At 51.3% G+C, this 101,880-nt stretch overlaps 4 protein-coding genes and 5 long non-coding RNA genes across 20 annotated transcripts in view; 5 read left to right on the plus strand and 4 right to left on the minus strand.

Moving 5' to 3' along the window:
• LOC114083025 (SIGLEC family-like protein 1) overlaps window positions 1-2,123 on the minus strand; it is a 3,600-nt gene extending 1,477 nt beyond the window's left edge. Inside the window, exons 1-4 of the mRNA XM_071604938.1 lie at window positions 1,887-2,123; window positions 943-1,241; window positions 238-519; window positions 1-100 (exon numbers count right to left, since the gene is read on the minus strand). The exon at window positions 1-100 is cut by the window's left edge and continues 3 nt beyond it. Of these exons, the coding sequence (XP_071461039.1) occupies window positions 1-100; window positions 238-519; window positions 943-1,129 (569 nt within the window). The 5' untranslated portion in view covers window positions 1,130-1,241; window positions 1,887-2,123. The remainder of the gene's footprint in view (window positions 101-237; window positions 520-942; window positions 1,242-1,886) is intronic.
• A 7,322-nt stretch (window positions 2,124-9,445) lies between these two features.
• Window positions 9,446-17,915, minus strand: LOC114083034 (SIGLEC family-like protein 1). Its single transcript, XM_027924145.3, has 6 exons — window positions 17,846-17,915; window positions 14,112-14,293; window positions 12,769-13,050; window positions 12,503-12,608; window positions 10,754-10,907; window positions 9,446-9,516 (listed from the first exon to the last, which is right to left on the minus strand). The coding sequence occupies exons 2-6, from the start codon at window positions 14,149-14,151 to the stop codon at window positions 9,493-9,495; spliced, it is 606 nt and encodes a 201-aa protein (XP_027779946.2). The 5' UTR covers window positions 14,152-14,293; window positions 17,846-17,915; the 3' UTR covers window positions 9,446-9,492.
• On the plus strand, window positions 9,495-30,054 carry LOC114083035 (uncharacterized). Of its 3 annotated transcripts, XR_011705333.1 has the most exons (7): window positions 9,495-10,670; window positions 12,460-13,121; window positions 13,525-13,584; window positions 17,860-18,228; window positions 28,630-28,670; window positions 29,361-29,443; window positions 29,918-30,054. It is a non-coding gene; the product is annotated as an uncharacterized lncRNA (long non-coding RNA). The 3 variants fall into 3 exon arrangements; XR_011705331.1 differs by having other exon boundaries at window positions 28,630-29,443; XR_011705332.1 differs by lacking the exon at window positions 13,525-13,584 and having other exon boundaries at window positions 28,630-29,443.
• Window positions 30,055-33,533: 3,479 nt separating this feature from the next.
• On the plus strand, window positions 33,534-61,733 carry LOC139702740 (uncharacterized). 2 transcript variants are annotated; one of them, XR_011705335.1, is made up of 4 exons: window positions 33,534-34,219; window positions 34,356-34,475; window positions 60,921-61,058; window positions 61,673-61,733. It is a non-coding gene; the product is annotated as an uncharacterized lncRNA (long non-coding RNA). The 2 variants fall into 2 exon arrangements; XR_011705334.1 differs by lacking the exon at window positions 33,534-34,219 and having other exon boundaries at window positions 34,260-34,475.
• LOC114082234 (myeloid cell surface antigen CD33-like) lies at window positions 36,461-41,896 on the minus strand. Of its 2 annotated transcripts, none has more exons than XM_071604766.1 (5): window positions 41,352-41,896; window positions 40,901-41,179; window positions 39,292-39,394; window positions 38,877-38,958; window positions 36,461-36,701 (listed from the first exon to the last, which is right to left on the minus strand). In XM_071604766.1, the coding sequence occupies exons 1-5, from the start codon at window positions 41,824-41,826 to the stop codon at window positions 36,669-36,671; spliced, it is 972 nt and encodes a 323-aa protein (XP_071460867.1). In that variant the 5' UTR covers window positions 41,827-41,896; the 3' UTR covers window positions 36,461-36,668. The 2 variants fall into 2 exon arrangements, with proteins under 2 accessions (XP_071460867.1, XP_071460866.1); XM_071604765.1 differs by lacking the exon at window positions 36,461-36,701 and adding an exon at window positions 36,872-37,336 and having other exon boundaries at window positions 41,352-41,881.
• LOC139702742 (uncharacterized) lies at window positions 52,648-55,294 on the plus strand. Of its 2 annotated transcripts, XR_011705338.1 has the most exons (3): window positions 52,648-52,783; window positions 53,869-54,681; window positions 55,157-55,294. It is a non-coding gene; the product is annotated as an uncharacterized lncRNA (long non-coding RNA). The 2 variants fall into 2 exon arrangements; XR_011705337.1 differs by lacking the exon at window positions 52,648-52,783 and having other exon boundaries at window positions 53,700-54,681.
• Window positions 60,519-77,043, minus strand: LOC114081442 (myeloid cell surface antigen CD33-like). Of its 7 annotated transcripts, none has more exons than XR_011705329.1 (6): window positions 76,405-77,043; window positions 75,946-76,224; window positions 73,053-73,146; window positions 72,642-72,720; window positions 61,596-61,975; window positions 60,519-61,006 (listed from the first exon to the last, which is right to left on the minus strand). XR_011705329.1 is itself a non-coding variant. In XM_071604773.1 (6 exons), exons 1-5 carry the CDS (start codon window positions 76,795-76,797, stop codon window positions 72,648-72,650), a joined length of 738 nt encoding a protein of 245 aa, XP_071460874.1. In that variant the 5' UTR covers window positions 76,798-76,815; the 3' UTR covers window positions 70,471-72,391; window positions 72,642-72,647. The 7 variants fall into 7 exon arrangements, 5 of the variants coding, with proteins under 5 accessions (XP_071460872.1, XP_071460874.1, XP_071460871.1 ...); XR_011705328.1 differs by lacking the exons at window positions 60,519-61,006; window positions 61,596-61,975 and adding exons at window positions 70,471-71,040; window positions 71,834-72,391; XM_071604773.1 differs by lacking the exons at window positions 60,519-61,006; window positions 61,596-61,975 and adding an exon at window positions 70,471-72,391 and having other exon boundaries at window positions 76,405-76,632; window positions 76,734-76,815.
• LOC139702739 (uncharacterized) lies at window positions 61,999-64,159 on the plus strand. Its single transcript, XR_011705330.1, has 2 exons — window positions 61,999-62,507; window positions 63,705-64,159. It is a non-coding gene; the product is annotated as an uncharacterized lncRNA (long non-coding RNA).
• A 22,721-nt stretch (window positions 77,044-99,764) lies between the features above and the next one.
• On the plus strand, window positions 99,765-100,703 carry LOC139702741 (uncharacterized). The gene is made up of 3 exons (XR_011705336.1): window positions 99,765-99,963; window positions 100,099-100,218; window positions 100,535-100,703. It is a non-coding gene; the product is annotated as an uncharacterized lncRNA (long non-coding RNA).
• The last annotated feature ends 1,177 nt before the right edge of the window (window positions 100,704-101,880 follow it).

Below are 101,880 nucleotides of genomic sequence, written 5' to 3' on the forward strand. Positions count from 1 at the left end.
AGGAGGACAAGGCAGAAGAGGAGCAGCGCGGACGCCATGGCCCCGTACACCATGCCCTGGACCAGCCCTCGCAGGAACATGCTGGAAACGGAGCTCTTACCTGTGATGGGGAAGAGAGGGTTGGTTTTCTCCTAGGGCCTTGAGGTCTGTGCTCTCTCCTCCCACCCTGGGCCTATCCCGTCCTGGTCCTGAGGTGTCTTCACTGTGGTGGGGGTTCGCAGGCCCCAGTACACTCACCTGGTATCAGGAAGATGCTGCAAGTGTGGATTCCATACGGATTCCTGCCTGCACAGTGCAGCCTCCTGACTATTTCTGGATCCCCCCTGAGGCTGATGGTGCTATTGGCCCAGGGGCCAAGCGTGGTGGAAGTCACCTGGAGGCCACCATCCACGCTGTTCACATCCACAGGGACACCGCCCACCCACCACTGCACAGAGGGTGTGGGGATCCCGTGGAAGGAGCAGCTGCACTGCAGCGTCTTCTCTAAGGAGCAAGAGGAGTTGAGCAGCCTGGCAGGTGCTGTGGAGAGGGAGTGGGAGTCAGCAAAGCACCCGGCTTCCCTGCTCCCCCCCAGGACCCAGCTCTCCCCTTAGTTGTTCTTTTCTTTTTAAAAAAATATTTATTTTTTAATTTTTAGGTGAATACAATATCTTTATTTATTTTTATGTGGTGCTGAGGATGGAACCCAGTGCCTCACAGGTGCTAGGTGAGCGCTCTACCGCTGAGCCACAACTCCAGCCCCTTAGTTGTTCTTTTCAAGGAGTTTCAGAATCTCAGAGTGGGGCTGGGACGCAGAGAGGCTCCCCATCATCTGCCCCAAACTCGGGCTCTGCTCTTAACCCTGACCTCTTGGGCCCAGAGGGTAGGGGAGATGTGACTGTTGCAATCAAGGACCCAGGACTTTCTCTTGGGTCACCATTTTCCCATGTCCCCAGCACTCACAGACCGCTTGGAGCTTGGCCAGGCTACTTCTGGTCGAGTTCTCTAGGGAGAAGTTCAAGTGACGCCCAATGATGGTGCCATGGTCCTCGGGCTTCAGGGTGAGGTGCAGCCCGGAGGAAGAGGAAAAGGAGGAAGAGGAGGAGGAGGAAGAGGAGTCATTGCTGGAGACAGCAGTATTGGAGGACATGGTGGTTCCTTCCAGGAACTGATCTCTTTGTGGATGTCTGGATGGTGCAGGTCAAGGTCACCTCCCTCGCTGCAGGAATCCTGGGATGTAGAGGTCTGGTTCTGGGTCAGGTCTGAAGGAGAGAGAGGGAATTCACACTTGGGGTCAAGAGACCCTGGTGGACACTGCACTGCTGCAGTGTTTCCATCTGGAACCCCTCCCCGCTGCCACCCTCCCAACATCATCATGGAACCTGGGATTGTGATCTTGGCGTGGACTTTCACACCCAGACTTCCTTTCTGTGCACAGAGAGGGCACACCTCGTGGCAAGGGTGAGTGCGCTTCAGAGGCTCACGTAGGAGGCAGAGCTGGAACCTGACCTCTGCACTTTTGAGACTGAGGTTGAGCACCTGTTCTGAGAACCTGCTTTCCTGGTCCCTCAGCTGTCCTCAGACTGAGTCCCCAGTGCTAGCTCCTCTGGATCTCCTCCCACCACCCCACTCCTCCTCAGGCTCTGCCCCTTCCTGCCTGGTCTGTGATCATGTCCCCCTCTTTATTACGAGCTGGAAGTTGCTGGGAAAGTCACTTCCCTTCTCTTTGCCATTTCTATTCCAAAAAATAAAGTAACAGCTGCATTTATCTAACAGTATTATTCATGTAAAAATTTAATATTCAAGGTTTTGTAAAGTACCTGGTGAAGTAAAAGTGACACAATTACCAGAACCCCCTCTGGATTTCCCTCTTTGCAAAGCACTTAGTGCAAGAGACTGAAGGTCACCTGACACTCGGAGTTCAGCATCATCCCTCAGGGACAGCACTATTTTGTTCTCTTAGATCTGTGTAGAACAAGCAGCCACGCTGTTCTTTCCAGTATATCACGGACTGCAGGGCCCAGTCTTGTTCCTCAGGACTCCTTCCAATGGAGGACTCCGTCCCCGGCATCACCAGCAGTGGTGGCACTGGGTTCATCTGCAGCCGCAGAGAAGCTGATGTTTTCATTGAGCCAGTAGCTTACCATCATGGAATGCCTGGGGATTCTTTGGGAAATTCCCATAGGGAATTGTAGCACACACTCATTCACTGATGTGTGTGTGTGTGTGTGTGTGTATACACACACACACACACACACATACATATATATATTTGGTACCAGGGATTGAATCCCGGAGCGCTTTACCCCTGAGCCACATCCCCAACCCCTTTTTGTATTGTATTTAGAGACAAGGTTTTGCATAGTTGCTTAGGGCCTTTGCTAAGGTGCTGAGGCTGGCCTTGAATCTGCAATCCTCCTGCCTCAAGCTCCGGAGTCTCACTGGTATATTCTTGACTTCCATCAATACAGAAGAAAGTCTAACATGTAAAACATGTAGGGAGGGATCTAACTTGACAGACCTACCTCAGGTCCTCAGTATCTGCTCTGTGCATCTAGAGAGTAGGGTTTGTACCCATTCCCTGGGTCAGGGTGGAGCATGGAGCATGGCTGTGGTTGACACCCACACAGGGAGCCTGGTGTCCTAATGGCCTTGTGGAGTTGCTACACCATCCTCCAGGCTGTCCGTATGCCTCTATCATCCTTTCCAAGCCAAAGAGGAAAACGCGTCCTTTCTACACATACGCCACACGTTCCTACCTCTCTGTGTTGGCTTGGGCCACTGCCTTTTATGACTCTTTCTTCTGCCTACTTTGAATCCCACCTCCCTCTAAGCCCAGGTCAAAGGTAACTTCCTGCTGGAAATTCCTCTCTGGATCCCTACAACCTGGACCCCAGAGGCTCTTCATCAGCTTCTGAGGCCTCTTCTAAGGCAGTGTTTCAAGCAGTCCTGAGGGTGACTCACCTGATACCCAGCCTCCTGGGGTCCTTATTTCAGATTTGTTCAGGCAATCAAATCCCAAGTTTGAAACAAACAAACAAAACCCTCTGTTTTTCTGTCTCTTTTATGCCTAAGAGTGTAAATGTGACAGCGCTGGCCAGTGAACCAGGTGGAAGACAAATGCTATAAAATTATTATCAGCAAATAAACACCTATTCATCCTCCTCCCTTTATGCCATCAAGATTGAGCTTTGAAAGCCTGTTCTTTGCCTGGAATATTAGCTAATAAAATCCCAGAGCTGGTTCAAAAAAAAAAAACAAAAACAAAAACTAAGTTTTCACAATAAAGTAAACTAGTCTCAGAAAGAGTTGAAGGAGACATTCCTTTCCCTGCAGCAATAAATCAACAGATTTTGTTGGGTGTTATAAAATGGCTCGAGGAATTGGATTTGATACTGTGCAAAACAGAGAACATTTATTAGGGTATCATTTATGTTCTCCTCTGCAATATGCAGTTTGGTATGAATATTCATGACTATTACTGACAGCTTCTAGTCTTTGTTAATACAAATCTGCCCTTGGAAGAACAATTTAAATAAAATGGTCTTACGAGACTCCAAAAACATTAGAAATCATTCCATGTCTTATGAAAATGATCCAAACAAAACAGAATTCTGATGGGTTGTCCTCCTTGGTGATGGCTCAGGTGACAGTAGCACCGTACCTGACATCTCCGCTTTCCTAAATCACGTGCTGTCTGCGGCTCCTTTGCACTCTCCTGCTAGATTATCAAGCAAGGATTGTGAAAGACGTTTTTACGTAAAATACCAAACCCAGGAGGCTCCCTGCTGGAGATTTCACTTGTTCTGATGTTGGCACTACTTCTTCCTTGTTGCTTTCTTCTCCCTTTTCCTGAAATATGGGTGTGATGCTGGAGGCGGAACAGCCATCGGGCCACCACGAGGTTGAAACCAGAGGTGCGAGGATGCGGTGACACTCACACAGGAGCCTGGTGCCCTAATGGCCTGGTGGAGTTGCTACACCATCCTCTAGGCTGTCCCCATGCCCCTTCATCTGGCTGTCACTCTAGTAGGAAAATGGTGAAATAACTATCTAGGGAATCCACCCAAGAGTGGGCTCCTTTGGGGAAAGGCCTACGTTATAGATCTGTGGGTCCTCCATGCTAAGACAGGTTCTTGTCCAATAAATATTTGTTCCCGGCTTGTAAAGAGCACTGGCCTGGGCCTGGGATGGCCGAGTTTGAGCTTCAGCTGTTCCTTGTGTCCAGTACTGCTTTCTGGCTGACCTGATGGACATTTCCAGCTACTACTAGGAGACCAGGGATCATGGATGCTCTCCCAGTTTTCCTTGTAGCTACTGGTGGCCATGTGACACAGTTGTGATCAATACTGCACAAGTGGAAGTTGGCTACAGCTCTAAAAAGTCTATTTATTTATTTGTTTATTTTGGGACTGTTTACTTGGATTGAACCCAGGGAGCTTTACCACTGAGGTACAGTCTTAGACCTTTTTTCTTTTCTTATCTTTTTTTTTTTTTTTTTTTTGTATCGAGATTGAACCCAGGGCATTTAACCACCGAGCCACATCCCTGGCCCTTTTAAAATATATCTTATTTAGAGACAGGGTCTTACTAAATATTTGCTGGAGAAAAATGCTCTTTATAAGCTGGGAACAAAAGTGCTTACAGCCTTGCTAAGCTGCTGAGGCTGAGTTTGAACGTGAGATCCTCCGGCCTCGGCCTTCTGAGCTACTACACCCAGCAGTATATCTTTTCTTCTCTTTTGGAATTTCTTAAATTTATTGAAATTTTACTTGGGAGAGGAATATATATTTTCTTAGGGACATAATTTAATCCATAACACAAGGGAAATTAGAAAAATATTTTAAATTTTTGCCAATTATGTGATTTGGAAAGCCTCCAAGTCACAGGATCTGCCTCTACAAGCTGAAAGACGAGGAAAGCCAGGGGTGGGATCCAATCTGAGTTCAAAGGCCCAAGAACCAGGAGCTCCAACACAGGCAGGAGAAGGCGGATGTGCCCAACTCAAGAAGAGAGGATGTTTACTTTCTCCTACCTCCTTGTTCTATTCCGACCCTCAGTGGATTGAATGATGTCCACCTACACAGCTCATGGGGGCTCTTCTTTAGTCAGTCCACCAATTCAAGCATCAGTCTCTTCTGGAAATACCACACAGTCACCCCCAGAAATATTTTGCCATTTTACCAGGAATTTATTTAGACATCCCTTAGCCCAGTCAAGTTGGCACATAAAACTCTCACATTCGTTTTTTGAAAAACATCCAATAAAATTGATAAACCTTGAATAAACTGACCAAGAAAAAAAAGAAGTCACAAATTATGAATATCAGAAAACTATGCTTTTCGTTTGGAATGCTTACATTACTCATAGTTCATACAATTATTGATATGGTTGCCTTGAAATGTACTATCTTCCTAGTTGTTTTCTATTTGTCCCATCTGCTCTTCATCCTTTTCTCTCTTCTTGTCTAGTACTGGATTAAGACAGTATTGTATTTCACTATTGGCCTTTTGGTTATGTCTTTTGATAATTTTAAGTGGTTGCTAAAGGAATACAATATATCTCTTCAAATCTTTAGCACCATCTATCTTCAAATAATACACTATCTCACATATAGCAAAAAAACTTTAGCCAGGTTCAGTGGCACATGCCTGAAATCCCAGTAGCTTGGGAGGCTGAGACAGGAGGATCACAAGTTCAAAGCCAGCCTCAGCAACCCAGCAAGGCTGTAAGCAAAAACTTGGTGAGACCCTGTCTCAAAATAAAAAATAATTTAAAAAAGGCTGGGGATGTGGCTCAGTGGTGGAGCACACCTGGGTTCAATCCCTGGTAACCTCCTTCTCAACAACAACAACAAAAATCCTTTGTAACACTATATTTCTGTGTCATCTCCTGTCCTTCAAGCTACTGTTTTTCGACATAATACCTCTTGGTATTTTATAACCCCCTGCCAATACTGTGTTGCCATCTTTCTTTTAGAATGACAGGAGTGGCATGTTCTCCCATCCTTCCCACTCCTAGGAGGTGTACAAAGCACAGTGGTGAAGACTGTGGCTCTGGAGTCAGCCTGCCTGAGTGTAAGCCTAGTTCCAGCACTTGCCAGCTATGTGACTGTGAGCAAGTTATGTCCCCTCTCTAGGCCTGGGTTTCCTCACCTGTAACTGGTAGATTATAACAGTACCCAACCTGTAGAATCACTGGGAAGATTAAATGAGTTCACGGATGTAAACGTAAGCACTGAATAACCAAGTGTCCATCATCCTTCACTCTACCCTGTCTGGTCACTACAGGCATTTGACTCTTTCCAGTGATGCTTTGGTTAGTGAACCAACTTCCTCCTTCTCTCAGCAAGGGCGTGCCCCAGGCTTCCAGAGGATCAACTGTTTCTCTCCTTCAAACCCAACTTCCGCTTTTCAAGTTTTTTCACTGTCCAATTCCTTCCTTTTCCTCTAATTTAAAACCTCAAATTGAAGGCTGGGAAGAGGCTGGTTCCAGCTGGGGCTTTGCCAGTGACTCGGTGGATAGCTCCGGCAAGTCCCTCCCATCTCCGGTTCCTCATCTGTAAACTGGAGCGTTTCTCTGCAGAGCCTGCGGCCGTCCTGCAGACCCAACAGTCTGATCTCCTCTCTCTCTTTTCCTCCCCAGGGCTGAAGCTCCCTGGGCTGGCTTCACGGCAGCCTCCTTCCCCTCCCCTACACAGTCGTTTCCTTTACCAACTTTACCTCCTGGTCTCAGGTTCTGAGCGCTCCAGCCTGGCCCTTCCTCAGGGTCTCCCCCTGGCTATTTCCTGTCTTCCGCAGCTGGGCTGAAAGCACAGGTGACAGTTACAGCGACCCTGCCTGGAGAAACTACTTTCCAGAGGGACAGACTGGTCCAGGATTTAAGGACTCAGCCCAATGAACTGGCACGCGGAGTAACTGTGTCAATGTCCTTGTCACACAGGGCAAGGGACCAAGGTCGCGGAAGGCTAACTGATCAGCGGATCAGCTTGTCAGTCCGTCTGAGAGTCCCGCGGAGCGTCACCAACCTCGGCCCTGGCGGTCATCCGGGGATACCAGCCCACTAAGCCCCGCCCACGATGACCCGCCCACGGGCGTCCAACGGGCATGCGCGCGCTGTGCAGAGCCAATCAGGGCCGGCGAAGCGCGGGGACCGCTGGGATGGGGCGGGGCGGGGCCGGGCCGGGCCGCGTGGAACGCTTTGGTCTCCTCCGCCGGAGCCAGTGCTCTCGACAGGCTACTCTGTGGTCCAGCTGGCGTCCAGTGGTCCAGATGGTTCTAGACTCTTGCCAGCCCTGGCCAATGAGCTGTTAAAGGACCCGGCTCTCTCGACCCAGTGGGCAAGCGGGTGAGGGACTGATGGAAAGCCGTCAACCAAGGAACTGGAGTCCAGCGCTTCACCCTCAGGACCAATCAGAAGGCAATCTGTCCATCCCCTCGTTTCCTGTCCTGCAGCCCAGGCCCCTGCTGCCAACAAACCGAGGCACGTGAGGAAGCCCTGTTCTCCATTCCCGTGCCCAGCCAGCCCTGACCGAGCCCCAGCTGAGACCCGGTCCTCTCTCCCACTCATTTGATCTCATTCTCTTCTCGCTTCCCACGCCTACCACGCTTCCTCTCCCCAACCTTGTCCTCTTGTTTGTCTCAAGCAGATTGTGTTTCTTTAGTAGAAGCAAACGTCGAACCTTTAAAGAGGATCATAACTCAAGACTTCTGCTATGCAAGATTCGTATAGATAGTCACTCTGGATATGAACCCATTTTCCAAAATTACAAAGCAAGAGAGGAAACAACCCCCCAGGAGTGAGGCTAAACTCACTAGAGCACTGGAGTCCCTGTAAGTTCTGCTCCTCTGAGCTCCAGCCACGTGAGCCTGCCCTAGGCTTTTAAACTCACCAAACCTCCCCCATCTCAGGCTAGCATCTGCTGTTCCCTCTGGCTAGCTCCTAATAATAATTCAGGACCAACACAACACCTTTTCTGAGAAGCCTTCTCTGATACATGTTCCTCTCCTGTAGTTTCTCACAGTATTGTTCTTTTCTTTCCTAGCACTTATCAATATTTTATTTATTTATTGGTACTGGGGATGGAACCTAAGGACACTCTACCACTGGGCTATATTCTCAGCTCTCTCACTTGCTCTTTTAAATTTTGAGACAGTCTGGTTAAGTTGCTGAGATTGACCTCAAACTTGAGATCCTCCTGCCCCAGCCTCCCAAGTTGCTGGGATTACACGTGTGCACCACCATATCTGGCTCAATGTTTTACACTATAAATTTGTGTGTATGTCTTCATGGTATATTCACGCAGACCAACTCCATGGGGACGTGGCCATTATCTTGCACAAACTGGGTGCTTATACTTCTGTGGAGAATGTGAACTGCATGTGACAGCTGCTTGTACATGTGGGAGTTATAAAAGCATCTACTCTGAGTACAAGATGTCTCTCACTGGTGCTGCAGGATCACTGTTCACTCATAGGGAAGAGATGATCCTCTTTCAATTACTGAAAACTACTGACATCTGGATCCAGAAGGGGGGGGTTGTCTTTCATTCTGAAGGGAACAGTGCATAGCCATAGTACATCCTAATGCCAGAATCCTGTTCTCACTCCTTGCTTGCCTACTTTTCAGCTTGGCCAAGAAATTTTGCAATAATCTCCCGAGGACTCTCTTTGCCTCTCTCATATCTCCATCTCTGTGTTTCAGGATCTGTTTCCATATCTCATCATCCCACTTCCTTGTTTCAAACCTTAACAATGCTTTATAATTCACTTGTTAATTCATGTAATTATTTGACAAGAATTTTGAGAGATTCTTATATTTTAAGCACAATTATAGGTACTGGCAATACAGCTAGAAAGCAAGACAGATGAAGACCTTCTTCCCATGGAACTGCATTCTCAGAGTCTGGATAATGCCCTATGAGATCAAGCTCCAGTGCCAGGTCCTGGCATTCAGGCCCATTGTGGTGTCTTCTCCATTCTCATCTCTGGATACTGTTTTGCTCATGCTCGTGATTTTTGCTCACCCAGGTGGATGTCATGTAAAGATACTGAAGTTTCGAGGGGGATGAGAGGTCTTGTCCAAAGGCATACAGTCACTAAGCATTGAGGTTGGGATTTGATCCAAAGATGCCTGGTGTTCTTGTATGTGTATCTCTTGTCCCACGATAGAGGCTCAAAACACCTTCCTGATGGAGCTATCTCATCATTTCACATGTATTTTTCCTTCTTGTGACACCATCACAGAATGGGGCTAACCAAACAACAAATCACAGTTTATCAACAATGATTCTGAGACCAGGTTTAAGAGTAAACCTCAATCCATGGAGAACCACCACAAGGGATAGGTAGGGGTTGAGAGGAATTTGTGAGCTGTGGAGATTCTGATGGCTCTGAATTTATTATCAACTCCATGCTTTCTAGGGACTCAGTGGGTTTTCTGGACTTTTGTAATTCCATGGATACAGGGGACTCTGGGTGTCATGGAGTTTTCACAGCCTTCACTGTCTCCAGTTTAGCTTGCTTTTCCTGGAAGGAGCTATGGAACAGTCAGGCAAAGAAAGAAGGATATTGGAACAATTCTAGAGGTGAGTATCCACATCTTAAAAGGATAGCTCTTTGAGTACAGAGGTAAGCAACATGGATCAGGTGTTGGCTTAATCTTTGCTCATAATCCCATGATTGGAACCTGCAGCCTGTCTTCTTCCTCTGGTCCTGCCCCTATGCATCCCCTGTACCAGGTGTCACCAAACTATTCCCCAGATTCCTCTGGGACATCTTGTTTGACATTCTTAGATAGGTTTGGTCTTTCCCTCCTCTGGGCCACCATAACCCCATGGATTTTTTTTTTTTTTTTTTTGTGAAGGCGCCTTTTCTACCATCCTGTTTGCTCACTGAGGGCAAGACCTGGGTGAGACACCAGCATTGCACAGCACAGAGATTAGGAGATTTGATAGGAAACATTGGTAGTATTTAATAGATATAATCTATAAAGGGACACCAATTTTTCATATAGGGTGCTTGGAGGGTGGCAGAGGATTTCTGGTCTTAGAGAGTAAGAAATGGTAAACAATAGATGTCTAGCACCTTCCAGCACTTTCCCTTTCAAGTGCTGCAGAAGATGGGAGTGAAGTATGAATGAACGAGTAACCGAGGTGTGGCCTGCCTCCAAGCACTTCAGGCTGTCTTGGGCCTGTGGCATCTACAAGGTGCTGAACACTGCTTGCTAAACACCCAGAGGCCAACCTTTGGTTTCCACTCTGATGCTAGAACCATCGCTAGGGGTCCCCAATTCTCTTCCCAGTGGAGATTCAGTGTGCTGGGTGTGTGCGTGCGTGCATGTGTGTTTGTTGCAATCCTGATTACTCTTTAAATTATGTCTCTTAATTTTCATCTTTCATAAGGCTCTCTGGGGCCTTAACTTCACCACCTATAAAATGATTTGTAAGCACATTCTATGTTTATATATCAATACTGAATAGGGGAGCTTCTTCTCAAGCCCTGTATTAACTTCTTCCTGTAGGACTTTTATTTTTATTTTTGCAGTACAGAGGATTAAACCCAGTGGTTCTCTACCAACCAAGCTACATTTCTAGCCCTTTTTAAATTTTATTTTGAAACAAAGTCTTGCTTGGTGATCAGGCTGGTCTTGAAATCCTCCTGCCTCGGCCTCCCAAGTTGCTGAGAATACAGGTATGTGCTACTGCACCTGGCTGTCTTTGAGTCTTAATTATCTTATCTTGATAGACTGGATTCCAAATATAATGGGTACCTACCAAAATCTGGTTCTCAGAAGATGGGGTGGTTATGGATTTCCCTGGTTCAGCCTTCTTTGGAGACATCTTGGGTTCTGGCCTACTGACTTCAGGGTTCTTTTGTGCTTTGATCTTTGCAGTTTTCTTTGCATTCTTCTTTCTGATATGCTTCACTCTAAGGAAATGAGCGTCTTATCAGTTCTGGCTCTCTACCTCTCTGCATCCCCAAATGGATTCTGGTCTTGATCATAGGTTCTGGTTTAGAGCCCCAACAACACTACCAGCTTGCTGTATTATCTATGGGAAGCCACATAACCTCGCTGGGAATTGGTTTCATACCCTATATAATGGGGATACCCTGTACACGTAAAGAGATCACTAGTCCAGCTGACTACTTCAAAATAGCTCATCAGTTTTCCCCACCACTCACTCCTTTTCCTCCACTCCTCTGATAGCCAGTCATTCCCAATCCCACTGCTTTCACTGCCTCACTTGCCTCAGCATAGGCTTGGCTCTTTCCTGAGAGATGAGGCACCATCTTCCTGCCTGCTCTGGCCTCCGGGCTCTTGCTGTCTGATCTGTCCCACCCCAAGATCATACTTCCAGCTTAGCAGTCTCCCATGGCTCCCAAACAGATATTCAGTCCAAGGCATCTAGCATCCAAGCAGCCAGAGGCCCTGATGCCCAAACCTTGGCCTGACCTCCAGCAACTCTGCCTTACTCTGGGCTCCTAGCCAGTATGTTCAGCTAAGTTTCAAGGGTCTTTATGAAATAACACCAAGGACCTTTTCCAACCCATTTTTAACCATTACCTGTCACTTTCAAGGTACCTGACTTCACACAGACACTGAGAAATGCTTCAATGTGCTGCTGGGCTTCTATATACTACTTTCCACCAAAATGAGTACTTGGTCTTCCAGGCCCATTTCAGACAACGCCTTTTTTGTAGTACTGGGGATTGAACCCCGAGCCTTATGCATGCTAGGCAAACACTGTACCACTGAGCTACATCCCCAGCCTTTTTATTTTGAGAGAAGGTCTCACCAATTTTCCTAGGCTGGCCTCAAACTTGTAGTCCTTCTGCTTCAGCATCCTGAGTAGCTGGGGTTCTAGGTGTGTGCCACCACACCTAGCTCTGTCAGCACCTTGCGGTCTCTCTGTTGGCTTCTCCAGGGCCACCACTTCTTTCCCAGATTTATCTTTTGTAAAATGCACTGAAAACTGAGTCCCATGGGCGTGTTTTATGGCATGGTGTAGCCCTGGTGTCTCTGTAATGACCCTTTTCAGACCCTGAGCTCATTGACTTTGTCCTCTCTGTGCTGGTACCAGAGCTAGAGTATGCAGGGTAGCAGGCAGGTAGGTAGCTGGTAGAAGGGAGAATTTAACCACAGTACTGGCATCTGCTGTGTGCCCCCAAAAGTCTCTGTGTTAGAGACCTAGTCCCTCAATTCACATGTTAATGGTATTTGGAGCTGAGGCCTTTGGGAGGAAATTAGGATTAGATGATGTCATGAGGGTGGGGCCCCCATGATGACATTAGTGACTTTTACAAAGAGGAAAAGAGACCTGAGATAGCACCCTTGCTCTGTCTCACCAAGGAGTGCCCTCTGCCATCTTATGATGTAGCAAAAAGGCCCTTACCAGAAGCTGAGCAGACACATGCCATGCTCTTAGACAGAACTGTGAACCAACTAAACATCTTTTCTTTGTACATTCCCTTGTCTCAGGTATTTTGTTACAGCACCAGAAAATGGACTAAGGCATACTCACATGAAGGGGAGGAGGCAGAGGAAGAGCAATGTGACTGCCATAGATCCATAGACAACACCCTGGAGCAGCCCTTTCAGAAAGATCTGGGGAGCCAAAGGACTCCTTCCTGGAAGGAGAGAGCACGTGGGGAACGTTTCCCTCCCAAGACCTCAGATTCAGAGCCCAAATTGCTCCCTCCTCTGGTTGCAGTGCCAGTCCCCCCACCAGCTCCCCAGCCCCACCCTGCTCACTACTGTCCTCACCTAGTCACTGGGTCCTCCACTCACCTGACATCAGTAGAATGCTCACAGCATGGGTTCCGTTTTGGTTCTTGCCCTCACAGAGAAGGCTTGTGCCCATTTCTGGCTCCTTGGCCAGGTTGATGGTGCTGTTGGCCCAGGGGCCAAGGGTGGTGGAAGTCACCTGGAGGCCGCCATCCACGCTGTTCACACCCACAGGGACACCGCCCACCCACCACTGCACAGAGGGCGTGGGGATCCCGTGGAAGGAGCAGCTGCACTGCAGCGTTTTCTCCAAGGAGCAAGAGGAGTTGAGCAGCCTGGCGGGTGCTGTGGAGAGGGAGTGGGAGTCAGCACAGCACCCGGCTTCCCTGCTCCCCTCAGGACCCAGGGAGCTTCAGGTAGACTTTCTAGAACCCCACAGGATCTAGGCCTCACAAACTAGTACCCTATTATCCCCCACCCCTGGGGTGCTCGGCCTTGGGATGATGGGGAGTGATTTTCTGAGTTCCTGCCTTGCCTCTGATCCCCGTTCCCCAGGTTAGACACCGGCCTGAGCTCCTCTGCTTCGCTCCTCACACCCCAGCTTCCTTCCGCCTTAGGCTCTGTGATCAATCTGTGTCTGGCTGCTGTTGGGCAAATCGCTTCCCTTCTCTTTGCTGCTTCTAGGCTGGTGAATTGGGGCAGTAACCAAAACTATCTCGTTATTATCTGAGAGTGAATTTGTAGAGCTTCTAGCTCAGTGCGTAATAAAGTATTTACCCATTTGACAAGTAGAACACCTTTCTCTTTCCTTCTTCCCAGTCCCTGGTGGCTTCCCATGGAGCCTCCACCTGAAGCCAAGATTGCTGTGGCACTTTCTGGGTAAGAAGGTTTGAAATGCCCCCACTCCACATAGAATAGGTACGACACATTGACCATGTGCTAAATATCTTGGATTCACAAGGACTCCAATAATGAGGAACAAGTCTTTACACTTTTATGTGTGTTTTCATTGATGTTTGAAGTTGCTAGAGGAAAGGGAGCATTAGCCCTTGATCTCTGACTTTCCATCTGGGTCATTGTGGGCATGGGGAGTTTTCAGAGGGTTCCGTGCACACCCCGGCCCCTTCTGCCCTCTGCACTGTCTTTACCACCTGGAAAGAGTGCCCAAGGGGATACGAAGATGCTGAGAACTGACTAACCTCAGGGCTCCCTGTAACACCCGAGTCAGCTCCTTGTGCTCACTTGTCTCCAGCCTGCCTGAGTGAGCCCCCACACCACCCTCACCTTCAACGCCACGCCCTGCCCCAGCCGAGACACTAATCCGCACCTCCTGTGTCTTCTCACCACCGTAGCCCGCCCCTCCCCTGGCTCCCGAGACTGCCCAGCGTGCTTCTCATCTCACTTACTTGGCTCTAGCTGTGGCAGCCCCCTGAGCAGTGGGGACATTCTCAGGCACAGGAGAGCCCTTCCCTGTGCCCGAAGGGACGAGGTGATGGGTAGCGGCAAGAGGATGTGGTGGAGGGAAATCAGATGTGTCTTGGCAAGGCAGGGACGTCTGTCTCCTTGGTCATCCCGAGGGCCTGTTCACCTGGAGAAGCAGGAATTATATAGGATGAGATCTCAGGAGCAGCCAGGACAGCTGGGACACTCTGCCATGTGTAGCCCCAGTGCCATGTCTCCTGTCTCTTCCCTTGTCTTTCACTCCCCTTCCCCATTCCCCTGGGTTCTTTAGGTTCTCTCTTAAAACTAATGGGGATCCGTGGAAGGGCTGTGCGACAGGGAGGGACAGGGTCAGGAGGGTCGGATGTTTGGACAGTTCCATTGGCACTGCATGAGAAATGGCCTGGATGGTGAATGTCTGCAGACCAGGTGGCCAGAGGAGAGACGGTGGCTGTGGTCGGGAGAGAAGGTTGCATTCGTGTTGGTGCCTGAGTGGAATTTCTGTGGTCCTTGCCTTGTCCAAAAAATGTCAATCTTCAATCCACATATTGTAAGACCCAGACTATCTACTAAAAGAATTATAAAGTTTTCAAGCTAATAGAGAAAGAAATATAGAAGAAAAAGCAATACCAAAGAGGGGAATGAGTTTATCTCACTTATTTTCCCTGACTACTACTACTTTATGTTTAATTTGGTTTTCTATTTCTGGCTGATCACAGCTTTAGCTGCATCCCAAGTTTTGATAAGCAGTATTCTATATACATAAATTTTCAGTATCATTAAGATTTAAGTGCATATCCAGTTGAGAATTTTAAGACTGACAATATCAAGGGTTGGCAAAGATGTATAATGCTGAACTTTCATACACCATTGGTGAGAATATAAATTAGAAAACCACATTATTTATCAAAGGAGAAGATACATATACTCTATGACCTTGTGTTCTACTCCTAGATATATAATCAATAACAATGTTTGCATATAAACACCGAAGACAAGTGAAAAAATGTTTGTAGCAACAGTATTTATAACAGCCCAAAGTTAAGCAATTCAAATATCATTACAAATAGAATGGAAAAATAAACAAGATACTACACAGCAATTAAAACATAAGTTAATGCTAGATGAACAATGTGGATCAATTTCACAAAGTGTTGCGTGAATGAAGCCAGATACAAGTAAATAATAAAATAGGAGTGTATTCATTTTAAAGTTCAGGAAAAACACAAGGCTAAATCAAAATATAGTGTTCATGTATACACTCATAGTTAGTAAAATTCTTTTAAAAATTGCCAAAATGCCAACTGTAAAGGTCAGGGAGGACTTGTGGGGAGGAAGGAGGTGGTAGGTGGCAGGGGGCGATTCCATAGGGCCGTACCCTCCACGGGCATCCCTCCAGTAGCCCAGTTCTCCATCGTCCATTGGCCTGACTACGCCACCAGGCCACTGGCCACTGCCCATAAGTTGGTAAAAACCAAAGATAGGGGCAGTTCAGTTCACTGAACTCACTTGTTTTTACCTCCTTCAATCTGAGTGTCAGGCTTCCAAACAGGATGCTGTTCATCCCCTTTGGATTTTCCATCCACAGACCAATCAAGAGCTATTTCTAAGCACCGTCTAAGTAATGGGGGGATCTGGCAGCCCCTTAGGTGGTTCCAAAGCTGATCCTGGGGGAAACGAGGCCACCTACTCATGGATGCAATGGGTACCCCTTGCATTCCTCTAGTAGCATGTTCTTTATAAACCACTTTCATTGTATTATGGACTCTTCTGCAATGGCCTTCCTTACTAGAGTGTTTCTTTACAACATTACAAAACACATCAATGGGTCCTTACTTATGTCCTCTAGTGATAGGTGCGATTTTAAACCCAATAGCCAACTAGCTCTCTCTCAAATGGAAACGTTCTGGCCCCAAATCCCAGCATTCACCACTGGGTGGCTCACTAGCTCTTTGCTATAGCTCTGTATCTAAGGCCTCCCAGGGACTTGCGTGGTTTTATGGACAGGAGCTAGCAAGAGTCCTAGATGTGGGATTTATGTCCTCCAAAATCCAAATAAGCCAAACATTTGGTCCTAACTTGCCCATCATATATATATATATATCCTATACTGTTTCAAATTAATAATCGATGGGTTTGGGCAACTTTACTAGTACTCATTTAGCACATTAATTCAATGTTGGTTGAAGGGAAGATTTACATGCCTTCTGTTTTACCACAGTGGATAGGGGGAGTGTTTTCCAGGCAGAAACAATATCCATCCCCATACTGCGTTCAGGGAAACAGATTTACATAAAGTCTCCTCAACCATTCCAATTTTCACCCAATTGGGGGGTGGGAGTACTGGGGATTGAACCCAGGTGTACTCTATCACTGAGCCAATCTCCAGCCATTTTTATTTTGTTATATTAAGACAGGATCTTGCTAAGTTTCTGAGGCTGCCCTCCAACTTGCAATCCTCCTGCCTCAGCCTCCCCAGGTGCTGGAACTGCACGTGCGCATCACCATGCCTGGCTCATCCAAACTTTAATCCCACAATTCAATACTTTCCCAGCTCCAACTAGGACTTCACCCACAGGGTTTTGAATCACCATGTATGGGATCCCCATGTCATGGAGTCCTATAAATATCTCCACATTCATCCCCAGACCATCCTACCACTAGTGGTCCCCAGCTGGTGGCCAGGCCAAGGGATCCAAGCCCTTTTGTCACTTATCTTATTGGACTGCTCATTGCTCAGGAGATTTGAGGTCAGATTTCTTATTGTCATAATTGCACTTTTTTTTTGCTTTTTATATCCTTCCAGATGAGAGTAAATAGAGCAGACTTCACTTGTTTTCTTCAACATTGGGGTGGGTTGACAGCCAGGAAAGCTCACCCAAGCCTAGTGTCCAGTTTTTCCTGGGCCTCCATCACATAGGTGTGGTTGACATCCTCCATGTCTGACCACAGTACCTGGCTCTTCCTGAAGTGGAGCTGACACCACCTGACAGACACATTCTAAGTCACATGATTAGACTATCTGCTGTGGCCTGCTCCACTCTGAATCACATTGTTAAAAATATCAACAGCCTGGGCACTAAATCACATTTTTAGATCATCCAGTATGATTTAGGCCCCCAGGAAAAGACAGTCCTATCAGACATGACATTCAAACATTTAGACACTATCTCCAGAATAGGGCAATGACCTTTCTTCAGGAAAGGCTAAATTTGTTACTACACCAAATGATGAATTCCACATTCAGGAGAGCAGTTCAAGAGTGGGAGATGTGTTTGAGGGAGGAGTGTAGCAGGGGGCAGTGTTTTGAATTTTGAGCTGAACTGTGGGCATGTGCTCTTGTGATACCTTTTTTATGCCTTTCTATATATTTAAGTGAAAATTGGATCATTTGTCATTTATGTAAAAGCTTTACACGTGTGTACTATACATAAGTGTATGTACCTGTAAATTCACATATAATATGCTCATGAATGTATATACAAGAATGAATCAAAATGAAATGTTTAATAAGCTGGTACTTGTGCTTACTTATGGGGATAGCTGAATTAGGGAAAAGAAGTAGAAATTTTAGGTATTTTATTTCCAGCTTTATTGAGACATAACTGACAAATAAAATTGAGTATATTTAAAGTTTACAACGAGATGATTTGATATCACACACAATGAAACGATTACACCATCAAGTGAATTAACATACCTGTCACTTTACAGAGCAACTGTCTGTCAGACTGCTCCAGAAGAACAGGAGAAATAGAAGATCTGCAACTACAGGAGAAGATGTCTTAGAGTAGCTTACAGGATCGGAGGATGGACAGTCCTGCGGCGGCCAGCAAACCTGGGGGCTGCTCAGCCCAAAAGCTGGGAGCCTCAGAACAAGGGGACCAACGATGCCGCTCTAGTCCGAGGCTGGAGGTGTGAACCGCCCACCACCCACCACCACCACCACCACCACTGAGAGCGGCTGGTGCTTCCACATTTGGAGGCTGAAGAATCTGGGGTCTGACTTCGGCCAGCAGCAGAACACACAGCGCAAGAAGGGCCTCACATGCACACGTTCTTGTTCCTGGCCCCCGCCTCTGGGTGAGTGCTTCCAAGTTCAGGATGGGTCTTCCTCTCAGTTCGCTGACTCCCACCCTGATCTTCTCTGAAAACACCCTCACAGTCACAGCCAGAAGTGTGCTTTACCAATTCTCTAGGCGGCCCTCAATCTAGTCAGGTTGACAACCAAATGTAACCATCAATAACCTTTTTGTGTCTGTGGTAAAAACACTCAGAATCCACTCTCTTGGCAAATTTCAAGTTATTACCTACAGTCGCCATGCTGTACACTGGGTCCCCAGAACTTAACTCATCCTGCCTCACTGAGACTTGGTACCCTTTGACCAATATGTCTCCATCACCCCTCAGCCATGGGAAAGCACCATTCTACCCTCCGCTTTTATAAGTCGGACTTTTTTGGATTCCACAGGTAAGTGAGACCAGGCAGCTCTTGTCTTGTGTCTGGTTTACACAGCAAATTATCTTCCAGGTTTATCCATTTTGCTGCAAATAGCAGGACTTCCTTATTTTTTATTTTGTTTTATTTTTGTGTGTGTGGTGCTAGGATTGAACCCAGGGTCTTGCGCATGCAAGGCAAGCACTCTACCAACTGAGCTACAATTCCAGCCCAACTTCCTTATTTTTTAAGGTTGAGTAATTCTCCACTCTGTGTGCACGAATCACGTTTTCCTTATCCATTCATTCACCAATGGACACTTAAGTTGATTCCGTAGCTTGGCTATTGTGAATAATGATGTAGTGAATATCAGGGGGCAGATGTCTCTTCAAGACACAGACTTTGTTTTCTCTGGATATGTACCCAGAGGTGGTATGGATCATATGGTAGAGGGATTGTTGGATCACATCGTATTCCTGACTTTTTAAAGGAACCACCATAGAGGTTCACATTCCCACTAACAGTGTGCAAGTTTTCCTTTTCTCCTCATCCTCAAAACTGGTTATGTTTCTAATTTTTTGATAAGAGCCATTCTAACAAGTGTGAGGTAATATTTCACAGTGACTTTCATTTTTGTTTCTCTGATGATTAGTGATGTTGAGCATTTTTATACTCACATGTCATCTATCAAAAATGACTATTCAGATCTTTTGTCCACTTCAAATCAGATGAGTGGATTTTTGCTGCTAATTTGTTTGCGTTCCTTTATCTTCCAGATTCCAAGCCCTTACCAGAGGCAAGGTTTGCAAGAGTCTTCTCCCATTCCGTGGGTTCTCTTCACTCTGTTGATTGTATTCTTTGCTGTATGGAAGCTTTTTAGTTCGATGCGATCCAGTTTGCCTACTTTTCTTTTGTCCCTTGTTCTTTCAGGTAATATAAAAAAATCTGCTCAGATTAAGGTCAAGAAACTCTTGCCTTGAGAGTTTTCTTTTCGTAGTTTTACAGATTTAGGTCTTATGTTAAGTCTTTGGTCCATTTTGAGTTGGTTTTTCTATGTGGTACAAAATAAGTGTTCACTTTCATTGTTCTGCAGATGGACATCATTTTTCTAGAATCTTTAGACTTTATTTGCTGTAATTCTGCTGGCAACTACTTTTAAAATTAATTTTCGATTAAGAATAATTCATACATGCCAAAAATTGACCGTTTTAAAGTGCACAGTAGGGATTTTAGTGTATTCACAAAGTTGTGCATCTTCTAATGCTAGAATATTTTCATCATTCACTCAAAACCCCAGTGTGCAATAACATTCACCCTCCCAAGATCCCAGCCCCAGGACCATAAATCCACTAATATACTCTCTGTAACTATGGATTCATCTGCTCTGGGCATTTTTTAGAAATTAAATAAAATAATCTATGGTGTTTGGGGGCCTGCTGTCTCTCACTGAGCATGTTTTCAGGCTCTTGGTGTCATTTCTCAGTGCCCCTTTAGTCTTTATGGTTGAAGAATCTCCCACTGTATGTAGAACACCTTTTATTTTACACATTCACTAACTGATGGACATTTCTGTTATTTCCACTCCTTGGATAAATTACAAATCCATGAATCACACTGCTGTGACTGGGAACTACTTTTTAGTTCACATCTAATGAAAAATTACTGTTGCAATTTACAACTCTAGAGAAATTCTGTCTCACTTAATCCCCCAGCAACCTGGGACTTAGATCTCAGTATCCCTTCACATAGAATGTCATAGACCCAGAAGAGTCCTGTGTCTGGACCAAAGGATGGGAGGAGCCATTGGGTTGACAGGTTTCAGATTCAACTCGACTCCAAATGGAGTGCCCTTCTCAGGATTTCATGTAGCTTTAAAACCTGCGATATAAGCATGATCAAGTTCATTCTATCACGTCCATCTCCTCATGAACAAGATATGAGACTAAATCAGCTGGTCCTGACCACCTTATAAGGTGGGTAAGACATTCCAGGAAAGAGCTGTAAAATGCACAGCAAGACGAGTTACAGACATTTTCAGCTGTGACCTGATATGACCCACACAGTGTGCCAGCAAAGGGATCTAGATTCTTCCTCATCAGAAACTGGAAGTCAGATGGCCTGATCTTTGTCCTTACTTCCTGGGTGAGTCTCAGTAAAGTCACTTCCCTCACTATTGGATTCTCCCAAGATTGGCAACCAGTGGTACCCACGCTGGGAACTCACTACTTCTCTTTTGTTAAAAAAAAAAAAAAAGTCAAGCACACTGCCTGTGTGAATCCTAGTTAGCTGTATAGGAGCAGACAAGCTGCTTCACACCTCCCTAGGCCTGTTTCCTTGTATTTAAAACGGGTAATAACAGCCCCCATATCATATGGTTGTGGCTCAGGGTTAAATGAGCTAATAGAACAACCTCACACAGAGTGACGCCCTATAATGTTAGTTACTTCTTAGTGAACTGCCTGCCTGGCTCCGTCAGCCTTGGATTTGGATGTGCTCTAGGTCCCCTTTACTCCTGCCCGTGCTGCAGACTCTGCCCTCCGCTTCCCTATTCCACAGTTCTCCATGTTGACAGGACCCTCAGAGTGGAGTTCACCTGCAGAGCTTAACCCTCACTGTCCAAACTGACTGCCCAACTTCTGCTCACAGAAAGAAGATTCTGCCAAGTTCCTCAGTCAGGAGCCTCTCACACCAAACACATGCTGGCTTGCTTTTTTTCCTTCTGTTTCTATAATTTAAAACCTTGGGCTGGGGTTGTGGCTCAGTGGTACAACACTTGCCTCACATGTGTGAGACCCTGGATTGGATCCTCAGCACCGCAGAAGAAAAAAATAAACAAAATCAAGTCATAAAAATTAAGAAAACCTCATTTGGGATGTTGGCTGAACCTTACCTGGGTTTTGGCTCAGGCTTTGCCAGTAAATCCCTGAAGACCTTGGATCAAGTATTTTTTCCCCTCTTGGTTTCCTTTTTCTCATTGATGACAGGAGTGGGCTTTGTACTTGAAGATGTAAGGGTCCAACTAGTTTTAAAACTCTGACGTCTTCTTGTTCCTCTCTGCCAGGCTCCTGACCACCACTTTTCTCAAGTTCACCTTGGTCTGTGTTCCAGGGGCTGCAGGCAATTCTTTGTCTGGGGCTCACTTCCCTCTGTGTGTTTCCTTAGCAGAGGGAGAAGGGTGGAAATCCTCTCCTGCCTTTATAAAGGAAGTTCTGACTTATATTAATGGAAAAACTGGTTTTCTAGAGAAGCCCAAGGCTAACAGTGAGACTGATATCCTGTCTTTATAGGTGGGATGACTGTGAGACTAATAACTGACTGCCTTCTCCTAAGAGATTGATGTAGAGGAGCCTAATTAACCCACTAACAAGCAGGGCATGAAGGGGTGAGTTGTCTCAATAATTGATGAACTGATTCACAAGGGGCTAATCATTGACTCCTACGGGCACTAATCTGATCCTTCACTAACACACTGCTTGGTTGCCTTATCAACAGACTAGTGACTCACTCGCTGCCCTTTTGCTTACCTGGTGACTGACCTGGAAACAGGCCGACCAGGGAAGTGATGGGGAGGCAGGCTGACCAGGTGACAGGAGTGACATAGGACAGCACAGTCCAGGGAGCACAGACACGGGCTCCAGGTGAACTGACCAGGGCTCCAAGCTCTCGCTGGCCGTTAACCCCTACAGGCCTGGGAGGCCTTGGTGCAGGGCCTCGATGGCCTGTGACTGGATCACTGACTCCCACTGCCCACTGGAGAGCAGCCTCGCCTCCTGAACCTCAGCCTGCAGAGCCCCACGCAGGCCCCCTCTGCCACTCCAGGGACACCACAAGCAATGTGCGCCCAGGGACAGGTCACCACCATCCATTTGATGCGCTGGAAGGCAGTGTAGGGCTCAAAAGGGGCCAAAAAACCCCCCGCAGGGCACACGCATCCCTCAGCCAATCAGCGCTGGGCGGTCTTTTCATCAGCCAATCAGCAGCTTTACACGCCTACTCCACACCCCCAGCCAGTCAGGCAGATGGGGCACAGTCCTCTGGGAGCTGAGGCATAGTCAGTCACCAGGACCAATCAGGAGCTGAGCCTGCATGTCCCGCCTCTCTGTGACTAGTGGGAAGGAGCCAATCAATATGGGGGGGCGGAGTCTTGGGAGCTGATGGGGAGCAGTTTTTACTCAAGAGAGGCTTTTCTTAACCACACTCAAGAAAGCACAGACCACTGTGTTCCTCTTGATTGATCCCCTTAACCTCTTATGCTTTACCCACTGCATGGTTTCTAAGCAATTTCAAAACATTATGCTGATCAATTCTGTTTTTAATCGCCTGACTGTCCCACTAGGACATAAGCTCAAGTAGGCAGAAATTGTTGTCACTACATTTCCTAGCTGTGTCCTCCAGGCTTGAAATATTGAGTGCATCATATTCACCCGTGAGCGGTCATTTAATCAGGGACAAGCACTTGGGGGCGGGCCTCGGAGTTTCACAGGTTAGACATAGAGATCACTTTGTAAGATGTGGCTGATGTGGATAAACAGGTGACACTCGCACCACCAGAGCAGGAGAGTCCCACATGCTCCACATCCCTGCCAAGGGGTGATGAAGGCCTGTGTGTGTGTGTGTGTGTGTGTGTGTGTGTGTGTGTGTGGTGACTGTGTAAACTCTATATTCATTGAAGTAACATTTAGTTGTGTTTTTTTTTTTTTCTTGTTTTATAGCAGTTATGCAGTTTATATAAATTCTTTTTTTAGGTACACACACTGCAAATATCTTCAAGTCTTTGCTTGCCTTTCACTCTCTTAGTGTTGTTTATTTATTTATTTTATTTATTAGGGATTGAAACCAAGTGTGCTTCACGACTGAGCTAAATCTCCAGCTCCTTTTATTTTTCAATACAAGACAGGGTCTTGATAAGTTGCTTAAGGCCTTAACAATTTTGCTGGGGCTGGCCTCATACCTGCAATCCTCTTGCCTCAGCCTCCTGAGACACTTGGATTACAGATGTGTGCCACCACACCTTTTAAATTTTAATGCTTTTAAAATTGAGAGAAGTTATTAGGATTTTTAGTGAAATTCAATTTAACATTTTTTAAAAATTAGGGCCTGGGTTTGTGGCTCAAAGTAGAGTGATTGCTTCACACCTATGGGGCACTGTGTTTGATCCTCAGCACCACATAAAAATTTAAAAAAGGTATTATGTCCACCTACTACTAAAAACCATTTTTAAAAATATGGCTAATGATTTTTGTATACTGCTTAAGAAATATGAGCGCCACAAGATTGTAAAATATTCTTCTTTGCTTCTTCTAGGAGCTTCATTGTTTTACAGTGACACTTAAGTCTATTATATATACCAAATTGATATTTGGGTGTGATATGAAATGTGGATCCAGGTTAATCCTCTTTTGTTTAGATTTCTAATGACTTTAGCACCAATTATTGAAAACACCATTTCTTCCCTGAATCCCTGTGGCCCTTAATCACCCCCCAGTTCTCTGTGTTCCCAGGTCTTTATTTAGGTGCCCTGTTCTGTCCCAGTGGCCTATTTATCTCTGCTTCCACCAAAACCAGTGTCTTAGTTACTCTAACTTCATCCAAGTCTGAAAGTCAGGCATCTTCAGGATTCCAGCTTTCTATTACTGCAATAATGTCTTGTTTTTCAACTGTTTTGCATTTTCTTATAACTTTGAATCAGCTTGTGAACCCCCCTCCACACACACCCCTACCAGAATTTTGATTGGAATTTTATTGATCTTATGGAAAAGTTCGGGGTGAATTATTCACAAATGTGATATAATATTCTTTATATTTTTTTTGAGAAAATAAATGTGAAATAATAATTATGGTTTTAACCATTTTAAGGTGTAATTGTCAGTGTCATTAAAGACAGAGGTTTCAGTTTGGAGTGTCATGGTGGGGACCCTGGCGTGGACGTTCCTGCTGGTGGGCAGCTCCACTTCCCTGTGGTCCTGCGTATCTGGCACATCCTCAGCACGATGCTGGCCTCCAGAATGAGCTGGTGCTCCTCTCTCCACACTTTATGGGGAGATTGAGGTCCATGTTAGCCCCACGTGGTCAGTCGAGGTGACCAGTGAGGCCATCTGGGCAGGACTGTCCTGGTGGAGGTCTGGGGTTAGGGACTCATCTTCTTGCCAGTGTGAGGTCTGCTCAGAGGCTCTGCCTGCTCATGGCTCAGCCTGTGTAGGTTGCAGGTTCCAGGAATCTGTCCTCTCACCCAGGTGGGGCCACTCATTAGCGAGGACTGTCCCAGGGGCTCAATTCATCATCTTCATTTCTCTAAAGTCATGGGGATATCCTCATTTTCATTTACGACTTTCATGATGTGAGATTCTCTACTTGGTCAGTCTAGCTACACGTTGGTCAATTCTGTTTGATTTGTTTTAAGAAGCAGTTTCTTGTTTGCTTGATTTTCTGTGACTTTTCTGTCCCGGTGTCATGGTGTCTGTGGTGACCGTGGTTCCCCTCTGTTAGGTTTGTACTTTGGTCTTTGCCTGACGTCAGGTCGCTGGTTGGAGACCTTTCCTCCCCAGGTCAGCTCTTATGCTCACATTTCTCTCCAGCTCTGCCCCCTGGACCCGTGGATCCTCTCGCTGTGTCCCACTGCTCCTCATCTCCAGGAATTGTCGGGTCTCCCTGGGGAGTTCTTCTCTGCCCACAGGGTGTTCACGGTTGGTGTAGGAATTCCACATCCGTGTGGCTCTCTGCTCTCCTCTTGGGATGGATTTCTGGTTTCGTTCCATCATGATAGGAAAAGATGCCGCACGATTCCAACCTTATAAAATCCATGACAACCTGTGTGTGGCCCAGGGGTCCTCCTGCCCCAGCAGATTATCCTGTTGATAAATCTCCTTCTGAGTCCAGGTTTGTCCTTTCCGTGAGACTGCAGGGTGACGTCCACCCTCATTCTGGCCGCCTGGCCCTTGGGCACAGACCCAGGTGACTCTGGAGGACCCTGATGTACAGGACCCGGCTGCTCCTTGGCTCCTCTCTTGGCCAACTCCTGCCTCCCCTCCAGGTGCAGCTGGAAGGAGCTTCTTCCAGGGAACCTCTCCCAACTTCCACTACCAGGAAAGGACTCTGAGATATTCTCACTAGTCACAGGCTGGAGAACGGAGGAGGAAAGAGACAAGGGACGTTTGTGACAATGATGGTTCCAAGCTAAATCCACAAAGAAAAAAAAAGGCTCCCCCTCCCTCTCCTGCAGGTTGGAGACCCCTCATCAAGGTGACATCCTTCTGCTCTTAGATCCAACCTATCAGGGAGCAGCAACACCTTCCCTCCCTGGACTGCCCCTGTCCCAGGATTCTGCTCGCTCTGTGTCACCTTGTCCCTTATATCTACAGCCAGTGTAAGTTCAGGGGAGATGGTTTACATTTCCTCTCCCCATAATGTCATTACAACCCTCCTGGTCCCTTAACCCTGGTGGGTGTTTTTCCAGCTGCCATCTGGCCACGCTGCTGGTGGCACAGGGGACTGGTCTCAGGACCAGGTCTCTCCCCTGGGCCAGCATCCGTGCTGCTCACCAGCCCTTTCCTTCAGACACCTCTTAGTCTCAAAGCTGAACAACTTCCCTCCCCAAGAGCTCGTGCCCTTGGCCCCAGACCCTGGGCCCTAATGACCTGTTCAATACCTTGGGCTCCTATTTACAGGAACCTCGTCACATTGTGTTTTAGGAAGTCACCTATTTCTGTCCCTTCCCAAACCCCAACCACTCATGAATTTGAGCCCCACCAATTGGTAGAAATAATTCACTGGGAAACCATTAGAGTTCCCAGATCTGGCTCTTGGCTCTGGGGTTTCAAGGTAAAGAAAATTAACATGGACTCATAGTGACTGGTCATCTCCAGGACAGTAAGCTTGAGGTCAACCACCAGAAACTGTCAACTAACCTCAAACTGGGACTTTCCAGAAGAAACCAAATGTCTTCTTTAAAAAAAAATGATACTAGGGATTGAACTAACCAAACTTTCCTTAACCACTGAGCCACACGCCACATCCCTATAACATTTTTTCCTTTTGCTTTCTTTCTTTCTTTTTTCTTTTTTTTTTTTTTGAGACAGGATCTTGTTAAGTTGTTTCAACTTTCAACTTGCAGTCCTCCTGCCTCAGCCTCCCCAGCCACTGGGATTGAAGCCAGGTGTGCTTTGACCCCTGAGCCTTTTCAATATTTTTATTTTGTGACAGGGTCTTGTGCAGTTGCTGAGGGCCTTGCTAAGTTGCTGAGGCTGGCGGTGAACTCATGAACCTCCTGCCTCAGCCTGCCAAGTTACTGGGTAACAGAGGTGTCCCCTAAGCTGATGTCTTAAGGTGAGGCAAGCACTGTGCCTCCTTCCTCCGAGGTTCCTGGGGGTGGCAGATACCATGCATCTGGCAAAGAATGGAAGGCAGAGAAACAGGAGAACCCAGCCACCCCCAGGGTTTCCTTCACAGGTGTGATGAGAAGGAACCAAATGCACTTAATTCTTTTACTTTTTGGAAACCAGACAAGGAGAGGAATAATTGCCCTTGTGGTGACCTTGAAAGGAACAAGTAGGGAAGTGATGCAGGAGGCTCCCAGCACAGGCTTCTGTTTTGACACTGGAGGAATGTCTGCACAGAGTGGAGACAGTTCTGCTTGTCAGCTGGACAGAGGTCACTGCCCATGTCCTGTAGGGGGAGCCAGGGAGGCGGCTCAGCCCCCACAGTGCCCAGGACAGCCCACCACACCACAGACTCCCCAGCCCCAAATGCCCAAATGGAAGGGTGCTGAGGGGGCTGAGCCGGGCTCCAGGCCACCCCCTGGGAAAGTGCGGGGTGGGGAGGCAGGGGAGCACTGGGTGGGGAGGTGGGATCTGAGCCACAGGTGAGCATGTCCTGCCAAGATGGAGACAGCGGAGGGGACTGCAGTGGGCAGAACTGCGAAGGAGGCCTGGAGAGGCTTCCTGAGAGTCCCAGGGAGGACCAGGTGAGCTGAGCAGGGCGGGGCTGAGACAGGGCTCTGGAGGGGAGATGGAGAGTCCCCCAGGGGCTCACTGCAGGGGGTTAGGGGGAAGGACAGGGCTGGTGGGGACCATTAGGAAGCTCCCTTTGCTGATGCTGTGGGTGATGGGCTGTGGGTGAGGGGGCCCAGAGGCTGGGGAGAAGGCTGTAGGAATGGTCTGGGGAACAGAGGTCACAACCTGGACCTGGAGGTGGGGAAGAGGGTACAGATCAGAAGTTGGGGACTGTGGGAAGGGGCCACAAGAGAGAGAGGGAGAAGTGAAACGAAACCCTGGCCAGGCCCATGGGAAACTTCTCCTTATAGAAACATTATCTAATACTTCCTATCTGCTAACTGGGACTTCAGCGGGTTTTCCCTGTGACAACAGGACACTCCCTGGATCAGGGGGCAGGTGGAGAGCAGCATACTGCTGGTACCTTAGGGGATTGTTATTGTTTGGGTATGAGGTGTTCCCTGGAAATCTCCTGTGCCAATGCAGGAATGTCACAGGTGAAATGAGGAGACTGTGACACTGTCACCTAATCTGTGGATTAGTCCACGTGATGGGATAATAAGTTGAGGGATTACTGGGTGGTGATGGGAGGCATGTGGGGCTGGCTGGAAGAAGCAGTCCCTTGGGTGTGCCTTTGGGGCTTTTACTTGTCCCTGGCTCTGCCCTCTCTTGTGCTCTCCTCTGCCCTGGGATGAGCAGCTGTCCTCCACCACGCCCTTCTGCCACGATGTCCCACCTCACCTTGGCCCCAGAGCAATGGAGTCTGCCCACCACAGACTGAACCTCTGAATGTGATTCCCACGTAAACTTCTCTTCCTCTGAGCTGTTCTCACCAGGTGTTTGGGCCACATCAGTGGAAAGCTGACACAGTCAATTAGAAAATTGAACAATGACCTCAGCAGCACATGGCACTGAACTGAATGCACTTGGACCAGTCCCCCAAAGCTGACTGCTGCTGGACCCTTACCACACCCAGACCTGCACCAGACTGCTGTGCCACTTCCCTGAATCCTCAAGATGAGCCCTTGAGCTAAGTGGTCCTGTTATCCCCATTTACAGATGTGCAAAGGGAAGAAGGAAGAGATGGAGCTGTGAAGCAGGTATTAGAGTCCTGGAGATCTGACTTCAAGTTTCCATCCCCATCACCACCATCACCACCATCACCATCATCACCATCATCATCACCATCATCATCACCTTCATCACCATCATCATCATCACCCTCTCCATCACCATCACCATTATCACCATCACCATCATCACCATCACTATCCTCATCATCACATTTTGTTTCTTGGAACTGAACCCAGGGGCACTTTACCACTGAGCCACAGACCCAGCCCTTTTTAATTTTTTATTTTGAGAGAGGGTCTTGCTACATTGCTTAGGGCTTCTCTTATTGCTGAGGCTGGCCTTCAACTTGTGGTCCTTCTGCCTAAGTCTCCCAAGGCACTGGGATTACATGCACATGCCACTATGCCAAACCTATTATTTTTCTAATTGAGGTAAAATTCACGACATAAAATGAACCATTTTAAAGCAAACAATTCAATGACATTTAGTACATTCACAATGTTGTGCAACTACCACTATCTAGTTGTAAAATATTTTCATAACCTCAAAATTATGAAACTTGTATCCACTAAGCAGAGGCTATCCATTTCCTCTTCCTCCACTTCCTGGACATCACCAATTTAATATCTGTTTCCATAGATTTACCTCCTCTGAACATTTCCTATTGTTGGAATCATACAATATGTGATAATTCGTGTTGGACTTCTCTCATGTAGCATCATGTTCTTGAGATTCATCCATGCTGGAGTGGACCTCCATGTTCAGTCCTTTTATGGCTGAGTGATACTCCACCATATGGGTAGGTCACAGTGTGCTAATCCATTCATCAGTTTATGGGCTTTTGGTTTTTCTCCAACTCTGGCTGTTACAAAGGGGTTTAAAATTTACCCATTGTTCTCTATTGCTTTCCCTCTGACAATTCAGACAGTCTCTAGATCCTGTAAATACAGCTATGGAGAAGAGATGAGTGAGATTCAAGAGGGGGGAGTTCTAGAATTTTCCCAGGGTGGTACAAAGGACTTGAAGAAGCTCGTGCTGGAGAGAACGTTGTCATTGGGTCTTGAGGCTCTTTATACAGTACCAGAGAGCTCCCAGGCCCAGGGAGGCAGGAGGAGGGGAAGACTCACCAGATCAGGAAGAGGCTCAGTGGCCCCTTACAGAAACAGGCAGAGAGGACCTCAACTGGCTCATGAGAGATTGGAGGATGAAAGGGTGAGACCTGTCCCCCAAGGTCCTGTGAGTGACAAAGATCTTGGATCCTCTTTCTCCACAGTGTGAGACAGGAAGAGGAGAAGATGGTCATCTAAAATCCAGGGGGAAAACCCTCACCAGGAACCAAATGGGCCAGCACCTGGAACCTGGACTTTTAGCCCACAGGACTTAGAAATAAATTTCTGTTAAGTCACCCAGTGCACAGTGTTTTGTTACAGCAGCTCAAACAGACTAAGACAAACTGTGTGCTTACTATTATAAAACAATAGCATTGCAAGATTGAAGGGGAGCAGGCTGGGTTGGGACCCTAAGGAGAAAGAGGACAGAGTTTGGAGAAGAATGTCACCCTGGGGGCTGGGGTTGTGGCTCAGTGGTAGAGAGCTTGCCCAGCATGTGGGAGGCACTGGGTTTGATTCTCTGCACCACATAAAAATAAATAAATAAAATACAGGTCCATTGACAACTAAATAATATTTTTTAAAAAATAGTAAGGTTTGGAGGAAAAGGAACATCTTTGAATCGTCATGACCAAAATGTGTAGAAGTGGATATTAATTGAATGAATAAATAACCACCTAATTTTTAAAAAAAAACAAATGTAGCCCTGGGACAGGTGAGAGGGGAAGTGGCCTTGGGATCCTTAGGGACAGCAGGAGGATGGAGTCTGTAAGGTGACAGTGGGTGTGTTCCTGCCTTTGCTGGTCCTGCACCTGGTCTGACCTCCTCCTGAGCTGTGAAACCCAGGTCTTGTCTGAAGCTGAAACAGTCCACACCTACATCCCACCCCGGGGAGGGTGGCTGTGCCCACGTGTGCCATCTCACATGGCCGGGTTCTGTGGAGACAGGATTGTTCCCTCTCAAGTAACAGGAAGGTGGCTGTGGATACCTGTCCCCAGAGATTTAGGAAGGGGAAGGCCATGGGTTCTGTGATGCTCCCCCTTCCTCCTCAGTCCTGGCTTTTAGGGACCTGGGCACCCTGACCTGGCCCTCACAGGACACATTTAGCCTGACAGCTCTCTCCACCATCACCTCCGCTCCAGGGAGGTCACAGGAAAGGTGCGGTAGGAGCCGTGGTCGTGGGGCCCTGGTGTGAGGTGACCCTGGGGAGCGGGGCGTTCTCAGGCCTGGGGGAGAGGCTTGTGCTGCCTCGGGAAGGCGCGTGGCCTCTCTGTGAAGCTGGATGCCTCTGCCTCAGGGGTGTAGGCTGAGCCTACAGTGAAATGGGGTCAATCAAGGGAACTGAGGGATGGGTTGGAGGTGGGGTGTGGTTTCCTGAGTGTGGTCAAGGAGGGCCTGGCTGAGAAGGGAACACCAAACTCCATGACTCCGCCCACACCACAGGTTGGCTCCACCCACTGGCCACACAGAGAGGAGGGGCTTGCAGGCTCAGCTCCTGATTGGCTCTGGCGGCTGCTCCACGTGGCACTTGGAGCCATCTGCCCCACTGGCTGGCTGTGGAGTAAGTGTTTGGGGCCGCTGATTGGCTGCGGGGTGGGTGGTCCCTGTGAGGTCCAGGGTGGCCCAGGGCTGCAGTGAAGCCCTCCACCCCGTGCCCTGCACTGCAGAAGGACCCTGACTGGCCCCCTGGAGTGGCGGTGGGATCTGTGTGGGGTCCCACAAAATGGGCTGCAGGAGGCCGGGCTGCTCCCTAATGGGCCACTGTAGCCAGCCAGGAGCCACCGGCCGTCAAAGCCCCGCGTCCAAGACCCTCACCACCGCCCTGCGGGGCTCTCGGGTGTGCATGACCAGCTCCTGATGGTCAGACCACAAGAGCACAGACTCCTGGTCAATTCGCTCAGAGCCCATCCATTTACTGGTCAGTGGTCCCTTTTCACCATGTCCCCCTCAGTCACCTGGAATTGCAGAAGACAGCCAGTGGGTCACCAGTCACAAGGCAGCCAGTGTGTGCTAGTGACCAAGTCACTGTCCTGAAGGGTGGAAAACTCATCCCCTTGAGGATCGGTTCATGTGGTCACCCCCAGTCTGCCAGGCCGAGGCACCATTAGGTTCCACTTTTGTCTTACTAAGATAGTCCTGCTCTAGGTCACTGGTCCCCAGCCCTGTGCCTGTCCCATGGGAAGGGCAGGTAATGGGTTTCACTGTGGCCCATCTGTTCCCCTAGAAGGTCTCACTTTGGGACAGGCACCCACAGGGCGTCAGGGGTTGTCTGCTGTCCCACTCCACCCCTTGTCCCTTCGGCCTCAGTCATGTTCTTATCCTGTCTGCTCTGGGGTCACGGGAAACCCAAGTCTCAACCTCTTCCTTCATCACCACCTCCTCATCTTCATCCTCGTCCTGCTCTCTGGGGCCATGGGTGGTGACTGAGCCACCAGGTGAGCTCTGCAGCCAACAGCCCTCACAGATGTCCCACGTGTGACACTCTGGTTCCCTCCTGTTCAGCCCCTTCATCAGCACACTGGGCCCCTCCAGGAGCCTGGAGACCTGGCAGGAGAAGGGACACTCTCCAAAGGGAGGTTCCTCTGGGGCTGGGGTGGACCAGGAGATGAGAAGAACTTTCCAGACACACTGAGGGGCTCTCAGAACATCCTGTGAGACCACCACACCTTCATGGGACCCTCAGAGCAGGCCTAGGACAGGGGCTCCAGGGACAGATCCACTTCCCAGTGCTCCTGGGCTCCCTGCTGGCCTGGGACCCAGGACCCCCACCCCCCCCTCTTAGCCTCCTGTCTCTGTACTCCCCACACCTGTAGGGGCCCAGTTCCCCTCTCCCCTGGCCTGGCTGGTCCCTTCCTGCATTCCTGAGAAAGCTGCCTGGCCCTGTCCATCCCGCACTGGTCACTCTGAGCATGTATGCAGCTGGTGCTCGAGGTTGGGCCAGCACCAGGGTTGCGAGGCCATGGGGTCCCTGGATCCCAGCAGCAGGAGGAGAATGGTGACGTCAGTGAGCAGGGCAGCTGAGCACTGGGAGCTAAGTCATCCAGATGGCAGGCAGTGGCCAGAGGCACTGTGACACTGTCATGTCTCTCCTACCAGGACATTGGGTCTGGCTGGCCTGAGGGCCAGAGCTCCAGTGTCCCAGGGCAGAGTGAAGGACCCTCAGGACCCAGGGTGGCTGCTGCCCTGCTGTGTGTGTTGTAGCACGAGCGGGTCCTGCCTGTGCCCATGGCCAGGGTTTGTGCATTGTGGTGTGTTTGTGTGGTATCTGTGGCCTCTGTTTGTGTCTGAGGTAGGTGTGTGTGCGCATATGTGGTGTGCATGTCAGCATCTGGAGTGTATACGTGTCCTGCCTGTGTGTCTGCATGTGTGTCCATGGTCTTTGTGCACATGTCTGAGGTGTGCATGTGGATTTTTGCGTGTTTGAGCTGTGATGTGTCTGAGGTGTGTATGCACCTCATCTGCTAGTACATGTGTGTGTCTGCACGAGTAATATGTGTGAATTTTGAGGTGTGCCTGTTTATATGTGAATGTGTGTTTGAATGTGTGCGTGCATGTGCGTGTGATATGGTTGCTCTCTGTGCATATCGAATTTCTTTGTGTCTGTGTGTATATATCTGTGTATGTGGTCTGTGTGTGTGTGTTGTGTGGATTGTGTGTGCATCTGTATGATTGCCATGTTATGTGTGTGCATTTGCAAATATTAGTTTCTCAGGGATGATGTCCATGGGGGACATATTGAAGAGTCCAGTCCATCCCTCATTCCCACAACATAATCATATTTTGTTTCACTCCAAACTTCTTGTCACCAACCAGAATAACATGTAATATACTTCGTTATTATTTACCTGTCTTTCTCAATGTTAAGTTGTGTACCTAATGATGATTTTGTATCTCTTCTGCTTACTGCTGAATCCTTCTTAGAAAAATGTGTGGCATATGTGAGGTGCACAATAGTTCCTTTACAAATGGTAAGGAAATACAGAAATGCAAAATGAGATTGCTTCTCCAAGGGACGACTCTGTGCTCTTAGAGCATCCTGTCTGCAGTGATCTGATCCCAGCCTGCTGTGCCTTTGTGCTGTGTGACGATGCCCTAAGGGAGAGATGGAGAAGGGCAAACCATTCCTCCCACACATGCACCTGCCTTCTGTCTCCTGGAGGCCCTTGGTTCCCACACAGTGAGCTGGTTTCATAGTTAATCCACAAATTCCTATCAAAACACTTGTGTTTCTTTCTCTCCTTTCTGGTTCTCTCATTAGTAATGAGTGAAGTAAAATATCTAATGTGTTAATTTTCCCTGTATGACAGTCATGGTGGTGTCCCTCTTAGGGGAAAATCGTCCTTGGATGGAGTAGTGAAGAAACCCAGCTGTGCCTCTGTGCACGGGGTCCCTGCTTGGTCTGTGCTCTTGGCCTTAGAGACAGCGCCCCAGGCCTCCAGGTGGAGCAGATCCTGGGGAGGCCACAGGTGAGGAGGAAGCTGGCCCAGGTGGCCCCCCACGCAGGCAGGGACCAGAAGGAGAGGGGCACAGGGAGGTGGGGGATGCAGGCATGAGGTCCCCGTGCCCAGGTCTCAGTGGCACCCAGACTCCCTGCCCCTCCAGGACTCTGGGCTCAGGTCAGCCTGGGCTGAGAAGAAACTGCAGGAAGCCTCTGGGCAGAAATTGGGCTGGGGCCTGCGGAGCCTGAGGCCACCTGGCAAGATGGACTCTCCAGACAGAAATGTGAGAAGACAGAGGGAAACCTCTGAGGGGAAAGAGGGAATAAATTCAGATGAAGAGGGGGGAAGCCCTGCGGGTGTGGGCTGCCTGGAGCAGGCTGCTCACCAGAGCCAACCTGATTCTCCCAGGGTCTGGGAGTGCTCTAAATGCCACTGTGAGTGACTCCTGCTCCTTACCAATGCTGTCCCAAGACAGCACGGCCACTCCCACCTGGTCACTGGGGATGTCCCTGGCTAACCCCCCCTCACCTCAGGACAGCCTGAATCCCTAGCTAACACCCCCGGGGACAAGAAGCCCCAGCCTGGACACACCCCCACAGGGTCCTGGACACCCTTGACCAGCTCACAGACAGCGTGTCACCAGGCCCCTCTCTAACCCACCTCTGCACTGGAGTGTGGCCAAGGCTCTGCTCAGGGACCTCCATCCACCAGGAGACTCTGGCCCAGGGACATCCCTGCAGAGGGGCTGCCACTGACCGTGGTGCTGAAACAGGATCAGGATCAGCTCAGCTGCCCCAGCTCTGCAGAGGGCTGAGCCCAGAGCCTGAGGAGCCCAGTGTGGCCCAGTAGGGGATGGCCAGGCCTGCTTCAGAGACACAGGTGGAGTCTCGGGGGACCAGACATCAGAGGTGGGTTGTGCTGAGCACCCCCTGCAGCGGCCTGTCCCCCTCAGGCAATGTCCTCCTGAGGGCAAGGTCATCTGCCCCCCTGGCTGGGCCACAGGGAAGGGGCTGTGCTTGATGAGGCCCTCTGCTGGCCCCTGAGCTGCCCCTTTACCATCTTGCTTCACACCAGCCTCAAGTCTTTGACCAAGAAGAAAACTGAGGGTCAGAAATACCAGTCGCCATGGCGCAGGCCTGATTGGGGGGGGGACCACTGTGACCACTGATTCAGCTCTGATTGTTCCCCTTCCAGGAAATGTCGGTCCTGCCTGAGGCCATCAGAGGGATCCTCTTCTACCAGGAGCCCACATGGCTGCCTTCTGCTGCTGGCCAGGGGTGGGGGCCGGGTCCTGAGGGACCTGACACTGTGGGGGGTGGCGGCTGAAGGGGTAGAAGAGACTCTGTCTCCGTGTGTCTCCAGTCCAGGGTCCCAGACCAGCTGGCCTCGCCCACTTCTCAGAGTCCCTCTGTCTCTTGCTCCATTTACAGGTTCCTAGTTGTTCTGAGGCGGGAGGAGCAGGGGACATGGGACAATGCCAACTTCTCAGGACCAGAAGCCTCACAGCGACCTCCCAGTGTCTCGGCAGTGAAGTCGAGCTGGTCACGCCTGCCACCAGCCTGGACAGGAGCCTGACTCAGCCGCCTGCTGAGGACCTGGGAGTGGCGTCCAGGCCACAGGTGCTTTTCACTCACGGCCAGAGTCCACCATTGTTTACTGGTCCTCATGAATTTCTGGGTGATGCTGTCCCTGCCATGGTTTGGTGCTGCTTGGTGCATGTTGGGCAGGTACGTCCTGAACTAGCTTTCATTATTATAATGGGGCTTTCTAGAAGGACAGTCATGAGCTCTACTGCACCACTCTCCCCAGCATCTGCCTTTGAGCTCATTCTGAAGGGCACGGAGGTTTTAGCCTACCTGTGGTCAGCTCTGAGTTCTAGAAAGTTCTCTCAGTGCTAGCCTGCAGTTTGCCTGTGGCAGGACATAAAGGAGCTGGGAAGGCTGAGTAGGAGAGAGGAGGGATGGAGAGAAGGAGGCTGGAGTGGAGGGAGGTGGTGCAGGTCAGGGGGAGAGCGCCCCCTGCAGGGTGTGGGCAGAGGGAGGCTGAGCTGCTGATTCAGTGTCTGTGCTCAGGGGCCTCTGGACTAAGGTCAGCAGGAAGGACCAGGATGCACAGTCATGGGCTCCTGCAGGTGCATGCTGGGAGCACCTCTGCTGCCCTCACTGTCACTGTTACACTAATGCAGACCTGGAATCTGGTACACGGAGGGGCTGAGTGGCTGGCCTGTGTCACAGGGTTCATCAGGAGGGAGCACAGGTGTGATCCAGGTCTCTGGTGGCAAATTCTCAGAAAATGTAATTACATCAGGAATCGCACAGCTCACCCTGTGCCTCCTGTCCACCCCAGGCTCTTGCCCGGACCTGGGACCCCACTTTCTCTCCACTCTGCAAACAGGGCTGTTACAGACCCCTTCTCTATGGGGTGTCAGTCTCCAGTCATTAGCCTCTCAGTCCCACGAAGGGTAGGATGCTGTCCCCTAGCAGCTCAGGCAGCTGAACTCAGGTGGCTCCTGTGAATTTGCAGGGACACAAAATAAAACACAGAATTTACCTTCACAGAAGCTTCTGGACAGATTCCCTGGCTCTTGGCCTCAGGTTCCCCAAAGGGAGAGCAAGAGAAAGTCACAAAAGGCTGATGAGAGAGAGAGAGAGAGGGAGGGAGGGAGAGAGAGAGAGAACATTTGGAAGTCATCTTTTATTGGGGGACTCTGTTCTTAGAAAGTTCTCTCCCTAAAATGGCAGAAGGGGCAGGACTACAAGGGAACAGGTGAGTGTGACTCCACCCTGGGGACATGCCCCACACAGAAGACCCCCTTGCTGTCCCCTTGGGTCTCTGACAGGCCACAGGAATGCAGGGTTGGCCAGAGCCTGGGGCATCAGGACTGGAGGGCGTGGTCACTCAGTGTGGCTCCACAGCAGGCGTCCTCTGCTGAGACAGGCTCCTGCTGGTCCCTCCCTGTGCCCTGATCTCTGAGTACTGGGTGGAGGTGTCCTCTGCAGGACTTGCCCCGTGGACGTTGCGGGAGGCCCCGTGAAAGCTGAGGGTGGCGTAGTGTAGCTCCTGCTCCTGCCCCAAGCCAGGGCCAGCTCCTGAGAAGCTGCAGGGGTCAGCAGGGCCAGGCAGCGGGGGCTCCTGCCGACACCCCTGTGGGGACAGGAGAGAGGGTCACCCAGGGCAGGGTGGGAAGCTGGAGGGGCTGGGCGGGGTCCACCCTGGCAGGACCCTCCTGCCCCTCCTCCTCCTCCCCAGGTGGCCTGATGCCTCACAACACAGGAGTCCCTGCTGCTCCCAGTCCTGCTCTGCATTCACAGACCTGGGTGAGACCCCTGTTCTGCCGTCTCACAGACACGGGAACTGACTCAGAGACGAGGGGCTTCCCCCACGCACCCTCCATCCCAAACGCCACTGGGGTCCTGGGCCTCTGTGCCCAGCACTGGGTGCACAGGAGGGGGCAGTGCAGAGGGAGCCCTGTGGGTCAGTGTCAGAGGGGACCAGTGCAGATTGCTGAATAGGCAGGTGATGGCCAATGGCATCTGCATAGGACAGGGGATAGGTGGCCACAGAGGTCTTGTCCTGTGGAGCTCAGGTGGGAGGCCCCAGGGACTGCGGAGGCCACCAGGTGAGGGGAGCTGTGCCCACAGGAGCCTGGGCAGCCATGGAGAGGGGCCGAGCTGCCTGGAGGGTTTGCAGACCAGCCCTTCTCTGCTGCAGGCCCAGTTCTGGGCTCTAGGTCCACAGCGCTGACCGTGACCCTGCCTTTCCTGCCCCAAATGCCAGGGCAGGCTGCTCAGGGGCTCCTCTTCTGCAGCGAGGAGAAGCAGTGCTTTTCAAACTTGGGTGGTGCAGGTCCTGCTGATGGGCTGGGGGAGGGGTGTGAGGCAGGAAGGAGTGGGGGGGAGCTGGGCTGAGGGGGAGGGCTGCCTTAGGCTGAATTCAGAGGAACAGGAGTACCTTGGGGCAGGTGGGCAGAGGGAGAAGGATGGGGGACTGGGCTGGAGAGGGGCCAGGTCTCTGTTGGGCTGTGGGGACAGGAGTGCCATCAGAGATGGGGAACCCAGCGAGTGAAGGGTGTGCAGGGATGTGTTGGCCACGCACTTCTGAGGTTCTGGCATCAGGGCCTTGCCCACCCCAGACACTGCCTCTCCCAGAGCCCATCCCCAGGGACAGCAGAGGACACGCCTACTATGCACCTTTCCCTGCAGACCAGGTACCCAGACCCCAGACCAACCACGTCCTCCTGGAGCCCTTCCTCTCTGGATGACCATCACGTACCCTAATAACCTAGGGCAAGGCGCCAGGCAACAGAGACACCCCAACCCCAGGCTCTGCTGACACAGAGCAGCCAGTCCTACCCGCTGCCCGCCCGGTCTCGCCCCGGCCCTCAGCATGGGCTCCTGCCCACGTCTTCCCTCACCCTGTCCCCTGACCAGCCCTCCTGCTCCACGAGTGGCCTTGCGTGGCGTGGCCTGCCTGTTCCTCTTTGGAACTGGGAGTCACACATTGTCTTCACACAAGGCCATCGTCCCCTGCAGACTGGCCTTGCCATGTCTCAACACTGAGACCTAAACTCTAAAACAAGGGACAGCGACCAGCTCAGTTCTAGGCATGCTGAGTGGGCACCACCGTGGGCACCTGGGGACATGTCCTGGGAACCGGCTGAATTCAGGGTGCACAGGCCACTTACCATGGAGGCAGGCTGGAGGGCGGGGTGGGTGTCACTCATGTCCTCTGCTGCCCTGGCCGCCTTCCTCCTGTGGGACTTCACTCTGAGGGGACACGGGTGTCTTTGAGCCTGGTTTGCTCAGACGGTGGGGTCACTGTCATAGCCTGGAGTGCGTGACTATGGCAGGTTTAGGTCAGCTGTCACCTGGTGGCCTTCACCATGGGACTTTGTGACAGAGTCCCCTTCTCCACCCTGCTTCCTGACCAACTGAGGCTGGGGCTGGGAGGGGACAGGCTTGCCCAGAGGCCGCAGCCTGGATCCTCAACACCACTGCACCCCATCTAGGTCCCAGGCCCTCAGAACCCCTCCAGGTCGCTCCAACCCTGGATCCCCCCTCTCCACCCTGGCCCACCCCCGACCCCAGGCTGAGACTCACATGGAGAAGGTGAGACAGAGACCAAGGGCCACCAGGGCCATGACGCCAGCCCCCCCGATGGCCCCCCAGACCACTCCTGCTGCTGCGTTTGTCCCCTGAGTCCCTGCAGAGAGAAGAGACTTGGGTGACCTCCAATCTTGGTAACCAGGCACGTGTCCCCTCCTCTCCAGCACTCGGGGGCCCTCACCTCCCACGTGGGTTCAGCCCCTAAGTCTTCCCACCCCTCAGAAGACGTCAGCCTGTCAGGAACCTTAGGGGGAAGGACACAGCTCACCCTGTGCCTCCTGTCCACCCAGGCTCCTGCCCAGACCTGGGACCCCAGTCTCTCTCCACCCAGGGTCTCCATGCCACAGACCCCAGACCTGGCCACAGTGGGGCCATGAAGCTATGGGGGACAAGGACTTTTCATTAGAGACAGGGACAGGGACAGAGAAGGTGCAGGACCCTGATGGACCTCATCCCTCCCTTCTTCCCTAGTCTCCTGTCCTGGTCTCTGCTGGCCCTGTCACTCAGGGTCAGAGGGCTCCCTGGGCCTGCAGAAGGGACGAGAAGCAGGTGGAGCAGGGAATCCATGTCAGGCCTCGGGTCAGACCTGGGCAGCCTCCCGGGACCTCGACACCTGGAGTAGGCGTGTCCCTGGGCAGTGGAGGTCCACGGTTGAGGAGGACTCCTGAGGGAACCACCCCTGCCCTGGGGTCTCACTGTCCAGCGAGGGGACCAGATGCCATTGCCGATGGGAACAGGCCGTGGTGCTGATCTCTGGGCAGAGGTCAGGGCCAGGGAGGAAGGATTGACAGGAAAAGCAAGAAAGTCCCAGAGATGTTTCAAGGGCTCTTCTGTGTGACTGTGTTATGGGGTCAAATCCCACAGAACGTACGACTCCAAGGGTGGCCCTGCCGAGAAGTGAGGACTCCAAGTGACAGTTACGTTTCCACGTAGGTTCATGGACTGTAGTAAATGACCCACTGTGGACTAGGATATCACCCGACTCAGGAGGTGGTGCACACACAGGCACCTGGTGTGTGGGAAATCTCTGCACCTGTCGCTTGATTTCCTCTAAAATATAAAGACTATTTTTCAAATGTCCCCAAGACATTCAGTTATTGAAAAAAAAAACCAGAAAATTCTTTGAGGTATGCAAAGAGCTAGCTGCTGGTCACCCCCAAATGTCCTTACGCAACTATAGGAAGATACTTGGGGACGGAGGCATGAGGGGGGCTTCCTGTGGGGACCTGCAGCCTCTCCCGTATTCCAACACCTGGAAGCCAGGTCTCACCAGCCTGGCTCAGAGAGCACAGCACTAACAGCCCCGGGGAGGCCCCCCCTGTCTGGGCCACCCCTGGGGAGACACTGACTGCAGGGTTCTCTGCAGCATCTGGACAGGAAGGTGGTTTGTTGCCCCTTTAGTTGGAATGAAGATGAGGCAGCACTCCCCACACCCACCCCATGACCACAGACACACAGAGGGACAGGGCAGGTGCCCTACGAGGTCCCTGACTCAACCAAGTCCCCAGGACATGGACACAAAGTGTTCCTACCCCTGGGACTCAACCCTTCTTCCCTGCCCCTCACAGCCCCAAGGACCCAGGTGTCCTGGCCCATCACTCACAGGTGACATTGAGCTGGATGGTTCTCTCTGTGGTCACACCAGCTGCAGGGAACTTCACCTGGCAGGTGAGGTTGGTGCCATGGTCCTGGGGCCGCGGGGTGAGGGTGAGCACCGAGGAGTGGATGATGTTGGGGCCCAGGGAGGACACAGAGGGCCCTACCCAGGAGAAGGTGGGTGGCGTCCCCTGCTCACAGGCCCAGGGCACAGAGCAGGTCAGGTTGCTGGGACGGCAAGACTCCAGGGTCCCAGGGACGCGGATGTCAGGGCTGTGGGTCAGGGCTGGTGAGCAGAGGGGGACAGGCAGGGTCAGGAGGGAGGGTGGGAGGTGGGGCCCTGAGAGAAGCTCAGGCTCTGACCCAGCTGCTCCCTGAGCCCCAGCTCCCCCAGGGCAGGGTCCCACCCAGTGCTGTCCTGTGACCTCCCTGAGGCTGCCCTGGAGCTGGAGTCTTACCTGTCACATGCACAAAGACCTTTTTTGTATAATAATTCCACTTAAACTTTCCTTTCTCAACCCGAAATAAGTAGCAGCCACTGTCACTGCGCTTGGCATCTCTGATGCTCAGGGAGCAGGTGTTGGTTCCTGGGTCCCCGAGGAGGTGGAATCTGCCCTGGGTCTCCTCCTGCACTCTCCGAGTAGAGTTGTTTGTGGCCACAGGACAGCCGTGGTGTGTATTGTCCCCTGCATGGAACCAGTAGACAGAGACGTTGCCAGTCTCTGAGCCGCGGTAGGAGAAGCTGCAGGGCACCAGGACACACAGACCCTCCTGCACCGTCACGGACTCGGGCACATCCACGCTGTGTTCTGGACCCTGAGGGGAGGGCCCCTGGGGAAGCCGAGCATCATCACAGGGCACACTCCTCGGCCCCTCGGCACAGGCCCCCTCCACTGCCCACAGCAGGGACAGCAGCAGCAGCAGCCGCAGCATCGGGAGGCAGAGGGTCCTGGGCTCCTGGGACTGAGCAGAGCAGCCAGAGCCTGCGGAGGGGAAGCTGCAGGACCCACGGAAGCTGGGGAGGGGCCGAGGCCTGGGCGGTTCTCAGAAGAGGAAGCTCAGACCCGCTCACCACTGCAGGCCATCTGCTCTGTGCCGAGGAGGGACACCCACAGCCAGAGACCCAGAGGCCTGCCAGAGAGGGGCAGAGGAGGGAGGAGACCAGGTCCTTCCCTGTCTTTGGTGTTTCCGTGGAGCACTCAGTGGAGACCAGGATCCTGGGGACACTGGAAGCACATGACACTGGTGGGGTTCTGAGTCCTCCCACCCTGAGGGGCTTTTCTGTGTGTACTGGTCACACCAGGAGCTGGCCAACTCCTGCCTGGACCTGGGGCCAGACTTGTCTTATTCCCTGGAGTGGTCAGTCCTGCAGGAGGGACTCTGTAGGGCTGCGTCTGAGCACAAGAAAGGCAGAGGGACACAGCCAGCCAGACACTCTGCGCAAACCACCAGGCGCTCCCTGCACTGCTGCTGAGGCCACCAGAGGCTGCCCCCTGGTCCCCACCTGGGGCGCCCCACGCAGGAGCTCAGGCCTCTGCTGCCTGCCCCAGAGCCCCAGGTGCCGGGGAGTCGGCCACCTGCCTTGGTAGCATGAGGGTGGGGTTCAATAGGGCACAGAGCTGTCCCAGTGTCCAGTGCAGACACCAGGTCAGTGACCCTCTAGAACAGGGGCCATGCGGTGTCCTCAGGAGGCACAGAGAGGGGGCAGTGTCCTCAACCAGAGCTGAGGGGCTTCTCTCCCAAGAGTGCTGCCTGCTGGGCGAGCACTGGGGCCATTTGGGGACATCCCTGTGACACACATTGGCACTTCCACATTAGTCTGCCTCTCACTGTGAAGTGGCCCTCCAGGGACGTCAGGTTTCCAGACAGCCCCAGTGGCTCACAGGACAAGATGCAGTGCTCAGCTCGCGGGTTCCCCTCCCCCAGCAGGGGCTCAGGTCTGCTCCACTCTCCTGGCTCCACATATTCCAGGGTCATCGCGGGTTGGCTGTGTCCCCAGGAGCTCCTTTCATGATGAAACACCCACGTGGCTTCTGTGGACAGGTCTCACACACTCACCAGGTGATAGTGGGGTTGTTGTCAGGCCTGGTGACAGTGACAGAAAGCTGCTCTAAATATACAAACACAAGGACAAGCCACTTATTGTGTGGAGGAGAGTCCCCATGTCACTTGGTAAAGATTTGGGAGAGGTTGGCTGGATTCCTGGCAAGAGTGTAGGTTCCCATTTAGGTGACATCTGCCAACTCCTCCCCACGGGGTGGTACCGGTCCTTGTCCTGCTGGCAGCCTTGGCGAGGCCTGGTGTCTGCAGGTCCTCTTCAGCATTTTAGGCCACCAGGGTGTCACTAAACCTATGTCATGTTAACCATCCTTGTTCCTTTGTGAAGGTTTCCTTTTGCGTTACAGTTGTGCCCGAGAGCAGGGTCACTGGGACACCGTCATCTGGGCAGGGAAGGTGACTGGCTCCACTCAGTCCCAGTGCTGTCCCCTCCCTCTGTCCTCCACCTGTCCCCTCCCCCACCCCCTGGGCTCTTCTACTGATTCGCTGTCCTCTCCTTGGGGCTCTGTTGGAGCAGGACAAGGTGGGATTCAGGCCCTGTTCCTGGGGACGCACAGCAGGACGTGGTCCACTGCAGTCCACGGTCCTCCCCCTCTGGTCGCTGTACTCCCCTGGAGCAGGCCGCGCACCGCCCCTGGCTGCAGTCTCCAGCCCCACAGGCCAAGGCTGCTGAGCACTTCTCCTCACTGACTGGCCCTGGGTTCTCTGTGCCCAGTGGAGGCCTCTTCCTGGGGCCCCGCCATGGAGACCCACTCCCCTGTGAACTCTCCTGCTCCAGGCCCCTCAGTGGAGATGGTGCTGTCCCTGTGCCTGGCCTCCTGTGCTCAGGGGGCACCTGCTGAGGCTCCTGCTGGCTCCTCCTCCCCTGCAGGTGAGGGCAGGCTGCGTGGGTCCAGCAGCTGCTGAGGGACAGGTGGCCGCTTCCCCTTAGCTACAGTGAATGCTGCCACAGTGACCCTGGGGTGGACACTGCCTCCCAGGTCTGTGTGGGCTCCCTGGGGGTGGTCACAGTGGAACCTCTGGTGACCGGATCAGCTGTTCCTGGTCTTTTGAGGAACCACGGCGCTGCCCTCCACAGCGGCTGCCCCCTTCTCCTTCTCAGCACAGAGCACAAGCCTCCAGCCCCACGTCATCCTCCTCACTGGCATTGCCCACTTTAACATAGGACCCTCACGGTGGGTGTGAGGGGCACGTGTTTAACAGGAGCAGTGTGAAGGTGACGTGGAGGTTTGGGGTTGTACTTTGGTGGTGTGTGTCTGTGTGCTTAACCACCATTTGTATACCTTGGAGAAATGTCTCCAAGTCCTTTCCCCCGTGTTTATCTACAGCCATGTGTGATTTCCTTACAGAGTGACCATTTATCAATCAGGTGGGGACCATTTTTGTTCCTTGTCATTTGTAGATGGCCTTGTTTTGAGTGTCCTTCCGTGAGGATTGAACCCACTGCCCCACACGTGCTGGGCAAGCACTGCACCACTGAGCTCCAGCCCCATCCCAGAGGGTCCACCTTGACATGCTCTGGACACAGGACACGTCCTAGCCCCAGGGTTTCCTCTCATGTGTGACTTTTTCTCTCCCCCTTGAATGACCTCATCAGCAGAGCAGGTCCCTGTTCCCCAGCGTGGGTGCTGCACACCAGGAGCCCACTAGTGTTTCGGGGCTGGAAAAGCTGAGCAAAGGTCAGGAACATAGGACAGGGGGCCACCTCAGGAGCAGAAGGTCACAGGACATGGCTGTGAGCTGAAGGGAGCCATCCAAAGAGACCTAGGCCTTAGCCACCAGAGCTGTAGATGTTTGCTGTTAAAAAGAGGTTTGCAGATGAGATCATGTAATGACCTTGAGCAGGGTTGATCCTCCAGGATTATCCAGCAGGTGCCTGAATCCAATCACGGGGTCTCTCTGTGGGAGAGGAGGCACATGTTCTAGGGCAGGAGACCAGGCATCCACAGAGGCAGATACTGGGGGGCGGCAGCGAGGTGTCCAGGCTACACCCTGAGAGAAGCAGGGGTGGACCCCGCCCCAGCTCTGCAGAGACAGTGTGGGAATTGTCCTCCTGTGGCCATCACAGACCAATGGGCACATGGAGAGGATTCACTGGGCAGCTCTGGAGGGTGTGGAGCAGGATCCAAGAAATGCCCTCTGTCCCCAGAGACATTTGTGTGTCCCTCTTTGCAACCAAACTCTTCTAGATGCCATGTACTCCCAGCCTGCTCCTCCTTCCAGGTTTCCTGAACGTTCTCCAGGGAAGTCTCCACACCCGTCCCCATCGCTGCGTTGGAACTGCTGTTGCCCACGATCCTCCCCCTGCACAAAGGCCACCACAACAGGTGGAAGGCCCCAGTGTGAGACCTGGAGCTGTCACACGCTGGAGGGAACACGGGGACAGTGCACTGACCCTGGCTGTGGCAGGGTTATCATTTCCTGGGTAACCCCAAAGCACAGGTGACAAGAACTGAACAAGACTGATGGGATCGCAGCAAAACCAAGAAGGGGACCAGGCAGTGACGAGGAGAGAAGGGACAGGGTCAGATGTGTTGAGAGCCACAGCCGAAGGGGCCCCAGCAAACTTCCAGCTGCCAGCAAACTTCCAGCTGCCGGCTGATGATTGGCTCACAGCGGCCCCAGCAACATCTAGCTGATTGGCTCCTCTGCGGTGATGCTCATTGGGCTGTTTCCCTGCCCTTTCAGACCACGGAGCTGCTCATTGGGGGACTTTTTTGGCTCCGCCCTCGTGACCCAGCCAATTGGCCTCAAGAGCAGGAGGATTGTGGGAGGTGGAGAGAAGCTTGTGTGGGAGAGAGAGGCTTGTGGAAAGCCGGTGGTGGCAGTTGAGGCTCTGAGGGTTTTTCCTGAGAGGCTGTTTTGTTTGGCGTGTGTGGTTCTAAAAATAAAGTTAGTTTCTTTTGACAAGTGGCTCCTGATTGTGCCCAGCCAGACTGCGGCACAGATGTTCACAAATATAGACCCACATGGATCAGGGCTGGACACCCAAAGTACACAAGGAACACAAAGATTTCACAGCAACAAACCACCTGTTAAAATGGAGAAAGCCCAGAATAGGTATTTCCCTGAAGCAGATTTATGTGGAGAGCAGGCGTATTTAAAACACCCCAGGTCACTAGTCATCAGGGAAATGCAAATAAAAACCACAGTGGAGGGCGGGGTTGAGGCTCAGTGGTAGAGCACTTGCCTACAGGAGAGAGGCCCTGGGTTCAGTTCCTGGCTCCACATAAAATTGAAAACAAATAAAATAAAAGTAAAAAAGAAAAAAAAAACAATGGATGCCCCCACACCCCTGCTAGGACAGCCAGGGTCAAAAAAAGAAAAGACGAGTGTCAGCAAAGACACAGAGGAAGGAGCCCATGCCCAGTGTCTGTGGAGATGTCCCTCAGCAGAGCCACCCTGTGGAAGAGCACAGCCCCAACCCTGAGAGAAGGACCCGCCCAGGATCCAGCAGGCCCTCTGTGGGGGTCAATGGCCACAGCAAGAAATGAGCTTGTCAGAGAGACGCCTGCAGCCCACGTCCATTGCTGCACTGTCCACAAGAGCCAAGGCAGGGAGCCAGCCTGTGTGTCCACCAGGGACATTTGTATATGAAGAGGTGATGCACACACATACACACACAGCATGATCTTAATATGGCCTTAGAAAATAAAGCTGTTTTCACAACACACATGAGCTTGGATGGCATGATTTTAAGTAAAATACGTGGGAAAATTAAAGAAATATGCCATATGTCATTGTGTGTGGAATGTGACAAATTCACACCCAAATACAAGACTACAGAGCTGGGTGAGCCAGGTGAGAGGAGGGTCCAAGGGCGCAGAGCTGCACCTGGGAGGAATGAGTCCTGGGGTCAAGGGTGCCCAGGGGACAAGGTCAGTGTGACATGCAGCGTATTTCAGCACAGTCAAGAGAGCTCCTTCCAATCTCCCATGACAGAGCAACAGGGCAGACACTGCCGGGCACAGAGCATCTTCCCACAGCACAGGGTGTGCCAGGTGGGAGCGCAGAGGGGCTGGTGGGGTTGAGGGCGCCCACCTGGGAGTCCCTGTGCTCAGCCCTCCACGCTGTAGGTGAGTGTCACAGCTCAGTGCTGCACACAGTGAGCAGATGTCACCTCTATCTGTCCATAAGAGAGTGACATTAGTGATGGTAACAACAGAGCACAATGGTCAATATTCACAAGAGCCTCGTGCCCAAATACGGGACATTTTATTTGTCAGTTGGACCACATTGAAGTGCTTGTTCTTTGGGGGGAATATCGAAATATCTGTACAGATTGAGCTGAAGAAATTCTTTCCTTGAGTTTTCTTTTCGTAGTTTTACAGATTTAGTCTTATGTTAAGTCTTTAGTCCATTTTGAGTGGTTTTTCTATGTGGCACAAAATAAGTGTTCACTTTCATTCTTCTGCATGTGGATATCATTTTTCCTAGAATTTATAGACTTTATGTAGCTGTGACTCTGCTGGTAAAAACTTTTAAAAATAATTTTCGATTAAGATATAATTCATACACCAAAAATTGACCATGATAAAGTGCACAGTAGAGATTTCAGTGTATTCAAACTTGTGCAGCCATCACCATAGTCTATTTCTAGAACATTTCATCATCACTCAGAACCCCAGTGTGCTCTAACCTGCACTCTCCCAGCTCCCAGCCCCAGGACCAGAAATCTACTAATATACTCTCTTTAACTATGGATTTATCTACTCTGGGAATTTTTAAGAAATGAAATAAAATAATCTATGGTTTTTGGGGACCTTCTCTCTCTCACTGAGCATGTTAACATTTCAGGCTCTTGGTGTCATTTCTCAGTGCCCCTTTGGTCTTTATGGTTGAAGAATCTCCCACTGTATGTAGAACACCTTTTATTTCACACATTCACTAACTGATGGACATTTTGATTATTTCCACTCCTTGGAATAAATTACAAACCCATGAATCACATTGCTGTGACTGGGAACTAAGTACTATTTAGTTCACAGCTAATGAAAAATTACTGTTGCAATTTACAACTCTAGAGAAACTCTGTCTCACTTAATCTTCCAGCAACCCTGGGATGTAGATCTCAGTATCCCTTCACATGGAATGGTGTAGACCCAGAAGAGTCCTGTGTCTGGACCAAAGGATGGGAGGAGCCATTGGGTTGACAGGTCTCAGATTCAACTCAACTCCAAATGGAGTGCCCTTCTCAGGATTTCATGTAGCTTTAAAACCTGTGATATAAGCATGATCTAGTTCATTCTATCACGTCCATCTCCTCATGAACAAGATATGAGACTAAAACAGCTGGTCCTGACCACCTTATAAGGTTGGTAAGACATTTCAGGAAAGAGCTGTAAAATGTACAGCAAGACGAGTTACAGACATTTTCAGCTATGACCTGATATGACCCACACAGTGTGCCAGCAAAGGGATCTAGATTCTTCCTCATCATAAACTGGATGTCGGATGGCCTGATCTTTGTCCTTACTTCCTGGGTGAGTCTCAGTAAAGTCACTTCCCTCACTATTGGACTCTCCCAAGATTGGCAACCAGTGGTACCCAAGCTGGGAACTCACTTCTTTTCTCTTGTTAAAAAAAAAAAAAAAAGAAAAAATTCAAATGAACTGCCTGATTGTGTGTCACATTCCTGGCGAAAAAACACTCAGGGTCACTCAAGTGAACTGGGCAGCGTGAAATAACCACACAAGGGACAGGGATACCTTTTTCTTTGGGGATGCTATGATGGCTCCTCTGACCTTAAAGGTCCTCAGAAAGAGAGAGAGAGAGAGAGAGAGAGAGCGCCAGGGAGTGCTGACCCCTTTTACTTTTAAGGAGAAGCCATTCAAATGGGCCAGGGGTCAGGTTTCAGGGGGCTGAGTCTAGCTTTGTGATGTATGATGTCAGCAGGTTGACTGACATCTAGGAAGTCCACACCCAAGGGCAGAGCAAGAGAAGGGGACACACAAAGGGAGTTTCCATGGAACATTCTATCCCAAACAGGGCAATGGGGTAATATCACAAAGGAACAGGTGAGCGTAGCTTGACCCATGAAGCTGCAGGAAGGTACACCTACGCATGAAGACACATTTGGCGGCATTTTTACTCCTCTCAAGACAGGGGTCTACAGCCACTTGAAAGTGGCCAGATCACTGGAAGTGACCAACAGGACCTCAAAGCAATCAGGAGAGGAAACTGCTGGTCACATGGCATGGTGCCTCCCACAGTATGAATCCTAGTTAGCTGTGTACTAGCGGAAAAGCTAGACCCGTCTGCTAGTGTACAGCTACGCTCACCTGTGGGCTGGGGGGGGGCAGAGGGGGGCGGGGGGGGTCCTGGGGCTGGGGGGCCTGGGGAGACCGCGGGTCGGGGTCTTGAGAGTTGGCAGGGGGCAATTCTTACTTGGGGAGGCTTCTCTTGACCACACTCTTGAAAGCCCACCCACCCTCCAACCCAGATCCCTGTGTTCCTCTTGGTTGATCCTCCTAATCTCCCATGCTTCACCCACTGCTGGGAGCCATTAGCCAAGTAGGTATGACAATTTCCTTGCCAGCGTACCCCATGTTGCAGTGACATTGAATGTAGGTGACCTTGTTCAAGGACCAAGGCGGATTAGGGCGTTCCCGGTTTAGGTTCCAGGTTTAAGGTTTAAGATTATTCCTGCTGGGAATAGGGCGTATCCTGCTGCCTGAGTTCCCCTTGAGTTCTCACGGGATTCAGACAGTATATTTTTGGGAGATAGAAGCCCAGTGGAGGTGGATTTGGGCAGAGAACGTGGATTTCCCCAGAACGTGATTGTAGACGGCTGGTGTGAGTTCGGGAATAAAGAGTTGCTGTTTGAATCTACAAGCTGTGTGGTGGCTCGTGATTGTGTGCCCAGCCAGACTGCGGCATTTGTGCCCAGCCAGACTGTGGCAACCCACTGCATACTTTCTGACCCACTTCAAACATTATGCTGATCAATTCTGCTTTTATCGCCTGACTGTCCCACTAGGACATAAGCTCGAGTAGGCAGAAATTGTGGTCACTACATGTCCTGGCTGTGTCCTCCAGGCTTGAAATATTGAGTGCATCATATTCACCCGTGAGCGGTCATTTAATCAGGGACAAGCACTTGGGGGCGGGCCTGGGAGTTCCACAGGTTAGACATAGAGATCACTTTGTAAGATGTGGCTGATGTGGATAAACAGGTGACACTCGCACCACCAGAGCAGGAGAGTCCCATGTGCTCCACATCCCTGCCAACGGGTGATGAAGGCCTCGTGTGTGTGTGTGTGTGTGTGTGTGTGTGTGTGTGTGTGTGTTAGGGCCGACCATGATTTTAATTTGCATTTCCCAGAGGGGTAATGTTATTTTCTATTCTTATAAACCATTTGGAAATGTCTCTGTGTTGTGGGGTACCAGTGTAAAGTCTATATTCATTAAAATAAAATTTTGTTGTTTTGTATTTTTATTTTTCTTGTTTTATAGCAGTTGTGCATTTGGATAGGAATTCTTTTTTTAGTTACACACATTGCAAATACCTTCACTCTTTGCTTGCCTTTCACTCTCTTAGTGTTGTTTTTCTAAATATTTATTATTATTATTTATTAGGGATTGAACCAAGCGTGCTTCACTACTGAGCTAAATCCACAGCCTCATTTATTTATTTATTTATTGAGACTTTTGCCGCACAATTCCAACCTTATAAAATCCATGACGACCTGTGTGTGGCCCAGGGGTCCTCCTGCCCCAGCAGATTATCCTGTTGATAAATCTCCTTCTGAGTCCAGGTTTGTCCTTTCCGTGAGACTGCAGGGTGACGTCCGCCCTCATCCTGGCCGCCTGGCCCTTGGGCACAGACCCAGGTGACTCTGGAGGACCCTGATGTACAGGACCCGGCTGCTCCTTGGCTCCTCTCTTGGCCAACTCCTGCCTCCCCTCCAGGTGCAGCTGGAAGGAGCTTCTTCCAGGGAACCTCTCCAACCTCCACTGCCAGGAAAGGACTCTGAGATGTTGTCACTAGTCACAGGCTGGAGAACAGAGGAGGAAAGAGACAAGGGACCTTTGTGACAATGACGGTTCCAAGCTAAATCCACAAAGAAACAAAAAGGCTCCCCCTCCCTCTCCTGCAGGTTGGAGACCCCTCATCAAGGTGACATCCTTCTGCTCTTAGATCCAACCTATCAGGGAGCAGCAACACCTTCCCTCCCTGGACTGCCCCTGTCCCAGGATTCTGCTCGCTCTGTGTCACCTTGTCCCTTATATCCACAGCCAGTGTAAGTTCAGGAGATATGGTTTACATTTCTTCTCCCCATAATGTCATTCAAACCCTCCTGGTCCCTTAACCCTGGTGGGTGTTTTTCCAGCTGCCATCTGGCCACGCTACTGGTGGCCCAGGGGACTGGTCTCAGGACCAGGTCTCTCCCCTGGGCCTGCATCCGTGCTGCTCACCAGCCCTTTCCTTCAGACACCTCTTAGTCTCAAAGCTGAACAACTCCCCTCCCCAAGAGCTTGTGCCCTTGGCCCCAGACCCTGGGCCCTAATGACCTGTTCAATATCTTGGGCTCCTATTTACAGGAACCTCGTCACATTGTGTTTTAGGAAGTCACCTATTTCTGTCCCTTCCCCAAACCCCAACCACTCATGAATTTGAGCCCCACCAATTGGTAGAAATAATTCACTGGGAAACCATTAGAGTTCCCAGATCTGGCTCTTGGCTCTGGGGTTTCAAGGTAAAGAAAATGAACATGGACTCATAGTGACTGGTCATCTCCAGGACAGTAAGCTTGAGGTCAACCACCAGACACTGTCAACTAACCTCAAACTGGGACTTTCCTGAAGAAACCAAATGTCTTCTTTTAAAAAAAAATGATACTAGGGATTGAACAAACCAACTTTCCTTAACCACTGAGCCACATACCACATCCCTGGAACATTTTTTCCTTTTGCTTTCTTTCTTTCTTTTTTCTTTTTTATTTTTTTTGAGACAGGGTCTTGTTAAGTTGCTGAGGCTGACTTTCTAATTGCAGTCCTCCTGCCTCAGCCTCCCCAGCCACTGGGATTGACCACTGAGCCTTTTCAATATTTTTATTTTGTGATAGGGTCTTGTTCAGTTGCTGAGGGCCTTGCTAAGTTGCTGAGGCTGGCGGTGAACTCGTGACCCTCCTGCCTCAGCCTCCCAAGTTACTGGGTAACAGGGGTGTGTCACCTAAGCTGATGTCTTAAGGTGAGGCAAGCACTGTGCCTCCTTCCTCCGAGGTTCCTGGGGGTGGCAGATACCATGCATCTGGCAAAGAATGGAAGGCAGAGAAACAGGAGAACCCAGCTACCCCCAGGGTTTCCTTCACAGGTGTGACGAGAAGGAACCAAATGCACTTAATTCTTTTACTTTTTGGAAACCAGACAAGGAGAGGAATAATTGCCCTTGTGGTGACCTTGAAAGGAACAAGTAGGGAAAGTGATGCAGGAGGCTCCCAGCACAGGCTTCTTTTTTTGACACTGGAGGAATGTCTGCACAGAGTGGAGACAGTTTGCTTGTCAGCTGGACAGAGGTCACTGCCCATGTCCTGTAGGTGGAGCCAGGGAGGCGGCTCAGCCCCCACAGTGCCCAGGACAGCCCACCACACCACAGAGTCCCCAGCCCCAAATGCCCAAATGGAAGGGTGCTGAGGGGGCTGAGCCCGGCTCCAGGCCACCCCCTGGGAAAGTGCGGGGGTGGGGAGGCAGGGGAGCACTGGGTGGGGAGGTGGGATCTGAGCCACAGGTGAGCATGTCCTGCCAAGATGGAGACAGCGGAGGGGACTGCAGTGGGCAGAACTGCGAAGGAGGCCTGGAGAGGCTTCCTGAGAGTCCCAGGGAGGACCAGGTGTGCTGAGCAGGGCGGGGCTGAGACAGGGCTCTGGAGGGGAGATGGAGAGTCCCCCAGGGGCTCACTGCAGGGGGTTAGGGGGGAGGACAGGGCTGGTGGGGACCATTAGGAAGCTCCCTTTGCTGATGCTGTGGGTGATGGGCTGTGGGTGAGGGGGCCCAGAGGCTGGGGAGAAGGCTGTAGGAATGGTCTGGGGAACAGAGGTCACAACCTGGACCTGGAGGTGGGGAAGAGGGCACAGATCAGAAGTTGGGGACTGTGGGAAGGGGCCACAAGAGAGAGAGGGAGAAGTGAAACATAACCCTGGCCAGGCCCATGGGAACCTTCTCCTTATAGAAACATTATCTAATACTTCCTATCTGCTAACTGGGACTTCAGCGGGTTTTCCCTGTGACAACAGGACACTCCCTGGATCAGGGGGCAGGTGGAGAGCAGCATACAGCTGGTACCTTAGGGGATTGTTAAGGTTTGGGTATGAGGTGTTCCCTGGAAATCTCCTGTGCCAATGCAGGAATGTCACAGGTGAAATGAGGAGACTGTGACACTGTCACCTAATCTGTGGATTAGTCCACGTGATGGGATAATAAGTTGAGGGATTACTGGGTGGTGATGGGAGGCATGTGGGGCTGGCTGGAAGAAGCAGTCCCTGGGATGTGCCTTTGGGGCTTTTACTTGTCCCTGGCTCTGCCCTCTCTTGTGCTCTCCTGTGCCCTGGGATGAGCAGCTGTCCTCCACCACGCCCTTCTGCCACGATGTCCCACCTCACCTTGGCCCCAGAGCAATGGAGTCTGCCCACCACAGACTGAACCTCTGACTGTGATTCCCACGTAAACTTCTCTTCCTCTGAGCTGTTCTCACCAGGTGTTTGGGCCACATCAGTGAAAAGCTGACAGTCAATTAGAAAATTGAACAATGACCTCAGCAGCACGTGGCACTCAACTGAATGCACTTTGACCAGTCCCCCAAAGCTGAGTGCTGCTGGACCCTTACCACACCCAGACCTGCACCAGACTGCTGTGCCACTTCCCTGAATCCTCAAGATGAGCCCTTGAGCTAAGTGGTCCTGTTATCCCCATTTACAGATGTGCAAAGGGAAGAAGGAAGAGATGGAGCTGTGAAGCAGGTATTAGAGTCCTGGAGATCTGACTTCAAGTTTCCATCCCCATCACCACCATCACCACCATCACCATCATCACCATCATCACCATCATCATCACCTTCATCACCATCATCATCATCACCCTCTCCATCACCATCACCATTATCACCATCACCATCATCACCATCACTATCCTCATCATCACATTTTGTTTCTTGGAACTGAACCCAGGGGCACTTTACCACTGAGCCACAGACCCAGCCCTTTTTAATTTTTTATTTTGAGAGAGGGTCTTGCTACATTGCTTAGGGCTTCTCTTATTGCTGAGGCTGGCCTTCAACTTGTGGTCCTTCTGCCTAAGTCTCCCAAGGCACTAGGATTACATGCACATGCCACTATGCCAAACCTATTATTTTTCTAATTGAGGTAAAATTCACATGACATAAAATGAACCATTTTAAAGCAAACAATTCAATGACATTTAGTACATTCACAATGTTGTGCAACTACCACTATCTAGTTGCAAAATATTTTCATAACCTCAAAATTATGAAACTTGTATCCACTAAGCAGAGGCTATCCATTTCCTCTTCCTCCACTTCCTGGACATCACCAATTTAATATCTGTTTCCATAGATTTACCTCCTCTGAACATTTCCTATTGTTGGAATCATACAATATGTGATAATTCGTGTTGGACTTCTCTCATGTAGCATCATGTTCTTGAGATTCATCCATGCTGGAGTGGACTTCCATGTTCAGTCCTTTTATGGCTGAGTGATACTGCACCATATGGGTAGGTCACAGTGTGCTAATCCATTCATCAGTTTATGGGCTTTTGGTTTTTCTCCACCTTCTGGCTGTTACAAAAGGGTTTAAAGTTTACCCATTGTTCTCTATTGCTTTCCCTCTGACAATTCACACAGTCTCTAGATTCTGTAGATACAGCTATGGAGAAGAGATGAATAAGATCCAAGAGGGGGAAGTTCTAGAATTTTCCCAGGGTGGTGGGAAGGACTTGAAGAAGCTTGTGCTGCAGAGAACATTGTCATTGGGTCTTGAGGCTCTTTATACAGTACCAGAGAGCTCCCAGGCCCAGGGAGGCAGGAGGAGGGGAAGACTCACCAGATCAGGAAGAGGCTCAGTGGCCCCTTACAGAAACAGGCAGAGAGGACCTCAACTGGCTCATGAGAGATTGGAGGATGAAAGTGTGAGACCTGTTCCACAAGATCCTGTGAGTGACAAAGAGCTTGGATCCTCTTTCTCCACAGTGTGAGACAGGAAGAGGAGAAGATGGTCATCTAAAATCCAGGGGGAAAAACCCTCACCAGGAACCAAATGGGCCAGCACCTGGAACCTGGACTTTTAGCCCACAGGACTTAGAAATAAATTTCTGTTAAGTCACCCAGTGCACAGTGTTTTGTTACAGCAGCTCAAACAGACTAAGACAAACTGTGTGCTTACTATTATAAAACAATAGCATTGCAAGATTGAAGGGGAGCAGGCTGGGTTGGGACCCTAAGGAGAATGAGGACAGAGTTTGGAGAAGAATGTCACCCTGGGGGCTGGGGTTGTGGCTCAGTGGTAGAGAGATTGCCCAGCATGTGGGAGGCACTGGGTTTGATTCTCTTCACCACATAAAAATAAATAAATAAAATACAGGTCCATTGACAACTAAATAATATTTTTAAAAAATAGTAAGGTTTGGAGGAAAAGGAACATCTTTGAATCGTCATGACCAAAATGTGTAGAAGTGGATATTAATTGAATGAATAAATAACCACCTAACTTAAAAAAAAAAAAAAAACGAATGTAGCCCTGGGACAGGTGAGAGGGGAAGTGGCCTTGGGATCCTTAGGGACAGCAGGAGGATGGAGTCTGTAAGGTGACAGTGGGTGTGTTCCTGCCTTTGCTGGTCCTGCACCTGGTCTGACCTCCTCCTGAGCTATGAAACCCAGGCCTTGTCTGAAGCTGAAACAGTCCCCACCTCCATCACACCCCGGGGAGGGTGGCTGTGCCCACCTGTGCCATCTCACATGGCCGGGTTCTGTGGAGACAGGATTGTTCCTCTCAAGTAACAGGAAGGTGGCTGTGGATACCTGTCCCCAGAGATTTAGGAAGGGGAAGGCGGTGGGTTCTGTGATGCTCCCCCTTCCTCCTCAGTCCTGGCTTTTAGGGACCTGGGCACCCTGACCTGGCACTCACAGGACACATTTAGCCTGACAGCTCTCTCCACCATCACCTCTGCTCCAGGGAGGTCACAGGAAAGGTGCAGTAGGAGCCGTGGTCGCGGGGCCCTGGTGTGAGGTGACCCTGGGGAGCGGGGCGTTCTCAGGCCTGGGGGAGAGGCTTGTGCTGCCTCGGGAAGGCGCGTGGCCTCTCTGTGAAGCTGGATGCCTCTGCCTCAGGGGTGTAGGCTGAGCCTACAGTGAAATGGGTTCAATCAAGGGGACTGAGGGATGGGTTGGAGGTGGGGTGTGGTTTCCTGAGTGTGGTCAAGGAGGGCCTGGCTGAGAAGGGAACACCAAACTCCATGACTCCGCCCACACCACAGGTTGGCTCCACCCACTGGCCACACAGAGAGGAGGGGCTTGCAGGCTCAGCTCCTGATTGGCTCTGGCGGCTGCTCCACGTGGCACCTGGAGCCATCTGTCCCACTGGCTGGAAGTGGAGTAAGCCTTTGGGGCCGCTGATTGGCTGCGAGGTGGGTTGTCCCTGTGAGGTCCAGGGTGGCCCAGGGCTGCAGTGAAGCCCTCCACCCCGTGCCCTGCACTGCAGAAGGACCCTGACTGGCTCCCTGGAGTGGCTTTGGTCCTGTGTGGGGCTCCAAAAACTGAGTAGCAAGAAGCCAGGCTGCTCCCTGATGGGTGGCTGTAGCCAGCCAGGCAGCTGCTGGCCATCAAGCCCCGGAATCCAAGACTCGCCCTACCGCCCTGCAGGCCTGTCAGTGTGCATGACCAGCTCCTGATGGTTGGACCCCAAGAGCGCAGACTCCTGGCCAATTCACTCAGAGCCCATCCCTTTACTGGTCAATGGTCCCTTTTCAGCATGTCCCCCTCAGTCACCTGGACCTGCAGAAGACAGCCAGTCTGCCACAAGGCAGCCAGTATGTGCTAGTGACCAAGTTCCTGAAGGGTGGAAAGCTCATCCCCTGGAGGATGGTTTCATATGGGTCACCCCCAGCCTGCCAGGCCGAGGCACCATTAGGTTCCACTTCTGTCTTCCTAAGATAGTCCTGCTCTAGGTCACTGGTCCCCAGCCCTGTGCCTATCCCATGGGTAGGGCAGGTAATGGGTTTCACTGTGGCCCATCTGTTCCCCTAGAAGGTCTCACTTTGGGACAGGCGCCCACAGGGCGTCAGGGGTTGTCTGCTGTCCCACTCCACCCCTTGTCCCTTCCCCCTCAGTCATGTTCTTATCCTGTCTGCTCTGGGGTCTCGGGAAACCCAAGTCTCAACCTCTTCCTTCATCACCACCTCCTCATCCTCATCCTCCTCCTGCTCTCTGGGGACATGGGTGGTGACTGAGCCACCAGGTGAGCTCTGCAGCCAACAGCCCTCAAAGCTGTCCCACGTGTGACACTCTGGTTCCCTCCTGTTCAGCCCCTTCATCAGCACACTGGGCCCCTCCAGGAGCCTGGAGACCTGGCAGGAGAAGGGACACTCTCCAAAGGGATGTTCCTCTGGGGCTGGGGTGGACCAGGAGATGAGAAGAACTTTCCAGACACCCTGAGGGGCTCTCAGAACATCCTGTGAGTCCACCACACCTTCATGGGACCCTCAGAGCAGGCCTAGGACAGGGGCTCCAGGGACAGATCCACTTCCCAGTGCTCCTGGGCTCCCTGCTGGCCTGGGACCCAGGACCCCCCTCTTAGCCTCCTGTCTCTGTACTCCCCACACCTGTAGGGGCCCAGTTCCCCTCTCCCCTGGCCTGGCTGGTCCCTTCCTGCATTCCTGAGAAAGCTGCCTGGCCCTGTCCATCCTGCACTGGTCACTCTGAGCATGTATGCAGCTGGTGCTCGAGGTTGGGCCAGCACCAGGGTTGCGAGGCCATGGGGTCCCTGGATCTCAGCAGCAGGAGGAGAATGGTGACGTCAGTGAGCAGGGCAGCTGGGCCCTGGGAGCTAAGTCATCCAGTTGGCAGGCAGTGGCCAGAGGCACTGTGACACTGTCATGTCTCTCCTACCAGGACATTGGGTCTGGCTGGCCTGAGGGCCAGAGCTCCAGTGTCCCAGGGCAGAGTGAAGGACCCTCAGGACCCAGGGTGGCTGCTGCCCTGCTGTGTGTGCTGTAGCACGAGCGGGTCCTGCCTGTGTCCATGGCCAGGGTTTGTGCATTGTGGTGTGTTTGTGTGGTATCTGTGGCCTCAGTTTGTGTCTGAGGTAGGTGTGTGTGTGCATATGTGGTGTGCACGTCAGCATCTGGAGTGTATATGTGTCCTGCCTGTGTGTCTGCATGTGTGTCCATGGTCGTTGTGCACATGTCTGAGGTGTGTATGTGGATTTTTGTGTGGTTGAGCTGTGATGTGTCTGATGTGTGTATGCATCTCAACTCTCAGTGCATGTGTGTGTCTCCATGAGGAATATGTGTGAATTTTGAGGTGTGCCTGTTTATATGTGTGAATGTGTGTTTGAATGTGTGCGTGCATGTGCGTGTGATATGGTCACTCTCTGTATGTGCATATTGGATTTTTTTGTGTGTCTGAGTGTGTATGTCTGTTGCCTGTCTGTGTGTGCTTGTGTGGATTATGTGTGCATCTGTATGATTGCTATGTTATGTGTGTGTATTTGCAAATATTAGTTTCTCAGGGATGATGTCCATGGGGGACATATTGAAGAGTCCAGTCCATCCCTCATTCCCCATAATATAATCCTATTTTGTTTCACTCCAAACTTCTTGTCACCAACCAGAATAACATGTAATACACTTAGTTATTATTTACCTGACTTTCTCACTATTAAGTTGTGTACCTAATGATGATTTTGTATCTCTTCTGCTTACTGCTGAATCCTTCCTAGAAAAATGTGTGGCATATGTGAGGTGTTCACTAATTACTTTAAGAATGGTAAGGAAATATAGAAATGCAAAATGAGATTGCTTCTCCAAGGGACTACTCTGTGCTCTTAGAGCATCCTGTCTGCAGTGATCTGATCCCAGCCTTCTGTGCCTTTGTGCTATGTGACGATGCCCTAAGGGAGAGATGGAGAAGGGCAAACCATTCCTCCCACACATGCACCTGCCTTCTGTCTCCTGGAGGCCCTTGGTTCCCACACAGTGAGCTGGTTTCCTAGTTCATCCACAAATTCCTATCAAAACACTTGTGTTTCTTTCTCTCCTTTCTGGTTCTCTCATTAGTAATGAGTGAAGTAAAATATCTAATGTGTTAATTTTCCCTGTATGACAGTCATGGTGGTGTCCCTCTTAGGGGAAAATCGTCCTTGGATGGAGTAGTGAAGAAACCCAGCTGTGCCTCTGTGCACGGGGTCCCTGCTTGGTCTGTGCTCTTGGCCTTAGAGACAGCGTCCCAGGCCTCCAGGTGGAGCAGATCCTGGGGAGGCCACAGGTGAGGAGGAAGCTGGCCCAGGTGGCCCCCCATGCAGGCAGGGACCAGAAGGAGAGGGGCACAGGGAGGTGGGGGATGCAGGCATGAGGTCCCCGTGCCCAGGTCTCAGTGGCACCCAGACTCCCTGCCCCTCCAGGACTCTGGGCTCAGGTCAGCCTGGGCTGAGAAGAAGCTGCAGGAAGCCTCTGGGCAGAAATTGGGCTGGGGCCTGCAGTGCCTGAGGCCACCTGGCAAAATGGACTCTCCAGACAGAAATGTGAGAAGACAGAGGGAAACCTCTGAGGGGGAAGAGGGAATAAATTCAGACGAAGAGGGGGGAAGCCCTGCGGGTGTGGGCTGCCTGGAGCAGGCTGCTCACCAGAGCCAACCTGATTCGCCCAGGGTCTGGGAGTGCTCTAAATGCCACTGTGAGTGACTCCTGCTCCTTACCAATGCTGTCCCAAGACAGCACGGCCACTCCCACCTGGTCACTGGGGATGTCCCTGGCTAACCCCCCCCTCACCTCAGGACAGCCTGAATCCCTAGCTAACACCCCCGGGGACAAGAAGCCCCAGCCTGGACACACACCCACAGGGTCCTGGACACCCTTGACCAGCTCACAGACAGCGTGTCACCAGGCCCCTCTGTAATCCCACCTCTGCACTGGAGTGTGGCCAAGGCTCTGCTCAGGGACCTCCATCCACCAGGAGACTCTGCCCAGGGACATCGCTGCAGAGGGGCTGCCACTGACCATGGTCCTTTTGTCCAGATGGGCTGTGATGTCCCCGGTTAATGGCCCTTTCTCCGACCTGGACACCCTGGGCCTGGCAGCACCTCACCCCCATCCTGCCCCCCTTCTCACTCTCCACCGCCTGGTGCTGTGCTCCCTGAGGCCCCCCCTCCTGGGCTCCTCCTGGCTCCCTGCTGCTTCCTCCTCACTCCCCTCCCGCACCACAGGGCCCCAGGCTCTCCTGTAGCCACTCTGGCCTTGATGTGGTGGCCCAGACTCTGTCCACTGGACCCTCCCGCAGCCCCAGCCTCTCCCTGGCACTTCCCGTCTCCAACCAGACGTCTCAGAGGCACAGACACAAGCTTCCAGAAGCCAAAATAAGGCCAGATCTTCTCTCGAAAATGTCCCCTCCTGCAGAGTTGGCAGTTTCAATTCTGAGATTTCCAGGGAACCCCAGTGGCGACACCCTGTGGGCTTCTGTGACCTCAGTGATGTGTGCGGAGTCTTCATCAGTGTCCACTCAGTTGTGAGATGGAGGCGGTGGGCTCTGGGCTGCTGCCCAGCGTGCACTGTGCCACCCTCAGCAAACCTGCTGCTTCCCGGGTGCCCAGAACCAGCTTCCCACCCAGACCGTCACTACCCTGCGCTGCGTCCCCCTGTTGGCCTCCTCGCCCCCCCCCCCCACCCTGTGCAGGCTTCCTGGGCGCTGCAGTCGGGGCGACTCCATTAAAGTAGGTCTCAGTTCATGTCCCTCTTCTGCTCAAGATGCAGAATAACTCAGATGAATCTACGTGGAATGTTGTAGAAGTAGGGATCTGGTCAAGCACCTGGAACAACTGGCAAGTTATCTGCTGAAGGAAGAGGGGATTTCACGGTGGCTGCCGACCCTGTGCTCAAACCATGGTGCGTCCAGAGGCCAGTCAGGGGCGAAAGGGGGAGCCAGACTGGGGCTGCTGAGCCGGGATCCTGGGGCACAGAGGTTCTCTGGGCCTGAGGAGAGGGAAAGGCCAGCGCAGTGGAGCGCAGTGCTCACCGTGGCCCTGCTTTTCCTGCCCCAAATGCCAGGGCAAGCTGCTCGAGGCCCCTCCTGTGCAGTGAGGGGCAGGTCCTGCTGATGGAAGGAGCCGGAGGGGAGCTGGCTCTGGGGAGTGGTTTTGCCTGAGGCTGAATTGAGAAGCACTTTGGTGCAGGTGGGCAGAGGTAATAGGGATGGGGGACACGGGAGGAAAGGGGCCAGGTCTCTGGTTGGGCTGTGGGGACAGAGTGCCATCAGGGGATGGAGAACCAGCAAGTGAAGGGGGTTTAGGGCTGTGTTAGCCACGCACTTCTGAGGTTCTGACACCCAGGACCCCGAGTCACTGCCTCTCCCCGAGCCAATCCCTAGGGCTGGGGAGGAGCCAAACCCCTGGGCAGTTCTCAGAAGAGGAAGCCCACACTCACATGGATCTGGAGCTCATCCCCTGGGCACGGAGGGGCGGACATCTCAAGGCCAAGGACTCCACTGGTGGAAACCCTAGGTCCAGAGCAGAGAAGGAGCAGAGGCGTGGTCCTGCCTCTGTCTTGGGTGCTATCTGGAGCAACAGGAGCAGGACCCAGACCCAGGTGAGGGTCCGAGGTTCCCCATTCTGGGGTGTGTTTCTGAGCACCACTGTGTACACCAGGTGTGTCACCTCCTGCCTGCTGGACACACACATGGCCTCATCCACACACATGGCCTTGGTCCTGCAGATGTTTTGGTAGGAGGTTGGGCGTGGGTAAGGTCCGGCCCTTAGGGCTCGGCTCCACCCAGGGCCCTCACAGCACTCCATCTGAAGTCCTTCCTGTGAGGGGAAACAGGGGCATCTTGTAGTTAAACGGAGGAAGTTGGGCCGCCAAAAGAGGAATTCAAGACCAAAAAAGAAAAAGTCCCCAATCTTGGGCACGCGCAGTAGCCCAGGGACTGACAAGTTAACTTTCACCAATGAACACCATTAGCACTGAGGTTTGCTCCCGCTCTGTGCATTTTGGGTGGAGAAAGATACTTTGGCTTGGGCAGAAGAGATCATGTGAAATTCAGCTGTCAATCAGGGTGCCAGTCAACACCAGATCCCCCAGGGGAGAAGGCAGAGAACCAGCACAGCCCTGTAAAAGCCAGCTCCACTGTGCCCATGGCGCCTTGAGCTACTCCCCAGCTCAACCTGTTCTGCGACACTTTCTCTTGCAATGAACCTCTGTCTCACCTGCCAGCCTCTCCTGTCCCCCTCAGTTCTGTGCTTGGGATGCCAAGAACCTGGACCTGGGACCCCGGCTCCCTAGCGGTGCCCAGTAAGATCACTGGCAAGACAGCCAGGAGGTAAACAGGTGCCAGCCAAGGTCGGTGAGTCTTTACTCTCTGCCACACTCTTTGTGGAACTTGTTGGGATTTGGGGTTTCACTGTGTTTTCCTTTTCACCTCCTGACGAGCCTGTTTCCCCCCACTTCTCAGCCACTGCTGCACGGAGCCCCACGGTTAGACTTAATCTGTGCTGGAAATAAGACAAAGCTCACCAATGCAGGCACGTTGTGCAATCATCCAGTGCCCCAACGCCACGGCCTTTCTAAAGGAAATAAGCTGGGCCCGAGCTCAATCCTCTTCGCTGACTGCTTCTCTGCTTGGGGCGTCCCTCTGGGCCCCCACGCCCTTCTCAGCCTTCTGCAAGCTCTCATTCCCTCCCGGCCACTCTCCCCTGGCCTTGCTTGTGGATGTCACGTCCTCCCAAACACCTCCTGTCCCTTCTGTGATGTTCATCACAAATTCCCTGCCTGTGAGGAATGGGGAGTATTAACTGTGGTTGTTTTCAAAACCAGGATCTGGATGACTGGACGCCATTGAAGGGCCCCAGTACAAGCCAGGGAATTCCGAATTCCCCTGAAGGGACATCAAAGTCATTGCCAGCTAGACCTCGTCTGTGGGAGACAGAACAATGGCCAGAAGCCCCTGTGCAAACCTTCCCGGCCCCTGCCAAGCCCCTCTTCTGTGCATCAAGACCTCTTGGGGCTCCTAGAGCAACCACCCCAAATCCAGATGCTCTCTTGTCTCTCGGGGAGACAAATAACCCCCTCCATACCTCCCACCAGAGGAGAAAGGGTCTTATTGAAATCCCAGCCACTGTGGGACATGCCTGGCTGCTTTCTCCTAACCTGTACCCGGGGACTCTGCTCTCTGTAAGGTCCTCTCGATGGTGACTGCACAGGGGAGGAGTTTTCTTTTTCTTCAGAACATTTTCCTGAGGTCCACCCTCTCCATGGACCTAATGGGCTCCCACATTTTTAAAATATTTGGGTTGAGACTGATTCAAAGGGCACTGTGGTCTGACATAGATGTTCTATATGCTCCTTTACTAGAATAATTATGGCCATTTCTTAAACAAACTTCTTCTTTTGTGAGCTCATGGTTTTTCTGGTGAATTCATCTGGGTCCTGCACATCTGAAATAATATTTTGTTTGTTCTGATTTGTTTCATTTTGTCTAACTGGAGTTTTTTAAGCCTATGGTTGTTTTTTTTTTTTTTTCCTGCCAACTTTATTCAGAGGTCAATTAATCATGGGTTAATTCTCAAATACCCTGGAAAAGGAAAGAGATCATCCCCTTATGGTGACGTGGATCTGCCTCGTGGATGGACAGCTGGCCACCTGAGCCATTGATTCAGTCCAGATGTGATCGGTAGACCCTGCCTCAGCCTTGCCACCTGTCCAGGCCTCCCGGGTCCATGTCCTACTCTGTACTCTCACTCAAAGGACATCTGTGATGGACTCTGTCTTCATTTACAGGGAGTCAAATCTGACAGTCCGTGTAATATTTCTTGTCTGTTTTCAGGTACCTTTTTGCACACCTGTGTTTTGCATGTGATACATGCTCTGTATCATTATCATGACACCAAAATCGACTTATAAGTAAATGAGCCCTCATAAATTCAAAGAAATGGAGCCAAGTAACTTTTATGACTTAAGTAAGCCCTTAATAAAAAGGTCAATTTATTTATTTATTTTTAAAAGGTCAGTTTAAACTGATTAAAAAGATAAAAATAGATGTCACTGAAATTACTAACTCATGTTTTTTTCTAGGTGGTTGGCCAATCAAGAGACCATTGGTTTCTATGAAATATTTATAGTGTCCATTGCTTTTAAGGTTTTTCTTCATCAGGAAAAGATGGCTCAATGTTTACTAGTTTTAACTTATATTTGGTTTTCATTGTTAACCTAAAGTTAACAGTTAAAAATGGGTAAATTAGATTTCACATCAATGAGATTAATCTTTATGAATGTGTTTGTTAAAGGAGACATAGGATTAATTTGCAAAGTTAAAATACAAAGCATCAACTACTAAATATATATGTAAGCCTCTGGCTTCTTAAACTCTATAAGAAATATTTGGTTCTACTAAATGTGTTTATATATATTGTTGGTAAGTGAAAAATCATTTTGATTGTTTTATTTCTGGGTTTTTTTTCACTAAAAGCAAGGTTACCAACAGTTAGGGCTCTAACAGATGTGATTCTACCTGGAAGAAGTGCAAAAGGTTTCACCTGTGTTCACATTTAAAATCATGTAAGGATTTGTCTAAGGTCGAATTTTTATATGATGATATAAAAACCAAAATCTATTCCTCTTAAAACAATGAAGTCTTAGAACATTAATCTCTCTTATCTATCTATCAAGATAATTTCTTGTTTCTATTAGGTGTTATTACTTAGGGTAACTAAGTCTTAAAGTAATTAGGAAATCTAGATAATTTAAACATTTTAAATGATTCTTTGTAACCATGATTAAACAAACAACAGTTATTTTAGGTTACCAACACCCTAAGCATATGTGACTAGAGATATGTATGCATCTGAGAACTAAATATGTTTGTCCAAGCATTATTTGAAAGTTATTAACATGAAAGCTACTTAAGTTTAGCATCAGATAATAAATCTATTTCTGATCAGTAACACTGTTTCTTAAATTTATAAAGGATTTTATATGTGATTGAGTTGATAAATTTATGAGTCTTTGTAGAGGCTAAAAAGATGCCAAAGATACATTATTGATATTATAGAAATTATGTTTCTTAGTTTAGAGCTATTATACAAACTAGGTAAGTTCTTGTTCTTGTTACCTTCCCTTGGAAACTCTTGCCTGTAAGATAATAAGCCATCACCTATAGGATAGGATATAATGCTGACTTCCAGTACTAGTACTAACCATGTTTAGATGGTAACTGTGCAATTACAGACTTTAAGGTTAACACCATGACTCCACTTCAAGACTCTTTAAGACTGGATGTTTAAGATCAAAACTGGATGTTTAAGACCAAAGCCAAGGAAGTAGAGGGGCCAAGGAAAAAGCAGCTAATATTTTAGCCTTTACTTATAAGGTCAACTGGGATCCAGGGAATGATAGGACCCCTCAAAGGGCCCTGCAACTCCAGTGTCACCCAACCTCCTAATCAGGGGAATCATGAGGACCCTAGAGAACAGGAAGCCAACCAGTATACATTCTGCAAAGAGGTGGGTCATTGGTTAGGAAAATGTTCTTGATGCTTCCAAGAGAAGCACATGTGGTCAAAAAGACCCTGACCCATCCTGGAAAATGGCACAATTGGTAGAGGACAAAAAATCAAAGGATCCAAGAGGTTGCTCACATGTTCCCAATAGTGACTCCTGAGGAATCTCAGCCGACGCTGACAGTAGATAGGAAAATGGTCTACCTTTGAAGACTCAGTCTTAAACACCCAGCAGGAAAGTATAACCAAGCCACTGTCAAACATGGATGTTTGAAAGAAAAGACAGTGAATCTCTTGATGTAAGTTGAGATGTGTACATGAGTCAGCCCTCCCAAGAGGAAGGGACACTGGGGGGTTGTCATAATGAGAGGCTGCTGTGTGGGAGAGGCTAAGAATAACTACCACAAAGCACCGATAGAGTCCCAAGTCTGTCCTGAGTCAATTTGAGCCTAATCTTGCAGAACTACAAATCCTCCTAACCACCTACGTGAGCAGACTCAATGTGTATTTTTGGTTTTGCTAGTATATCTAGCCCCAATACGAATAGAGCCCCTAATGACCAATCTCCACTCACACCTTTAACATCATCCCTAGTGCAGAATGGGCTATACAGCCAGTTCCTCCCCTAGGAAGATGGGGGCAACCGCTGGAGGGGGCACAGAGGTCGGAGGACTAGCGACCTCTCTCTCCTATCCTCAGGGTTTGTCCAAAGGTCTTTCTGAGAGTCTAGAGGAAAAAGCAAAAGGCATAATTACCCTTCAAAACCAGGAGGATTCTGTGTCTTCTTGGAGGAAGAATGTTGCTTTTAGGCAAACCAATCCGGGATTGTTAGAGATACAGCAAGAAAGCACCAGATGGTACCTTCCGAATCCAGTGGTTTTAGAGTCATGGGGATTTCATGGTCAAAAATGTAGAACTGGGTGTCTTGGTTCTTACCTTTGGCAGGAGGTATAGATATATGTGTGTGTATATAGATTGTTGGTAAGTGAAAACTCATTTTGGTTCCTCTGTTTCTGGGTTTTCACTTAAAGCAAGGTCACTAGCAGTTAAGACTCTAGCAGATGTGATTCTACAGGTAAGAAGTGCAGAGGTTTCGAGTGTGTTCACAGAGCAGAGGGGCTGGCCATGCCCAGGAGACAGCTGCCTACAGCCCAGAACCTTCAGGTCACTCCCTGAAGCAAAGCTGGGACGTCCTTTTCCTGGATGAGGGCTTGGGTTTTCTTCCAGAGGAGGAACGGTACCTAGGGGTGAGAGTGGGTGCAGGTCCTCAGCCCTGGTCCTCTTCCCTTCTGAGAAGAGGAGTCCCCTCCTCCCCTGCTCTAGCCTGCTGCTGCAGGTGACACCAGGGAGAGGAGCAGCTGCGAGGCCACTGACAGGCACTCCTGCTCAGACGAGCTGTGGCCAGCTGGGCCAGGCCTGTGGCACAAGTGCCCCATGAGGCAGTGAGGGCGAGGCTGGAGTGCAGGCAGAGGCCGGCAGGAGGCTGAGGCTCTCTGAAGAGGGAGGCTGGCAGGGGAGGGACATCCCACCTTCAGAGGGACACCAGCACTCACAGGTGACAGGAAATGGCCTAACAACACCAGGAACAGGGGTCCTTCCAGGGAAGACAAGGGACTCCCTGGTGTTACTCCTCCTGGGGACTAAGGACAGAGGTACCTGGCGGAGGTGAGGGGCAGGGGAGGAGTGTAGAGCGGGCAGTAGGGGAGCAGGCAGGCCTCTCCTCTCTTCTTCACTGGAAAGCTCAAGTGACCGCTGTGGGATCAAGAGGCTGAGCTTAGAACGCAGCCCGTTTTAGGGCCATGGCAGGCATCTCCATGGCAGGACCCTGGGACCCCTGGTCCTGGTCCTCTCTCATGGACAGCAGTGGAGGTGGGCGGCCTTGCTCCTGAGCCGGCTGGACCCAGGAGGACTCCGCTCTGGATATGTGAGCACAAGGTACAAAGGGCTTCCCACCCCGTGTCCTAGGGCCCAGTCTGCATGGTCTCCACGGAGTGGGAGCAGGACAGCCAGGGTCTCTTGGAGGCCCAGCTTAGTGCCTGCATCCCACAGAGCCCAGGCCTCTGGGGACCCCCAGACCTGAGACTAGGACTCTCAAGGTTGTCACAGGAGGGGACAAAGATATTCCAGTTGTTTGGGGAAGGGAGGGTCTGTCAGGAGTCCAGCTGCAGAGAAGCAGGGACCTCCGGGATTTGGGACGCAGCAGCGGCCCTGTGAGGTGGAGCTTCACACTGGGCCTGGCCCCTGCATGGGCTCTTCCTGCTGCACCTTGTCCTGACTCCCTCTGGGCACTTTGCTTTTCCAGGAGAGAAAGGAGGGGCAGCTGGGGTCACTCCTGTCCAGGGTTCTGTGCTCTCAGGGTGGCACCTGGCACACACAGGGTTGAGGAGACCACAGGTCCGAGGTGTGGTGTGAGACCAGGGGGAAGCCAGGTCTTAGGAGAGCTCCTCTGTCTTGGAAGTGGCTCTAGAGTTTGGTGGCAGCAGTGGCCACACTGCCCACCTCTGTGGGAGTGCTGGCAGTCCCCAAACTTGGGGATCTCATAGGAGCCATCTTCCCCATAGCAGGCAGACACGCTGGGGAGAGTCTTCCATGTCAAGCAGTTGCACTTCTCAGAAGGACAGGGGACACCGAGGTTGTGTCTGGACACTGTCAGCACCACCTTCCTCTGTGCCCCGTGGGCGGGAGCTGCAGGACCTGCAGAGGACCCTCCAGGTCTCCCGCTGCACTTCTAGGGGTGCAGGACTCGCCCGTGCTTGCCTCAGGCCTCTGGTCAGCCCTGAGGGGAGCAATGAGGGCCCAGCCCACCTCCCAGGTGCTGCTGTGGGTCCAAGCTCGGCCCTCGGCCGTCTCCTCCATTGCTCTGGGTCCTTGCAGCCCCGGCCTTGCCCATTTTGAAATGCGGTTTGTTCCTTTGTTGCTGAGTGTGGCTTTTTAAAAACTGGGATCATTTCTTTTGGTAACTGATTTTGTTTTGTTTTGAGAGTCCTCGATGCATTCTGGAGACTGACATTCCCCTATTTTCTGGTGTTTTCTTCCAGAGTGTAACTTGTTTTCTTATCCATTTGGTGGTCTTTTGCAGGAGAGCAGGCTCCTGTGCCCTGACATCTGAGCTACGCCTGAGACCATACGGTGACAGGGTGGGAGGGCTGAGCCAGGCCATGGACAGGGGCAAGGTCTGTGGAGCTCAGGCAGCTGGTGGGCTGAAGGAGTCCCGGCCTTAACCCCGGAAGCTAAAGATGGTCCCCTGCAGACGTGATTCAGTTACGGACCTTGAGCAGTGGGGACCATCCCGGAGCATCCAGCAGGCCCCTGAATCCTGTCACGAGGGTCTCTCTGTGGGGGAGGAGGCGCCCGTTCCAGGGGAGGACGCCGGGCACCCAGAGAGGCAGAGGCAGAGACCGGGGTGCGGCAGCCAGGGGGCCAGGCTGAGGACCTGGGAGAAGCCGGGGGTGCACCCCCCCTGAGGGTCTCTGCGGGGAGGGACGCCTGCGGGACACTTATATTTGGGCCCAGGGACACTGATTTCAGATTTCTGGCCTCTAGAACTTTGAGAGAGTGAAAAGCTCTTTGCTGGAGACATCAGCTGTGACGCAGTTTGTTTCTGGAGCCACCAGAGAAGGATGGGGCCGGGCTTCACGGGCAGCTGAGGGGACAGCAGAGAAGGACCTGGGCCGAGGCCTCCTCGTCCATCGCCTGCAGCTGTTTGGAAGGCTCTTGGTCTCCCTTTGCCACCTCCCTTCTTCCAGGTTTTGCTGGGACTTTCCCAGGGGAGCCCCACGACTCCATGAAAACTGCTGTCGTCCATGACCTTAGACCCAAGGTCGGGCCCTGGACCTGTCAACACTGCTGGAGGAAGACGGGGTGCAGCTCCGTGACCTTGGCCTTGGCAATGATCTATTTTTTTTGCTATGACCCCAAAAGCACAGATAAGAAAAGCTGAAATAGAGAAATGACATTGCAGCAAGATGGACAGCTTCTGCCCAGCCAAGAAGGTGATGACTGGGATGAAGAGGTGACCTTGGAAAGGAGAGGACACTCAAGGGCAAGGGCCTATGGTCCAAAACGCACACGTGGAGGGTGCCCCAGGGGACAAGGTCAGTGATGTGCACACATTTCACAGCAAGAAAACAAATGACCCAATTAGAAATGGTCAAAGACCTCAATGGACATTTCTCAAAAGGAGGTACATATGGCCAGCAGTTATATTTAAAAACACACCATGTCACTAATCATCAGGAAAATGCAAATCAGACACACAATGGGAGGTCTCCATGCCCCCTCTGTGTCAAAAAGAGAAAAGTATTGGCAAAGACACAGGGAAAGAAGCCTCTCTGTGGGGATGTCCATCAGCAGAGCCGCCGTGTGGAAGAGCACAGCCCCAACACTAAGAGAAGGACCTGCTTAGTCCCACTGTGGGAGTCAGTGACCAAAGCAAAGAAATGAGCTTGTCAGGCTGGAGTGGTGGCTCAGTGACAGAGCTCTTGCACAGCACGTGGGAGACCCTGGTTTTGATCGTCAGCACCACATAAGAATAAAACAAAACAAAGTTATAAAACATGTTAAAAGAAATGAGGCTGTCAAAGAGAGACCTGCAGCCCTCGTCCATCGCTGCACTATCCACAATAGCCAAGGTATGGGACCACCTACATGTCCACCAGCAGGCAGTTGTATGTGACAAAGGGATGCACACCACACACACAGAGCATGATCTTACACAACCTTAGAAAAGAAGGAAATCCTACCATTTTCAAAAGTCACACGAGTGTGGACAACAAGACGTTAAGTGAAATAAGCCAGAAATAAAAGGACTAATATCCCATCTGTCATTTTATGTGGAATGTGACAAATTCTCATCCAAATGTAAGACTACAGGGTGGTGGCAGGGCTGGGGTGGGCTAGGAGAGAGGAGGGTCCAAGGGTACAGAGCTGCACCTGGGGGGGTTGAGGGCGCCCAGGGGACAAGGTCAGTGTGATGTGCAGCGTATTTCAGCACAGCCAAGAGAGCTCCTTCCTATCTCCCATGACAGAGCAACAGGGCAGACTCTGTCGGGCACAGAGCATCTTCCCACAGCACAGGGTGTGCCAGGTGGAGCGCAGAGGGGCTGGTGGTGTTGAGGGCGCTCACCTGGGAGTCCCTGTGCTCAGCCCTCCACGCTGTAGGGGAGTGTCACAGCTCAGTGCTGCACACAGTGAGCCGATGTCACTTCTATCTGTCCATAAGAGAGTGACATTAGTGATGGTAACAAGAGAGCACAGTGGTGCATATTCACAAGAGCCTCGTTGTGCATAAATACACATGAGTTTTGCTGGTCAGTTGGACCTCATTGAGCTGGAAATATTTCTTGACCATGTCGAAGGCGTCCACACGAATGATCAGAACTAACAGAAAAAGCGGCTGTCGTGAACGTCAACAATGACAACTGTGTTTGCTCTTCACCAGCCCAGGGTACCTCACTGTTCCCAGTGACACTGTTCCTGGTGAGACCCACAGGCTGGATTCTCTCTCTGTCCCCAGGGTGCAGACAGCTCCCTTCCCAGGATCCCTCATGGGTCCAGGGCGCGTCTCAGAACCCACCTCCCCCCCACAGCCCTGCTCCTCTGTGCACCAGGCCACACCCTTCGGGTGTCAGGGAAGCATTCTGCATTGTCCTGCCCTTCTCCCCACTGACCACATCCCTGGACACTCTGCCCTTCCAGCTCTTCCCAGTGCGTCCTCCCCACACCCTGCCTGGTCCTTCCTCCCCCAGCTCCTCAGGAGACTGTGTGGCCCCTTCCCTTCTCTGAGCAGCCAGGACCCACTCTGGCCCCTCCTGACCAGGGCAGCTCAGGGTCCTGCCATAAAGTCAGCTGCACCCAGGCCCTGCTGTCCTCACAGACCCTGGGTCCTGGCCTCAGCCTGCAGGGCCCTCCGCACCCTGCCACCACGGCATCCGCCTCCTTCTCCCTAACACTCCACAGAGAACAGCGGGTGCCACTGTCTCTGAGCCATGTCACCCTGCTCCTGTACCCCTGTCCCAGGTCCCTTCCTCAGGGATCCCCAGCCTGTCTCCCTATCCCCCACCGGCTTTGCCCTAACACCACCCACAGCCATGGCCCCAGAGCCTGCTGCCCGCCACCAGCTGCCCCCCTGCACCACCTCTGACAGACACCCGTCAGTGCCATGTGTCCTCACCCACTGTTTATGACTGTTCCCATTCCTGCCACCTCTGCAGGGACGGCTGCTTGATGGCAGCTCCCGGGGAGACCCTGGGACAGGGAGGACCTCCACATCAGTGACGTCACAGGCCCTAATCACGGGTGGACGCTACCCCCAACACCTGCAGGAACCTCACACACACACACACACACACACACACTGGACCTGAAGGAGGACCGTGACGTGCAGAGGCAGGAGGGGGCGGAGCTGCGTGTCGGGAGCAGGGTCTGCACCTGCCAAGTCTCGGACCCCAGCAGCCGGGCCCTGAGGGTGTGGGAGTCTGCAGAGGGGGGAGGACGGCTCTGGGGAGAGTCCACAGCACGGCCCTGGGAGGCCCTCTCTTCCAGGCTCCCGTGTTCCCCTGTCACCATCCATGAAGGGGACACACAGCTGGTCAAGCCGTGGAGGAAGTGGGCACATGCTGGACGCTGGTGCTGGGGACAGATGTCAGTAGCTGAGGCTGATCCAGGGAGCAAGGGAGACAAGGACGAGGAGTGTCCAGGGGTAGGGTGGACAGACATCAAGGAGGCCAGGCTTAGGAGGAAATAAAGGCCAGGTGGTGACTAGGGCGCCAGGGAGGTGACGCAAGGTTGAGGTGGGGACCCACCTGGCTCTGCTGTAGACAGGGGCCCTTGAGCCAGGGTCAGACGGGGCCCCAGCAGGAGGGGTGGGCTTCAGGACGGAGACAGGCAGCTCACCTGCAGCCATGGGGGGTGGCCAACGTGGGAAATGATGGGGGAGGGTTCCCTGGGCAAGTGGGAGGCTGAGACGCTGCGTCACTGACCTGGGACTAACTGGTGGCATCATTTCCACACTCCACACCCATTGTAGGCCCCGCTGCCCTCTTCCTGTGTGATGTCACTCTGAGGGAAGAGAACAGGACCTTCACCTGGACAGCCTGGTACAAGGGACCGTGGTCCCTGCCCTGTGCCCTGTCAGGGGCTGGAGGTGACTGAGGGAGACAGATAAGGCCTGGCCTGAAGCCCTCCTTGATGAGACCTGCTCCCCCCATGTTGGGCCAGAACTGGGGACAGACAGCGATGGCCCATGGCCCAGGCAGAGTCCTCAGCACCCACTAGCCCCTGCCAGGCACCAGTGCCCTTGACCACTTTGAGTCCCCTTTGCTGGACTCTGGGATTCAGTGCCAGATGCCTGCCCTGCCCACACCTCCTCTCCATCCCTGGGTAGCACTGACCTGAGCAAGATGAGGCAGAGACCGAGGAGCAGGATCTTGACAGCCACCTCCCCGATGGCCACCAGGACCACCTGGGCCATGGGCTCTGACCTCCCTGCAGAAAAGTGGACGAGGCCAGAGTCACCTGCTAATCCACAACCCGAGTCCCTCCTCTCACCTGAGGCCATGGACATGGCTCCTCCAGGCCTCCTCCATCCCTAGTGTGGGGCCATCAGCCCAGGCCTCCCCCCAGGCCCTAACTGCCCAGCAGCTGGACAGACAGGACATAACTTCCTCATTGTCACAACGAAGTCTTTCGTTAATCGATTTAACCAAAAAGAAAATGAACAGAAAACACACAGAACTGGAGCACAGAGTGGCCAGTCACAGAGTTGGGGGTCGGCAGGGTCACTGTCCAGTGTTTGTAAAATCCTCCTAGGGCTCCAGTGACCAAGGACCCAAACACCCAGGCTAAAGCAGGATCCCAGGATTTGAAAACACCCCGTCTGAAGGGACCTACAAATGACCACATGTACACATTACCTTCACAGGTACCTTCATGCCAATCAAAGTTGCAGTGAGTGTCCCCTTCACACCCACAGCAGAGCACAGTTTGCACAAAGGAAAACCCCAGTGTTGGTAAGAGTGTGATGAATTCAGGACACGTGGACAATGCTGGTTGGAATTCAGAGTGTCTGACACTGGGGGTGGGGCTGTGCATCCTGACACAGGGACAATGACAAGAGCCTTGGTAGCTCCACTGTTTGTAACTGCTGAAGGAACAGGAAACCTTAGCTCAAAGGAAATCTCTTACACCAGCCCTCCCAGCAAATGTTCATAATGGCCAAAGGGAGGGAACAGCCCTCCTGTCCTTCAACTTGTGAATGGATGAGCAAACGTGGTCTTGCACACAATAGATACTGGACACTTGGGAAGGAATGCAGTGCTCCTCTGTGTTACAGGGAAGAACCTTAAATCACTGTCTGGTGAACGAGGCAGAACAAAAGCCACTTTTGTGTGATTGCACTTCTATGCAACATCCAGAGAGCAAATCCACAGAGACTAGATCAGGTTAGTGTTGGCCAGAGGAGGAGACCTGCTTCGTGGGTGCAGGGCTTCCTTCTGGGGTGATGAAAGTGCTCTGGGACTTCACAGAGGTTGTGGGTCACATCACTGCACAGGCACAAGATGCCACGTCTTGTGTAATGTGGATTGTGGTGGGTTTTATCTCAATAAAAATGTATGGATGTAAATTTATAAACTACAGGGAGATTGAAATTTGACCTGACATGGGCAGAGATCCAAGGGTTCTTCCAGGAGTAGAGGGTGTCGCTCAGTGGTGAGTAGGTCCTGAGCCCTGGGTTCAATCCCCAGCACCAGAAGCACAACCAGACAGGAAGTCCTCCCCACCTGGCTTGGTGGACACCCTCACTGCCCCTCGCTGGTCGGAGTTACTGTCTCCACTCTGAGGGGAGAAGCACCTGGTCATGCTCCCAGAATGAGAAGAGCTTGGGACCCAGGTGCCTCTGGTTCAGGAGCTGAGCTCACTGAGTGCACACCCAGCTGTGGACGGAGACTCAGGACCGTCCACTGCCCACTCCCGTGGGCTGAATGGACTCAGAGCCAGGACGGCCAGTTGTGGAAGACCCCACAGAACAGGGTCCATACTTGCATTGGGACACCTTCCTCACAGGGAACGAGGACCCTGAGTGCGGTTGACATGCACTGACTTCTCGGTCCTCAGGTGACATTCCAATGTTTGCCGCAGCCTGCATGGACACTGGCCACTTCTGGGAGGGACCTAGGCTCTGGGGACAGCCTGCTGTGCATGTTCTGCGTGTGCCCTGGACTGTGCCTCCTCCCACAAGCACTTAGAGCAAAGTAGTTGGGGAATAAGAAGAGGAGGCTGGAGGCGGGTCCAGGAGGAGGCTGGGAGGGGGCTTGGGAAGCCCAGTTCTGCTGTGAGAGTGTCACCCTGTCCCTGTGGTGGTGAGGGGCAGATGCTGGAGTCCCAGGGATCCTGGGAGGGAAAGGACAGAAGGTCAAAGCCGCTGTGGGGCTGAGAGTGGGAAGGGGTCCCTGAGGTCTCCAACATGAGGTTCTGTCACCAGGTGAGTCCAGCATGAGGGGGACCCAGCCCTGCCCTGAGCTGAACAGGCCTCCACCCCCAGCCCCAGCGAGGCCCCTCCCTGCCTGGGCCAGCCCCTGGGGAGACACTGACTGCAGGGTTCTCTGCAGCATCTGGACAGGAAGGTGGTTTTTTCCCCTTTTAGTTGGATTGAAGATAAGACAGTGTGGGAGACCAACCAGGCATGTGACTGAGTCACTCCCTGGCTGGGTGATTGAGGCATGGGGTCGCAGAAATGCCACTAGAGTGCCCCGCCCTTCTTGGGTTCCAGGACTGGAGGACAGTGTCTTGTGTAGAGGCCTGTCTCTCCACAACCCCAGGGACCAATCACTACACCTGACCTTGCAACTCTGCCCCCCTTGACCTTCATTGGACTGGATTTTCCCCAGAATTTAGAGTTCCCCAATAAAAGCCCACTCCAAAGCATGCTTGCCCTCTCTCGCTAGCCTCTCCTGTAGATCCTCGCTTGAGGCAGAGAGCAAGAGGAGCCATCCTGGAGCTTGGTTTAAAGGTAATTTGTCTGTCTGTGTTTTATTTCTAACTCCCTGAGAATTTCCCTGAGTGACCGAACAGCTAATCATCTGCGCTGGCATCAGCCAATAAGGCAGCACTCCGCACACCCACCCCGTAACCACAGACACAGAGAGACAGGGCCTGTGCCCTAACAGGTCCCTGACTCAACCAGGCCCCCAGGACATGAACAAAGTGTTCCTAGCCCTGGAATCCAAGCCTCCTTCCCTGTACCTCACACCCCCAGGGTCCCAGGTGTCCTGGCCCATCACTCACAGGTGACATTGAGCTGGATGGTTCTCTCTGTGGTCACACCAGTTGCAGGGAACTTCACCTGACAGGTGAGGTTGGTGCCATGGTACTGGGGCCGCGGGGTGAGGGTGAGCACCGAGGAGTGGATGATGTTGGGGCCCAGGGAGGACACAGAGGGCCCTTCCCAGGAGAAGGTGGGTGGCGTCCCCTGCTCACATGCCCAGGGCACAGAGCAGGTCAGGTTGCTGGGACGGCAAGACTCCAGGGTCCCAGGGACGCGGATGTCAGGGCTGTGGGTCAGGGCTGGTGAGCAGAGGGGACAGGGAGGGTCAGGAGGGAGGGTGGGAGGTGGGGCCCTGAGAGAAGCTCAGGCTCTGACCCAGCTGCTCCCTGAGCCCCCAATGCTTGACCCCAGCTCCCCCAGGGTCCCACCCAGCCCTGTTCTGTGACCTCCCTGAGGCTGCCCTGGAGCTGGAGTCTTACCTGTCACATGCACAAAGACCTTTTCCGTATAATAATTCCACTTAAACCTTCCTTTCTCCAACTTAAATAAGTAGCAGCCACTGTCACTGCGCTTGGCGTCTCTGATGCTCAGGGAGCAGGTGTTGGTTCCTGGGTCCCCGAAGAGGTGGAATCTGCCCTGGGTCTCCTCCTGCACTCTCCGAGTAGAGTTGTTTGTGGCCACAGGACAGCCGTGGTCTGTATTGTCCCCTGCATGGAACCAGGAGACAGAGACGTTGCCAGTCTCTGAGCCGCGGTAGGAGAAGGTGCAGGGCACCAGGACACACAGACCCTCCTGCACCGTCACGGACTCGGGCACATCCACGCTGTGTTCTGGACCCTGAGGGGAGGGCCCCTGGGGAAGCCGAGGGTCATCACAGGGCACACTCCTCGGCCCCTCTGCACAGGCCCCCTCCACTGCCCACAGCAGGGACAGCAGCAGCAGCAGCCGCAGCATCGGGAGGCAGAGGGTCCTGGGCTCCTGGGACTGAGCAGAGCAGCCAGAGCCTGCGGAGGGGAAGCTGCAGGACCCACGGAAGCTGGGGAGGGGCCGAGGCCTGGGCGGTTCTCAGAAGAGGAAGCTCAGACCCGCTCACCACTGCAGGCCATCTGCTCTGTGCCGAGGAGGGACACCCACAGCCAGAGACCCAGAGGCCTGCCAGAGAGGGGCAGAGGAGGGAGGAGACCAGGCCCTGCCCCGTCTTGGGTGCTTCCCTGGAACACTCAGGACAAGACCAGGACCCTGGGGACACTGGGAGTCTGTGACACTGACGGGGTTCTGAGTCCTCCCACCCTGAGGGCTTTTCTGTGTGTACTGGTCACACCAGGAGCTGGCCAACTCCTGCCTGGACCTGGGGCCACACTCGTCTCATTCTGGGGAGTGGTCAGTCCTGCAGGAGGGACTCTGTAGGGCCGCGTCTGAGCACAAGAAAGGCAGAGGGACACAGCCAGCCAGACACTCTGCGCAAACCACCAGGCGCTCCCTGCACTGCTGCTGAGGCCACCAGAGGCTGCCCCCTGGTCCCCACCTGGGGCGCCCCACGCAGGAGCTCAGGACTCTGCTGCCTGCTCCTTCCCATTATTTGGGGCCACCAGGGTGTCCCTAAACCTATGTCATGTTAACCATCCTTGTTCCTTTGTGAAGGTTTCCTTGGTGCGTTACAGTTGTGCCCGAGAGCAGGGTCACTGGGACACCGTCATCTGGGCAGGGAAGGTGACTGGCTCCACTCAGTCCCAGTGCTGTGTCCCCCCTCTGTCCTCCACCTGTCCCCTCCCCCACCCCCTGGGCTCTTCTACTGATTCGCTGTCCTCTCATTGGGGCTCTGTTGGAGCAGGAGAAGGTGGGATTCAGGCCCTGTTCCTGGGGACGCACAGCAGGACTTGGTCCACTGCAGTCCACGGTCCTCCCCCTCTGGTCGCTGTACTCCCCTGGAGCAGGCCGCGCACCGCCCCTGGCTGCAGTCTCCAGCCCCACAGGCCAAGGCTGCTGAGCACTTCTCCTCACTGACTGGCCCTGGGTTCTCTGTGCCCAGTGGAGGCCTCTTCCTGGGGCCCCGCCATGGAGACCCACTCCCCTGTGAACTCTCCTGCTCCAGGCCTCTCAGTGGAGATGGTGCTGTCCCTGTGCCTGGCCTCCTGTGCTCAGGGGGCACCTGCTGAGGCTCCTGCTGGCTCCTCCTCCCCTGCAGGTGAGGGCAGGCTGCGTGGGTCCAGCAGCTGCTGAGGGACAGGTGGCCGCTTCCCCTTAGCTACAGTGAATGCTGCCACAGTGACCCTGGGGTGGACACTGCCTCCCAGGTCTGTGTGGGCTCCCTGGGGGTGGTCACAGTGGAACCTCTGGTGACAGGATCAGCTGTTCCTGGTCTTTTGAGGAACCACGGCGCTGCCCTCCACAGCGGCTGCCCCTTTCTCCTTCTCAGCACAGAGCACAAGCCTCCAGCCCCACGTCGTCCTCCTCACTGGCATTGCCCATTTTAACATAGGACCCTCACGGTGGGTGTGAGGGGCACGTGTTTAACAGGAGCTGTGTGAAGGGTGACATGGAGGTTTGGGGCTGTACTTCTCTGGTGACTCCTGATTCTGGTGTGTGTCCGCGGGCTTAGCCATTTGTATACCTTGGAGAAGTGTCTCCAAGTTCTTTCCCAAGTGTTTTGTACAGCCTTGTGTGTATTCCTTACAGAGTGACCATTTATCAATCAGGTGGGGACCATTTTTGTTCCTTGTCATTTGTAGATGGCCTGGTTTGAGGTTCTTCTGTGAGGATTGAACCCACTGCCCCACACGTGCTGGGCCAGCACCCTACCCCTGAGCTCCAGCCCCATCCCAGAGGGTCCACCTTTACCTGCTCTGGACAGAAGCACGCCCTAGTCCCAGGGTTTCCTCTCATGTGTGACTTTTTCTCTCCCCCTTGAATGACCTCATCAGCAAAGCGGGTCCCTGTTCCCCAGCGTGGGTGTTGCACACCAGGAGCCCACTAGTGTGTCGGGGCTGGAAAAGCCGAGCAAAGTTCAGGAACATAGGACAGGGGGCCACCTCAGGAGCAGAAGGTCACAGGACATGGCTGTGGGCTGAAGGGAGCCATCCAAAGAGGCCCAGGCCTTAGCCACCAGAGCTGTAGATGTTTGCTGTTAAAAGGGGGTTTGCAGATGAGATCAGGTAATGACCTTGAGCAGCGATGATCCTCCAGGATTATCCAGCAGGTGCCTGAATCCAATCACGGGGTCTCTCTGTGGGAGAGGAGGCACATGTTCTAGGGCAGGAGGCCAGGCATCCGCAGAGGAAGAGACTGGGGGGCGGCAGCCAGGGGTCCAGGCTACACCCTGGGAGAAGCAGGGGTGGACCCCGCCCCAGCTCTGCAGAGACAGTGTGGGAATTGTCCCCCCGTGGCCATCACAGACCAATGGGCACATGGAGGGGATTCACAGGGCAGCTCTGGAGGGTGTGGAACAGGATCCAAGAAATGTCCTCTGTCCCCAGAGACATTTGTGTGTCCCTCTTTGCAACCAAACTCTTCTAGATGCCGTGTACTCCCAGCCCGCTCCTCCTTCCAGGTTTCCTGAACGTTCTCCAGGGAAGTCTCCACACCCGTCCCCATCGCTGCGTTGGAACTGCTGTTGCCCACGATCCTCCCCCTGCACAAAGGCCACCACAACAGATGGAAGGCCCCAATGTGAGACCTGGAGCTGTCACACGCTGGAGGGAACACGGGGACAGTGTCCTGACCCTGGCCATGGCAGGGGTATCATTTCCTGGGTAACCCCAAAGCACAGGTGACAAGAACTGAACAAGACGGATGGGATCGCAGCAAAATCAAGGAGGGGACCAAGCAAGTGACGAGGAGAGAAGGGACAGGGTCAGGTGTTCAAAAATATAGACACACATGGATCAGCGCTGGACATCCAAAGTGCACAAGGAACAAAAAGATTTCACAGCAACAAACCACCTATTAAAATGGAGAAAGCCCCAAATAGATATTTCCCTGAAGCAGATTCCTATGGAGAGTAGGAGTATTTAAAACACCCCAGGTCACTAGTCATCAGGGAAATGCAAATCAAAACCACAGTGGAGGGCGGGGTTGAGGCTCAGTGGTAGAGCCCTTGCTACAGGTGAGAGGCCCTGGGTTCTGTTCCTGGCTCCACATAAAACTAAAAACAAATAAAATAAAGGTTAAAAAAATGGATATCCGCACACCCCTGCTAGGACAGCCAGGGTCAAAAAGAGAAAAGACGGGTGTCAGCAAGACATGGAGGAAGGAGCCCGTGCCCAGTGTCTGTGGGGATGTCCCTCAGCAGAGTCGCCCTGTGGAAGAGCACAGCCCCAACCCTGAGAGAAGGACCCGCCCAGGATCCAGCAGCCCCACGGTGGGGATCAATGGCCACAGCAAGAAATGAGCTTGTCAGAGAGACGCCTGCAGCCCACGTCCATTGCTGCACTGTCCACAAGAGCCAAGGCAGGGAGCCAGCCTGTGTGTCCATCAGCAGGCAGAAGTATGTGAAGAGGTGATACACACACGCACACACACACACATACACACACGTGCACACATAAGCATACTGGAGCACACATTCATATACATACATGCACACACATACATGAAGTGATGCACACACAACTGCACACACAGGCACACACACAGCATGATCTTATACGGCCTTAGAAAATAAAGCTGTTTTCACAACACACACGAGCTTGGATGGCATGATTTTAAGTAAAATACGTGGGAACTTGAAAGAAAAATATCCCATATGTCATTATGTGTGGAATGTGACAAATTCACACCCAAATACAAGACTACAGAGCTGGGTGAGCCAGGTGAGAGGAGGGTCCAAGAGCGCAGAGCTGCACCTGGGAGGAATGAGTCCTGGGGTCGAGGGCGCCCAGGGGACAAGGTCAGTGTGACGTGCAGCATATTTCAACACAGCCAAGAGAGCACCTTCCAATCTCCCATGACAGAGCAACAGGGCACACACTGCCGGGCACAGAGCATCTTCCCACAACACAGGGTGTGCCAGGTGGAAGCGCAAAGGGGCTGGTGGGGTTGAGGGCGCTCACCTGGGAGTCCCTGTGCTCAGCCCTCCACGCTGTAGGGAGTGTCACAGCTCAGTGCTGCACACAGTGAGCAGATGCCACCTCTATCTGTCCATAAGAGAGTGACATTAGTGATGGTAACAACAGAGCACAGTGGTGAATATTCACAAGAGCCGCGCTGTGCATAAATACGGGACATTTTATTTGTAAGATTGATGACATTGAAGTGCTTGTTTTTGGGGGGGAATATAGAAATATCTGCACATATTAAGGTCAAGAAACTCTTTCCTTGAGTTTTCTTTTCATAGTTTTACAGATTTAGGTCTTGTGTTAAGTCTTTAGTCCATTCTGAGTGGTTTTTCTATGTGGCACAAAATAAGTGTTCACTTTCATTCCTCTGCATGTGGATATCATTTTTCCTACAATTTATAGACTTTATGTAGCTGTGATTCTGCTGGTAACAACTTTTAAAAATAATTTTCAATTAAGATATAAGATATACATACCAAAAATTGACCGTGTTAAAGTGCACAGTAGGGATTTTAATGTATTCCCAGTTGTGTAGCCATCACCATCATTTAATTCTAGAACATTTCATCATCACTCAGAACCCCAGTGCCCGCTAACCTGCACTCTCCCAGCTCCCAGCCCCAGGACCAGAAATACACTAATATACTCTCTGTAACTATGGATTCATCTACTCTGGGCATTTTTAATAAGTGAATTAAAAGATAGTTTTGGGGGGCTTTTCTCTCTCACTGAGCACGTTTCTAGGCTCTTCGTGTCATTTCTCAGTGCCCCTTTAGTCTTTATGTTGAAGAATCTCCCACTATATGTCCACCACATTTTATTTTACATATTTATTAACTGATGGACATTTTGTTTATTTCCACTCTTTGGCTATTATGAATAAATTACAAACCCATGAATCACACTGCTGTGACTGGGAACTACTTTTTAGTTCACATCTAATGAAAAGTCACTGTTGCAATTCACAACTCTAGAGAAACTCTGTCTCACTTAATTCCCCAGCAACCCTGGGACTTAGATCTCAGCATCCCTTCACATAGAATGTCATAGACCCAGAAGAGTCCTGTGTCTGGACCAAAGGATGGGATGAGCCATTGGGTTGACAGTTTTCAGCTTCCACTTGACTCCAAATGGAGTGCCCTTCTCAGGATTTCATGTAGCTTTAAAACCTGCTATGTAACCATGATCAAGTTCATTCTATCACGTCCATCTCCTCATGAACAAGATATGAGTCTAAATCAGCTGGTCCTGACCACCTTATAAGGTTGGTAAGACATTCCAGGAAAGAGCTGTAAAATGCACAGCAAGACGAGTTACAGACATTTTCAGCTATGAGCTGATATGACCCACACAGTGTGCCAGCAAAGGGATCTAGATTCTTCCTCATCAGAAACTGGAAGTCAGATGGCCTGATCTTTGTCCTTACTTCCTGGGTGAGTCTCAGTAAAGTCACTTCCCTCACTATTGGACTCTCCCAAGATTGGCAACCAGTGGTACCCCAGCTGGGACCTCACTACTTCTCTTTTGTTAAAAAAAGAAAAAGTCAAGCGCACTGCCTGGTGTGAATCCTAGTTAGCTGTATACTAGCAGAAAAGCTGCTTCACGCCTCCCTAGGCCTGTTTTCCTTGTATTTAAAACGTGTAATAACAGCCCCCATCTCATATGGTTGTGGCTCAGGGTTAAATGAGCTAATAGAACAACCTCACATAGAGTGACGCCCTATAATGTTAGTTACTTCTTAGTGAACTGCCTGCCTGGCTCCGTCAGCCTTGGATTTGGATGTGCTCTAGGTCCCCTTTACGCCTGCCCATGCTGCAGACTCTGCCCTCCGCTTCCCTATTCCACAGTTCTCCATGTTGACAGGACCCTCAGAGTGGAGTTCACCTGCAGAGCTTAACCCTCACTGTCCAAACTGACTGCCCAGCTTCTGCTCACAGAAAGAAGATTCTGCCAAGTTCCCCAGTCAGAAGCCTCTCACACCAAACACATGCTGGCTTGCTTTTTTAAAATTTCTTCTGTTTCTATAAATTAAAATCTCAGGCTGGGGTTGTGGATCAGTGGTACAACACTCACCTCACAGGTCTGAGACCCTGGGTTGGATCCTCAGCACCACATAAGAACATAAATTTAAAAAAATAAAGACATAAAAAAATAAGAAACCCTCATTTGGGATGTTGGATGAACCTTACCTGGGTTTTGGCTCAGGCTTTGCCAGTAAATCACTGAGGAACTTGGATCAAGAATTTTTTCCCCTCTTGGTTTCCTTTTTCTCACTGATGACAGGAGTGGGCTTTATACTTGAAGATGTAAGGGTCCAACTAGTTTTAAAACTCTGACGTCTTCTTGTTCCTCTCTGCCAGGCTCCTGACCACCACTTTTCTCAAGTTCACCTTGGTCTGTGTTCCAGGGGCTGCAGGCAATTCTTTGTCTGGGGCTCACTTCCCTCTGTGTGTTTCCTTAGCAGAGGGAGAAGGGTGGAAATCCTCTCCTGCCTTTATAAAGGAAGCACTGACTTACATTAATGGAAAAACTGGTTTTCTAGAGAAGCCCCAGGCTAACAGTGAGACTGACACCCTGTCTTTATAGGTGGGATGACTGTGAGACTAATAACTGACTGCCTTCTCCTAAGAGACTGATGTAGAGGAGCCTAATTAACCCACTAACAAGCAGGGCATGAAGGGGTGAGTTGTCTCAATAATTGATGAACTGATTCACAAGGGGCTAATCATTGACTCCTTCGGGCACTAATCTGATCCTTCACTGACACACAGCTTGGTTGCCTTACCAACAGACTGGTGACTCACTTGCTGCCCTTTTGGCTGACCTGGTGACTGATCTGGAAACTGGCCGACCAGGGAACTGATGGGGAGGCAGGCTGACCAGGTGACAGGGTGACTTACTGTGCAGGGAGCACAGACACGGGCTCCAGGTGAACCAACCAGGGCTCCAAGCTCTCGGCTGCCTGTGCACCCCCTAAGGGCCTCTGAGGCCTTGGTGCCAGGCCTCCATGGCCAGTGGCTGGATCACTCAAGACCACTGTCCACAGGACAGCAGCCCAGCCTCCTGGAGCTCAGTCTGGGGAGTCCCAGGCAGGTCCCCTATGCCACTCCAGAAATGTCGCAAGCAATGTGCGCCCAGAGACAGGTCACCATCACTTTGTGGCGCAGGGAAGGCAGTGGTGGGCTCAACAGCTGGCCAGGCCACCCCCCCCCAGGTCACACCCACACCATCAGCCAATCAGCGGCTGCGTGGCATTTTCAGCAGCCAATCAGAGGCTGCACACGCCTACTCCACGCCCTCAGCCTGTCAGGCAGATGGAGCAGGGGCCCAGGAGCTGAGGCACAGTCACCAGGAGCTCACCTGCATGTCCGGCCTCTCTTTGTGACCAGTGGGACAGAGCCAATTAATAGAGGGGGACAGAGTCTTGTGAGTTGGCAGGGGGCAGTTTTTACTTGGGGAGGCTTCTCTTGACCACACTCTTGAAAGCCCACCCACCCTCCAACCCAGACCCTCCCTTCCTCTTGGTTAAGCCTCCTAATCTCCCATGCTTCACCCACTGCATGCTTTCTGACCCCCTTCAAAACATTATGCTGATCAATTCTGCTTCTATCGCCTGACTGTCCCACTAGGACATAAGCTCGAGTAGGCAGAAATTGTTGTCACTACATTTCCTGGCTGTGTCCCCCAGGCTTGAAATATTGAGGGCATCATATTCACCCGTGAGCGGTCATTTAATCAGGGACAAGCACGTGGGGCGGGCCTCGGAGTTCCACAGATTAGACATAGAGATCACTTTGTAAGATGTGGCTGATGTGGATAAACAGGTGACACTCCCACCACCAGAGCAGGAGAGTCCCATGTGCTCCACATCCCTGCCAACAGGTGATGAAGGCCTGTGTGTGTGTGTGTGTGTGTGTGTGTGTGTGTGTGTGTGTGTGTTAGGGCCGACCATGATTTTAATTTGCATTTCCCAGAGGTGTAATGTTATTTTCTATTCGTGTAAACCATTTGGAAATGTGTGGTAGTTGTGGGGGGTGGGGACTGTAAACTCTATATTCATTAAATAAAATTTAGTTGTTTTGTGTTTTTTATATTTCTTGTTTTATAGCAGTTATATACTTGGATATGAATTCTTTTTTAGGTACACACATTGTAAATATCTTCAAGTCTTTGCTTGCCTTTCACTCTCTTAGTGTTTTTATTTTTTATTTTTTTTTATGTATTAGGGATTGAAAACAAGTGCGCTTCCCTACTGAGCCAAATCTCCAGGCCCTTTTATTTTGAGACAGGGTCTTGATAAGTTGCTTAGGGCCTTGCTAATGTTGCTGAGGCTGGCCTCATACCTGCAAACCTCTTTCGTCAGCCCCCTGAGTCACTTGGATTACAGGTGTGTGCCACCACACCTGACTTTAATGCTTTAAAATTGAGAGAAGTTCTTAGAATTTTAAGTGAAATCCAATTTAACATTTTTTAAAAATCAGGGTCTGGGTTGTGGCTCACCAGTAGTACAGTGTTTGCATCACACCTATGAGGCACTGGGTTCAATCCTCAGCACCACATAAAAATAAACAAAATAAAGGTATTATATTCATCTAAAACTAAAAAAAAATTTAAATATGGGTAGTGATTTTTGTATACTGATTAGAAATATGAGTCCCCCTAATATTATAAAATATTCCTCTTGGCTTCTACTAGAAGCTTCATTGTTTTACAGTCACACTTAAGTCTATTGTTAGGTGCAGGACAGGCTGAGTAAGCTGTCTGCAGGGCTTGCCAAGCAAGGTTAGCTGCAGGATGACCTGGCCACTCATACCTTCTGTCTGGTTCTTTATCACCTGTTTGCTTCAAGCCCAAACGCCCAAGCCCCCACTCAAGGCTGAGTGCTTCGCCCCCCCTGCTCAAGGCTGAACACTTAACCCCCTTGTGTGCCAATAAGGCAGCTTGCAGACCCAGAGACCCCATTAGATTTAGGCTATAGAAACTCCCTCCTGCCGGACCCCTCTCTCTCTCTCTCTCTCTTGCTCTCTCTGTCTTTCTTGCGTGCTCTCTCTCTCTCTCTCGTTCTTGCTCTCTCCCTCTCCATCTCTCCTCTTTCCTCTCTCTCTCTCTCTCTCTCTCTCTCTCTTGTGCTCTCTCTCTCTCTCTCTCTCTCTCTCCCTCTCTCTCTTTCTCTCTTTTCTCCTCTGTTGCACTGCTGCAATAAAGCTCTCTTGGTCGCTCTGAGTGTTGTGGTCACTTTCCTTACATTGGTGCCGAAACCCGGGAGAGGGTTAAAACCCACTTTTGGGTCCCTCTTCCTTTGGAAGTGCCACTCACCGGATGGCCTGAACCCATTTTCTCGACCGCCAGAACTCCATCCACCACCGGCCTTCGATTGGTGAGTTTCCGCTTCCTGGAGTCCTAAACCCAATGGTGTTGTCAGGAGGATTTGACCGTTGATGGTCCGGCAAACCTCTTTGCCCACCTGCGGGGAGGAAAACACCCCACCACAGCCTTCAAGGCCACGGTGGCCCTCAGGGACTCCTTGCTAGGGCAGAATAGACTCCTGGGTTCAAAATTATCCCCTTCCCCTTCCCCTTCCCAGCTGGTAGTTTCCCAGCATAGGCTTTGTAGGTCTCTCTGGAAGGACTCTGTAACCTCCAGGGACACATAACAGAGAACTGAACATCACACCCCACCCAGACCTTCACCATCTTGGTAGCTCTCCTAAAGTCCTAGTCCTCACCTCCAAGACTCGGCTGCCAGAGAGACGCTTACCCTCCCCTACCTCTCTCTTGCCCTGCCTCTCTATCTCCCCTCTTTCTGGCCCTGGGAGTATCCGGCCTCTTCAGGAGAGGTCCTGAAATGCTTTGGCCAAGGTCTCCCACGGCTCCGGCTCCATCCAGGATGAGAGCTTCGACTGTCAGGATTCGTTGACGACCAATATCTGCAGCTCGAACCTGCCACTAGGCACTCCTGATTTCGGCTCTAGCGGGGAAGCCCCTTTTGCCAATAAATCAGTTTCCTCCTTCTCTCCTATACTATCTTTGTGTCTCCTTCCTTCTCCCTTATACTACGTTTGCGTCCTCTTCCCTCCTCCTTATACTACCTTTGCGACATGGGTAATGTGTCCTCTCTGCCGGTCGACTCTCCCCTACAGTGCCTCTTGGATAACCTCAAAACCCTCTCCTAAAATTGATCAAATATAGCACCCAGGCCTGGCCCACTTATCCCGTAGACAACCAAAGCAGATGGCCCTCTTTTGGGTCCCTGGATCCCTCCATTGTAAGTGGTCTCTACAATTACCGTGAGCATTCAAAAAAATGGGTAAAACATCCCCTATGTCCAAGCTTTCTTCTTGCTTGTGCTCTCTGCACCTCTTGCAAACCTCTGCAAATTTTTCTTGCTTGCAAACCCACCCCCACAGCCACCGATCTCCAATCCTCTCCTCCTCTTGACTCATCCACTACTTTTGATCCTGCTGATGAATCTCCACCCTATCGCATGGCTCGAATAGGTCCTCACCCTCAATCTTCTGCCCCAGCCCCTCCACCGTCTCCCCCACCTGAAAAACCTGCTTTCTCCCCTCCAATTACTAGATCAGAAACCTACACCACTACCCTTCCTCAGACCATTGCCCCCTTGCTGAGGTGGCAGTTACTGAAGGAATCCACCCACCCACTCACTCCTCTCTTCTCCTGTCAGCGCCCAACCAGGTCCCACCAGGTCCTCTTACCAGCTAACCCAAAGCTCAAACCAGCTGAGGAGAGCCCTCAGACCCCTACCCAAGATCTGGTGAAAATGGCCTTTAAAGTTGCTCTGTCATCACTGAAAATAGGTTACTAACAATTGTCCCTTACAGGCTTTTTGGGATACTCACTCCTTCCTCCCCTCTGCTCTACCTGTTCTACTGCTCAAGTTTTTGTTGCTAGGAAAATCCCAAACCCCTTTCCCATTATTGTTTCACATCTCCTTCCTCATTCTCAGGGAATTCTCATTCTCCACCAGAGCTGCTCTCAGACCCGCCTTCCCGTCTTCCCCCTCCCTACCAGGCCCACAGAAAAGTCTTCACTGACCTTCTCCAGAATCTTCACCATGGCTGACTTTAGAACCTTCAGCAAAATAATCCCTACAAAAAGTTTAATGTAGATAAACTTCCTCTTTTCATGTTGCCTTGTTCTACTTGGCCACTGGCTGGATAAAATCAACCTTCCAAATGCTAGACACCCCCTTACTAATTTTTCACAAAATATGTGAATAAGGCCTCTGGCCTTGAGCTGGGCTTCACAGTGATGACTACATTTTGAGGATAAGGAATTTACCAACTGGGCTCCATGGTAAGAGCTGGCAGGGGGAGGGAAAAAAGGGGAGAGGAAGTCTCCCCCTCCCAGGTGTCCTTGAAGGGTTAACTTGCCCAGAACAGAGGGAAAAAAAACTGCTTTTTGTGAACTTCTGCAGACTGTGAACTTCTGAGCCCCTTCCCTTACATGTTGGGCACAAAATTCTGAAACTACCTAAACTTGGGGTTCAGGGGATTAATTGATTACAGCAGAAGCTGTGCACTCTGAATCTGGCTGCAACCAAATAAAACTGTTTCCCTATCTTCGGTGCTATCTTAGGTGCCTTGCCTTGTCCGTCCCTACAACAGTATAATTCTATATACTTAAACATTGTTCATGTTTTCATGAAATGGTCAACAGATGTGATTAATTGTGTCCTGCAAAATTACAAAAAATCTCTTTTATTAAAATGGAATAACTTGCCTAAATTCAGAAATTTACAAGGACTGTTTCAAAGTGTGAATAAAGAAGGAGTTAACAGATGGAAAAGAGAAATTAGAAGGTTCTAAGTATGGATTTAATAGAAGGAAAATGTATTTCTGGATAAGAGAGTCTATGTGATTAAGTATATAAGAGGGTTTAAGCAAGTAATAAATAAGGTCTGCGTACATTGTCTATATAGGTTTAAGCAAGTGATAAAGAAGGTCTGTGTAAGTTGGTTATATATGTAAGCTTTTTTGAGCAAGTAATCTTGAAGGAATTAAGCATTATACAATTATGGTTAAACAACAACTGTTGATATATCAAGAACTATGTAATGTTTTGAACAGCCAACAATAAAAAATTAAAAAAAAAAAGAAAAATCCTTAAAAAGAAAAAAAAAAACTGTTATTTTACAATATTGTAATATGTTATTTCTTTAAGAGCTAAACTTAATATAAAAACATCAATGTAATTGTGGTACTGTTACTCTTCTTTGTATATTAAATGTGTTCATATTTTCCAGGTATATAAGTCTTTAAGATAAAAGCTTTTTTTTTTTTTTTTTAAAAAGGATCATATCAAGCTGGTATTCTCCAAAAGGTTGCATGGTAATTTTAGGCTTACAAAAATAACATATTGGAGATTTATTTATATCATTTAATGTTCTATAACTGGACCTGTTATCAATAAGATTAATATAAAGTTCTATACACTGGGTACAATTTAAATGTAATATACTGTATTACCTAGTATTCATGTGACATCAAGAAACAATATATGTAAACTTTATAAAATGATATTTAAAAACAAAGATCAACTTCAATACTAGAACACTTTACCTAAGATTTATAAAGAGCCCTGGCTTACCTGAGATAAGGCTGTGCCTCCCATCTTACTACATATCAGAATGACTCCAAAGTAGGCCAGACTTCAGCTAAAGCCCAGTACTCTTAATTTAAGGTGAAATTGACTTTGCTGGATGTTTAAGATCAAGACTTAAAGTTAAATTAAAATGGCCAAGAAAACCAATATCTAGCTCTGGCCCTCTGAGTCAGTCTGAATCCAGGGAACAGGGGACTTCTCTAAAGAGCTTTGCAACTCTGGGCCACATAACCTCCTGATCAGGGAGATTAATGAGACCACTGGAGAATGAAAAGCCAATCAGTGCATTTGCTGTGAAGAGGAGGGTCATCGGAGAAGGGAGACATCCCTGATGCTTCCAAGGGAAGCCACATGGTCAAGCAAGACCTGGACCCATCCTAGCGCAAATGGCACTAGCCGAACTAAGAAGCTGCTCTCAAGTTCCCCCACGAGCGACCCCTATGGGAACTCGGCTGACTCTTAACAATAGATAGAAACAAAGTCAATTTTGACCAGCTTGATCTTAAACACCTACCCAAACCAGTTAATCCAAAAAGTCATTCCTAGGAGTAATTAAAGACAAGAACAGCTAGAAAAGAGGAGACAGCAACTAGCCAACAATCTCCATGGGGAATGTTCAGTCAAGTATGGCCTTGGATCCTCCCCCTCACAGGACCACTATTAGTCCTCTTTATGTTTCTCCTAATAGGACCATGTCTATTAAATTGCCTTCAGAAGTTCCTGCAAGATAAGATACACAAATTCACCAACCAGTCAATCACCTGCTTCTTTAAGACTACCAGCCCCTGATGCCCAAGACGGAGACCTAGGACTCATGACCAACTCCTCTAGCTCCAGAGACTCTGCCCCCACCTAAAACCCTCCCTAACCCCTTTTCCAGATTTTGCAATTCTGGAAAATTCCTCTTTCACTTCCTAGGAATGAGAACTACTCTCCAGCAGGTCCACTCTGCTTGTTCTGTCTGCTCTACAGCATCCCCACAAGGAAGCATCAAACCTACACTCCCCACACCTCAGATGAGGAGCCACCAGCCAGGCGAAGACTGGTGGATAAACTTCACTCATGTGTCTAGGCACAAAAAGCTTCGCTACCTACTTACTCTGGTTGATACTTTTTCAGGTTAGATAGAAGCCTTCCCTACATCCAGGGAAACTGCTGACACTGTTGCCCCCATCCTCATCAAGCAGATCATTCCCAGGTTCAGACTTCCCGCCTCCATCCAGTCAGACAATGGTCCAGCCCTCACTTCCCAGGGAACATGCAGAACAGTGCCTTCCTGTGCAAGCCCCTGCTCAAGGCTGAACACTTAGCCTGCCGCTCAAGGCCAAGCACTTAACCCCCTTGTGTGCCAACAAGGCAGCTTGCAGACCCAGAGACCCCATTAGATTTGGGCTATAAAAACTCCCTCCTGCCGGGCCTCTCTCTCTTAATCTCTCTCTCTTACTCTTGCTCTCTACCTCTCCATCTCTCCTCTCCTCTTCTCTTCTCTTCTCTTCTCTTCTCTTCTCTTCTCTCTGTCTCTCTCTCTCTCTCTCTCTCTCTATCTCTATCTCTTCTTCTCTTTCTCTCTTTTCTCCTCTGTTGCACTGCTGCAATAAAGCTCTCTTGGTAGCTCTGAGTGTTGTGGTCATTTTCCTTTCATCTATTATATATACCAAATTGATATTTGGGTATAATATAAAATATGGATCCAGGTTAATCCTCTTTTTCTTTAGATTTCTAATGACTTTAACACCATTTCTCCCCTGAATCCCTGTGGCCCTTAATCACCCCCCAATTCTCTGTGTTCGCAGGTCTTTATTTAGGTTCCCTGTTCTGTCCCAGTGGCCTGTTTATCTCTGCTTCCACCAAAACCAGTGTCTTAGTTACTCTAACTTCATCCAAGTCTGAAAGTCAGGCATCTTCAGGATTCCAGCTTTCTATTACTTCAAGAGTGTCTTGACTTTTCACCTGTTTTGCATTTTTTCTTATAATTTTGAATCAGCTTGTGAACCCCCCTCCACACACACACCTGCCAGAATTTTGATTGGAATTTTATTGAACTTATGGAAAACTTTGGGGTGAATCAATCACAAATGTGGTATAATATTCTTTTAATTGTTTTTGTGAAAATATACATGAAATAATAATTATGGTTTTAACCATTTTAAGGTGTAATTGTCAGTGTCATTAAAGACAGAGGTTTCAGTTTGGAGTGTCACGGTGGGGACCCTGGCGTGGACGTTCCTGCTGGTGGGCAGCTCCACTTCCCTGTGGTCCTGCGTATCTGGCACATCCTCAGCACGATGCTGGCCTCCAGAATGAGCTGGTGCTCCTCTCTCCACACTTTATGGGGAGATTGAGGTCCATGTTAGCCCCACGTGGTCAGTCGAGGTGACCAGTGAGGCCATCTGGCCAGGACTGTCCTGGTGGAGGTCTGGGGTTAGGGACTCATCTTCTTGCCAGTGTGGGGTCTGCTCAGAGGCTCTGCCTGCTCATGGCTCAGCCTGTGTAGGTTGCAGGTTCCAGGAATCTGTCCCCTCACCCAGGTGGGGCCACTCATTAGCGAGGACTGTCCCAGGGGCTCAATTCATCATCTTCATTTCTCTAAAGTCATGGGGATATCCTCATTTTCATTTACGACTTTCATGATGTGAGATTCTCTACTTGGTCAGTCTAGCTACACGTTGGTCAATTCTGTTTGATTGTTTTAAGAAGCAGTTTCTTGTTTGCCTGATTTTCTGTGACTTTTCTGTCCCCGTGTCATGGTGTCTGTGGTGACCGTGGTTCCCCTCTGTTAGGTTTGTACTTTGGTCTTTGCCTGACGTCAGGTCACTTGTTGGAGACCTTTCCTCCCCAGGTCAGCTCTTATGCTCACATTTCTCTCCAGCTCTGCCCCCTGGACCCGTGGATCCTCATGCTGTGTCCCGCTGCTCCTCATCTCCAGGAATTGTCGGGTCTCTCTGGGGAGTTCTTTGCCCACTGGGTGTTCATGGTTGCTGTAGGATTTCCACATCCGTGTGGTTCTCTGCTCTCCTCTTGGGATGGATTTCTGGTTTCGTTCCATCATGATAGGAAAAGATGCCGCGCGATTCCAACCTTATAAAATCCATGACGACCTGTGTATGGCCCAGGGGTCCTCCTGCCCCAGCAGATTATCCTGTTGATAAATCTCCTTCTGAGTCCAGGTTTGTCCTTTCCATGAGACTGCAGGGTGATGTCCGCCCTCATCCTGGCTGCCTGGCCCTTGGGCACAGACCCAGGCTGGTGGGGACCATTAGGAAGCTCCCTTTGCTGATGATGTGGGTGATGGGCTGTGGGTGAGGGGAGCCCAGAGGCTGGGGAGAAGGCTGTAGGAATGGTCTGGGGAACAGAGGTCACAACCTGGACCTGGAGGTGGGGAAGAGGGTACAGATCAGAACTTGGGGACTGTGGGAAGGGGCCACCAGAGAGAGAGAGAGAGAGAGAGAGAGAGAGAGAGAGAGGGAGAAGTGAACCAACACCCTGGCCAGGCCCATGGGAACCTTCTCCTTATAGAAACATTATCTAATACTTCCTATCTGCTAACTGGGACTTCAGCGGGTTTTCCCTGTGACAACAGGACACTCCCTGGATCAGGGGGCAGGTGGAGAGCAGCATACAGCTGGTACCTTAGGGGATTGTTATTGTTTGGGTATGAGGTGTTCCCTGGAAATCTCCTGTGCCAATGCAGGAATGTCACAGGTGAAATGAGGAGACTGTGACACTGTCACCTGATCTGTGGATTAGTCCACGTGATGGGATAATAATTTCAGGGATTACTGGGTGGTAACAGGAGGCATGTGGGGCTGGCTGGAAGAAGCAGTCCCTGGGGTGTGCCTTTGGGGCTTTTACTTGTCCCTGGCTCTGCCCTCTCATGTGCTCTCCTCTGCCCTGGGATGAGCAGCTGTCCTCCACCACGCCCTTCTGCCACGATGTCCCACCTCACCTTGGCCCCAGAGCAATGGAGTCTGCCCACCACAGACTCAACCTCTGACTGTGATTCCCAGATAAACTTCTCTTCCTCTGAGCTGTTCTCACCAGGTGTTTGGGCCACATCAGTGGAAAGCTGACACAGTCAATTAGAAAATTGAACAATGACCTCAGCAGCACGTGGCACTCAACTGAATGCACTTTGACCAGTCCCCCAAAGCTGAGTGCTGCTGGACCCTTACCACACCCCAGACCTGCACCAGACTGCTGTGCCCCTTCCTGAATCCTCAAGATGAACCCTTGAGCTATGTGGTCCTATTATCCCCATTTACAGATGTGCAAAGGGAAGAAGGAAGAGATGGAGCTGTGAAGCAGGCATTAGAGTCCTGGAGATCTGACTTCAAGTTTCCATCCCCATCACCACCATCACCATCATCATCACCATCACCATCACCATCACCATCACCATTATCATCATCACCATCACCATCACCATCACCATCATCACCATTACCATCATCATTATCACCATCACCATCACCATCATCATCATCACCATCACCATCACCACCATCACCATCACCATCAAGGTAGCATTCATAGAGAGAGAGAGAGAGAGAGAGAGAGAGAGAGAGAGAGAGAGTATTTGAATGTACATACAGAGGTTCCCTATGAAAGGATAGTCTAGCAGGGAGAGAGACACAAGATGTGAGGATTACCTTATTCTTACTCAATTTTACTGCATGTTGAATTCTGTTTTCCTAAAATCCACGTGTTGAAGCCCTAAGCCCCAATACAGTGGTATTTGGAGACAGGCCTTTGGGAGGTGACTGGTGTCACTGAGGTTATGGGAGCTGAGCCCTCAAATAGGACTAGTAAGAGGAAGCACTGTCACCAGGGGGCAGAGGTGCAATGTATGCAGTTGAGGGGTGCTAAGAGCCAAGTATATGATGCATGGCATTTTTGGTCGAAAGGTGATGCCAGCTAGCCATTGAGATGATATGATTATGTTAAGATTTGCATTCATATGGATATTGGACTCCTGCTGTTCACCTAGGCGGGCTACGGGACTCCTGGAGAGTTCCCATTGGTTGGGGAAGTAGAGTAGGAGGGAGTTCCGGGGGAGGAGCTCTCTCAGCGGTCTGGGAGGAGGCGGCGTGGGTGGAAAAAATCTTCCCCGGCGGTACCTGACATTGGCAGCAGTTTCAAAAAATAAACTTTGTTCCTGCTTGAGTGGCTCGTGATTTTGTGCCCAGCCAGACTGCGGCAGAGGGGAGAAATAAAGAATGTCCACACACTTCTGCCCTTTTAAATGCTTTATTCCCTCAAATCACTCAATACAATTTCGCTCTGTAGGTTCTTAACCAAGAAAAGGACAATCCTTAATGCCAGGCACTGCAATAGACATAGTCAATTCACAGCAAACAATTCTAGATAATTAATTCTAGGCACTGCAAACACACTTAATCATCAGGCTCAGGACAGACATCCCCTCTGGGTGCTAAGTTCTAAAGTCTCAGGCCTTAGGCTTTACGTCCAGCAGATGCCCACTCACTCAGACCACAGTGATCAGGTCCTGACTCAAGGCAGGCTTCTCCTGGTGTGGAGTGGACGACCAGTTGAGGAGAGGGTCCTAGGGAGAAGTTGCGGCTCTCACAGGGTCCAGACAAGATGAAGAGTTAGAGGGTGGTGAGGATCAGGAAACAATGACAAGTGATGGGACGTCAGTCCAGGTCCTCGTCAGGCCCTCCAGCTGAGTGCATCCTTGTTTCCGCTGGCTGAATCCCTCTTCATTAGCTCTATTGTTTATACTAAATTTGGAGCTTTTGACCCCCCCTTCAACCCTTATCATCTACCCCTGGGTTTCTCCATGACATCATTTACCCTGGGGTCAGAAACATCTGGTCTGCTGGTCTCCACCCTGATCTTCTCCCCTTTCCCTCTTATCAGGCCAGGACAGCCTGCCAGGGCTGCACTCTGTTATCAGGGTGAGGGGAGGTGACTTGTCTGAGGCCACACTGGAGGCCCCCTTAGGTGAGCACTGACACTGCAGGTTTCAAACTGGAGTTTTAAATGGAGTTGCTTAGGCTCAGGCCTCAGGCCATCCTCCAAACACCAAAGAGCTGGTCCTCTTTCTCCACAGTGTGAGACAGGAAGAGGAGAAGATGGTCATCTAAAATCCAGGGGGAAAACCATTACCAGAAACAAATGGGCCAGCACCTGGAACTTGGACTTTTAGCCCACAGAACTGGAGAAGTAAATTTCTGTTAAGTCACCCAGTGCACAGTGTTTTGTTACAGCAGCTCAAACAGACCAAGACAAACTGTGTGCTTACTATTATAAAACAATAGCATTGCAAGATTGAAGGGGAGCAGGCTGGGTTGAGACCCTACGGAGAATGAGGGCAGAGTTTGGAGAAGAATGTCATCCTGGGGGCTGGTGTTGTGGCTCAGTGGTAGAGAGCTTGCCTAGCCTGTGGGAGGCACTGGGTTTGATTCTCAGAACCACATAAAAAAGAAATAACTAAAATTAAGGTTGACATTGACAATTAAACAATATTTTAAAAAATAGTAAGGTTTGAAGGCAAAGGAGCATCTTTGAATTGTCATGAGCAAAATGTGTAGAAGTGGATATTAATTGAATGAATAAGTAACCACCAGGAGGAGGAGGAGGAGAATACAGCCCTGGGACAGGTGAGAGGGGAAGTGGCCTTGGGATCCTTGGGGACAGCAGGAGGAGTTGGAAGGTGACAGTGGGTGGGTTCCTGCCTGTGCTGGTCCTGCACCTGGTCTGACCTCCTCCTGAGCTGTGAAACCCAGGTCTTGTCTGAAGCTGAAACAGTCCCCCCTCCATCCCACCCCGGGGAGAGTGGCTGTGCCCACGTGTGCCATCTCACATGGCCGGGTTCTGTGGAGACAGGATTGTTCCTCTCAAGTAACAGGAAGGTGGCTGTGGATACCTGTCCCCAGAGATTTAGGAAGGGGAAGGCGATGGGTTCTGTGATGCTCCCCCTTCCTCCTCAGTACTGGCTTTTAGGGACCTGGGCACCCTGACCTGGCCCTCACAGGACACATTTAGCCTGACAGCTCTCTCCACCATCACCTCTGCTCCAGGGAGGTCTCAGGAAAGGTGCGGTAGGAGCCGTGGTCGTGGGGCCCTGGTGTGAGGTGACCCTGGGGAGCGGAGCGTTCTCAGGCCTGGGGGAGAGGCTTGTGCTGCCTCAGGAAGGCGCGTGGCCTCTCTGTGCAGCGGGATGCCTCTGCCTCAGGGGTGTAGGCTGAGCCTACAGTGAAATGGGGTCAATCAGGGGAACTGAGGGATGGGTTGGAGGTGGGGTGTGGTTTCCTGAGTGTGGTCAAGGAGGGCCTGGCTGAGAAGGGAACACCAAACTCCATGACTCCGCCCACACCACAGGTTGGCTCCACCCACTGGCCACACAGAGAGGAGGGGCTTTCAGGCTCAGCTCCTGATTGGCTCTGGCGGCTGCTCCACGTGGCACTTGGAGCCATCTGCCCCACTGGCTGGAAGTGGAGTAATCGTTTGGGGCCCCTGATTGGCTGCGGGGTGGGTGGTCCCTGTGAGGTACAGGGTGGTCCAGGGCTGCAGTGAAGCCCCCCCACCCCGTGCCCTGCACTGCAGGAGAGTGGTGATTGGCCCCCTGGAGTGGCGGTGGGATCTGCTTGGGGCTCTCCAAACTGGGCAGCAGGAGGCCGGGCTGCTCCCTGATGGGCCACTGTAGCCAGCCAGGAGCCACCCGCCGTCCAAGCCCCGCGTCCAAGACCTGCACCACCGCCCTGAGGCCCTGTTGGTTGGTGCATGACCAGCTCCTGATGGTCAGACCACAAGAGCGCAGACTCCTGGTCAATTCGCTCAGAGCCCATCCATTTACTGGTCAATGGTCCCTTTTCAGCATGTCCCCCTCAGTCACCTAGAGTTGCAGAAGACAGCCAATGGGTCACCAGTCACAAGGCAGCCAGTGTGTGCTAGTGACCATGTCACGGTCCTGAAGGGTGGAAAGCTCGTCCCCTTGAGGATGGGTTACTGTATGTCACCCCCAGTCTGCCAGGCCGAGGCACCATTAGGTTCCACTTTCCTCTTAATAAGATAGTCCTGCTCTAGGTCACCAGTCCCCAGCCCTGTGCCTGTCCCATGGGTAGGGCAGGTAATGGGTTTCACTGTGGCCCATCTGTTCCCCTAGAAGGTCTCACTTTGGGACAGGCGCCCACAGGGCGTCAGGGGTTGTCTGCTGTCCCACTCCACCCCTTGTCCCTTCGGCCTCAGTCATGTTCTTATCCTGTCTGCTCTGGGGTCTCAGGAAACCCAAGTCTCAACCTCTTCCTTCATCGCCACCTCCTCATCTTCATCCTCCTCCTGCTCTCTGGGGACATGGGTGGTGACTGAGCCACCAGGTGAGCTCTGCAGCCAACAGGCCTCACAGCTGTCCCACGTGTGACACTCTGGTTCCCTCCTGTTCAGCCCCTTCATCAGCACACTGGTCCCCTCCAGGAGCCTGGAGACCTGGCAGGAGAAGGGACACTCTCCAAAGGGAGGTTCCTCTGGGGCTGGGGTGGACCAGGAGATGAGAAGAACTTTCCAGACACCCTGAGGGGCTCTCAGAACATCCTGTGGGTCCACCACACCTTCATGGGACCCTCAGAGCAGGCCTAGGACAGGGGCTCCAGGGACAGATCCACTTCCCAGTGCTCCTGGGCTCCCTGCTGGCCTGGGACCCAGGACCCCCCTCTTAGCCTCCTGCCTCTCTACTCCCACACCTGTAGGGGGCCCAGTTCCCCTCTCCCCTGGCCTGGCTGGTCCCTTCCTGCATTCCTGAGAAAGCTGCCTGGCCCTGTCCATCCTGCACTGGTCACTCTGAGCGTGGATGCACCTGGTGCTCGAGGTTGGGCCAGCACCAGGGTTGCGAGGCCATGGGGTCCCTGGATCTCAGCAGCAGGAGGAGAATGGTGACGTCAGGGAGCAGGGCAGCTGGGCCCTGGGAGCTAAGTCATCCAGATGGCAGGCAGTGGCCAGAGGCACTGTGACACTGTCATGTCTCTCCTACCAGGACATTGGGTCTGGCTGGCCTGAGGGCCAGAGCTCCAGTGTCCCAGGGCAGAGTGGAGGACCCTCAGGACACAGGGTGGCTGCTGCCCTGCTGTGTGTGTTGTAGCATGAGCGGGTCCTGCCTGTGTCCATGGCCAGGGTTTGTGCATTGTGGTGTGTTTGTGTGGTATCTGTGGCCTCTGTTTGTGTCTGAGTTAGGTGTGTGTGTGCATATGTGGTGTGCATGTCAGCATCTGGAGTGTATATGTGTCCTGCATGTGTGTCTGCATGTGTGTCCATGGTCTTTGTGCACATGTCTGAGGTGTGCACGTGGATTTTTGTGTGGTTGAGCTGTGATGTGTCTGAGGTGTGTATGCATCTCAACTGCTGGTATATGAGTGTGTCTGCACGAGTAATATGTGTGAATTTCGAGATGTGCCTGTTTATATGTGTGAATGTGTGTTTGAATGTGTGCGTGCATGTGCATGTGATATGCTTGCTCTCTGTGCATATCGAATTTCTTTGTGTATTTGTGTATGTATCTGTAGTCTGTGTTGTGTGTGCTTGTGTGTATTGTGTGCATCTGTATGATTGCCATGTTATGTGTGTGCATTTGCAAATATTAGTTTCTCAGGGACGATGTCCATGGGGGACATACTGAAGAGTCCAGTCCATCCCTTATTCCCCATAACATAATCCTATTTTGTTTCACTCCAAACTTCTTGTCACCAACCAGAATAACATGTAATACACTTAGTTATTATTTACCTGACTTTCTCACTATTAAGTTGTGTACCTAATTAAAGATTTTGTATCTCTTCTGCTTACTGCTGAATCCTTCTTAGAAAAATGTGTGGCATATGTGAGGTGCTCACTAGTTACTTTACGAATGGTAAGGAAATACAGAAATGCAAAATGAGATTGCTTCTCCAAGGGACGACTCTGTGCTCTTAGAGCATCCTGTCTGCAGTGATCTGATCCCAGCCTGCTGTGCCTGTGTGCTGTGTGAGGAAGCCCTAAGGGAGAGATGGAGAAGGGCAAACCATTCCTCCCACACATGCACCTGCCTTCTGTCTCCTGGAGGCCCTTGGTTCCCACAAAGTGAGCTGGTTTCCTAGTTCATCCACAAATTCCTATCAAAACACTTGTGTTTCTTTCTCTCCTTTCTGGATCTCTCATTAGTAATGAGTGAAGTAAAATATCTAATGTGTTAATTTTCCCTGTATGACAGTCATGGTGGTGTCCCTCTTAGGGGAAAATCGTCCTTGGATGGAGTAGTGAAGAAACCCAGCTGTGCCTCTGTGCACGGGGTCCCTGCTTGGTCTGTGCTCTTGGCCTTAGAGACAGTGCCCCAGGCCTCCAGGTGGAGCAGATCCTGGGGAGGCCACAGGTGAGGAGGAAGCTGGCCCAGGTGGCCCCCCACGCAGGCAGGGACCAGAGGAGAGGGGCACAGGGAGGTGGGGGATGCAGGCAGGAGGTCCCCGTGCCCAGGTCTCAGTGGCACCCAGACTCCCTGCCCCTCCAGGACTCTGGGCTCAGGTCAGCCTGGGCTGAGAAGAAACTGCAGGAAGCTTCTGGGCAGAAATTGGGCTGGGGCCTGCGGTGCCTGAGGCCACCTGGCAAGATGGACTCTCCAGACAGAAATGTGAGAAGACAGAGGGAAACCTCTGAGGGGAAAGAGGGAATAAATTCAGACGAAGAGGGGGGAAGCCCTGCGGGTGTGGGCTGCCTGGAGCAGGCTGCTCACCGGAGCCAACCTGATTCTCCCAGGGTCTGGGAGTGCTCTAAATGCCACTGTGAGTGACTCCTGCTCCTTACCAATGCTGTCCCAAGACAGCACGGCCACTCCCACCTGGTCACTGGAGATGTCCCTGGCTAACCCCCCCTCACCTCAGGACAGCCTGAATCCCTAGCTAACACCCCCGGGGACAAGAAGCCCCAGCCTGGACACACCCCCACAGGGTCCTGGACACCCTTGACCAGCTCACAGACAGCGTGTCACCAGGCCCCTCTCTAACCCACCTCTGCACTGGAGTGTGGCCAAGGCTCTGCTCAGGGACCTCCATCCACCAGGAGACTCTGGCCCAGGGACATCCCTGCAGAGGGGCTGCCACTGACCGTGGTGCTGAAACAGGACCAGGATCAGCTCAGCTGCCCCAGCTCTGCAGAGGGCTGAGCCCAGAGCCTGAGGAGCCCAGTGTGGCCCAGGAGGGGACGGCCAGGCCTGCTGCAGAGGCACAGGAGGAGTCACGGGGGACCAGACATCAGAGGTGGGTTGTGCTGAGCACCCCCTGCAGCTGCCTGTCCCCCTCAGGCCATGTCCTCCTGAGGGCAAGGTCATCTGCCCCCCTGGCTGGGCCACAGGGAAGGGCCTGGCTTGATGAGGCCCTCTGCTGGCCCCTGAGCTGCCCCTTTACCATCTTGCTTCACACCAGCCTCAAGTCTTTGACCAAGAAGAAAACTGAGGGTCAGAAATACCAGTCGCCATGGCGCAGGCCTGATGGGGAGGGGACCACCTGTGACCACTGATTCAGCTCTGATTGGCTCCCCCTCCAGGAAATGTTGGTCCTGCCTGAGGCCCTCAGAGGGATCCTCTTCTACCAGGAGCCCACATGGCTGCCTTCTGCTGCTGGCCAGGGGTGGGGGCCGGGTCCTGAGGGACCTGCCACTGTGGGGTGGTGGAGGCTGAAGGGGCAGAAGAGGCTCTGTCTCCGTGTGTCTCTCCAGTCCAGGGTCCCAGACCAGCTGGCCTCGCCCACTTCTCAGAGTCCCTCTGTGTCTTGCACCATTTACAGGTTCCTAGTTGTGCTGAGGCGGGAGGAGCAGGGGACATGGGACGATGCCAACTTCTCAGGACCAGAAGCCTCACAGCCACCTCCCAGTGTCTGGGCAGTGAAGTCGAGCTGGTCACACCTGCCACCAGCCTGGACAGGAGCCTGACTCAGCCGCCTGCTGAGGACCTGGGAGTGGCGTCCAGGCCACAGGTGCTTTTCACTCACGGCCAGAGTCCACCATTGTTTACTGGTCCTCATGAATTTCTGGGTAATGCTGTCCCTGCCATGGTTTGGTGCTGCTTGGTGCATGTTGGGCAGGTACGTCCTGAACTAGCTTTCATTATTATAATGGGGCTTTCTAGAAGGACAGTCATGAGCTCTACTTCACCACTCTCCCCAGCATCTGCCTTTGAGCTCATTCTGAAGGTCATGGAGGTTTTAGCCTACCTGTGGTCAGCCCTGAGTTCTAGAAAGTTCTCTCAGTGCTAGCCTGCAGTTTGCCTGTGGCAGGACATAAAGGAGCTGGGAAGGCT

This window comes from Marmota flaviventris, chromosome 18 (genome assembly GCF_047511675.1).
Source record: "Marmota flaviventris isolate mMarFla1 chromosome 18, mMarFla1.hap1, whole genome shotgun sequence".
NCBI lineage: Eukaryota > Metazoa > Chordata > Mammalia > Rodentia > Sciuridae > Marmota > Marmota flaviventris.

Excerpts from the sequence above, each read along its gene's own strand:
- LOC114083034 (XM_027924145.3), bottom strand. The coding sequence starts at position 14,151 with ATGTCCCCACTGCTCAGGGGGCTGCCACAGCTAGAGCCAA. Across the intron at positions 13,051-14,111 it reads GCTGCCACAGCTAGAGCCAA|CACCCGCCAGGCTGCTCAAC; the intron begins GTAAGTGAGATG and ends CCCTCTCCACAG. Across the intron at positions 9,517-10,753 it reads CTTCTGAGAACCAGATTTTG|CTCCTTCCAGGAAAAGCAAG; the intron begins GTAGGTACCCAT and ends ACTGTTCCATAG.
- LOC114082234 (XM_071604765.1), bottom strand. The coding sequence starts at position 41,826 with ATGCTGCGGCTGCTGCTGCTGCTGTCCCTGCTGTGGGCAGTGGAGGGG. Across the intron at positions 41,180-41,351 it reads GGTCTTTGTGCATGTGACAG|CCCTGACCCACAGCCCTGAC; the intron begins GTAAGACTCCAG and ends TCTGCTCACCAG. Across the intron at positions 38,959-39,291 it reads CTCTGTCTCACCTTCTCCAT|AGTGAAGTCCCACAGGAGGA; the intron begins GTGAGTCTCAGC and ends GTGTCCCCTCAG.
- LOC114081442 (XM_071604771.1), bottom strand. The coding sequence starts at position 76,879 with ATGCTGCGGCTGCTGCTGCTGCTGTCCCTGCTGTGGGCAGTGGAGGGG. Across the intron at positions 73,147-75,945 it reads CATCCAGCTCAATGTCACCT|GGAGGTCAGAGCCCATGGCC; the intron begins GTGAGTGATGGG and ends ACTTTTCTGCAG. Across the intron at positions 72,721-73,052 it reads CTCTGCCTCATCTTGCTCAG|AGTGACATCACACAGGAAGA; the intron begins GTCAGTGCTACC and ends CTCTTCCCTCAG.